Here is a 144,179-nt window from a genome sequence, read left to right as displayed (position 1 = left end):
GAAAGAATAAACAAAAGTAAAGAAGAAAGAATAAACAAAATTAAAGAAGAAAGAATAAACAAAAGTAAAGAAGAAAGAATAAACAAAATTAAAGAAGAAAGAATAAACAAAAGTAAAGAAGAAAGAATAAACAAAAGTAAAGAAGAAAGAATAAACAAAATTAAAGAAGAAAGAATAAACAAAAGTAAAGAAGAAAGAATAAACAAAATTAAAGAAGAAAGAATAAACAAAAGTAAAGAAGAAAGAATAAACAAAAGTAAAGAAGAAAGAATAAACAAAAGTAAAGAAGAAAGAATAAACAAAAGTAAAGAAGAAAGAATAAACAAAATTAAAGAAGAAAGAATAAACAAAAGTAAAGAAGAAAGAATAAACAAAATTAAAGAAGAAAGAATAAACAAAAGTAAAGAAGAAGAAAAGTTGAGAGGAAAAAATTGGTGAAATGAAAAAAAAAATTAATTTATAGAAAGAGCAATCAGGAAAAGGAAAAAAATGAAAATGCTGAAAAAAAAATAATGGTGCTGGAAAAGGAAAATAAGAGACAACGCAAAAAAAGGTGGAAGAAGAGACATGATTACTAAATGGGGAACGAAGAAAGAAGAAATTCCAAAGAAAATAGATACAAAGATTAAGAAATGAAGGAGGATATGAAGAGGATTGACTAAGATGAAGTAAAGGAAAAACGCAGTGGAGGATTAAAGAATTATGAGGGGGAAAAAAGAACATGCAAAAAAATCAATAAATAGAGATGATTCAGTAATAAAGAAACGAAGAAGATAAAATTAAAGGAATCGAAAAGAAGATTGAACAGTTAGGAAATTCAGAAGATTAAGGAATGGAAAAATATATATATAAAAAAGATATAAAATAGAGAAATAAAGAAGATTAAATTGAACATATTGAGTAGAAATAAAAATGAAAAAATTGAGAAGATTGGAGAAAAAGAAGAAATGAAAACAATAAGAAGACTAAAAAAAGGAAAAATAAGAAATCGAGGGAAATGATTGACTAATTAAAGGATTGAAAAAGATTAAAAAAGAGCAGAAATTTAAAAATTGAGATCAAGGAATGAAGAAGACAATGATGATAAAGGAATGAAGAAGACAATGATGATAAAGGAATGAAGAAGACAATGATGATAAAGGAATGAAGAACAATAAGAAATGAAAATAATATAATGATGTTGGTGTAGAAATGAAGAAGGAAAATATACAAAGAAATGAAGGAAATGAAGAACATAAGAAGAAGATTAGGAAATGAAGAATAAAAAAAATTAAATGGCAATTTTGAAATGAAGAAGATACAAAACAGAAAAAAAATAAGAAAAGAAAAAGGAGATAAAGAAATGAAGAAGATGCAAAAAATGAAAACAATAAGATGAAGAAATGAAGAAAATACAAAACTGAAAAAAAGAAAAGAAAAAGAAGATAAAGAAATGAAGAAGATAAAGAAATGAAGAAGATAAAGAAATGAAGAAGATAAAGAAATGAAGAAGATAAAGAAATGAAGAAGATAAAGAAATGAAGAAGATAAAGAAATGAAGAAGATAAAGAAATGAAGAAGATAAAGAAATGAAGGAGATACAAAACTGAAAAATAAGAAATTAAAAAGAAGATAAAGGAATCAAAGGAAGACGAAAAAGAAGATAAAAAAGAATGAAGTTGATCGAATTGAAGAGAAAAAAAAAAACGAAACAGAAAATTCTTTGAGGCATCGAATTTTTTTTCAGTCATCTTTGTCTAATCAAAACTTTTTTTGAAATAATTTGATCTATTAATCACAACATCTAATCGAAAGTGCACCCGTTTACATTTTTGTAATCGTATGCAATTGATTTCATACTCTACATAATTCATATTCCACAACAAAATTGCACCATAACACAACTGTCCGAGAAAACGAAAGTGATATTTCAAAAACAAACAGAAACACTTCGACCGAGAGAAAGTAATTGCTTCTTCAACGGTTTATAAAAACCGTTTAAAAATACCAAACAACCAACAAATAACTCATGCCAAGCTAACCAACTCGCGTGCACTCGCTGTCTCCAAAAGTTTCAACTTCGTCGGGTGAGACTTAATCCTCGAAGGCTACACAGAAATCTCAAAAGTTCCACGCTCCATCATAAATTCCTAGACAGAGATCGATTACCTTGCCTATATTTAGATTCCACGCTCCGGAAATAGCGGAGACCGATTTCGCTGAATACAAAAAGGCTATACATCCGAGTCACAAAAATAAAAGACATCAAAAATTGGAACTCTATTCACCGCATTTTTGAAATTTCATACATCGATCCCATCGCGTTGTTTGTTTGTTTGTATTTATTTTATATAAAAGGGAAACAAAACGATACGTATTTTTTCCCGTTTCCCAGCGAAAGGGATCCAAAAGGAAAAGAAAAATGTAGTAATGAATAAATCGATAAAACGGCTTCAAGGAGTTCGTTCCTACGTCATCAGTGACGTAAAAGTGCCTTTTCCTCTTTTAAAAAAAAAGGAACTGGAAAAGGAATATATATATGTATATATACAAGGATAAAGTTTCCAGTTACTACCTTTTTTCCCCTCAATTTCCGCGATTATGAACATGGAGCACGTGTTAGGGATTATGGTAATTTCATTTCGAGAGGAACTTGCTTCGTGTTGTTCAAGTTTAATTAGATTAACGCAGCGCTGGTTACAGAGTGCGAGTGACACAGAAGTTATGAAGGAATGTGTTTTTTAACCATTCTCTGAGGACGACGGCCATGAACTAAAATTAAAAATTGCGTTATGTGACAGCTCAGGCAACATCGGAGGTTAGTTTGGTGTTTCCGGAAAAAAATAATTAGCGCTTAATATAGCTAAACGTTACAGAATATACGGCAATGAGGATTGACGATTTCTTCACTTTTCCGTGCTCTTTTATTTAGCTGCCACGTTATGGAGTTGTTACGGGAAATGTGATATATGCGGTTGTTATACATAATCAAGGTCGTCTTAAGAGCATCATGGGCACCCGGGCCAATGGTTTTTCTGAGGCCCTACATGGAAAATTCTCGAAAAATTCAACTATTTCTCATTTTTCTGAGGCCTATTTTGTCTTGAAGCCCCCGGGTCGTGCCCGAGTGGGCCCATGCGTTAAGACGGCACTATACATAATGACCGGTTATTGTGCATAATCACCCAGCATTTTAGTAAATTTGATAAGTTCCTCCTAAATTAATCATTTTTACCGGGGTTTTCACTTAGTACCCAAGTGCCGTTGGTAAATTTAGTGAGTACTTAAAAAATATCACTTTTTCACATCAGTAATCACATCCCAAGCATTGCGTCGTGGTAAACATGACAAATCGTATCGTGCTATATGATATACTATACATGATAATTCATACATGTATTGTACCATTACATCGTGGTACGAACGTTTAAATTTGTCATCATTATATCGGGGTCCGACTATATTTATCACCCATAGTAGACACATTTGGATTTTTTCCAATATTTATCAAACTTACCCACTAATTTACCGCCCATCAACTCCAGTCATCAATTTCCATCAGTGGAGTTGGGTGGGAAATGAAGGCGTCATGTATCGGTGGTCACCCCAGGCTCAGTAGGTAAAGAACTTGTTTCTGATGTTCTGAAACTCACCACTAGGTTATTTGTTATGCATAATCACAGAAAAAGGCGACTAATTACAAGTATTAGTCAAATTCACCAACGACGATTGGGTATTATGATTATTCGCCGGCAAAAGTGATGAATTTATGAGACTTACCAAAACGATTGGTAAGTATGCATAATAACCGGTTATTCTGTTTAATAACTGATTTGTCATGTTTACCGTAACAGAGTAATTATAAAAATATAAATAGAATAGGAAAAATAGAAAATTCTTGAATATGTTTGTTCCTGCAACTATGGTCGGCGGTCTATGTCCGAAGAAATCTAAAAGTTGACTAAACTAAGACAATTTGGACATGAAGAATAGGAAAAAAAATGTAAGATGTGAGAATAAATGAAAGTTAGGATGAGAATAGAAAACATGAGAAAAGGAATAAATTTATTTATTAGTTTATTCATCATTCCAACAACCGAAATAATCCAGTTACAGTTGGAAAAGAAAAGAAATATATAAAATAATTCACACACACACACACATTCAAAATAAAAAGTATTAAAAATGCATAAATCAAATGAATAAAAATAGACAATACATCCGATATTATTGGAAAAATATTGAAATGAAGTTAATTGATGAGGTTAATGAAATGAAGTTTTTAAAATGAATAAATTAAAAATAAGAAATAAAGTTAAAGCGATTTAAAAAATGCATGAATGAGGATGAAGATGAATGAATAAATAAAAAAGAACGAAAAGAAAGATGGGGGAAAAAGACGAAACCAATGCAAGGATTTAAAATATGAAGAGTAACAGTGAAGAAATCAAGAACAGTTTTAAGAAAATTATGGGGAAAATATATGAAAAAAGTAAGAAGAAGAGCGAAGAAAATAAAAAAATGAATAAACGAAGAATAAAAAATGAATAAACGAAGAATAAAAAATGAATAAACGAAGAATAAAAAATGAATAAAGGAAGAATAAAAAATGAATAAACGAAGAATAAAAAATGAATAAAGGAAGAAGTTATATGAAGAAGGATACGGACGAAATGTAAAATAAGGAAAGGAAGAAAAAGAAAAATGAAGAAAAGAGGGAAAAAGGAAGAAAAAAGGGAAAAAATAAGAAAAGAGGGAAAAAGGAAGAAAAAAGGGAAAAAGTAAGAAAAGAGGGAAAAAGAGAGAAAAATGAAGAAAGGAAAAAATAAAAATGATGAAAGGAGGAAGAAAATGAAGAAAAGGAAAAAATGAAGAAAGGAAAAAAATAAAAATGATGAAAGGAGGAAGAAAATGAAGAAAGGAATGAAAAGAAAAATTGAAGGAATGAGAGGCAAAGAAAAACGAAAAAAGAAAGAGAAAATTAATACAGGAAGATAACAAAAATGAAGAATAAAATAAAATAAAAAACAAAGAAGCTTTATCAAGAAATGGAGAAGAAAAATACAGAAAGGAAGAGAAAGAAGAATGGAGAAAAGAAGAAAAAAGGAAATGAGAAAATTTTTCTGATGGAATAATAGAAGATAAAAAAAGGAGAGAAAGAAAAAGAAGATTCTCTCTTTGAGTGTAAATGAATCGGATTTCACTCATATTCAGGATCACTGTAATTTTTACCATCACCTCAAACTTCTACACAGAGATATCAATTCATTACATTTCGAAAGCAATACATCAAAGCAATATTTTAGAACCAATACCCATATTGGAACATAATACTGAACCATTTTTGATCATTATTAATCGAAAATGGTTCTATTCGCTTTAGAAAACCTTCGGCTTTGGCCCAACATCGAATGCTCAATAATTCTGTATCGAAATGTCTGTTCACTAATACTAATTTGACATTTGACATTAAACCATTCAATACGCGTTCCCCTAAAATGAATGATCAGTTTTTCGATTTCGAGTGAAAATTCTCGCTGAACATGTTTCCAGAAATACCTTTATGAAATGTTTCTAGGTAATTCCTTCTTTCGAAAATCGATGAAACAAGCTCGATTCTTCGTAAATAAATCTGTTAATTTCGTTGCATTAAGAGATTAAAATGCAATAACATGGAGTTGGTGCAGTTCTTTCGCTACCGGAGATGTTGCTTCAAAACAAAGTAAAGTCATGTTTTATTCAGAAAGTAAATAATTTTTCTTCCTGATTTACGGAGAAAATTTGTACCATTGGAATATGAATTATTTGATTTAGAGGAAAAGTTCAACTCTTGCTGAATTTCGAAGATGAGAAAAATTCAAGGCCAGTTGGGATGAGAAAATTAGTTGAATTAGAAAATACATTGCTTCCATTATCCATTATTATCAATAGAAAATTTGTACCACGTGGGATCGGAAAATTTAGGATCAGCAAATTAGTTGAGTTAGAAAGGAGATGGATAATCCGTCCTGGGGGGTGAGGGAATAAGAATATTAGAGAAATCTATAAAAATAATTTATTCCATGTCAATAAGACAGCAAGACGGTGGCAATTGATATCAGAAAAGTGGCTGAATTAGGAAGAAAATTGATTTCACGTCAAGAGATTCAGTGTCAGTTAGGATCAGACAAATCGCCGATGTAGAAAGAAAATTGGATCCCGGTCAGTGAAACGGAAATTCAGCGCCGATTGCAATTACAAAATTGGCTGCAATGAATGAAGATAAAGGTAAAGCAATGAAGAAAAATGCATAAATGAAGATAAAGGTAAAGCAATGAAGAAAAATGCATAAATGAAGATAAAGATAAAGCTATGAAAAAAAATTAATATACAGTCGACGCTCGATTTTACGAATCTCAATACTTACGAACTAATAGTAACATCCCCAAACAACATGTGTCTCTTTTCCTTTAAGTGTCTTCCCCATTTACGAACTTTCACTTTTACGAACTATTTTTCGCGTCCGTACAGGTTCGTAAAAACGAGCGTCGACTGTATCAAAATGAAGATAGAGCAACGAAGAAAAATTTACAAATCAAGATGAAGGTAAAGCAACGTAGAAAAATTCACGAATCAAGATGAAGATAAAACACTGGAGATAAATAAATAAAAAAATGTACAAAAAATAAGAAAAAATGAGAAAAAAACGAACAGAGACGAAGATGAAGATATGAAAAAGAACAGTGAAGAGAGCAGTGAACCAGATGAATTTCAAGAAACGGTGAAAAAATACACGGGAGAAAAAAGGAGAAAAATGAAGAAACAAAGAAACGTATATGTGAAATAAGAAAGTGGAAAAATGAAGAATGGATGAAAATTTTCCCTTTTTTTTAATGAGGTAAGGAAGGCGTCAAATGAAGAAGAGAAGGAACAGAAAGAAAAATAAAGAGAAGAAGGGAAAAAACGAAGAAAAGTGAAAATGAAAAAAAAAAAAGTGAAAATGAAAAAAAAAAAAAAAAGTGAAAATGAAAAAAAAAGAAAAGTGAAAATGAAAAAAAAAAAGTGAAAATGAAAAAAAAAAAAAAAAGTGAAAATGAAAAAAAAAGAAAAGTGAAAATGAAAAAAAAAAGAAAAGTGAAAATGAAAAAAAAAAGAAAAGTGAAAATGAAAAAAAATGAAAAGTGAAAATGAAAAAAAAAAAAGAAAAAAAAAAGAAAAGTCAAAATGAAAAAAAAAAGAAAAGTCAAAATGAAAAAAAAAAGAAAAGTCAAAATGAAAAAAAAAGAAAAGTTAAAATGAAGAAAGGAAGACGGAGGAAAAATGGGAGGATAAATAAAGGGAAAAGAAGAAAAACGAAGGTAAATAAAAATGAAGAAAGGAAGAAGAATGAAAAAAAAAATTATCTGCACGTTGGTGAGACGAACAAAAATCGGTAGTAAAGATAATTTGGTAAATTGAATGAAATATGTGAACATAGAGCAATAAAGACAAATGAATGAATGAAAGACAAATTAGCTTATGAAAATATAGATAAAGCGATTTAGATGATGAAAAAAACTGAGTCAGAGATGATGATATGAAGAAGAATATGTAAGAACAGTGAAGAAAAAGGAACAAGAACTAATATATATATATATATATATATATATATATACATATACAAACAAGAAACAAGAAAAGAGGAAAATGAAGAAAGGATTAAATTTTTTCCTTTTTATTAGGTGAAGAAGAGAACGAACGGAAAGAAAAATAAAGAACGGAAGGAAAAAAAACGACGAAAAGTAATAATGAAGAAAAGAAGACAAAGGAAAAAATACGGAAAAAGAAAAAAAAACAAACGAAGGACGAAGAAAGATGAAAAAAAGGTAAAAAACAAAAATAAAGAAAGAAAAAAGAATGAAGAAAGGCAGGGCCGTCATTTCAACTTTCCCAGGGGGGAAGGAAGCCAAAGTACATGCACTCAATGTATGCCCGTTCACATGTGCAAATATTGCGGTAGCAATGGGAGTTCTAGCACCCGCTTGAAAGTCGTCAAGCGGGTGCTCCGACGTAAGGAAACGACTCCTTCGTGAGAGAAGAAATGGAGAGCAGTCACTGGTGAAAATTATTATGTGTATATACATATATGTGTATGTTGTACATATATATACCCTTTCTAGTGTATTTTCTAAAGCCGGGGCCTCCCCCCCCCCCCCCCAAATGATGACGAGCTCGAAGAAAGGAAGAAGAAAGAAAAAAGAAGTAAAAATAAAACGAAGAGGAAGGAAAATGAAGTTTGGTTCCTGTTCGTTAAGACAGAAATTCGGCTCCAAGTGGAATCAGAAAATTGTCTGTGTGTTAATGGGCATCAGTTCAGGAATTTAACGCAAGAATGATCGTAGTTTTCCAACTAAAATCAATCATGTCTTAGATGAATTTTCGATGCACAAAAATTCGATACTATTCACCAATTGCGACAACAAATACAAATACAACGCCACAACAGGAAAAATGCCCAACGAGGTGGCTGAGAAAAAGATGCCCATAAAAATATGGATGCCATATATTTCAAAAATACAGCAACCCAATGAAAAATGCAATTAACAAAAAGTATAAACAATAAATACACAAGATAAAATATCATACAATGCCCATAAAGAATACTTATGGTTGTCTTATTCTAAGAATGGATAGCTTCTCGATTTACCCCAACATGTTTACCGTATTTCTTTTTAAACGTGTCAATTGTGTTACAATTTACTACCTCCGGGGGTAAGCTATTCCATTTATTGACAACCCTATTAGAGAAAAATTCCCTGCGACACCATAACCTTGCATTATCCCTCACCAATCGATACTGGTGTCCCCTAGTAAAAGCAGTCGATTGGCGGTGTACTAAATGTTCATGGTCCATCCTATCCACCCCATTGAAAATTTTGAACACCTCGATCATATCTCCTCGACACCTGCGTTCATCGAATGTAAACATATTCAAAAAATGAAGTCTCTCGTCATAACTCAAGCCCCGTGTGCCAATAAGGACACGCGTAGCTCTTCTCTGCACCCCTTCAACCAAGTCTATGTCCCTCTGTAGGTATGGTCTCCAAAACCTTACAGCATACTCTAGTCCAGGACGAACTAAGCCTCGAAAAAGCGGAAGAATGACTTTAGGAGAACGCGAAGAGACCTCTTTGAAAATGAGACCAAGCGTTCTATTCGCTTTATTGACCACCGCTGAACAATGTTCAGAAAACCTAAGCCGCTCGTCAATGAGAATTCCCAAATCGGTGACCCTAGTTGCATCCGGGATAGTGACACCATTCAACTCGTAAGAGAACCGTGGGTTGTTCGAACCAAAATGAGCGACCATGCACTTATCAACGCTAAACGTCATGCTCCATTCATTTGCCCATGCTGCAATCCTGTTTAGACTGGTCAAAACGATTTAATGGACGTGATTTCTAAATTTCACAACATTACCAAAACAAAAAAATTTGTATTGATAGAGGAAATTTTTGTCTATAAAATCTAAACTCACCATAGTTTCCAAACAAAAAAAAAACAAAACCCCGCCATTTTGAAACAAAAATATTCAGATGCGATGTTCGAATTGAAGTTTTTGTAGGATGTAGAAATGGAAGAATTCAGAATTCCAATATCTACAGAAACTCTACATATGCGTAGAGAATTGTGTGGTCGAGGAAAAGATATTGAGGATATTATCTTTGGGATATATATCCGTATTATGATACGAAAGTGGAAGAAAAAGATAAGTAAAAAGAAGTATAGAGGAAAAATGGTGCCGCTTTGGGTCGCAGAGAAGATTTAAAAAAAAAGGTAGCCCCCCTCAATTTCCTGGTTCTATTTATAACAGGCATCATTCGAATTGGTCCTATTGAAAGCGGATGATAGACATTTGCTGTCGGATAAGAGGATACGTTTCCTAGTCCAGGATTTCATATCCGCCAAAAGAAATGTCCAGAAAATTCACCGCCGCAGATAACAGTTCGCCACTGAAAGATCGAGTGATTGACTCAGTCAGTGAGCAAGTGAGAGGCCGGTGACTGAGAAACTGTATGACATCGAGCGAGTGAGAGAGAGAGAGAAAGTGATTGAGCAGGTCACTCGCTAACTCACTTATTCAATCAATTACTAACTCACTTATTCAATCAATTACTAACTCACTTATTCAATCAATTACTAACTCACTTATTCAATCAATTACTAACTCACTTATTCAATCAATTACTAACTCACTTATTCAATCAATTACTAACTCACTTATTCAATCAATTACTAACTCACTTATTCAATCAATTACTAACTCACTTATTCAATCAATTACTAACTCACTTATTCAATCAATTACTCACTTATTCAATCAATTACTCACTTATTCAATCAATTACTTACTTATTCAATCAATTACTCACTTATTCAATCAATTACTCACTTATTCAATCAATTACTAACTCACTTATTCAATCAATTACTAACTCACTTATTCAATAAATTACTAACTCACTTATTCAATCAATTACTCACTTATTCAATCAATTACTCACTTATTCAATCAATTACTAACTCACTTATTCAATCAATTACTAACTCACTTATTCAATCAATTACTAACTCACTTATTCAATCAATTACTCACTTATTCAATCAATTACTAACTCACTTATTCGATCAATTACTAACTCACTTATTCAATCAATTACTAACTCACTTGCTCACTCAATCAATAACTAATTCGCTTGTTCACTCAATCAGATAACTTACTCACTTGCTCACTCTACCATTAACTAACTCACTTGCTCACTTAATAGATAGCTCGTAGCTTAATTGCTTACCAACTTTCTCGCTTGTGTTAATCACTTATTTGCTGACTACTCACTCACTTGCTCGCTCGATTTCACACTTACTTGCCTCTCACTTCCTTGCTGACTCGGTCACAACTGCTAACTCAACTCCTCTTTCTCTCTCTCTCTCACTTATTCACTGACTCAGTCACTCACTCGATTTCTCTGTGGCGAAGTATTGTCGGTGAATTTTTCTTCCGGTGAATACTCCCGTCAATAAAATTTCTTTTCGGTGGACTTTTGTGGATGGATTTTCATTTCGCTGAATTTTTTTCGGATGAATTTTTATTTCGATGAATTTTCCGTTCGATGAAGTTTTTTGGATGAATTTTCCTTTCGATGAATTGTTGTCAGTGAATATTCCGTCTTTGATTTTTTTTTTCCTTTCAGCAAATTGTTGGTGAATTTTGCGATCCATGGATTTCCCTTTCGGCGAGTTTTCTCATCGATGAATTTTGCTGTCGATGAATATTTCTCTGTCTATGCATTATTGTCAGCGAATGAACCTTACGGTAAATTTTCCATCGATGAATTTTTTTTGACGGTGAAATGTTGTCGATGAATTTTCCTTTCGGTAAATTTTCCATATAAATGAATCTTCCGTCAAAAAAATTTTCCACCGATGAATCAACCTTTCCGTGAATTGCTGTCGGTGACTATTCCGTGAATCCCCAAAAGCAGCGCATAAAAGTCGTTGCGTTTCACCCTAAATTATATAAAAATACGACCATAAAATGCTCCGTAATTATTCTCAGGAATCAGTTTCACGCGTTATCAATGAAACATGACGCCATTCACGGACTTACAAAACATGAATGAATACGTATTTCTGTCCCGATCCAGAGGATTCCTAAAATGCTCGAGAGTCAATTCGTGTCCAGCTGGATAAGATAGTGACTCGAACAACACATATCGGATCCATGCAAACGTAGTGACGCGTGTGTTAACGCCTAGCGTAAAAGGAGAGGAGGCAGAAGAGAATCAATCAAATTAATTGCTCTCTGAATATAGAAGAAAAGCGTTGCCGCAATAGCGTCACATTCATCATTTTGGCGACCAAAGATAACACGCGCGACGCGTCGTCACAGCGGCAACTCAATCGAATGAACTTAACGGTTGACTATCTATTATTACCATCGAACACTGTTCTCGCTGTGGAACGATGATGGTGACATTGATCACAATAATAAATAGTGACACCGATAACAGCCATGCGTTATGGGGAAATGCTCGAGATAGTGAGTGACATCATCAAGTGCCTGTAGCCATTATCAGTGAAAATTTACGGAGCAAAACTGTCAGTTTATTTGGAGTAGTCAAAACCCAAAAACTGTCTTCTGTCACTTGGCCAAATCCGCTTTATTCTGGTGTGGTTGAGCCAAATAGTTTATTCTGAGGGTTAATGAGAGACTGGATTTGATGGACATAACGAGTAAAACTACTTACGAACGATCAACTTACAGCAGCGCGGGGGGGGGGGGGGTCAACGCATTTCCCGTGGGTCATATTTGGCTCTCGGAGCTTTTTGTCGTGGCTCACTGCTCATTTTCAGAAAACATTGAAAAACGATTAATGATAAAAATATTTTCGGAATCGACGAAAGTAATTTTAGAATAAATGAAAGAAATAATTCCAGAATGAATGATGAAAGAAATTATTCTGAAAGAAATGAAAGAAATAATTCTTCGATGAATAAAATAAATACTTCTCCAATAAATGAAGGAAATAATTCCTGAATAAATGAAAGACATAATTCCAGAATAAATGAAAGAAATAATCCAGAATAAATGAAAGAAATAATCCAGAATAAATGAAAGAAATTATTCTGAAAGAAATGAAAGAAATTATTCTGAAAGAAATGAAAGAAATTATTCTCGAATAAATGAAAGACATAATTCTCCGATAAATGAGAGAAATAATTCTAGAATGAATGATGAAAGAAATTATTCTGAAAGAAATGAAAGAAATTATTCTGAAAGAAATGAAAGAAATTATTCTGAAAGAAATGAAAGAAATTATTCTGAAAGAAATGAAAGAAATAATTCTAGAATAAATGAAATAAATAATTCTCGAATAAATGAAAGACATAATTCTCCGATAAATGAGATAAATAATTCTAGAATGAATGATGAAAGAAATTATTCTGAAAGAAATGAAAGAAATAATTCTAGAATTAATGAAAGAAATAATTCTAGAATTAATGAAAGAAATAATTCTAGAATAAATGAAAGAAATAATTCTAGAATAAATGAAAGAAATAATTCTTCGATAAATAAAAGAAATAATTCTTCGATAAATAAAATAAATAATTCTCCAATAAATGAAAGAAATATTCCTGAATAAATGAAAGAAATAATTCCAGAATAAATGAAAGAAATAATTCCAGAATAAATGAAAGAAATAATTCCAGAATAAATGAAAGAAATAATTCCAGAATAAATGAAAGAAATAATTCCAGAATAAATGAAAGAAATAATTCTCGAATAAATGGGAGAATAATTCTAAGTAAATGAAAAAAGTAATTTTTCATAATAAATTGATGAAAATTCAGAATTAATGAAATAAATAATTCCAGAATCGATGAAAATTTTCAGAATTACTGAAATTAATAATTTTTGAATTTTCAAAATAAATAATTTCGGAATTAGCGAAGAAAATAATTTATTGAATGGGAGAAATAATTCCGCGGTTTCTCTGGTAGAAATTATTTCAGAGATCAATAAGAAAAAAAGAATAGTCGCATGATTATTAAAAGAAATAATTTCAAGTTACGTTGAGGAGGAAAATAATTTCAGAATTACTGAAATAATTTCAGAATCATTTAAAGTAATTTCAAATTGAAATTGATCTCACAATTGATTGATTTAATCGGTAATTAACAAAAATTTTCAGAATGATTGAAAAGAATTATTTCGGAGATAATCAAAATTAATAATTAATAAAAGAAATAATTTCATAATAGAAAAGCCTTCAATTATTTTTGTCCCTGTTTTACTCGGGCCCCATCTGCCCCTTCTATTAGAATGGCGTTAAATTACATGAGCTGATGTCCCTCATGATTTGGTTGTGGGGACAATAACAATGACACGTGGTCAAAATCGGGGGCCATGGGTAAGGGCCGTCTTGGAAGAACTGTGAATCCCCAGGGCAAATTGAGGTTCTCGGGCTCTCTATCTGGCTGAAATCCATTCACATACTTGCTCTAAAAAAAATACTAGATCTCATTATCAAGAGCTTCCAGTGCATTTGAGGCTCGCTTATGGGCCGCGCCCTGGTGGGCCCATGCATTAAGACAGCTCCGCCACGGAAAAATAGTTATGTTCTGGGGCATTCTCTACCTGGCTGGAGCCAAAAAAATCACATACTTACTCTTGAAAACTATAGTACCACATCTCATTTTCACGGGCCTGCAGTGTACTTGAGGAACTTCGTGAGACCCCAGTTCATGAAAAAGTATTATCACAGAAAATTCTCACACCCCCTCCCCCCCCTGAAACCCTTAAATTTCGAAGGCTTCACGGAAGACTAAATTTGAAGATATCTGTGAAAATTCTGAAATGGGCGGATTATCGCCAAATTGGCACGATTTCAACTTACGAACATTTCTTCCCATGCTGTTTATATGTTCCATACATATATATATCAAGCATGTTGCATATCAAATGAAAGCTCTTTTTCCGGGCTTTAAAACGTGATCAAAATCGATCCCGTACCTGGAACAGGACGCGAATAACTGATATTAAAAACCCTGAATGAATTTTCTAAAAAAACATTTCTCCGGTTGAACTGCATTTGAATGCACCGCGTCTGTCTTTGAGGCATTTATTTTGCCTGACAGTAATTTATATAGAAAGAATCACAAATATTTTCTCTCTCGTACATTTAAAATCTTCAAAGTTTTGGGGCCAAAGGGAGAATCAATCATTTCCTAATTATAACAGCAGCAGATGTGCGTGGCATCACAATTTTCTTGGGAAACGTCTCTTTGTGAAAATACGTTTTTTCGCCAAAATAGTTTTTTCCCCCCGATTCTTTTCGTTTTTTTTTTCAGAAACTTTTCAGGAAATTTCCCAATTATTCTTTCCGTGGCCTGGAAATTGAATAGAAAGAATGCAGATATGAAGTAAGCTGCGTCTTCCAAAGCTGCGTGTCTGTGAATATTGTTATGATGCCATTGCGTGTGGCTTACCTGTATCGAAGTTTCGCAGAGTGGGCAATATAACCAGGGATGTAACCCGTTGGGCTTGCACAGACCTGTTGTCTCTCTGTGCACAGAATTCCGATATCTGTGCGTAATGGAGAAATAACATTTTTAACTTATGCAATATGGCGAAATTTATTTCTTTTTTTCAGCAGAAACTTCTGTGTACGTGGGAGCATTCTCAGCTCTAGAAGCTTCCTCGCCCTTCATTTAGAGGCTCCTTGCAATACTGCTCATTCACAGGCTTTTGCCCTTCTGATCATTTAGAAGCTCCTTGCAATACTGTTCATTTAGAGACTTCTTCGCTCTAGTGATTGCCATATATTTAGAAGCTATTGCTCTGTTGATCCTTTCAAGGCTTTTTCGCCCTAGTAATTTCCATATATTTAGAGGCAACTTGCAATACTGTTCATTTACCGGTTTTTTGCCCTACTGTTCATTTAGAGGCTTCCTCGCCCTACTGATTATTTAGAGGCTCCTTGCAATACTGTTCATTTACAGGCTTTTTGCCCTACTGTTCATTTAGAGGCTTCCTCGCCCTACTGATCATTTAGAGGCTCCTTGCAATACTGTTAATTTACAGGCTTTTTGCCCTACTGTTCATTTAGAGGCTTCCTCGCCCTACTGATCATTTAGAGGCTCCATGCAATACTGTTCATTTAAAGGCCCCTTGCAATACTGTTCATTTAAAGGCCCCTTGCAATACTGTTCATTTACAGGCTTTTTGCCCTACTGTTCATTTAGAGGCTTCTTCGCTCTAGTGATTGCCATACATTTAGAAGCTATTACTCTGCTGATCATTTAAAGGCTTTTTCGCCCTAGTAATTGCCATATATTTAGAGGCAACTTGCAATACTGTTCATTTAGAGGCTTCCTCGCCCTACTGAATCATTTAGAGGCTTCTCCGTTCTAGTGATTGCCGTATATTTAGAAGCTATTGCCCTGTGATCATTTAAAGGCTTCCTCGCTCTACTAATTGCCATATATTTAGAGGTTTCCTCGCCCTACTGACCATTCAGAGGCTCCTTACAATACTGCTCATTTACAGGCTTTTTGCCCTACTGTTCATTTAGAGGCTTCCTCGCCCTACTGATCATTTAGAGGCTTCCTCGCCCTACTGATCATTTAGAGGCTCCTTGCAATACTGTTCATTTACAGGCTTTTTTTCCCTACTGTTCATTTAGAGGCTTCCTCGCCCTACTGTTCATTTAGAGGCTTCCTCGCCCTACTGTTCATTTAGAGGCTTCCTCGCCCTACTGATCATTTAGAGGCTCCTCGCAATAATTAATAGGCGAGGAAGCCTGTAAATGAACAGTATTGTAAGGAGCCTCTAAATGATCAGTAGGGCAAGGGGCCTCTAAATATATGGCAATTACTAGGGCGAGGAAGCCTCTAAATGAACAGTAGGGCAAAAAGCCTGTAAATGAACAGTATTGCAAGGAGCCTCTAAATGATCAGTAGGGCGAGGAAGCCTCTAAATGAACAGTAGGGCAAAAAAGCCTGTAAATGAACAGTATTGCAAGGAGCCTCTAAATGATCAGTAGGGCGAGGAAGCCTCATTTAGAGGCTTCCATATAATGTGACATTACTAAATATTTTATAAGCAAGAATAGTTTAGTTTTATTATTAATTTTGCTTCAAAATTTCAACAGTTGCTGTTTGTGTTAAGTAAAATAACATTTATAAAACAAAGTGTAAAATATCGCAACGTGGCTTCAGTCGGAAACCTCAGGCCACTATGTCATATTCAGGATTGCGCAACATGATCACATCACTTGAAACAGACAATAGGAAACAAACCGTCTCAAAACTTGCCAATCAGCGCCCTTGTTGGTTGTCAGGCGATCATACTCAACGAATCAGAATTTACAACGAAAATCAGAGAATTTTAAATCGATATAGAGTTAGCACTGACCACGTTTTTCGGCAGAGAGTGATCAGGGTTTCATGGGGGTAAGTCGAGTGTTAAAATGTGAACATCATGACATCGGTTTAACAATAGATGCATTTAATTGTGCTTGAATCCACCGTTGGAGTAATGGTTATGGTGTACGAGTCTCACGTACCGAAGGTTGTGTGTTCGATTCGGTCTGAAACCCCTCCAATTTTTTTTCCCTCATTTTTACTGTCATTTACTGATTTACTAAAAAATGTTTCAATTTCTTTTTTTGGTTTAATCAAATGCGGTTCACGTGCATCAAGAAGATAATAATAACGTCTCGCAAAATTGGGCCCAGCTATCATTTACTGATTGAATAAAAAATGCTTTCATTCTTCGCTAATGAACTTTGAAATTCAGTTTCGCCCAAAACTCCGCCTCTCGTGACGTCTTGCTAGCGTTTTTTTGCTCGCAGTAACCAATCACCGGCATGTTAATTAATTCCTCTTGTGTTACTAAGAACGTAGGGACTATAAATACGCGACCGGGCTCTGTCCCTTCCGGGATATAACCCCTTTTCCTGCGTGGGTCGGACCATGCGGGGGAAGAGCAAATTAGGAGCTGGCATTATGACGTCATAAAACTTGCGAAATATACTCTCGTGTGACCGGGGGTAGGGGGTCACGGGAGGGTAGGGAAAGGAAATAAATTACTTTAAAATGAAGGCGTCGTCTATCGGGGGTTCGTCGAGGCTCCCTAGGTAAAGAACTGGTGCTCTTGCTCGGATTTGAACCCGTGGACCTTGACGGTAATCTTCATAGTCGAAGCTGATCATATTTCCATTGTGCCACTCGGGCCTGCCTTTGTCCGTCACAAACGTCCAAACCAACCCTCTCCCCACTGCAGTTTCTTAAACGGTCGACATCTATTGACATCCCTCTCATCACCATCACAACCCATCTGCTTCTCGGACCTTCATCGCACAATCAGTTAGAGCAGTGATTCCCAACGTGGGCGTTAACGCCCCGTGGGGGCGATGGAACATAGGATCTTATGAATTAGATTACGTTGGGGGCGATGGGAGAAAAAAATTTCTGAAGGGGGCGATATATGGGACAAAAAAGGTTGGGAAACTATGCGTTAGAGGGGAAAACGAAAGTTTGCTTTTGAGGAAAAAATAAAGCGTTTCAGTTTTTATGATGAATTTCCTTCCCCTCCCCCCCCCCCACAGAATTTCACTTTTATGTCTAGGGTGACCATACGTCCCGTATTTTATGTCTTGGGTGATCATACGTCCCGTATTTCCCGGGACAGTCCCGGCTTTCTTTCTTTTCCTGGCCGTCCCAACTTTTTTGCAAAAGTGTCTGTCCCGGTTTTTCCCGTTTTTTACATGACGCCTACTTGGATTTTTCTTCTTTATTGAAGTCGCACACAACGATTGAAATTATTGTTCATCTCAAATTATATTATGGTAATTACAACTATAAATAAGAACATTAATAACAACATTGAACGTTTATTGAACGTTTTATCTCGTGGAATTCATTTTAATACACGACAATTAGCAGTAACGCCTCGTTTCCCACCATTTCGATTTTTCTGTAATTTCAGCTATATTTGGCAACTTCGCGAACTTTTGGCGTTGTTCTTGGCGATAATCGGCGATGTCCCGAATTTTCCCGTATTTCTCTCGAGGAAATATGGTCAGCCTAGTTATGTCTCTGTAGAAGGTTCACTTTAGAAAAAAAACGTGTTTTAGGGTTGCTTTGTTAGGCGCACCCATCCGGTATAACAATAACGGCGAAGGAATGGTGTGTGTTTCTATTTCTTTCATTTAACTCACGACGTAATATTACGTCAGAAACATTGGACGGCTTAATAATTACATTCCACCACTAGTTTACTCATAGGTTTCTAGGTGACATGCATGTACTTAAATTTTTTCCATAATTTCTCTTTGGGACCCTTTCCTTGTAAGTAAAATTGTAACTTTCTTTTGTCTCTCACTGACACTATCTATAACCATAGCAACGTCCTTTTCCATGAGTTGCCATGGCAACGCAGATGCAAAAAAGTTACTACAAAAGAGAAAAGCAAGTTCTGAAAATATTGTCAATATCATTTTTGGACAATATATATATTTTTTGAGAAAAAATGGAAACAATTTCTTCATGCATTACATAAATTTTATTTATTCGACTTTATAATGAATAATATAGCATATAATAATGATTATATCATTTTTCTCTTTCGGGAAGAAAGTTTTCAAATTGCTCGACAAAAGAAATTTATAAAAATTTCAGTTTCGTTCCAATTTTTTCGTCTTGAAAAAGGAATTTTATATTGTTATTTCGCTTTTTTTGTAAGATAAATGAGTAAGATGAATAATACTATAAGGTATTTCTTTTATAAGGATTTTGTTTTATATAGTGTTCAAATTTTCAATGTGAGCGATTTCATTGAATTTGGAGTATAAATGGGTGAAAAAAAAAATTCACTTGAAATATTGTATTTATGGGTATAAGGGGCCGTTCAAGTATTACGTCAGCAGATTTTTGGACATTTTTGATCTCCGCCCCCCTGCAGCAAAATTTCGTCAGCTCTGCTTCTGCCCCCCCCCCTCTACCCCTCCTAACGCATATTGGGACCAGATTCATGCTCGGGGAGGGGTAGGCATTAGTCCCTGGGGGGGGGGGGGGAGCGATGGAATGTTCCAGGGGGCGGTAGAAGCTACGGGTACAACATAGGATCCTATGGGTTAGATTGCGTTGGGAGGCGATGGGAGAAATAAATTTCTGGAGAAGGGGGAGATGGGACAAAAAAGGTTGGGAAACTATGCTTCTAAACCAGTGATTCCCAACGTGGGCGTTAAGAGAAACGGGCTCCTCCTGGGGGGGGGGGAGGATGGAATGTCCCAGGGGGGCGGTAGAAGCTACGGGTATTACATAGGATCCTCTGGTTGAGATTGTGTTGGGGGACGATGGGAGAAAAAATTTCTGGAGAAGGGGCGAGATGGGACGAAAAAGGTTGGTTAAAACAATTCTCTAAACCAGTGATTCCCAACGTGGGCGTTAACGCCCCCTTGGAGGCGATGAAAAGTTCCAGGGGGGCGGTAGAAGCTAGGGGGTATAACATAGGATCCTATGGGTTAGATTGCGTTGGGGGGCGATGGGAGAAAAAATTTCTGGAGAAGGGGGGGGAGATGGGACAAAAAAGGTTGGCTAAAACTATGCTCTAAACCAGTGATTCACAACGGGGGCGTTAACGCCCCCTTGGAGGCGATGGAAAGTTCCGGGGGGGGGGGTGGTGGTTGAAGCTAGGGGTATAACATAGGATCCTATGGGTTAGATTGCGATGGGAGAAAAAATTTCTGAAGAAGGGGGACAAAAAAGGTTGGGAAACTATGCTCTAAATCTAAACCATATATGCTATACCCATGGCCCGCTGACCCAAATGTGGCCCACTACCTCAAACCTAATTTGTGAAAATGAACTAAGCGGCACATTTACAGGTTGCTAAAGTGATTAGCGGAGCAATTCCAGAGCATTTAAGCGGCCCGTGGCACAGTTCCAGGATATTTAAGCGGCCGTGCACAGTTCCAGGATATTACTCCAAGATAATACTCTTGAACGTCCTTTAACGGGAGCGAAAGGCATGACATGTGCGGGTTCGGGGCTATGAGTCGGGAGGGACATATGATTGTGTAGTTTCGTTGGATCGTCCCGTATTTTACGGACACAGATAGGTTATTCTCACGTTATTTAGCTCTTGGGAAAGGTAATTGACTCATGAACCCCCCCCCCCCCCCCCCCACTCTGGATTCGAGCCTCGGGTATGATCGCTGTCATGAGGAAATTGAAGTAACCATATATTCAAATAATCAGCAAGGCAATTGAGCCATTGAGTTTCGGTCGTGACCATATCGAGTAATAATAATAATGCCGGTATACAGTGTGTTGTGTTAATGGACCGACAAACTCAGAGGGTTTACGTTAATAGGCTCACACACCACGTTGAGAGGGAGAAAATCGCGAAAACACGCTCGTGCACGCTCTGAGTCCAGAGGTTGACGAAAGGTGGATGTCAGTTGATCGCCGAATGCGTTCGTTCACCATATCTGACGTAAGCAGCGTCGCGGAACGCATGCGCTGGGGGTAGGGTCACGACGAAAATTAGCGCTATTGAGGTAGTAAGCACGTGTAGTAGTTAGCAGTTTGTTTCACGAGCGGGACCCGTTGCTGGCCGGATTTCATTCCGTGTGACTTTTCCTATGGGGGTGACCTTAAATCAGTCGTTTATGTGACGCCTGTGGACACACCGGAGGATCTCATAGCGCGGATTCTCGTCGCTGTGGCAGAAATCAAAAGCATACCTGGTATCTTAGAGCTCGTCCGGGAATCGTTTATACGTCGCTGTAGACTGTGCAATGACGTCAGAGGCCACCACTTTTCCAACAACTCTTGTAATAATTAATCTAATAAATCTTTTTGTAGTTATTATTGTGCTTTTTGTCGTTTCAGCGTGACTTGGAAACCTGCTCACGTTTTTCTTTGATTTCCACCCTCTCAACGTGGTTTGCGACACCATGTTCCGTTGCAGTTTTTGTTCCTCCTGATGTCTACTAACAACTCTCTGAGTTTCTGTGTCCATTTACAGAACACCCTGTATATCTTTATTCTAGGGTCGTAACCCATAGATCAATAGCTCCATATTGTTAGAGGATTTGTACGACCCATCTCGAAATCCCCCCGCGAATCGAATTCGTCATGACCCATAGCTCAAAAATCCATGGATGTTATTGGATTTGAACGACCCATCTTGGAAACCCTGTGACCGAAGTTTGGGTGGCGACCCATAGGTTGAGACCCCCCCCCCTCCGGAGAGATTAAATGAAAGACACGGAATCTCATAATGGCGTGTAAATCAGCGTTGTCATTTATTTCGTCAATGTATATTATACGCTTTTACAATCATCACAATGTCATGACACAACATGGGAACGAAAATGGCGTGCGTAGGAGACAATTTTTGACATTCAATCACAGCTACATGGAAATAAATTAACTATAAAATCATGTAAATTCAAATAATAGATGGCGCATCATCTCATAACAGTAGCGGGTTCATTGAACATTTATTGTACGCACGTATAAAATTGGTAGCGCGTATAGTTCATATTTAACACTCATTTGTAGCATTATTTTACATTTGTGTTTATAAAAACTCATTATTTTTTTTTCATTGAAATGGATAATTTAAGTATTTTTCAAAAAATTGGTTTTACTAATTCAGAAAAAAATATGTATAATAAATAAGAAATTTGCATGTCACATGTATTTTTAATATGTTAAATTTGTGAGAAATTTCTTCATTTTTAATGATCATAGAGTAATAACAACTACCAATAACACAACAAAAATTACTATTTGTTGGTAATTAATAGGGCTAGGATTTCTATGACCTGAAAACCAATGGAATATGCTCCATAAAAAATGCATTTATGCCTAAAAAATAAAATGTGCACCATGAAAAAATGCATTTATGCCCAAATATAAAATGTGCACCATAAAAAAACGCACTTATGCTCTAAAAAACAGAATGTGCACCATAAGAAATGCAATTATGCTCTAAAAACATAATGTGCTCCATAAGAAATGCAATTATGCTCTAAAAACAGAATGTGCTCCATAGGAAATGCAATTATGCTCTAAAAACAGAATGTGCTCCATAAGAAACGCAATTATGCTCTAAAAGCAGAATGTGCTCCATAAGAAATGCAATTATGCTCTAAAAACAGAATGTGCTCCATAAGAAATGCAATTATGCTCTAAAAACAGAATGTGCTCCATAAGAAATGCAATTATGCTCTAAAAACAGAATGTGCTCCATATAAAAATGCGTTTATGTCGTAAAAAACAAAAATATGCCGCAAAAACTAAAAATATGCCTTTATAAAAAGGCTGACCATATTTCTTCCACGAAATTGCGGGAAGTTGCCAATCGGTGTCCAAGGCATACAAAATAGCTAGTTTTTTGCTAATATCACCGAAAAATCTCCAATCATTGCAAAAAAAAAACAAAACCAAAAAACCGATGACAAAAGGTACGTAAAATTGTCAATTATTGCTGATATATAATCGAAAAATTGCCAATATGGTGAATGAAACTTATGAAGAATGAAGCCCGAGTGGCGTGGTTGTGAGATTCTCGTCCACCATCGAGAAGGTTTGCCGTCTTTGACGCAGTTTCAAACCCGGGGGAGACTATGGATACGGCATTTGCCCGAACGAGCTTGATGCAACCCCCGATAGATGGCGCAATCATTTCCGACCCAACTTGTTAACGGCAGTAAATTGCAATATAGTGATGACGACTAAAGTTAGTGAAATAGAATAATGACGAGCTAACTTGGAGAAAAAAAAATGTTTATTGTTCTCCCACAATATGCAAAATAATGCTCGAAAATATGCCTTGAGTTCTGAAAATCACGCAAAACGTCTCAAAATTACTGTAAAATTATGAAAATCGATTCGAAATTTGTGTATATAATGAAAAAATGTTTTATTGCGGAAAAATACATGTAAAATCATAAAAAAAAAAAAATACGCAAAGTCATAGAAATCCGAGAGCCCTTAGTAATTAATATTCAAATTGGAATGGTCACGTGTGGAATTTATTCGAGTGAAATGGGGGGAAAAATAATAATTACAAAAACAATTTTTTTTGGAGCCAGAATCGAAATTTCTCCAAATTATTTGAATATTTCATGCTCCCAAAACCAGCTCGTTAATTTCCTATATATATATTTGGTCGTTTGTTTTTACTACACGTAACTTTTTCCTTTAGGGAAAATAAATTTATGCAACATGTTTCGGATATTAAATTTATATAAATTTCTAATATATATTCAATATGGAGAAAGAAAAACTGAAATTTTTATTGGTCCCTATCAAGAGTATTTTATGAGCAAAGACAAATGATTTATTTAAAATTTAAATTCATTGTTCGTTAGCAATTTTCAGCCCATAACAAAAGGAATTTCTCTTTGAAAATAAAATTATAATAGAAATTTTATCGGATGGTCTATTTGAAAAATTGCAACCATATTTATAGTAAATTTTTCTTCCACGTTATTAGATGTTATATTTTTCTATAGTAAATTACTATTAAATTTTTTTTCAAGAAATTTAGGATAATAACTACATGTATTTTTACAAATTTAAATTTGATGCTGGAATAAATGGGGGTCGTCCAAATATTACGTCAGCATCGGTGGGGGTGGGGGGGGGGTTCAGATTTGCTGACTTTCGATGACAAGGGGAGGGTTTGGATGCTTACGTCATCAACCACCCTTTATAGAAATAATTAGGGCCGCAACTGGGGGGGGGGGGGAAGCAAGCGGGTCTCGTGCCCCGGTCGCTGGACCAGAGGGGGGACACAAATTTTATTCTCAAACCTCTCCTCCAACATAACAAGGGGGCACCAAAATGCGCACTTACCCCGGGTGACCAAGCATCTAGTTGCGGCCCTGGAAATAATCTTAATGGCATCTTCACTCGGTGCGGCAAGAACGAGAGAAACTTTTCTTCAGTTTGCGTAGGTACCTGAACTAACATAATCCCTATTGATGTCCCCTATAGAGCCACTTCAGTGAGCTTCAAATGATCCGCGTATCCTTCATGTGATCTCGAGAAGTGTCCCGGGCCGCTTGAGTGCTTTATAATTATGTTGCAGGCCACTAAAGTGCTCTGGAACAGTGCCGCGGATCACTTAAGTAATCCGGGAATGTACCGCGGCTAACTTGAGTGATGTAGAACTGCACTGCGGGCCGCTTAAGTGCTCTAAAACTGTGCCGCATGCCACTTACTGGATCTCTAAATTTGCCACGGACCTCTTAAGTGTTCTGGAACTGTGCCACGGACCTCTTAAGTGTTCCGGAACTGTGCCACGGACCTCTTAAGTGTTCTGGAACTGTGCCACGGACCACTCAAGTGTACTGGAACTGTGCCACGGGCCACTCAAGTGATCCGTAAATGTGCCACGAGCCACTCAAGTGATCTGCGGATGTGCCAAGGGCCTACTTGAGTGATGTGAAAATGCACCACGTGCCACTCAAGTGCTATGGAATTGTGCCACGTTTCACTTAAGCAATCTGTAAATGTGCCGCTTGGTTCATTTTTTTACAAAATTTGGTTTGAGGTGGCGGGACCACATCAGATAACCCAGAGGGCCACATTTGGCCCGTGGGCCATGGGCTGAGCATATATGGCTTACAGGGTGAGTCTCAGTGAAGTTCTTAACCTTCAAATAACACTGAAAGTAACAGAAATTGCGATTATAATAACATATTAGAGGTATTTGCTTCAGATATTTTAATTTTAATTCATATATTTTTCGCATCAAAAAATCAATTTTTGATAATCTCTGGGGGCTATGGGGGGGGGGGGGTTCATACCCCTCCCCGAGTACGTCTCTGATCCCAATATGCGTTAGGGGGGGGGCAGAGCTGAGGAAATTTTGCTGAAATGGGTGGGGGGTGTTAAAAATGGCTAAAAATCTGCTAACGTAATATTTGAATGGCCCCCCCAAAATATAACTTCCGTCCAAAATTTTTTATTTTTTTTCGTAAGGCTGAAATTGTTATTTTAAAAATTCAATATTCCATCTTAAAAATATGATTTAAATCATATGAATATAATTTAAAATTTATAACCAATTTCATTGCGTTACAAAAAAGCAAAGAAATGCGATATTTATCGCAAGAGTTATCAGTTCGGTATTAATGTGCAGTTATGATTCGTGTCGTAAATTTGTAATTTATATCGTAATTTTTACCTATATCATTTTTGATCTTACGCTTCGCATTTCTATAATTTTGAGATTTAATAAATAAAATTTTATCGTGAAAAATATAATTACAATCGTAAAAGTAATGGTTTTTATCGTAAACTTATGATTGGTATTATACACTTGTGATTTTTCTTTTGTTTTACTCCATACCTTATTTTGCTTTTCATTCAGTTTTCCTGTTAAAATTTCAAAATTCGATTTTTTCCAGTTTTCATTGCAAAAATGATCTTTTTCAACATAAGATTACTGTTAATATCGTATAATAATCGATGTCGTAAATTTATGACTTTTATCGTAATTTTGGTTTATGATTTTTAATTAAAACTTCGAGATAATAAAAAATTAATATAAAAAATATAACAACCACGAAATAAACAAAAAATCGCATACATATACCGACATCAATTAACATTACAACGTACGCCGTCTGTACAAAAAATTTCCTGTCACAATTTTGTGCGGTCAGACTGTTGTGCGCCATCTATTACTCGTAAACACCGAAGACGTATCGAGAAGTCACAATATTATGTGGCAATTTTCTCGTAACACTTCTTTCTCCTCGAGACAACGCAAAAAAAAAGTTCAGAAGGATTATATGGCAATTTTTTTCCATCACATGCAAATATTGTTGTGCCTAGATACAATATCAAAGAATCTAGTATCATACGTTTGCAATAGATGGCGACACAAACGGCAGAAAAATTGGGGGTTTTTTTTCCTTGTACGGACGGTGTAGTTAACATTAAAAAGGCGTACAAGTAGTATTCTTCGTAGCGGTTTCTCATTTTGTCGCTCCTTATATCTCTGCAGTTATTCTCGATACATTCCTCAGGCATGGTTACATATATATTTCGAAATGCCACGTGTGATAGTGACCCAACACCCATAATGACGACGTCGGCCGTTATTGAAGATATTTGATGCGAATTTTCAGCCGATTATTACAGGATTTCTGGAGCACATGGATTGTCATGAGTATGGAAATTTGGATGCAAACTATAGTCACGTATAAATACACACACACACATAACGGAGTAATTTACATATGCTTATATACAAAGTTCACACACGTGATCTAAAATCCATCCCTTCAGTTACTTTATTCTGCCCCGTATCAGAAAAAAACATTGACTTCTCGTTTCGAAGAAATCCATTACGCGGCTCCTGTTTTTATTTAGTCTGAAGAAAAAAAAAGCACTACTATAAAATGGTTGCCGATCAATTGATAATTTCGTAAATCACTATTTTGCATCAAGCACGTTCCATTATGGCAGAAAACACATTCGATTGCATCCGATGTATCGAAATTTCGGAATATCGCTATCGTGACCATCGTTTGTTGAAATACCAGGCTTTGGATAGCTATTTTGAAAAAAAAAAGATAAATTTTGGGTGTCTCAAGCAACCGATGGTCTGCTAGAAAGAATAAATTGGTTGAGAAATAGCTGGTGTAGAGCCCTCCACGTACGAGAATGGACAATTCCTCTGGTAAAGTTGTCTTAAGAACCAATTTAGCGACTTCGAGTCGAATCATTCAAGTCTTCAGCGGCATTTCGGTATTGCATAAATTGATTTTTGGAGCCAACGCTGAGAAAACGATTTGGTGACAAAAAAAAAATCGATTCATGCCAAGATAGCGTATCAGCAACTCATGAAGTTTCCTCTTTCTCCTCCGTTTCTTACCCTTTAAAGTAACAAGTTTGATAACTGCGAGCCAAATCATTCTCGTTTTCAGCGTCATATTGGCATCGAAAAAATTAACTTGTAGAACCAGGGAAGAAAATGACGCTAAGGAGACGATTTGGTGAAAAAAAAAATTGATCAAGACAGCGCATCAGCAACCCTCTCGATATAAATTCTATTCCGTTTCTTTCCCTTCATCTATTCTTCACGTAACCAGTTTAACGACTGCGAATCAAATCATTCTTGTCTTCAGCGCTATTTTGGCATCGTATGAATAAGCCAAGGCAAAAACGACATTGGTGAGACGATTTGGTGACAAATTTGGTGAAACTATTCGTGCCAAGGCAGCGTATCAGCAACCCTTGGAGGATTCTCTTCCGTTTCTTCCTCTTCAACTGCTCTTCAAGTGACCAGTTTGGCGACTGCGAGTCAAATCACTCTATTCTTCAGCATCATTTTGGCATCGTATAAACTGACTACTACTACTAAACCACACATGCACCTCGTCCACATTCCTCTGCGGAACTTCTAACGAATTGGTACATGTTGGCATGTGTGTGTATGTATAGTGAACCTTTCGTGAAGTTTGTTTCTGTGTAATGTTTGTTACGTGTAGTGTTGCCATCTGCAATCAATTTTTTTAAACTATGAGTTTTTCTTAATTCATAGAGAGTGAAGTGTAATGAATGAATAATTGTAACGTTGTAGGCCTGTTGCTCTCTGCGGCGAGACTTTTTAACGGGGAGATCGGCTCACATTCGCGCCTTGAAGTTGGGAACCGCAGAAAACCAACTTCAGCCGACCACCACTGCGGCAACGGTGGGGTTTGAACGTTGTATAGCCAAAACAAAAATAGCTCTGAGAATTCGATTTCGCAGCAAATTTGCCCTTGAACTCTTTTCAGCGCTATTTTGGCCTCGAATTGGTTTGAAGAGACAATGCAAAAATGGCACTGAGGATTCGATTTGGTGGCAGAAAAAAACTGATTCCTGCCAATACAGCGTACCAGCAACCCTTGAAGGATTCTCTTCCTTTACTTTCCCTTGAACTATTCTTCAAGTGACCAGTTTGGCGACTGTGAGTCAAATCACTCTCTTCTTCAGCGTCATTTTGGCATCGTATAAACTGACTTGTAGAGCCAAGGCAAAAATGACAGTGAGGATTCTATTTGTCAACAAATTTTCCTTTCAACTACTCTTCAGGCAACCAGTTTAGCGACTGCGAGTCGAATCATTCTAGTCTTCAGTGCCATTATGGCATCGTGTAAATTGGTTTTTTGAGCCAAAGCAAGGACACCGGGGAGACGATTTGCCGACAGAAAAAAAAATCGATGCCCGCCAAAACAGCATATCAGCAACCCCTTGAAGAATTGGATTTCTTGCCCTTCGGATCCCAAGGGGTACCATTCCATAAATTCAATCTGATTGGCGGAGAGTTGTGATAATTAGTGATTGATTGATTTATGGTGTTATTAAATCAGTTATGTTCTTGGATATGGATGCTTTAAAAACGAGTAGTCTGACATCAAGAAGAAGGAAATTACGACCTGTATGGGTTGCCATGAAAAAAAAAAAAAAAACAGAACGAAAATGGTAAATAAGCCGGTCTGGATTTATGGAGGAGACGTTTACCATGATCTTCCGTCATCGAATGACACTTGTCAAGATTCTCCATTGGCTGACTTGAATCTCGTTGATGTCCAATGGAGCAAGCGCGTTTTGTTCTTTGTAGGTCCTTGAAGTTATGGTGCGGACCGCAAGTTTCAATACCCTTCAATAATTAACTGTACAAATTGTTCCTTTGTGTTAAGTCCATCGTTGGATCAAGAAGATGGCGTTTCGTCTTCTAGGAGGAATTTCGTGCGTGTCCTTTTTTTTTGATATCAGGGCTTTTTTTTTATTATTGTGCGAGGTGGGGAGCATCCAGTTGAAGAAAATTTCCCACATAGGAAAAGAGTTTCATATTTCCCCCTCCAGATACTGGAGGATTTTATAAGTCGAGAGTTTTTCTTTTTGGACCGCGGCTGCTTACGTAGTATCAAAGATCTTTCAAACCACGTGACAATCGGAAAAATAAGAGTGATCGGTGGACAAAAATCACAAAAAAAAGGATTTCATTTTTTTTTTTATATTTCAGTTATTGATCATCAACCGTGAACGCAGTGTAGCAACCACGGGACCCCGTGGGTTATCTGGACAAAGCCAGAGAGAGCTCCCTCTCTAGTTCCTGGGCACACTCGATGTGAGATGTCTGCTCGTCCCAGAACAGGGTCTGCGACTTGCTGGTCGTCGTGAAGCGGCCGTTGAGTCCCGTGATGGTCTTTCCGTGGTGGACGGTAGTCGTGGTCATGAACTTGACGTGGCTGTTGCTGCGGGACGTCCTCCGGCTCGGTGGAAGGCCCGGCATCAGGCCGCCGGGGGTCGGCGGTGGGCTGTCGGGCACGGCGTGTGACATTTCGCCCATCATACCCTTCATGCTCGGATCGGATGATGAGTCTTTAGAGTAGAATGAGGATCTCTCACGGGCGGGTATCTCCAACGTCACGGATCGACATCTGGAGGATAAAAAATAAAAGGTGAATGATGAACACATGGGTACTTGTTAAATACTCATTTTTTGAGATTAAACACATTGCTCCATAATCACTGCCATAATAAACATGCAGAGAGAGAGAGAGAGAAAAAAGAGTCTTTATTTCCCACTCCTCTCCTTCATTTCTCGCGCAACGCTGATTTTCAAAACATACAATTGTTTCTCGTTCCTCACTAGCGTCATCTGGTGTCAAAGCATACAATTGTTTCGTTTCCTACCAGGACGTTCCTACCAGCGTCATCTAGTGTCCAAACATACAATTGTTTCGTTTCCTACCAGGACGCTCGTACCAGCGCGTCATCTGGTGTCAAAACCTGCAATTGTTTCGTTTCGTACTAGCGTTATCTAGTGTCAAAACATACAATTGTTTCGTTTCTTACCAGCGTCATCTGGTGTCAAAACATACACTTGTTTCGTTTCTTACCAGCGTCATCTGGTGTCAAAACATACAATTGTTTCGTTTCTTACCAGCGTCATCTGGTGTCAAAACATCCAATTGTTATTTGTTAGTTGCCCATGCCCGGAACAAAAAGAAAAAAAAACGCTATGCTATACTACAGGAGTGGCTAACTTCTTCCTGTTCGTGGGCCAACAGCTGTAGGTCAGCTGTAGCGTCGCGGGCCGCATCAGTGGTGCAACTTCAGTGTACAATCCGCTCCATTATTGATTGAATTAATTAGTTAGTTGTTAAATTAATTTCGTCATCAGAAATAAGAAGTTCGTAAGCAGTTTGTTAATCAAGAAATCTGCTGTTGGAACCCCCGATAGTTCAAATAATGATCACAAATTCAATTTTTTCACGGTACTTTTTTTTACTTTGTCGCGGACTGCACAAAACCACTTCACGGGCCCAGCTGTTGGCCACCCCTGCTATACTATATTAATATTTACACTGTCGGTATGAAAGCCAAGTTATTTGGAATTATTTTGCTGTTGCTATTCAATAATAAGTAGGTAAATGAACTTCAAAAATAAAGGTCTCAGGTTTCAATGTACTATAATACAATGCACGAAAATAGGTCTATAAGAAGTATTAGGAAAAGATCCCGAATGAAAAAAAAAGGAGAAGCTTATTTTGAGAGAAAAATATCCTGAATTAATCGGATTAACGTACAGCTTATACAGATTGTATTCACGATAGCAGAAGCAAGAAAACGTAATCTCATTAAAACAAGAATCGCCAACGCATTTTCTGTTGCCATTCTTTTTTTTGTTCGGCAACAAGTATCAGGAATAATAGGATTAACCCATCAGAAAAACTGCGACTCTTCTAACTCAATTTCTTTATAATGCATTTCTTGGAATACAGTTTTGAGCTGTATCTACTTATAGGTGCCGCAGCCCTTTTCCCCCCGCGGTAGATCTGGAGCAGTGATGGGCAAACTACTGCTCGTGAAGGCTTTCCATCCGGTCCGCCAAAGGTGTTCAGGTAGATAACAGTGTTTCTCAACCTTTCTGAACCCAAGGACCAGTCTGAAACAATCCGACGGACCACTTGTGTCCCGTATTATGGGACATTTCTGTGGGGTTTTTTTTTTTGGGTTCTGAATTTCTTTCTATACATTTGTCCCGTTTTTTCAATTATGTTTGCTTGAATTTATAATGTTCATCACCAATAAACAGCGTTTTTATAACTTATGGTAATTTTGGTTATAAATAGAAATATTCATCTCACATTGTCAAGTTAAAACTGGTTTTCCTCAATTTTCCAGCAATCTTGACTACAACTGAGGATTTTGCTGACTAATGGCAACGTTTTTAAAGAGAATTGGCGACGTCCCGTATTTTACAGTAATCGGGGCATTTGAATGGTTTTTTTTTCCGTCAAATTTTTGTTTACTGTGATTTGTAGCAATTTTATTTCTCCCCCCCCCCTTAACACACCCCCTTTCTCGCAGTAATTAGCGAATTTCTCATAAATTGCATTTTTGGGCTGCAAATTAGTGATATCCCGGGATCGAAATTTCCCACATTTCCGTGTTGAACCTAAGTAATGAAGGTACAATTTTCATCTGAGAGTCCATATGGATCCATTACAATAATATCCATTACAACAATTGATTAATTTTCCATTAAGTTAGAATTTAATTATCAAGTCTGCCTGTGGACCACCTACACGATCGTCCACGGACCATAGGTTGAGAAATGCTGAGGTATATAGATAGATAGAACCACTCACACAACCGGACTGATGCAAAGCAACTTACCGTAAAAGAGACAGGGTTGTGTCGGAAAAAGCAAAAATTTATAGCAGTGGCCCCTCTTGTCCCGTGCCCGCAAGTATCGAATCAGTTAGAAAAGTATCAATTGCAGTAGTATGTTCGGGTAGAAAAGCACCAATACACACAACACAATAAATATCAAGGCTTATCATATTTCCTTCATAAATGTACGGGAAACAAAGAATCGAGATCCATACTGGATATCACAAATTATCGTCAAAAAAAATTTCAAAGACAAGCAAAGTTGCCAAAGGCAAGAAAAGTTGCCAACTACCGCTGAGATTGCTGAAAAATCTGCAATATAGCAGGAAGTAGGGAGCTTACACAAGACGCAATGGATGAAAATTCATAATTCACCAAAAAAACGTATATGTTTGACAAATCTGTCAGATAAATATGTTTACATGACAAAAATTAATTATGATATAAACTACCCTGTGACAATTATAACCAAGTCATGAAAAAAAAAATCTTAATTATTGAATTCAAAAGTTCAGGTAAGTGAACAAGAAATTGAAAACAAGGAATGTTTTTTTAAAAGTTGGGACGCCTAGAATTACGGAAATGCCCCGTAAAATACAGGTGATATGGTCACACTATTCTTACTGTCTTGTGCAATGAAAAGTTTGCTCATGACTGATCTAGAGCATGGGTTTCCAACTGGTGTTCCGCGACAGCTTTCTTGGGGGTTCCGCATGATCAAATCCAACTGGTGTTCCGCAACAGCTTTCTTGGGGGTTCAGCATGATCAAATCCAACTGGTGTTCCGCGACAGCCGCATGATCAAATCCAACTGGCGTTCCGCGACAGCTTTCTTGGGGGTTCCGCATGATCAAATCCAACTGGTGTTCCGCAACAGCTTTCTTGGGGGTTCAGCATGATCAAATCCAACTGGTGTTCCGCGACAGCCGCATGATCAAATCCAACTGGCGTTCCGCGACAGCTTTCTTGGGGTTCCGCATGATCAAATCCAACTGGTGTTCCGCGACAGCTTTCTTGGGGGTTCCGCATGATCAAATCCAACTGGTGTTCCGCAACAGCTTTCTTGGGGGTTCAGCATGATCAAATCCAACTGGTGTTCCGCGACAGCCGCATGATCAAATCCAACTGGCGTTCCGCGACAGCTTTCTTGGGGGTTCCGCATGATCAAATCCAACTGGTGTTCCGCAACAGCTTTCTTGGGGGTTCAGCATGATCAAATCCAACTGGTGTTCCGCGACAGCCGCATGATCAAATCCAACTGGCGTTCCGCGACAGCTTTCTTGGGAGTTCCGCATGATCAAATCCAACTGGTGTTCCGCGACAGCTTTCTTGGGGGTTCCGCATGATCAAATCCAACTGGTGTTCCGCGACAGCTTTCCTGGGGGTTCCGCATGATCAAACGCCACGGAACCCTAAAAAATATCGAAACCCGGGGAAGCTGTCAAAGAAGTAAACTTTCTTGTTACTAATACAGTACTCGCCAAGCTGTCCTTTATTTTGAATTTTAATGAGATAGTGCCGGACTTAAAACAGTCCTGACCACTCTCTTGGATCAATAAATAACTAAGAAACAGTAAAATTTCGCTTTTTCACATTGAATTTTCGAACCAGAAACTGCACAAGTTCATGAATGTTATTTTCTGTTTTAATCAGGTAATTAATTATAAGTTGTAAAAACGATGTGTTTTTTGGAAATTTTTCACCAACTAAAAAGTGAGAATTCTTGAACTGCAGAACTTAAGTGCACTTTACGGGTCACCCTGAACTTACAACCAAACAGACACGTATCCGGGGTCATTGTTTAGTTTCGTTGAATTATCCCGGATTTTTTGGTAGAGATAAATTTTTTCCTTCATTTTTTAGCTCTTGTGTTATATCGGACCACTGGAAGAATATATATGTATGCAATTATGTACGGGGTGATTATAAAAAAACTATCCCGACATATGGGCCCCTAACTATCATACCATTCACAGAAACTGAATGAAATTTTGGCATAAGGTATTTTGAGGTACGCGCTCAAGAATGATATGGGAAACAACAGTGTCACTCTGACAGTTACGGTTACAGTGAAAAAATTTCGAAAATATCAAATGGCAACACCAAGTTTTTTGTATTGGAATGCGATCTGCATACTGAAAAACACTAAATAGCGTTGGAATGGCACCTGTAGCACGAAAATCCCCGGAGCTAGGCAAGGAAAAAGGACTTTGCCGTGCACCAGAGCATTAATGTTCGTTTCATTCGTCACAGCGTTTCTTCGGCTGAGATCCCACAAGGCCTGATTAGTCCTCCACAAGGTCATGTGGAAAACACAATAAAATGCTTTATTTTATGCTGCTTCTCTGTCCTTATTGGTTGTCCTCACTTTTAGCCTATCTACCGCCGGGGATTTTCATGCTACAGTTGCCGTTCGAACGCTATTTAGGGTTTTTCACAATGGAGATCGCATTCCAATACAAAAAACTTGGTGTTGCCATTTGATATTTTCGAAATTTTCTCACTGTAACCGTAACTGTTAGAGTGACACTGTTGTTTTCCATATCATGAGCGCATACATCAAAATACCTTATGCCAAAAATTTCATTCAGTTTCTGTGAATGATATGATAGTTAGGGGCCCATATGTCGGGATAGTTTTTTTATAATCACCCTGTAGATTTAACCCAGGTTCCTAGTGGTCCAATGCACATTTAGAAAAGAAATGATGACTCACGAAAGAAAGAATCATGTTACTGTTAAATTTAAATAATATTTAATCAAACAAAAAAATCATGAAAACAGTTTCCATTTCGAACACAAATATCAAATTATTTAAATAATCATCAACGAAAAATTTAAAGTAGTATAGGAAGAAACAATATATTGTATAAGTTTAAATCTCAGGTGTAATAAATCCGAAATTTGATGTTGGAATTTAATGGCGGTAAATAGGGGAAAATCTCATTAAATGCCAATATACCTTATCACCCTAAATAATTTCCTAATTTCGTCTGTTTCCTATATATCCCAATTTTACTATTTAAAATGTGGTAAGAACTTCTTTCCTACCTTTTTCTCCATCCTCATCGCGTCGGATATCCCCTACGTCCGTTGGTAGTTACATTCGATGTCTGCAAAAACAACCGCTCCTTAACTCATTTTTTGACGTTTTTCTTAACTTGCACTAATCAATCTAGTACTTTGAATTTTTTGAAAACTTCCAAAGTAAAGTTTTGAGGGGCACCAACCCCCTTTTTTCCAATTAGTAGTCCGGTTTCAGAGAAAGATCCTTCTATTGGGTGATGAGGATTACGTGGTACAAATTAGTATTAAAATTAACATCATTGGTCAGGTTAACCCCCTACGATCTTTCGAATCTTTAACTGATAATTAAACGGAGGCAGACATCTCTTAGCCACGAATGAAGCTGAGGCAGCCTTTTTTTCAGCTTCGAATGGAGTGAAGGCAGACATCTTCATCTGCAAGTGTAGCTGAGTATGACATCTGCGGATAAAGCCAAGGCAGATATTTCCATATGTGAAGGGAGTTGAGACAGGCAGCCTCAGTTGCGAATGAAGTAAAGGCCAGACATCTCCGGTTACAAATTTAGTGGCGGCAGACACAATCAGCTGCGAATAAAGCCGAGGCAGATTTATCCAGCTTTCTAATGCAGCAGAAGCAAACGCCATCAGCCGCGAATAAAGCCGAAGCAGATATCTCCAACCGCGAATGTAGCCGAGGCAGACATATCCAACATGGAATGGACCGAGGGCTTCAGCTGCGAATAAAGCCAAGGCAAACGTGGAATCCATGGCTATGTGTTATGAGGGGTGATTTATTGTTGAGGTTCGTTGAATCGTTCCGTATTTTAAGGGTCAGATAAATTTTCCAATCCCGTTTCGGTTCTTGGGACCTGCGATCGCTCCCAACGCAGAAGGCGATAGGGCGCCATTTTAACAAACTCACCGACGGGAGAAAATAAATATTAAAAAAAAGGAAGGACAAATCCCGTCGAAATGGGATCCTCATTGACTGAGCCCATAAACTCGCACATCATTTTCGAGACAACGATTGCACTCGGGAAAACGGATCCCGATACATTATAAACTCCGGAGTTTATGTGTTTATGGAACCCTTGATGTGTTTCGAGTGTAAAGTACACCAAAGTCTTTTCCAATAAAGCGATAGTTCTTTCCAGTCTTTGTAAAAGTAGTGTGAGATAATGGAGAACGCAAAAGACTTCGATTTCCGCCCCCACCACGTATGAGGGGGGAATAAATACATAACCCCCCCCCCTCGTGTATTCCGTCAAGTTTTCCAAGTTCTCAAGAATGTTCTCAAGCATTTACGAGAAGGAGAGTAAATATATAGAGAAAGGGGGGTGGGGGGGAAAAAGGAATCGATAGGAATCCACATTGATGATGATGACGGTGCGAATCATCCGTTTTTGGAAGTGTTCCCCCCACTCTGTGTCCCCTTCAAGTACTCGACAAGGACGGAACACGCTGTCGTAAGCAATGATGGCATCGACAAAGACGAGGGGGAGAATTTAGAAGAGAGTAAGTAGCAATACCTCGAGGAAACTCTCGGATTTTTTTACTGAAGTGTCGTCGACTTGTTTGCTAATACATCAGCATCTTTAGTGCCCAGGTACGTACCGTAACCATTGTCATCAGTCAGTGACATTTCGAGTGGAAAGAGCTATTGGAGTTTGCGATTGGCTGCAAGAGAGATATCGCGAACGAAGTTGCTGAGATCAACTGAAATATGGCTCTAATTGGACTCCGATATTACTCATTGCCATCTGTGGATATGTTAGGGGGAGGGGTGGCAATTGTTCCCTGAATTTTGTGACAGTGGACATTTACCATTGTTGTTCGGATTACCAATACCCAATCCGTTTGTCGGATAGGATGTCACAAAAACCGATGGTAAGTACAGAACTAGGCTAAGATAACTGAGAAGAGAGATCTTTGTTATACTTTGTTTGAGTACAGTTCCTGATATTAAACAGTTACAGAGTGTTTCTTATATTTCAAATGTGATGTTGAAGATCATTTAGGGCTGCTCTCATTTGACACTCGCCCTGTGCGCAAATAATTTCGGGGCTACTTAGCCCCGATTTTATATATTTTGTGGAGGAAGAGAACTGGGCATTCAGAGGTTCATACATTATCATACAATATACAGTAATGATAAAAAATATCTATACATCAATAAAAATTCTGAATTAATGAGAGAAAAAAAAATCCCAGAATTAATGGGAGAAAAAATCTCAGAATTAATGAGAAAAAATCCCAGAATTAATGAGAAAAAAATGTAGAAATAATGAGAAAAAAATGTAGAAATAATGAGAAAAAAATGTAGAAATAATGAGAAAAAAATGTAGAAATAATGAGAAAAAAATGTAGAAATAATGAGAAAAAAATGTAGAAATAATGAGAGAAAAATCCCAGAATATTGACGGAAATCCAGAATTGCTGAAAAAAAAATCCCAGAATCAATGGAAATTCAGAATTACGACAAAAAAAAAAATCTCAGAATCAATGGGAACAGAATTACGAGAAAAAATCCCAGAACCAATAAATTCAGAATTACGAGAGAAAATTCCCAGAATCAATGGAAATTCAGAATTACGAGAGAAAATTCCCAGAATCAATGGAAATTCAGAATTACGAGAGAAAATTCCCAGAATCAATGGAAATTCAGAATTACGAGAGAAAATTCCCAGAATCAATGGAAATTCACAATTACGAGAGAAAATTCCCAGAATCAATGGAAATTCAGAATTACGAGAGAAAATTCCCAGAATCAATGGAAATTCACAATTACGGAAAAAAAATCCCACAATCAATGGAAATTCAGAATTATACGAGAAAAAAATCCCAGAATCAATAGAAATTCGGAATTACGGAAAAAAAATCCCACAATCAATGGAAATTCAGAATTACGAGGAAAAAATCCCAGAATTTGGGAGAGAAATCCCAATGAGAATTTCCCAATGGGAGTTCAGAATTATACGAGAAAAAAATCCCAGAATCAATAGAAATTCGGAATTACGGAAAAAAAATCCCAGAATCAATGGAGGAATCAATGTCAGAATTATACGAGGGGAAAAAATCCCAGAATCAATGGGAATTCAGAATTAGTGAGGGAAATTACCCCGAAATTGAAAATATATTTGATATATATATATATATATATTGAATATATATTTTTTCAAATATAAAATATCTCCCAAACCACAGGGCCCAGTGCGACCGCGCCTGCTGCACACCCTAAGCGCGGCGCACTGGATCAATCGAAATATTCAATACAGGGTGGCTGTGATTGAACTCTGATATCACTCAAAGCCGTCTGTAGCCATTGTGGCGAGGGGGGGGGGGCAATGGTCCCCTGAATTTTGTAGGGGGGGGGGGCTCACGTCCAATCAGTTTGTATCGTCTCGAGATGATGTCATTCATCCACTAAAAACGTGACTATATTTGAATAATTCCAATTTTAATAATTTTTTCTCTCCCCCGATATTTTTCTGCATGTTTGAAGAACTTGCAATTTTTCCGGATTTCTCCCCCCCCCCTCGCCACTCTTTTTGAATTTATTTCCCACGCAACCCCCCCCCCCCACCCCCCATTAACCTTCCTTATGAACTCTGCATCTTTACCCTATTAAGAATTTTCTGAGTATTTTTCCCTTTTTGTGAATTTGTCCCTTCTTTCCCGAATTTCCGCGCTCATTTCGCTATCGTGCATTTCTCTGTCCCTCTTTTCCGATATATATATATTCTATACACCCCCTTTTCTCCCTTTTTCGATAAGGAGATACTGTATATATCCAGCTTTTATACCTGACTCAAAAGTTATTCAACTTTTACATGGACTTGGAATTAGCTTTTTAAGGGTCTCATACCTTTTAACATGGTGAAAAACTATAATAGAAATATCATTAAAAATAATGTTTTTTAACTATTAGTTTACTTCAGACTTTTTTTTTGCACATATTTTTGATTGTATGTGATATCGTATGTCGGTATAAAAGTCTTACATATCTCTGATATTTAATTTTTTGTAAATTTTCAAATAAATTCAAAAAAAAATTTCAAAAAAACCAGGTTGCACGCGTTATATAAAATACCATTAAATCAATGTAAGTGAATAAAAATTGGTTCAGAATAAAGGAAACTGTTCAGTTAAAGAAATGAAGCGAGAAGTTAGAATTTCATTGATTCAATCTCATTTAAAATTATGTTTTAAAATTAAATTTTAAATTTGATTTCCAATGAGATTGAGAGTCAATGAAATCTCAAACTTCTGCTTCATTTCATTAACTGAACAGTTTCCTTTATTCTGAATTACTTTTTATTCAATTGCATTGATGTAATGGCATTTTATCATGCCTGTTTTTAATGCTTTTTTTAAATTTTCAAAAGAAATTGAGTATCAGAGATATATAAAATTTTATACTGACATATAGAATAGCACAGGCAATCAGAAATAAGTGCAAAAAAAAAACTGAAATAAACTAATAGTTAAGTAGTGTTTTTAATTATATTTCTATTAGGCCGGGATTACGCTACAAAAGTTTTCTAAAAGTTCTTTTATGAAATTTTGAAAATTTAACCAGTAAGATGATTATCGGTTGCATTTTAGGGAATTCCGGGGTGTGTTATCTAGTCCACAATAAAGTGTAAGTACGTTTTAGCTTTAACATGGACCTCGAATATGCTACTCAGCTTTATAAGGACCTCTGGAAATGATGTAGCTTTAACAAAATAATAAAAAAATTGATGCTTAATGAAATTTAAGATGCAGGGGACAAAAAATGACTGAAAAATGACCAATTTGGCACTTTTTGATATACAGTCAAACCTCGTTAATGAGTCCCTCTTGGGCGAGCAAAAATATGACTTGATAAGCGGAGTGACTCGTTAAACGAAATAAGCCATAGCTGTGCCAATTCCTGCGTGAGGATAATTGGGACTTCCAAAAAGTGATCCGGTAAGCGGAGTGACGTGTTAACCGGGTGACGCACTAACGAGGTTTGACTGTATATATAAGGGGCCAAAAAGCTTGTTAAAATATACCGTATATACTCGTGTATAAGCTGAGTTTTTTTGTGGAAAAATTCGTTCCTCAAGTGGGGGGGTCGGCTTATACTCGGGTCAGTTTTTGATGAGAAAATATCGACCCCACAATCAGTAGTCATTTTTGTAGCAGTGTTCGAGAAACCGGCATTATTGGTATGGGATATGTTCAAAAACCCGATAATGTCAAAGACGAGGCAAAGAAGTCGAAAACATCATTGGCTTTGATACCAGGTGGGCTAACGTCGATTGTACAGCCTTTAGATGTGAGCATCAACAAGCCTCTCAAAGACTATTTGAGGAATTTGTGGATCAAATGGATGAGTTCCGATAATAAAGAAACTACAAAAAGTGGTGCCTTGAAGAAACCTGACATTGGCCTAGTGTGCCAATGGGTACAGGAGGCGTGGAATTCTGTTTCCACCGAAATTATCCCTTCAAAAAGTGTTGCATCAGCAAGGCGATGGACGGAACTGAAGATGATATCCTCTTTGTACGTGACAATGGCGATGAGACAGCCCAGATGAAGATAAAAACAAAGATGCCGCACCCCCTCTATGATGATCTGATGGATTACGATGAGCTTGGAGACTCAGAAGAAACGGATTAAAATGTTTGAATCATTTTTTGATGTAAATTTCCGTGAGCTATTCATTTTGCATGAAAATATAAGAATTTTTTTTTCTCTGAAATGCACGGATTTTTTGGGGTCGACTTATACACGGGTTTTCAATTTATTGCGATTTTGGTGGTCCTGAAATGGGGGGGGGGGGGTCGACTTATATACGAGTCGGCTTATACACGAGTATATACGGTATATATTTTTAAACTAAGAGACCTGAAATTGTTATTACATATATATATATATATATATATATATATATATATTGATATTGAAATACCATTTAAAGAATTTTCAGCAAGAAATGTGGAGTAATAAGAAATTTCCATTTGTGAACGGTCACGTGTTCCCCTTAAGCTGGCTTTGAAATTCAACATTCGACGACCTATTTCTAAACCATGGCAAGTACAAAATAGTGCATTATTTTTCCCATCAGTCGCACGGAAACAGATAGTGAGTATCGTATAAATAAATCCATAAGTAAAAAAAAAAACCACTCCTTAAAATTAGGATTTAAAACAAAAAAAAATTTATTCAGTATATACGGGGGAAGAGGGAAACAACAAAGGAGTCACGTTCGAAATACGACAAAATTTACAGAAAAGAATGAAGTTTTAGGGAATTCCGAGAGTGTGTTGTCTAATACAACAAAGTATAAGTACGTGCTTCTTTCCAACATGCTCTCTCTCTCTCGTACGTGCCGTGATCCACTTTTTCCTTGAAAACTCCTCCGGAAAGAATTCTTTTTTTTTTTTCCAGGAAAACATGGAGGGAAAAATTGAATATGTTTAGAAACTCTATTTTTAATCCCGACTGACGAGTTACATAGAATAAATAACCATTCCCCATAATTCACAGAATCAATGGAAATTCGGAATTACGAGGAAAAATCCCAGAATCAATGGAAATTCAGAATTACGACAAAAAAATCCCAGAATCAATGGAAATTCAGAATTACGACGAAAAAAATCCCAGAATCAATGGAAATACAGAATCACGAGAAAAAATCCCAGAATCAATGGAAATTCAGAATTACGACAAAAAAATCCCAGAATCAATGGAAATACAGAATCACGAGAAAAAAATCCCAGAATCAATGGAAATTCAGAATTACGACGAAAAAAATCCCAGAATCAATGGAAATTCAGAATTACGACGAAAAAAATTCCAGAATCAATGGAAATTCAGAATTACGACGAAAAAAATTCCAGAATCAATGGAAATACAGAATTACGACGAAAAAAATCCCAGAATCAATGGAAATTCAGAATCACGAGAAAAAATCCCAGAATCAATGGAAATTCAGAATTACGACAAAAAAATCCCAGAATCAATGAAAATTCAGAATTACGACGAAAAAAATCCCAGAATCAATGGAAATACAGAATCACGAGAAAAATCCCAGAATCAATGGAAATTCAGAATTACGACGAAAAAAATCCCAGAATCAATGGAAATACAGAATCACGAGAAAAAATCCCAGAATCAATGGAAATTCAGAATTACGACGAAAAAAATCCCAGAATCAATGGAAATTCAGAATTACGACGAAAAAAATTCCAGAATCAATGGAAATACAGAATTACGACGAAAAAAATCCCAGAATCAATGGAAATTCAGAATCACGAGAAAAAATCCCAGAATCAATGGAAATTCATTGGAAATCCAGAATCAAACCATTCCAAAATTCCATAAATGCCAAGTAAAATTGGAATATTTCTATATCCATTTTGTAAAATTTCTCCTTTTAAAAGGTTTTTTATAGAATTTATTCAAATGTGTAATTCGTTTGATTTTTGTTTTAAAATTCTTCATTCTCTGAAATCTGTGGAAATTGAAATTCAATCATAATTGATTTTTACGATTGAGAAATTCAACCAAATGGATTTTTTTCCCGTATGTTTTTTGTTATTCTAATTGGTTTGTTATTTAGATGATAATGTGAATTTGTGAAAATTAAATTTTAATTTAAAATTTTTTGAAAGTAATATATTTTTTTTTTCAGTTTCTTTTTGGATTTTTTGAGTTTTTATGAAATTAAACTACTTTTTTTCCATTAAATTTTTTAAAACTTTGGGGATTTTTTTTAAATTTCACTGTTAAATTCAAACATCGTTGAGTTTTTTTCTTAATTTTTCTGATTGGAATCACTTATGAAAAAAAAATTTAAATTTATTTAAAATATTTTAATAAATATTATAATCTTAAATACTTTAATGCATAATTTTATGTGATAAACTAAATATATTTTCACTGCCAATTGTTTCGATTTTGCGGTTCAAATTAATTTTTAATTTATTTAACTGTTCAAAATAAAATTAATTTCTGTTAGAATCATAATTTTGTGCTAAGAAATCAATTATTTGGATAACTTATTTTCAACTGATTGCAAACACAGGGTGTTCCAAAAAGAATCACCCGATTTGAAATGCGTATATTACGAAAAATATTGAACACATAGACAGTTAAGATTAATTTTATATTGCATATGGCTAATCATTTTTTACAAACCAAATCAAAGGTACTCAATATGTCCACCTTGGGATGCACGGCATATGTCTATGCAGTAGTCAAATTCATTGCAAAATTTTTTTGAGCACTACGTGCAGCACTGTGGATCACGTGCGAAACTCTCTCTCTGATGCGCACCCGTGTCTCGGAATTGTTTATACCATCGCCTAATGCTCCGAGCCGTAGGAAGTTCAATACCGGGGTATTGTCGACGAAAAGCACGATGAACAGTTGTCACGGACTCGCACTTCGAAGCTTAAAACACCAAACGATTTCTGTTGTGCAGTCGCCGTCTTGATAAACACTGCAGTGGCGGCCGAAGGAAGAGCGTTAGCGCTATCTGTCGGCGACTGCGCGAAACTCGAGATTTCCCTCTTTCTACCCATACATTATTCGATCAAAACGGATTGAAAGCTGAATAGTTATGATTTTTTTTTTAAATCGGATGATTCTTTTTGAAACACCCTGTATTTCGGATAAATTAATTAATCTGTTGTTGGAAAAACTTGTATTCATCAAATTTCAAACACTACTTTGAATTTAAACTTAATAATGAATATGCAATTAATTTTAACAAGTAATTATTACAAATAAAATTATAACAAAAATATACGCAATTAATCTTTGAACATTTGATCTCTTTCATTTATAAAGAAAACTTGAATGATGAACAATCAGAGCAGATAAAAAGGAACTAATTAGTTTAATTAATTAATTCTGAATAATTCATGATACTTTTATAATCATTCGTTTAATCACTATTCTTAATACATAATCCAAATATTTGTTTTTAAGATCGAATTTTTTTCTGAGATTTCTTTGATCGAATTTTTTTCTGAGATTTCTTTGATCAAATTTATAAAAAGATTCATAATTAATAATCAAAATAATTCTTAATGAACTATTAAAACATTTTGGGGGTTTTTTTCCTCAATTTTCTCATTTGTTAAATTTCTCATTTCAACTTTTCTATATATTAGTTAGTTTTTTTAAAGATAAATTTGATTAAATTTAGAGTTAAAGTGTGTTTTTTCATCAGTTTTTTCAATAGTGAATAGTGTTACTCACCCAGATTGTATCCTGCGCAACCTGTCACGCTTCCTGAGCCTCTGCGCCCTGTAGCGCAATGCACAGATCACAGCGAAAGCCAACATCGGGAAGCATATGACGCATGATAGGATCGGTATCACTATGGGCCTTGCATCCAGAGACACTGTCAACAAAAATAATTATAATTTCGCATCATAAAAAAGAATAATTATTTTTAATAACATGAGATAATTCAGGTATTCACATAATCCCCCACGAGAACTCACTTTGGTGACGCCCATGTGATTAACTGGGGGAAAAAAGACGGGACTCTTGTTTTTCAGCCACTCCTCGACTTAGGGAACCGTCGAGTTACGATCAACAATATACAGTCAAACCTCGTTAATGAGTCACTCTTGGGAGAGCAAAAATATGACTTAGTAAGCGGAGTGACTCGTTAAACGGAGTAAGCCATAGCTGTGTCAATTCCTGCCTGAAGACAATTGGGACTTCCAAAACCTGACCCGTTAAGCGGAATGACGTGTTAACCGGGTGACGCACTAACGAGGTTTGACTGTATTTGCCGTTTTTTGGTGAATTAGTGAGTTTTCAGTTGGACCGAATTTCAAAATTAGTTTCAAGTTTTAGCAACAGATGGTATTGTAGTAATCTGGGGGAAAAACTAAAACGCGATATTTTCTAAATGGTCACCATTTGCAGCAACAATAGGCTGACCATATTTACTCGAGAAAAATACGGGGAAATTGGGCTTCGAAATATTGTAAAATACGGGAACATTGCCGATTATCGCCAAAAATGATGCCAAAAGTAATAAAAAAAATTTGCCAACTCGTTCTAAAATTACGAAAAAGTCACCAATCACGGGAAATGAAGCGTCACTTAATTGCAGTTAACTGAGAGGAAAAAAAAAACGACAAATACTACTGAGATAAACATTCGTATTTGCAGTCGTAATTATCGTAATGTAATTTAAGGTTTGGGAAGATAATTTTAATCATTGATTGTTTTTTGAAAATACGTGCAAAATCGGGAAATTTTTGGAAAAAAAGTCGGGACAACTAAAAAACAGAACAGAACAGAAAAGAGGACTGTAAAAACTCTCTTATATCCACATTATCTATTGTTGTTTTCCCTTTTTCATATTTCTTCTTTCCCTTTCCTTCCTTTTTTAACGTGCGGTCAGGTTAGGACAGAGGTCGGCAAACCGCGGCTCGCGAGCCACATGCGGCTCTTTTGCCCCTAGAGTGTGGCTCTTCCACAAAATACCACGTGCGAGCTCACAAAAACTCCAGATTTTTGAGAAAATCATGTTTAGAGAGACGCATTTTGGCCATTTTGTTCTCGCGCCTTTCCCCTTCCTAGTGAGTCATCTTTTTCGCGGGCTTTTGCCGAAAGCCTGACACTGCTGTCATGTAACACTTCCGCGACCAATCAGGTGAGTCGAAACTAGGAAGTTCGGGAAAAAGTTGTCAAAAACGAGGCTTTTTTCTTAAGGTACTGGTGGGGGGGGGGGGGCAGATAGACGCAAAAGACGAGTCTCCTCTCGGAACATGGGGGGCATGCAATGTCTTCCATACCAAAGGAATGTTATCTTCTACCCGGCCAGATCATAGAAGACGACGCTCCTGAACCACCACCTCTCATGATGACTCCCGTGGCCACCCTCTCTCCATCCGCATCCAACATCGGTCATATACAAGACGGGTATGGATGGGAGAGTCTGAAAGGGTCGACCTCAGCGAACGTATCTCAATCAGATCGAGGACGTTTTTAGCAAAGGCCAGCTTAGGAGTACCCTAATTAAGTTAATAACGATGTACCTACCTATATAGTTTACGTTTAGAAAAATTTGGCTCTCGAAAGAAATTTTTCAATCGTTGCACTGTTGATATTTGGCTCTGTTGACTAATGAGTTTGCCGACCACTGGGTTAGGACAAGGTTACCAGATTTATCACAGACTCGTTAAATACAGATAATCCAAATTTTTTGTTAGAAGCTTGTATGTGAAGTAGTTAAGCATTTTCCGGCTAGAGTAGTTTGCCCATGAAAACATAAAACAATAAACATCAATGATATGAACATGATACTCGAGATGGCACTGCGCATGGACTGGGTTCTTTCTGCAATCATTATTCAGAAGCCTTTCTTGTGAGCCTAAATTAGGCAGGTCCTAGTACACACTTACACGGACTGCAAGAAATGGTTTATTTTGCTGCCAGGGGAGAGTTGACTTCGGAAAATATCCGGGGCCCGAAATTGAACGGATCTATGACATAAACACTCCATCGCAAACACGAATCGATAAATCGATATTTTTGCCATCCCAAAAAATCAAAATCGCTGCCAGCTGTTGTAAGAGTATCTCTCTCTCTCTCTCTCCAAGGAAAAGCGATATTCGAACACCATCACCGGACCGTAATGAAACAGCTCTTCTCACGCCTGACGTGTGAAAGCTTCCCGTTCAGCCATGTTCATATTATGCACTCATTTACGCTGGAGTATTTTTGCCAAAGGGTGTTTGGTATTTGATAAATGAAAAAATATCTACCATCGAACATATGGGAACAAGATACCCCCCAAAGAAATACATTCTCAAGCTTGAAAATCACATGAAGGATATTATTAAGGAGAAGTAGCTACAGTGCTGACATTGCTTCTCTAATTCCTTTACAGAAAAAAATTGTCAGACTTATAGCACTCCCTCAAAAGAACTTTTCAGTCGCTTACAAATGCAGTCGAATCCCGTTTTAACGAATACCGTTATAGCGAAAAATCTCGTTTGGGGTTATTCAAGTATTACGTCGGCATCTAGGGGGTGGGGATGGGGTTTCGGATTTGCTGACTTTTGGTGACAAGTAATTTTTTTCTAAATAATAGATGAAAAAGATTAAATCTAGATCTCTTTATGTCATGAGTCGTTCAGAGAATCGCCATATTGGTTAACTTGGACACGGTTTGTATGTTCCTCAAAGAAAAGGAGATATATCACGTGATCCAAAAAGCCTCATTGAAGAAAACCCGGGCAGCGCCGGGTATTATAGCTAGTGGGCTTCTAAGGGCGGTATTCACCGATATGGTTTAAGCTATAGTCACAATTTTTTGATAAGAGATCGACACGGATTGGTTAAATTCAAGGTTTTAACCAATCTATGTTGATCTCTTATCCAAAAATTGTAACTACATATTTAAACCATGTCGGTGAATACGGCCCTAAAAGTGCTAAAGCTTCTATATGGAGAAGAAAAAAAAATATTGAGCTTTCACATGGGCCTCGAAGAAGTTATTCAGCTTAAAGTCTATATCTGAAGTTATTCAGCTTAAAGTCTATATCTGAAGTTATTCAGCTTAAAGTCTATATCTGAAGTTATTCAGCGTAAAGTCTATATTTATTAAATATTCAAACATTCAAACTTCATTCATATAGTCTATAAAATATTCAAACCCCACCGAACTGAGAAAACTCGCAAAAATTTACGCAGGGAAGCACAAAAATATTCCATCATTAATTTACTGATATAAACACAGTTAAAGTGAACACATACATCATCACGCAAATCGAATTAAATGATTATTTCCACTTTCCTACAGAGAATGATATTGAATCATAAATGAGACGGGAGTCACACAAGAGGAAAAAAAATAACGACATGCATTTCCATGATATAATTTCCGGGTTCATGTTACATAACATCAATTTTCGCATGCTGTCATAAGCCTTTAGGGGGGCTGGGGCGTGTGTGAACACGTACATAACAAATCGCCGAGGATGATCGCGATCAAGTATTTATGATAAAAAGGTGATAAATTAGGCAAGAGGGGCCCCTACAGGTATCTGCGATCTGCAGATGCATAGCGTCTCGTACTTCTTTCCCATCACCACCACCACCACCGCCAAGAGAAGTTCGAGTTCGAACACCCGCAAGGCGTTGCAACATCTCTCCTCGCTGCAAATTAGTTTCCCAGTGAGAAATTACCCAAGTGTTCGTTTGCGTTAGAGAGAGGTAAGAATTTTTTTTTCCCCTCGATTTTCGCTTCTAGTTTCGGTTCTGCGCGAGGAGATAAGAAATGGGAACCGAGTTTCCTCCGTTACTTGCGAATTTATTAGCTTTTTAGCGTCAGGAAATTAACCGCGCCGTCGTCTTTAGTTTCCCCCCGTCATTTTCCTTGGAATTTCTCCTCTCCTTCCACCCTCCAGGTAGTGTCATTCTGGTCATTCGGAAAGTCGGGAAATGATAGTTGAAGAGTTAATCTAATATACAAGTCGTTTCTCTCTCCGACTTACGAATAGTTCCGAGTAATCGTTGCGTGATAATGAGAGTGTGACTTGGTTAAAAAAGGGTTGGGAACCGCTGTTCTCTGAGTGAGCCCGGGGGGTGCGCAATCTCCGGCTCGTTCGAGGTTCTTATCGGGCCAGTGGAACATTTAAAAGCAAGCATCATTCAAGTTGATTTGTATGTGATTTTCCTTTTTCTTATTTGGCCCTTATAGTTTTCATACGGACCTGGAACAAGATATTCTGCTTTTATACGAACTTGATTCAGTTATTTAACTTCTATACGGACTTGATTCAATTAGTCATTTCTGATGCTCCTTGGAATTTAATTCAACTTTCACGCGGACTTCGAACTAGTTTTTAGTTTTTACACGGACCTCGAACAAATTATTCAGCTTTTACACGGACCTCGAACGAATTATTCAGCTTCTACACGGACCTCGAACAAATTATTCAACTTTTACACGGACCTCGAACAAATTATTCAGCTTTAACACTGACCTCGAACAAGTTATTCAGCTTTTACACGGACCTCGAACAAGTTATTCAGCTTTTACACGGACCTCGAACAAGTTATCTAGCTTTTCCGTGGACCTCGAAGAATTCATTCAGCTCTTAAACTGTGTGTGTGTGACCTCGCGAATAACTTAATCAGATTTTACACTAACCAAGCAGAATTTGTTCAGATTTCACATGAAACTCATAAAGAAGTTTTTCAGCTTTTATACGGACGTTGAAGAAGTTACTCATTTTTACACTGACCTCAAACGATTTATTCGTCTGTGACCTTGGTATCGGAGTATTCACTCAGCTTCCACACGGATCTCAAAGAGATTATTCATCTTTTAAATACAAATACAACGCCACAACAGGCAAATTGCCCAACGAGGTGGCTGACTTAAGAACATCATGGATCCCCGAGCCATTTTTTGGAGGCCCTACCTACTACTGCTACACATGCACCCCCCCCCCCGCGGAACCCCCCAACGAATCGGTACATGCGGGCATGTGCGTGTACGTGTAGTGAAACCTGACGTGAAGTTTTTTGTTTCTCTGTAATGCTTGTTATGTGTAGTGCTGCCATTTGCCACCAGTTTTTCTAACTATGAGTGAAGTGTTATGATTGAATGATTTATCGTTGTAGGACTGTTGCTCTCTGTGGCGAGACTTTTTAACGGAGAGATCGGCTCGCATTTGCGCCTTGAAGTTGGGAACCACAGAAAACCAACTTCAGCCGACTACCACTGTGGGGCTCGAACCCGGATGCTCGCATCGCGAGTCCGTCACTATAACCACTCGACCACCACAGCGGCTCGGACCTCGGTGAGTTCATTTAGCTTTTACACGAACCTCGAAGTTATTCAGCTCTTACACTGACCTCGGGGAAATGATCCAATATTTACACGGACCTTGAAGAATAAATTCAGCTATTATAACGATATAGCCGGAGTTAGTGAGTGATGATGAAATAGTAGCTATTATATGGACCTCAAAATGTGATTCAGCGCTACATGATTCAGCTTTCACATGGACCTCAAAAAATGATTCAGCTTTCACATGGACCTCAAAAAGTGATTCAGCTTTCACATGGACCTCAAAAAGTGATTCAGCTTTCACATGGACCTCAAAAAGTGATTCAGCTTTCACATGGACCTCAAAAAGTGATTCAGCTTTCACATGGACCTCAAAAAGTGATTCAGCTTTCACATGGACCTCAAAAAGTGATTCAGCTTTCACATGGACTTCGATGAAGCTACTCAACTGTTATACAGACCTCAAAGAAGTTGTTCAGCTTCTCTACACAGATCCTTGAAGAAATTATTCAACTGCTCTCAAAAAAGGAATTCAGATTTCACACGGACCTCGAATAAGCTATTCATCATTTACTCGGACCCAGAATAATTCATCCAGCTTTTACACAGATTTCAAAAAGAATTCATCCAGCTTTTACACAGATTTCAAAAAGAATTCATCCAGCTTTTACACAGATTTCAAAAAGAATTCATCCGGCTTTTACACGGACTTCAAAGAAGTCATTCAGTTTCTACATGGACCTCAAAGAAGTTTTTCAGCTTTCCCATTCGTATGAGAGCCATTCGATCTGGTTCAGATCAGAAATCTTGACGTTATACCACCGTGTTTTGTATGGTACGGTGCTTTCCTCCCTTGGTGAAGACAATCACAACTTCGGTAGTATTCGATTTAGTATAGGATACCCCACGTGATTGTCTGGAATATATTATCATTAGGGCTAGGATTTTTTTTTATGCCCTTAAAACTTCTGAAAAATGTCTTTATGCCCTTAAAAACTGTAAATATGCCCTATAAAACGAAAAATGTCCCCGAGGGGACTATACCTGGTGACTTGTAGACTGCCATTAATGGCTATGAAGGGGGTTATGGACAAGTTTGCGCGTGATTGTGTAGATGTGAAGTACTAGTAAGTTAATAGAAAGAAGAAGAAAACAAAAACATACGGTCCGGTAAATGCCACCATCCGATTATTAGTTCATATATTTTTGTCAGAAGCTCCATAACATCACAAGTTGTCAATTAGCCAATTAAGTCATGCAAGCAACTGCTCTTCAGGAGAAGGGCGGGAGGGGGGGGGGGCGAACAGTGCACACCATTCGTACAGGCAAAGTAAGGTGACCATACGTCCCGTATTTCCCGGGACAGTCCCGGTATTTTCTATTTTTTTGGCTGTCCCGACTTTTTGGCAAAAGTATCCCGGTTTTTCCCGTTTTTTTACGTATAACCTATTTTAATTTTTATTCTTTATTGAAGTCAGAGATTGAAATTATTTTTCAACTCATAAATTATATTATGATAATTACAACTATAAATAAGAATATTAATCTCCCACATTTATCTTGAATGTTTTTTTCTCGTGGAATTCATTTTAATCCACTGCAATATGCAGTATAATGCTTCATTTTCCGCCATATTGTTTTTCCCGTAATTTCAGCAATATCTGGCAACTTTGTTCAGTTTTGGCGATAATTGGCGATGTCCCGTATTTTCCCGTATTTGGAATCTCAATTTCCCGTATTTCTCTCGAGGAAATATGGTCAGCCTAAGACAAAGCCATCGACATCGGTTACCAACGTACACGCCTCAATGCCTTATGGCATGAACAATCATTTTTGACAGTGTGAGAGATTGGACAAATGTTGATGCAGTCTGAACTATTTTGAACCATTACTTATTGTATGAACGAAAACTCTTCGTTTTACTAACCACTATGAGTATTAGAGCAGCGTTTCCCCAACTTTTTTAAGTTCGCGGCACCTTTGGGAATGACATTAAACACATTGGGACACCCTTACTTGACTTACTTGAATATAGAATACAGTTTACTACAACAAAAACCACAGTGAAAATACATCAATAGAGTTTTGTTCGATTAATCAATAATGTGAAACTTGTGATTGATGCTTAGAGCACAGATACTTGATATCGGGCCTTACAGTTGGCAACGAAACACGTAAATTGCCCTCAAGGTCTTGCAATTTATTTCTTGCTTTGTACTTTATTGTCGCCATAGCAGAGAAGGCTTGCTCACATAGACATGATTTTGGAAAGGCCAAAAGTGCTTTAATTGCTTTCTTCATTAGATTAGGATACTCCTCTCTCAGTCCAACCCAAAAATAGCCAACGGCGCCTCACTATTGGTGAACTCACTTTTGACTGTAGAATCGGCTCAAAGATCAATGAATTTATCTCGTTCGCAAAAGCGGCGAAATCTATTTCCTCCACACAGTCTACGAAATCAAATGGCGAGACAACCCCGTCGAGATTCTCAGTGGGAAAAAGATGAAAATTCCATATCTACTGCATCTTCCAATCTTGATAAGTGTTGACAAATGAGGTCTTCCAGCTTATCCGAAGGTGATGTCACTCTTCGCTATAACTGCGAATGTTTCAACGGCTTTCCAATGCGAATATAAATCCAAGAAAGAGAATTCAGCTGGCCTTGCAGGGAATTGGAACGCCCTAGACCAGAGGTACCCAAACTTTTTCAGTCCGCGTACCCCCAGCTGACTCGGTTCCTTTCCGCGTACCCCAGATCCCGAATCCACCAGGCATCTCCCCCAATATTTCACCTATTACGGATTCCGAAAACTTCCCTAAAAAAAGGTATATTTGTGTATATATTGATTATAGTTTTTGTTAATTGCATTTTTAATTGGTTTGCTATATTTTTGAAGTATATGACATCCATCTTTTTTACATAAATATACGAGAAGAAAACGCAGGGTCAACAAGCTCCGTGCTAACAAACGGCAACAAAAACATTTTCTAGGCTTTTAAGCAAACCTATGGCTTTTGTAGAAAGTTCACTGTATTCGTCACCGTGGCGTGCCCAAAAACTGACTAGGTTAACCATTTTGCCATTAAAGAGGATCTTCAGAGTGGTATCTGATGCGAGCTATAGCAATTTCTCCTTTTCTGGAATCGACAATGAAGCCGGTTCAAAATACTCTTCTTTGAAAGAATTAGATGTCCACCGATCACCCATTTATGGCTCTGAAAAAGATTTTTCAAACGAGGATTTTAATCCTTCCAAGTGGCCGACTGTTAAATTTAGCTCGGCTTGTGACAACAATCGTCACAAACACGAAGTGTTTCGAACACTTCCTAAAAGAAAGGACTACCTCGTGCTGAAGTTCGAACGGCAACGTCAGAATTTAACCCGGAACAGCCACCTAACTTCGGTGTACGAAAGCAAAGCGTTGTGAAGGATGTCCAAATGTCTTTACACAACAATCTAAACAACCCGTAGTTGGTAGAACTCACCTTGACAAAGTTGACAACCTTGACCGCCTCATCAAGAACGTTTCGTAAATTTGGAGGCAACGGTTTCGATGCAGGGCAGGGAATATAGCAGTGAGTCCATTTCATTTTGGGAGCGACTTCTGCCACGGAAGGCCTAAGTAGCAACCTTCCGCGGATTTTGCTTCATCTGTGGTGAGCCCGACGCATTTTGACCATTGAATTCCCTTTTCAACGAAATAATGATCAGTTGCTTCAAATACGTCTTTAACCCCCTTCAATGGGTGACAAATAAAAAGATTTTCCTCGAATTCTCTTTCAAGTACTTAGCAATTACAAGTAGTACGGAATATTGCGCAAAATGTCGGTACTTTCGTCGACTTGGACAGAAAAAATATTCACAACCTTTGACATGACTGTGCTCTCTACATCGTCTGACATGTCCTGTATTCTTCGAGACACCGTATTATTTGACAGAGATATTAAACTCATTATAGGAGCACTTTCCTCTGCAAGCGCATGCATCTGACAGCATCTTTGATGGACACGTGAAATCGAATTTTCACCAATGGTGTGATTATTTTCCTCTTCTCGCAATACGATAGCTAATTTAGTAGTGGTATGTTTCGGTAGCTTTGACAGAATCACTTTGGGCAGATTCAAAATATGTTTTCACGTTTACAGGTGCACGGTACTTCATTTTGGTGTTTCAGTCAACTTCCGCTTCCGTACAGATGCAGTTTTTAGCCACTGATCCATAGCGTAAATCACGTGAGTAATATGTGCTTGGTAGAAAAAGATGGCGTAGAAAATTGTGGGAATAACACTCACACGTCTCAACACAAACACCCACAACACGAATTAATTAATCCTCCGCTTTTATGCACAGCCCGGCATGCGTCAACAATAAAATCTGAACCCCTGGGGTTACGCGTATCCCCGGTTGGGAACCGCTGCCCTAGACCACTAAACTACAGAGGCAACGAATATCTCAGTCTTTCGTCGGAGCTCGTGTGTGGGATCGCACATGGATGGTCGGACCTAACTCAGGCCAAATCTCTCAATTGCTTCCAACGCCACCAGATGACGACTTATCCGATAATTACTCTCATGAATGAGAGTAATTAATTCGACTTAATTAGTTAGTTAGTTTAAGACCTTAACAGGGCCGTAATATTTTTTTTTATTTGCGAAATCTGCAAATTGGCAAACAACTGCCAATCATTTGACACCTTTTTTGCCACCAAAAAAATTCCTACAAAACAATCATTGCGGGAAAACGTGTCTGGATGATTATCGGTGGGTAGTGGTGTATGTGGCACATCTTATTAGCAATTTTATTTCCAAGAATATCCAATATATTTACCGGATGATTATTAAACCATCATAAAAAAGACCCGTCGTCAAACGCAAAGTCACTTGATCCTTACGATCCCATCGTAAATGTAACAATAATTTTGTAAACAATTAACAGCAATTTTATTAATAACTAGCTGATACCCGGCGACGTTGCCCGCCCCGTAAAAAATTTACGGGCTGCAAGTTCTTGAACTGAGTTTATATATATAATAACTGGCAAAATCCATTTGGGAACGTTATCAGTCCAGTGCTTGGGTCTACGGGAATTCTTCCATTGCCAAGTTTGATCAACTGATGTGAAAATGATAGCAGTGCTGAGTCATTTTGCAGTTGAACTCGGATGTTGGTGGATAATGATAATTTTTTAGCTTCGTGCCAGAGTGTTGATGTCCTAACAAACTCGAGGCGACCACCGATAGACAGAATCCAACCCATCTCACTAATGGCAGTAAATTGCAATGTAGCGATATGGCCAGAGTTGGTGTTTGGTGAAGTAGAGTGCTGATGATTTGAGGCAAGCATTGAGTTCATCAGCTGGCGTAGAACATTTTTATTCCCTGTTTTATCGTCGTAGTTGTTGTTCTCTGTTGTTAGTGACGTCAGATGTCCAGCTTCTGCAGCGAATATTATTCAAACTCCTTTTAAGCACTTTTTAAATTGAAACTATACCTCAACGATGGGTGGTTGATGAGATAAAGGCCGCATTAGCACTTACAGGACACCCTGTATACATGCAAGCAAAAATATCTGGCGCTTCCAGGGTTTTCTTCAATTACTGGGAGTATTGGAAAAGAGCCAAACCATAATAAAGGAATAAACTGTAATGATGGCAGCGTTAAAGATGTGACAAACCATTGTAAAGACATATACACGTCTGAAACGCATTGTTGGGAACCACGGTAACCAAAGTAAACGTTCCGAAAGTAATTGTTGAGGCCCAAAAACCATTGTTGCCCGGCAGTTTTTCGCCCATTTCGGGCATTTGCCCAGCTCTGACGAACTTTTAAAGTAGCCTACGGTTCAATCCCGGACCTGTTTGGTATATATGCAAAATCTGGCGACGATCGGTCTAAAACTGTAGATTTGTATAAAGAGCATACATACATACTTTCACATTTATATATAAGACTAGCTGATACCCGGCGACGTTGCCCGCCCCGTAAAAAATTTATAAACGTATAGCTTATTAATTACTTCTTAATCAAAAAAATTTCTGCATCAAGTAAGAGAAAATTACTTTTATATTTAAATATTTTAATTAAAAACTTCTGGCAATCGCGTGTGGATACACAATATTTTTGTTTGTCCATCTGGTGTGTAGATGTACAAATTTTTAGGATTACCAACACGCGAACAGGTGACGAAAAGCTGTCTGTGTGAAAAACAGGGCTCATGTAGGTTGATACCTGCCACTACTAACAACTGGCCTTGCGCTTTGTTGATTGTCGTGGCAAAAGCTAAATGAATCGGGAACTGTAATCGCTTTAAAGTGAATGGAATTTCTTCAGTGATAATTGGGGTACGTGGAATGAAGACGTCTTCTCCTCCAGCACATCCAGTTAGAATCATTGCTTCAATGATGTAATTGTGCAATTTCTTCACGCAGAGTCTGTTGCCATTGCAGAGTCTCGGTGTCTCCAAATTTCTTAAAAGCATTACAGGTGCTCCGACTTTGAGGGTCAAGTTGTGTGGTGGCACACCCGGAATATCCAAAGAGTTCAGAAATTCTGCAGGATACAGAACTGTCTGCGATGTGTCTGTGACAGTGTCAACCGATTTGTAAGATGTGGAGTCTCCCGGAATAATTTTTAGGATTTTTCCGTTGATCTTGTTCACACTGTCATTTTTCGGTGCCAGAATCGCACTCTCACAAAGCCACTCATGGTTTCGGTGATTTTGTTGAATGTTTGGGAAGACGTGGTCTGCAAGTTCTTGAACTGAGTTTATATATATAATAACTGGCAAAATCCATTTGGGAACGTTATCAGTCCAGTGCTTGGGTCTACGGGAATTCTTCCATTGCCAAGTTTGATCAACTGATGTGAAAATGATAGCAGTGCTGAGTCATTTAGCAGTTGAACTCGCATGTTGGTGGATAATGATAATTTTTTAGCTTCGTGCCAGAGTGTTGATGTCCTAACAAACTCCACCGATAGACAGCACCTTCACTTCCAACCCATCTCACTAATGGCAGTAAATTGTAATGTAGCGATATGGCCAGAGTTGGTGTTTGGTGAAGTAGAGTGCTGATGATTTGAGGCAAGCATTGAGTTCATCAGCTGGCGTTGAACATTTTTATTCCCAGTTTTATCGCCGTAGTTGTTGTTCTCTGTTGTTAGTGACGCCATATGTCCAGCTTCTGCAGCGAATATTATTCAAACTCCTTTTAAGCACTTTTTAAATTGAAACTATACCTCAACGATGGGTGGTTGATTCTGGACTTAACCCTGACATTAAAAAATGTATATATATATATATATATATATATATATATATATATTGAATTAATTCTTCTCTTCTCTCTCTCTAACTCTTCTGCTGCACCCTAAAGTAATTGTTGAGGCCCCAAAACCATTGTTGCCCGACAGTTTTTTGCCCATTTCGGGCATTTGCCCAGCTCTGACGAACTTTTAAAGTAGCCTACGGCTCAATCCCGGACCTGTTTGGTATATATGCAAAATCTGGCGATGATCGGTCTAAAACTGTAGATTTGTATAAAGAGCATACATACATACATACATACATACTTTCACATTTATATATAAGATGAAATAATCAATTCGCAGCAAAATGATTAAGAAAATCATCTCAGCAGCTGGAACGCGACACTGTTAATGTATCCTTGACAGTTATTCCCGATATTGAATGGCTCGTGCAGGTACCAGTCTCGAATGATTAATAATCATCTACAGCTCGATATTGATTGGTAGCAATGAAATACATATCAGTCATTTAATGTCAATGTCAGCTCGAAAGAGGAGGACAAATACCCGTATGTGCACGATGATGAACGCACTCTCGTTCAAGGATGAACACGTGTATGTGTCAGTATCCATTGACGAGAATCAAAGATTTTGATTCCACACAGGCGCGTTATGATTCTCATCGATTCTGGACTTAACCCTGACATTAAAAAATGTATATATATATATATATATATATATATATATATATATATATATATTGAATTAATTCTTCTCTTCTCTCTCTCTAACTCTTCTGCTGCACCCTAAAGCAGGGGGTGGTGCACAAACTCCGGCCCGCGGGCCAAATGCGGCCACTCAAGAGGCTCCATCCGAACTGTGAAAGGTGTTCTGGTAGAAAAGTATCAATACATTCCGACTTATCAATTAATGCCACGATTAATGCATAGGCTTACCATATTTCCTTCATAGAAATATGGGAAATCGGGATCCATAAGAAGTACCGACAATTATCACCGAAAACATCGTCAAATTCGATTATAGCTAAAACACAATTGTCAAAGGCAGGTAAAATTTCAAATTATAGCCAAAAAAATTGTCAAAGGCAAGTAAAGTTGCCAAATTAAAGACAAAAAAAAAAAATCGTGAAAATAATCTCTCTCAATTCTTGATTTCAAATGTTCTCTCTCAAGTAAGCCTCGTTGAAAACAGATGAAAAAACGGGACATTTTATGAAAAACTTGGAGCGGCCAAAATTACGAAAATGTTTCGTAGAACGAGGATCATATGGTCACACTATGTATACAAGTTTCTGGCCCTCGAGCGGCAGAATTACCGCATATCTGGTCCGCGGACTGAAAAGATTGTGCACTCCCCTTCTCTAAAGTGACGTGACATACTGATCGGAAATCAGTCCTCGCTTAAGCATATTGTTATCCTCAAAATATCTCGCTGTAGGATATATTTTCCCATGAAAAATACGAGGAATGGCCAATTGCTACCAAAAAATTACGTCAAAGGTGAGCCAAGTTACCAATTGTTGGTAAAATTGCCAAAAAATCACCAGTGGTGGGAATTAAAGCATCGCAGTAGATCTAAATCGATTCTACTACAAAAAATGCTTTAATATATGGCAAATATGTGAGATGAGCATTGATATTTATAGGTATAATTATCATAATATAATTAATTCATAAGTTATGAAAATAATTTTAGTCCCAGATTCAGTGAAGAATAAAAATTACAGTTAACTTTGTTGAAAATATGGGAAATAACGGGACATTTTTATTTAAAAAAGGACATAAAAGTCAAAATCATGTGAAAATATTGGAATGTCCCGGGATATATGGGTCATATGGTCACCCCCTACTTCAATTTTTCAATTTCATTGGTAAATGGCAACTTTTTCTTACCTTTGGCGACTTTTTCTTGGAAATAGGTGGCCAATGTTTTTAATACTCTACAACAAATTCTTTTAAATACAGTCGAACTCTGTTATAACGACAGCTATGAGGTTCCGCGAAATTTAGTCGTTCTTACCGACGTGTCGTTACAATCGAGGATGATGGTCTCAAGACTTTTTCGACGAAAAATATCATCAGATGCAATCTAAAACTGTGCATGAAGTTGTTATTTCCTCATGATTAGTGTGATCAACTGCATTTGATCGAAAACAATCGGGAAATTGGGATCCTGAATGCAGTCACCAAAATCACCAATGTTCGCCATAAATCTTGCCAGTCGTCATCCAAATCACCAATTCTATTCAAGAACACAGCCAATTGTCGTCCCAAATTTTCACCAGAACTGTTGTGAATTGTCCTCGAAATCGCCATGGAAAAACCCTTGGCGAGAAATACAGCGCAGTAGCTTGAGTGATTCAAAATATATTTCACGGGGGGAAAATGTAACATGGCAAACAATTTGGAATGTATTTATAGTCATATTTATTATAACACAATTTATAAAATGCAAAATACCTCAACTGTAGGAAAGATTATGAATTAAAGTAAATAAAAAATAAAAACAAGCTTGGGAAGAGCAAAGTTACCAGAAAATACAGGAATGTCCCGTATACGGGTCATATAATGAGCCTTTAACCGATAAAATGAATATAATAATGTTGATATTACCATTTAATATCAGGCTAAACTACATTTTAATGGATCAGAAACTGCTATTAGAATTTGATCTTGTTTAGGGAAATATTAACTCTGACATGAATGGAAACCGGATATTAAAGTTCAGAGAATTGAAAGCTGGAAAAGTTTTTTCTTCGTAAGGGGAAATTAAAATTGAAAATTTGAAGATTTTTAGTAAACTTCAAGTTCTTTTCAAGAGCGTTAATAATGAAGGCAATGAATTCGTGAGGGAGTACTGAAAAATTTTATATTGGTAAGTTTTTAAAAGCTGTAGATGTCACAATATAGAGAAATCCAAAATAAATTTATTATATATATATATTTATTTATTATACTTATTTATTATTTATAGTGAATAAAGAATAGCACGATTTAAATTTTAAAATTTCTTTGAAATTGGATGAGGGAAAAAAAGAAGAGGGGAAAAAAAATGCCAAAATGTAAAGTAAATCCAAAAGAGATCACATCTTTGAAAGAAATGGAATGTATTAACGAAAGAAGAAAAATTAAAATTTTTTCATGTAGAAAATGAAGTAAAAATGTTAAAAAAAAAACTGGAGATAAATGTAAAAAAAAAAATGAAAAGTTGTGTGTGAAGTAAAAAAAGCAAAAGAGTTGTTGAAGCAAAAAGAAAACATGAAGTAAAACGAAATTAAAAATATGGAATGGGAAGTGAAAAAAGGGAATGATTGAGTGTGAAATGAAAAAAAAAACGAAAAATTAAGTTTGAAGTAAAAAGTGAGTGAAAAGAAACGTGAAGTAAAAAAAAAGAGAGAAAAACCGAATGTGAAATAAGTGAAAAAACGAAAAATTGAGTGTGAAATGAAAATAGAAATTGAGTGTAAAGTGAAAAAAATTGAGTGTAAAGTGAAAAAAATTGAGTGTAAAGTGAAAAAAATTGAGTGTAAAGTGAAAAAAATTGAGTGTGAAATGAAAATAAAAATTGAGTGTGAAATGAAAATAAAAATTGAGCGAGAAATGAAAATAAAACGAAAAATTCAATATGAAATTAAAAAAATGAAAATTGAGTGTGAAATAAAAAAATAATTGAGTGAGAAATGAAAAAAAAATTGAGTGTAAAAAAATGAAAAAAAAATTGTGTGTAAAAAAATGAAAAAAATGAAGTGTGAAATGAAAAAACGATAAGTTTAGTGTGAAATGAAAAACAAAATATTGAGTATGAAGTAAAAAGTGAGTGACGAGAAACGTGAAGTAAAAAAAAAAGCTAAAATCTTGAGCGTGAAGTAAAAAAAGAGAGAAAAATTGAATATGTGAAATGAAAAAAAAAAATGGAGTGAAAAATGAAAAAACGAGAAATTTAGTTTGAAATAAAAAAAAAATTGGCTAGGAAATGAAAAAAAAAACGAAAAAACGAGTATGAAGTTGAAATAGAGAGAAAAACTGATTGTGTGAAATGAAAAAAAAAAGAAGAAAACGAAACATTTAGAGTGTGGTAAAAAAAACCGGAAAACTTTAAACAGGATAAACAACAAAAAAGAGGAAAATTTAAGTGGGAAAAAACAACAAAAAACAATTTAAAAAGTTAATAGTAAAAGATTTAAAAGAGTATTCAAAACAGTAAAAGAATTTATAAAACCGTAAAAAAGTGGAAAAACCGATCAATAAAACAGAATTTAAACAAGTTAATAAAAAAACTAATAAATCGGATAAAATTACAAAATTACAAAATTAATTAAAGAAACAAAATTGAAAAAAAAGACAAAAACAAGGTAAAGGTAAAAAACGAATAATACAAAAATAATGAAACAAAATGAAAAGTAAAAAAATTTTGAATTGTTTTCAACGCAAAGAGACATTTTTCACATTTCTTTGAGAATTTCGAAAGATAACCTAAAAATAACTCGTTTTTCATTCACTAAAATCAATTTTCGCATGATATTTTCCATTCCCCGTGGAAGAAAAATATTTATTACTCAGTTAATAAAATAGTAGATAAAGTTTAAGGAAAATATCTCTCCGGTGATAAAAGAATTTGTTTATTTTTCGGAAAGACCCAAAGAAGCCGCAAAAGTCTTCAAGAAAATTTTGTGTGTTTTGATCCTGGCAACTTGCCATAAACTTTCTCTTCGGTAGTTTTTTTGTTTTCTTCTTCTTCCCCTCAATTTGTTCAGGCAAAGTAGACAATGATGTCCCCGAAAAATTGGCAACAATCCAAGAAATAATAATAATAATAATAAAGTAAATTTCCGAAAATGTCATTAATTTGAATTTGCCGAAAGCTTTCCAGCACTATTTTGAGTCCATGATAAAATTTAAATCCTAGGTAATGAAAGAAGTATCAAAGTGATTTGACAAGAAAATAAATGACGCTACATTGATCAAAATTTATTGATACAGATGGGAAATGTTGGATTTAGTTTTGTTTCGGGGAGTATGATGCGAGGCAGCCGAGCAGTGGTTCTCAAACTGTGCTCCACGTCGGAGCACCGAATGCTCCTCCAAAGATTTGTTGGTGCTCCGTGAATGTAAAACACACTTGTTAGTACTTCTCCGAAGACAGACTACTTTCAATTACTTCTTTCCTGATTTTTGTGTATGTATTCAGAAAAATTTCAAAGAAGCCATTTCACCCTATGGACATCCATGCACTTTTAAAGTTTTTCCCCAACCACAAATCCTTTAAGCATTTTGGAGCTCTTCAAATGATATATTATTCAAAATGTTATTCAGCCCATGTATGGACCACTGCTTTAGCGTCTTCAAATCCTTTTCCATGAAGGTCTCTCTCTGGATTTGGCAACAAAAAAGGTAAAAAGTCCTTAGGGACATACAGCATGATACTGCAATTGCATAACACCTTACAAAGGCTTGTTGACTCTAAATAAGTAGCAAAACACCGAGTAGTGATCACGCCTGTGACAAATATTTTCAATTACTTCATACTCATTATTCACATATAGGTGTTTTTTTTTTTTTCATTAACTGAATACCTTTCTACGACCAGGTTGTTGAAATTTTTCGTCTATCTTTCTTAGATTTCAAGATAGCGCGAAAAAGTTCCTAAATTTCCCACCAGATGGCGTTCTAACCTTTCTTATCATTTGGCGCGTACTTGTATTGCTATATCTCTACGCTATTTTCATGATTCTATCTGTCATATTTCAGGAGTTATTCAAGATTATATGAAATTTCCAATGTTCTTCATTTCTCGAATATTTATCCTTTTTGCTCCTGGGCATCCCAAAATGATCCTTAGAGATAGAAAATGATTGTAAGAGGCTGCGCGTATATCACTACGTAAGAGATCTTCAAGTGGTCATAACTTTTGAATGGGTGAAGATAGGATGATGGAAAAAGTTTCTAGGTATAACTGGATCGGACATGCGCTATATACACGATAGTAACAACCAAAATGCCACCTGGCGAGAAATTCTTGAACTTTTCTTACCTTGTCTTAACAAATGAATGTTGAACCAAGACAATTAGGATAAATTATAAATATATAGCTTAAATTTATGAAATTCTATTCAATGACACGATAATATATAAAGATTACCCAGAATGTGTACATCGACTGTCAAAATTTTTAACATTTGATACCATCTACTACTACTTTCAACCATCGATGTCTCGGAAAATCTCGCAAATTTTCACATTTCTTCGAATTATAACGTTAAGGACATATTCACAACTTACAAATTGCGTTGTTACGGCAGTTTTATAACTATAAATATAAATCATTTCTCATATTAGTTATGTGAAACGTGTTTTTTCATCTTTCATTTGCTATCATTGCCGATTTAGGTGGTAATTTGCTAATCAAATTGGCTGTTGGCTATTCAATTTAGCAACGATTAATAATTACCCATATTTTCCCGTATTTAGGATCCCTACTTCCCGTATTTGTCTCGGAAATATGATGAGTTTTATGTCATAGGAGATCGATATATAATTCATTTTAGTTCCTTAAGCCGGGATTTCCTAGGAACAGGTTTCCTCATGCCGCGCGCAACGTGATTCACCCAGCGCGACACGCCGTCCACTCACCAATAAGAAAAGCAGCATTACTGTTTTCCTACAGAGCGCAATACGCCTCACGACAGCGCTTTACGTCGGGCGTGATTGGCTGACTGCTTCTGGAGGAGTCAAATGCGTCGTGCACGGAGGTTTTGCCGATGTTCTCATCTTCACTCTTGTGTGTTTTCTTTTCCTTCCCTTCAAACCGGAGCATGCAGACGACAGAGTAGCTGATGCCAAGGTCATATACTATAATATAGCTGCCCTGATCTGATGCGCCACGCTAGGAAAACACAAACCCGTAGCGTAATTATGTAACACGTTTCTGCCGGCGCGAAATGGTCTAATTCGGTTCACGCAGCGCAAGAAACCTATTCCTAGGGAAACCCGGCTTTATGAGCAGAGCCCACAAACCGAACTTGATTCGGAATTCAGTTCTTGGGTCAGCACTTCAGGAGGAATCTAAAAAAGAGGCATTGAAGAAGCAGACGACAGGTGGAGTCCATCCATTCATTTCAGTTCCTTATAAACGGAGCTCACGAACCGAACTTGATGTGGAGTTCAGTTTTTGGGTCAGCACGTAAGGAGGCATCCAAAACAAATAGCCTCCGATGTAGCAGACGACAGGTGGACATCTATTCATTTCAGTTCCCTATGGATAGAGCTCAAAAACTGAACTTGATTTACAGTTCAGTTCTTTTGCCTGCAAAACAAGGAGGTCTCCAAAAACGAAAAAAGGTTAACAAGGAAAAAATATGCGAGTTTCAATTGCTGACCATATTTCCTCGAAAACAATTGGGGAAATTACGATCTCAAAGATGGAAAATCGGCATTTGGCGCCGAAACTGATTCCAAAAGTGAGAAAAATTGCGAATTATCTTGAAAATCTCTGAAAAAATATCGTCGATGGTGAAAAAAAAAGAAGCTTCATTGCAATCACAGTGGATTAAAATGAATTCTGCGGGAAAAAAACCAACATGACAAATACGTGAGAACATTATTCTGATATTCATGTTATTACAGTCGTAATTATCGAATAAAATAATAATAATTTATGATTTGCCGCTGTGGTGGTCGAGTGGTTATAGTGACGGACTCGCGATGCGAGGATCCGGGTTCGAACCCCACAGTGGTGGTCGGCTGAAGTTGGTTTTCTGTGGTTCCCAACTTCAAGGCGCAAATGCGAACCGATCTCCCCGTTAAAAAGTCTCGCCACAGAGAGCAACAGTCCTACAACGATAAATCATTCGATCATAACACTTCACTCATAGTTAGAAAAACTGGTGGCAGATGGCAGCACTACACATAGCAACCCTTACACAGAAACAAACTTCACGTCAGGTTTCACTACACGCACATTCCCGCATGTACCGATTCGTTAGGGGTTCCGCGGGCGAGGTGTGGGCGGGGTGCATGTGGGGTGTAGCAGTAGTAGGTAGGGCCTCCACAAAATTGCTCGGGAATCCATGATGTTCTTAAGTCAGCCACCTCGTTGGGCAATTTGCCTGTTGTGGCGTTGTATTTGTATTTGTGGGAAATCAATTTTATTCTGGATTTCAGTGAAGAATAAGAATTTGCAACTAGACTTTATTAAAATTACTGGAAAAACGGGACATTTTTATCCCGGAAATCATCTCACGACGATCGGCTTTTTTCTTCAAATCTGAGATGCTTCATCTATATGCCTCTTTTCGACGCACCCCTTTAACCTCGAAAGCCCCCTTCCCTCTAATTATTTTGTACAGTATTTTTCTTTGTAGTTTTGTAATTTTGCAAATCTTGATTTTTTGTATCATTGTATATGTGTATCTTACCTGGGTATATTTATGCTATTTGTAAATTGTGATAATGAATAAAATTTTTCGGACACTGGCCACGTCCACCGGGGCAATGTTCTTAAATTCTGCAAGTGTAAGATCCTGGCCGTGTTCGGTAAGTATATAAGTACTTAAAGTAACCCCACGACCAGGTTTTTTCGCTAAATATCCATGCATAGAAAAAAAACCAAGCCCAAAAACTTCATGGTTTCGGGCATTTTGAGTAAATTTTGTTTTTCATATACATATAATATTCAAATATTATCCCCTCCCTTTAGTCGCTGACTAAAGAATCCCTGGCTATAAAAGGGTTTGTACGACCCTTTTTGGAAGCCATTGCGAATCAAGTTTGGGCCGGTTGGTTGGTCGGTCGGTCTAACGAGTCTGGGGGTTCCTGGTCTCATTTCAGAGCATCCCATCAGAACAGAGGTAAGAATATGCAGCTGAATTGAAACTGATGGTTTTCTTCCCATAAGCAACTTACTCCAAAATGCTTCGTAAAATTGTATTACTTTTGAACACAATCTAAAGCTCTTCCCGTACGAAAGCGAGATATTTCTGCCCAGGGCAGATGGTAGAAATACATTCGAGCCTCCCTTCTCTCTTCTTTCCCTCATCGAAACGCTTTATTGGTAACAGGAACTGATTTTTTTTTCCCATTACCTCAAGGTTCTTTTCTCAACTCGCAACGTTTCACGAGTGAAAATGTACTATTACCTACACATGAGAAGGGTGGCTGAGGGGGGAGGCAATAAAAAAATCCCGCTCTTCTCATCTTCTTTTACCCTTAATTTACTGAATGTTCAATGAAGATACCAGTTTCAGAGATTTATCACAGGTACTTCAACTAAACATCATTCAAATTTGTTATAAAAAGCCTTTTGTAAAGGGGGTGAAATGTTTACAGATATAGGTGAGTAGTCCTACAAGATATGCATATTGAATGTCTATCCTTGATTGTCTCGTTTCTTATTATTTTTTTCTTATTATCTATTAACCATCAAGGATTACACGTGACGGTCTCGTATTCATCAAGGGTTCCATGAAACAGTCTCGTAACCATCAATGATTCCCTGTTTCGTATCCATCAAATGTTCAAAATTCCCATGTCTCGTAACCATCAAGACTTCAAAACGTTCATGTCTCGTAACCATCAAGGTATCAAGAAGTTAATGTTTTGTAACTATCAAGGTTTCAAGAAGTTAATGTTTTGTAACTATCAAGGTTTCAAGGATTTCGTGTCTCGTAACCATCAAGGTTTCAAGGATTTCGTGTCTCGTAACCATCAAGGTTTCAAGGATTCCGTGTCTCGTAACCATCAAGGTTTCAAGAAGTTAATGTTTTGTAACTATCAAGGTTTCAAGGATTTCGTGTCTCGTAACCATCAAGGTTTCAAGGATTTCGTGTCTCGTAACCATCAAGGTTTCAAGGATTCCGTGTCTCGTAACCATCAAGGTTTCAAGAAGTTAATGTTTTGTAACTATCAAGGTTTCAAGGATTCCGTGTCTCGTAACCATCAACGGTTCAAGGGTTTCATGTCTCGTCCATCGAAATTTCTAAGTCTGGTCCTCTACAAGGGTTGAAGAATTTTATGTCTCGTATATTCATCAAGGGTTCCATGAGAAAAGTTATGTAAGCAACCACCTTCGAGTCGAGCTCATTCTTTATGTCGCTTTGCCGTTGTGTGGGCATCGTGATGGATTTCCCAGATTCGATCCACGCAGTCGATACAGTGGCCGGCTGTGAAGTTGGTTTTCTTCTACTCGATTTCAACGAAACTTAAATTAATGCACCGTTGGGTTCCAAAACGATTAATATTACGTCAAAGCCACGGTAATAAATTGCCTCACGAGGAAAAGGTCCCAAGATGACATCTTCAAGAGTTTTGAGAAAATTACAACTTAAATATGATCAAAAATAATTTAAAAATCCGGCGGAATTATTACGGGTCACTCAAGAAAAAAATTGTAGACATCAATATTTTGAACTGAAATAAAGGCCGAGATTGAGTTTGAAAATCTCGCAACCCCAGAGTGAAGTCGTCGAAAAACACACGATCAAGTACAGCACAGACAAAGAAAGAGAAAAAACTCCAGAAATAACTAGTTTTCAAGAACAGGAAAAGTTGGAGGAAAGAAAGGAAAAAAGAAAGTGAAAAGAAGTTTTTTTCTATAGATATTCGCTAAGAAGCGCGAGAGGCGATGAGTAGCCAACTTTTACCGTCTTTAATAATTTTTTGCGGCTTTAATAATTGCTGTCAGAAGCAATTTTTTTCCTTTTTTTATGTTTCTTGTGATAATTTTGTGAGGATGACATCTAGGGGACCCTTTCCTTGTCAGTAGTGATAGAACCAGAGCTGTGTGTGTACATTTTGTGAAGTATTGCAACCATCAAAGGGTTCTACGCGAACGATAAATTTGAAACCTCCGGTCTAAGAAACTTTGTATGTGATACTTTGCATATCTGTGTTAAACATAAATAATGTTTATTATACATAAAAAGTATGCCATCAATTTTGTTTACCTGTCGGTCTCGGTGGCTGGAACTTATTCTGGCCCAAAAGTTTACTTCCTCTCTCCAAGGGAACAAACAGAGTTGTCACGGACGCCTGCGTCGTCATTTCGGTGATATTAGCATTGAAATCTGTGATGGCTGACGTCATGTTGGACCATTTACATCGCTCGTCCCCGTACGCTGTGCCATCGCGGGATTCTCAACCGCTTTGCCGTAAGCCAGCAGTGAGCCATATATCTCAATTCATCTGGTAAGTGGTCAGTCAAGAGATCGTCCGGTTTCATACGAGATATCTCTATACTACAGGTGACCCTCGTCTCACAAGATTGTCACTGTCATATCCATCGCACAGTTTAGACATTGGTCGATTGACCACTGTCCATCGATACAATATAGAGCGTCACGAATCGAATCATGAGATGATCACGAGCCGAGCCTTTTATCTGACGTTCAACGATGACGAGCTTTAGATCTGAGCGTGAGAAAGACGAGTTGAGCTTTAAATTCGAGATTCCACGATGACTAGCCGATTTTAAACCTCAAATCTGTGTTCTAACAGAGCTTCAGTCGCAAGATTAAACAATGACCAGACGAGCTCCGAATCTGAGAATAAATTATGACAAGACTTAGATATCCGAAATTCGGTGATGAAAGATCTGAGACTGAAAAATGCCGAGCTTTTGCAGATCTGAGGTTCAGCGATGATCTCAGTTGCACCGATGACTTCAACGTCAACGAGGCTAGTTTTTAGATCTGACACTCAAAAATGACAAGCTTTGCATGTGATATTCAACGATGACGAGCCAAAATTTAGATCCAAGAGTCAACGATGATGATCCTCAGATCGGAGATTCGGCGATGATGAACCTTATACCTCAGATGAACCGACGACTTTAACGTTGACGAGCAGAGCTTTAGGTCTGACACTCAAATACGACGAGCTTTAGAGCTGAGATTCAGCGGTGATCGACCTTATATCTGAGATGCACCGACGACTTTAACGTTGACGAGCAGAGCTTTAGATCTACTGACACTCAAATTTCACGAATTTTATATTCGAGATTCAACGATAACGAGCCGACGTTCAGATCAATGAGTCAACGATGATGACCTGAAATCTGAGAATTCAACAATGACAAGCTTCAAACCTGAGACTCAAGGATGACGATCGCAATTGACACAAACGAATCATCAGTCTGTGTTCCTACTTTCACGTGTCCCTTCCAGACTTTTTCCTCCCGGATAAAAAAGGACGAAAATTCACGCAATTATCTTGTCAGACGGAATGTTACTCAACCGCTAAAAAGAGAACAGATCCAACGCCATGTTAATTCCGTCGTTCCCTTTGTCGGAAAGGTTACCGCGTAACTGTCTTAATTAAAGTATCGGGACTCTCTCTCTGTGACTTTCGATCAATCGGAGCCAGGAATTCAATGTTAAGACTTTGTTGGCGGCCTGGCGGAAGGAGAGAGGACATCGGCAGTGGCGTAAAAGAGTCAAGAAAATCGGTGTCGACCTTTTCCCTCGATTCCAGGAGAAGATTGATTGTGTCACTCACACGGTCTTGTGAATCCTCCTCGTATTGATTGGTGACTTCCTCCGGAGGATTCGCCTCCAGCTCGGAAGATGGTGCCGGTGGGTGCCGGGGGGGAGGGAGGGGGAGGGCTAAAGATGAATAAACACACGAATAACACGCAGATGGTCTTGACTTTGGAATTTCTCGCCGCTTAAGTCAGTCTCTTAGCACTTTGAAGATAGTTCTTTAGTAAAACTCCCTGCTGGGATTTTGGCTGCTTTTGATGGCGGGGTTGTTATTGTCCGTGTACTTTCATCCCAGAGTGTACATTGATTGCGAACTGGTTCTTCTATCTAATGACGAGCCTGGAAAGTTAAAAGAGAAGACAATTAATGAATTAAAAATTTAATTGCAAATATCTCATTAATATAATTGAAAAAATTGTGGTGATAATGAAGGGAAGATAAATTAAGAAGGTGGCTCCAAGTTGAAAAGGAAACACTGTGACAGCCCACGGGTCAAATGCGGCCCGACGGGGAATTCCATTGGTTTTACGAAAACTTCACCGACAAAAATTTACAGCCAGGCGATAGGGAAATTCACTGACAACAGTTCGTCACCAGTGAGTGAGTGAGCGAGTGTGTGACCAAATGAATTTGTGAATGAGATAGTGAATAATCTAGTGAATGAGTGACCCAGTGAGTTGATAAGTATAAGTGACTCACTCACTCATTTGCTCAGCTTCTCACTTACTCTCTCATCCACTCACTCACTCTCTCATCCACTCACTCACTCTCTCATCCACTCACTCACTCTCTCATCCACTCACTCACTTACTCTCTCATCCACTCACTCACTTACTCTCTCATCCATTCACTCACTCGCTCATTTTCTCACCTGCTCACTAACTCATTCGCTCATTCACCTACTCGGCACTTCACTCACCGACTCCCTCACCCGCTGAGTCACCTGTTCACTTATCCGCTCATTTTCTCCCTCGCTCTCTCATTTACTCACCTGCTCACTCACTCATTCATTTGCTCACCTGCTCATTCACTTACTTGTCACCTCACCACACACAAACTCCCTCACTCGCTCGCTCACTCACTCATCCGCTAATTTACTCACTTACTCGCCCATTTAATCACGGTGTCCCTTATTCGGAGTGTTCCCTAAAACGGAAGTTTTACTGTATACCTAAGTTGACAATATTTTGTCTAGAGAAATATGAAAAATCTGGATCCCCTTCAAGAAAATACAGGTCCAATTACCACCAAAAAAGTCGCCAAAAGTAACTACTGTATTTATCACCGAATTATCGTCAATGGTGGGAAATGAAGAGCTACTGCAAATCGCATGGATGAAAATGTAATTTACGGGAAAACATTTAGTTTGTTAAGTATGTGAGTATATTATGGAAATTATATATGACTATAATTATATCAGGATATAATTGAATAAAATTATAGCTATATATGAAAATTATCTTAATTCTTGATTACAGTAGGACGCAAAAATTCAAGGAAACTTCGTTAAAAATACAAAAAGGGGGAAATTTAAAAAAAGTCGGGCAAAAACACCGTCATCCCGTGAATACGGGTCATATGGTAACCCCTATACATACCAGTTTCTGGCCTGCTGACTTACTTTCTTTTTTCAAACCAAGCACAACTCCGGTCTATCGCCATGGGCAATTTACTATCGAGTGAGTTGTGCCAGAAGTGTGAGTGCGAGTACTTATATACTGTTGTGCCTGATTTTTCAGTGCCGCCATCTATATGTCAGAAGTGAAGTGAGTGAAGTGTAATGATTGAATATTTGTACCATTGTAGGCCTGTTGCTCTCTGTGGCGAGACTTTTCAACGGCAAACTTTAGATTTGGCGCTCTAAAGCGACGAACATTAGATCTGACACTCAAAAACGACGAGCTTTATTTCTGAGACACTCAAAAACGGCAAACTTTAGATTTGGGGCTCTAAAGCGACAAACATTAGATCTGATACTCAAAAACGACGAGCTTTATTTCTGAGCCACTCAAAAACGGCAAACTTTAGATTTGGCGCTCTAAAGCGACGAACATTAGATCTGACCCTAAAAAACGACGAGATTTATTTCTGAGACACTCAAAAACGGCAAACTTTAGATTTGGGGCTCTAAAGCGACAAACATTAGATCTGATACTCAAAAACGACGAGCTTTATTTCTGAGCCACTCAAAAACGGCAAACTTTAGATTTGGCGCTCTAAAGCGACGAACATTAGATCTGACCCTAAAAAACGACGAGATTTATTTCTGAGACACTCAAAAACGGCAAACTTTAGATTTGGGGCTCTAAAGCGACAAACATTAGATCTGATACTCAAAAACGACGAGCTTTATTTCTGAGCCACTCAAAAACGGCAAACTTTAGATTTGGCGCTCTAAAGCGACGAACATTAGATCTGACCCTAAAAAACGACGAGATTTATTTCTGAGACACTCAAAAACGGCAAACTTTAGATTTGGGGCTCTAAAGCGACAAACATTAGATCTGATACTCGAAAACGGCAAACTTTAGATTTGGCGCTCTAAAGCAACAAACATTAGATCTGACCCTAAAAAACGACGAGATTTATTTCTGAGGCACTCAAAAACGGCAAACTTTGGATTTGGCGCTCTAAAGCGACGAACATTAGATCTGACCCTAAAAAATGACGAGTTTTATTTCTGAGACACTCAAAAACGGCAAACTTTAGATTTGGCGCTCTAAAGCGACGAACATTAGATCTGACACTAAAAAACGACGAGATTTATTTCTGAGACACTCAAAAACGGCAAACTTTAGATTTGGCGCTCTAAAGCGACGAACATTAGATCTGACACCCAAAAACGACGAGCTTTATTTCTGAGACACTCAAAAATGGCCAACTTTAGATTTGGCGCTCTAAAGCGACGAACATTAGATCTGACACTAAAAAACGACGAGATTTATTTCTGAGACACTCAAAAACGGCAAACTTTAGATTTGGGGCTCTAAAGCGACGAACATTAGATCTGACACTCAAAAACGACGAGCTTTAGATTTGGCGCTCTAAAGCGACGGACATTAGGTCTGACACTCAAAAACGACGAGCTTTAGCTGTGACACTCAAAAACGACGAGCTTTAGCTGTGACACTCAAAAACGACGAGCTTTAGCTGTGACACTCAAAAACGACGAGCTTTAGCTGTGACACTCAAAAACGACGAGCTTTAGCTGTGACACTCAAAAACGACGAGCTTTAGCTGTGACACTCAAAAACGACGAGCTTTAGCTGTGACACTCAAAAACGACATGGGAGCTCTGAAAATTAGGTCAGAGATTCACTGATGACAAGTCCAGCTTTAGATCAGAAATTACATGATGACGAACCAAGTTTTAGATCAGAGATTCAATGTTGAAGAACCTTCGATCCGAGATTTAATGGTGGTATTCATTGGATTCAAGATTTTGATGTAGAAACTTCTACTGGAAAGTTTTGCCAGACCCACACCGCTCAAAATATCTTCTTCAACATCATGTAATTGTATTTATCAAGAATAAAGATGGCAGCACATAATACTGAACGTGAAAATAACAACAGATTTTGTCGTTTCTTCCCCCCCCCCCACACGTCCGAGAGATAAATAGGACAAAGGAATCAATGGAAATTTATCCTGACATAACCTGGTTACGCCTATTTGCTTTATTCCGGAAAAAGATCCGAAACGACAAGCTCGACAGAGCGGAAATAGCACTGACCCGGAAGAAATTGAATATAAATGGGAAAACATTGTTTCTGCCGGAAGAGAGGAATTATTACGTCTGTGGCCATTCCCAATTCTTGTTATTTACGGGTCACCGAATAACCAATTAAGACCTTCATGACATTAGAAGCAGAAACTAATAGTAATAATGATTATATCCTTGTGTCTTGTCCTGGATCATGAATCGAAGAATCTTTGTTTTGCGAATGGGAACAACATCGACGATTCCAGAATGACAGCAGCGAAAATAATTCGTGTTCACCATCCGTATTTATGCGAATCGATGGAAATGCCGCCATTTCCTCACTCTTTGGGGGGGAGGCATTTCTGTATGGAAATGCATCGATTCTTGAAGTATCCTGGATTGAGTCTCAGTTCAGCAAAGAAGTCAGTTTACACCAGGAGTACACACCCTCCTACCCGCGAAAAGTCCCGGTAGAAATGTATCGATACATACAACACGATAGATGCCTATTCAAGTGGACATCAACCTACAGCTCGTGGCCCTCGGAGCTTGTTGTGGCCTACCAATCATTTTCAGAAAAATTTTGAAAATATTGAAAAAAGATTTATTCTAGAGCTAAGTAAGGAAATAATTCTAGAATAAAAAAGAAAAGAATAATTCTAGAATTAATTAAGAAAATAATTCTAGAATAAACGAGAGAAATAATTATAGAATTAATTAAGAAAATAATTCTAGAATAAACGAGAGAAATAATTATAGAATTAATTAAGAAAATAATTCTAGAATAAACGAGAGAAATAATTATAGAATTAATTAAGAAAATAATTCTAGAATAAACGAGAGAAATAATTATAGAATTAATTAAGAAAATAATTCTAGAATAAACGAGAGAAATAATTATAGAATTAATTAAGAAAATAATTCTAGAATTAATTAAGAAAATAATTCTAGAATTAATTAAGAAAATAATTCTAGAATAAACGAGAGAAATAATTATAGAATTAATTAAGAAAATAATTCTAGAATAAACGAGAGAAATAATTATAGAATTAATTAAGAAAATAATTCTAGAATAAACGAGAGAAATAATTATAGAATTAATTAAGAAAATAATTCTAGAATAAACGAGAGAAATAATTATAGAATTAATTAAGAAAATAATTCTAGAATAAACGAGAGAAATAATTATAGAATTAATTAAGAAAATAATTCTAGAATAAACGAGAGAAATAATTATAGAATTAATTAAGAAAATAATTCTAGAATAAACGAGAGAAATAATTATAGAATTAATTAAGAAAATAATTCTAGAATTAATTAAGAAAATAATTATAGAATTAATTAAGAAAATAATTCTAGAATAAACGAGAGAAATAATTATAGAATTAATTAAGAAAATAATTCTAGAATAAACGAGAGAAATAATTATAGAATTAATTAAGAAAATAATTCTAGAATAAACGAGAGAAATAATTATAGAATTAATTAAGAAAATAATTCTAGAATTAATTAAGAAAATAATTCTAGAATTAATTAAGAAAATAATTCTAGAATTAATTAAGAAAATAATTCTAGAATAAACGAGAGAAATAATTATAGAATTAATTAAGAAAATAATTCTAGAATAAACGAGAGAAATAATTATAGAATTAATTAAAGAATAATTATAGAATTAATTAAAGAATAATTATAGAATTAATTATAGAATTAATTAAAGAATAATTATAGAATTAATTAAAGAATAATTATAGAATTAATTAAAGAATAATTATAGAATAAATGAGAGAAATAATTCTAGAATAAATAAAGGAAATAATTCTAGAATAAATGAAAGAAAAATAATTCTAGAATAAATAAAGGAAATAATTCTAGAATAAATGAAAGAAAAATAATTTTCTGGAATAAATGGAAATTCTAGAACAAATGAAGGAAGACGAGGCGCATGTGTGGTTTAGTAATAGTCATCGTAGAGCGATGGCAGATGACTGCCACTAGTCACCGACGAGGATGACCGATAACTGCATGGCTCCCACGTGGTGTGGGGATAACAGGGCTTGGAGGGTCCGGGATGGTTTTAATTTTTTTTCCCGCACTATAAATTCACTACAGAGAGGCTCGTAAAGACACCAGCCTAGGGGCTGGTTGCTACAAGATATGGGGGGGGCGATGGATGACTGCTACTCGTCGAGTCCCTTTAATCATCGAAGATGACGACAGAAGACTACAAATCGAGTCCCTCAGTCATCGAAACAGACGATAAATGGCAGTTGCTGATCGAGTCCCGTAGTAATCAAAAAGGATGGCAGATGACCGCTACTGTTCGAGTCCTTTAATCATCGAAGAAGATGGTAAATAACTAATACTAATCGAATCTCTTATTCATCGAAGAAGATGGCAAATGACTGCTACTTTGGGTATTCTTTAGTCACCGAAGGAGGTGGCAAATGACTGCTACTGATCGAGTCCTTCAACCATCGAAGAAGATGGTAAATGACTGATACTGATCGGGTCTCTTAGTTATCGAAAAAAAATGATAGATGACTGCTACTGATCGAGTTCCATAGTCACCGAAGATAACAGGTCGAATCTGTTAGTCATCGAAGAAGATGATAAATGACTGCTACTGATCGAGTCCTTCAACCATCGGAGAAGATGGTAAATGGCTGATACTGATCAAGTTCCACAGTCACATTGAATATAACAGGTCGAATCTCTTAGTCATCGAAGAAGATGACACGCTGAAGTTTGAACTGGGCGGCCAAACCATTCTACTGTATGTATCATTCTTACTGCTTCTCATAAAAGACTCCTTTCTCTCTCTCCGACACTTTCTCTCTCTACATCATGTAGCTGTAATGAACAGGTAAAAGTCTCCGGCTGCGCTGAACAAAACATCAAACTCGGCTTCTATAAAACGTGTCTATGTAATTTTTTCCTGCAGAGCTCATCACCTTAGGGGCCATTCAAGTATTACGTAAGCAGATTTTCAGCCATTTTTGATTCCCCCCCCCCTTGTCAGCAAAAGTCAGCAAAACACCGACCCCCCCGACCCCCGTCAGCAAAATTTCGTCAGCAGCAGCTTAGAATATTTCATATCTTCAAGAAGGGGTGGTTGATGACGTGAGCATCCTTCAAACCCCCCCCCCCTTGCCATCAAAAGTCAGCAAATCCAAACCCCCCCCGATGCTGACGTAATACTTGAATGACCCCCTATCATCAACACCACGCTGTGTCGATTTTTCCTAGACATTTTTCCCCCCAGCTCCTGCATACCATTAAAAGTAAATATCTTCAGGACACACGCCCATCTCTCTTTCGATATCTCAGTTCGACTCCAAAGACAGAGAAAACTCCAGCCAACTGCATTTCCTATCATATAGTCTTTTCCCATTCCCGAAAGCGTAAGACCTCACAGAGATTCAATCCTATCCGAAGTCTTTTATTTCCTCAATGCAATGTATTACATTCCCCTAAGAAACTATTCCTCCGTCCGTCCTCCCCCCCAACACACATAAAGATGCGATCCTCGGGAACAGGAATTGATTTCGCAGACAGCAGAAGAATCCTTCCCGCAAGGGTGATTGCGACATTGACCCAAGGGGATATAAAAACCCTCTCCTGGAAACTGTCCGCGAAAGACGCGAATAGGGGCGTTAAATGTCACCGAAGCAGTGAAGTGGACAGTATATACGGAAACTTCCAGAGAGAACGCGTCTTTTTATATATTTTTTCATCTTATTTCTCTCGGTATAACGATGCTCCTTGCAGACTCTTTTAAGAAAACGTCTAAACAGAATGTTCTGGAAAAGAAAGGAGCAGGGGAAAAAGAAGCCCTATATTTGTCCTTTTATTACTTGGGGTCGTTCCAGAAAGAAGAACGACCTCCAATTTCTGTCTCTTTACCCCTTGGTTTTTTTATTTCCTTTCCTTTTTTGTCTAGTTTCAATCTGGATAGAGTGCGAAGCCATCGTCCGCAAAATTGTCAGGTCCACGTGGATCAAAGCCGGCTGTGTGAATAGAAACGAATGCTGCGGTTAATGGATTTATAAAAGAACTCGGCGGACAAAGATGCCTCTGAGACGATGTGACGGACTTGTTTGAATTTAAAAAATAATTATAATGGGTTAATATAATTAAATTTTTCATCTTCAGTTTAAACTCAAGCAACGAAGCAAACACGCCTTCCGCGCATTTCTATGGATACGTAAGCGAATGTATAGGGATACGTAAACCTCCCACTCATATCTAGGATCATGATCCGTTTCGGAGTATCTCTACGGATTCATAAAACTCCAACGCATATCTAGGATCATGATCCCTTTCCGAGTATTTCTAGGAATACGTAAACCTCCCACACATATCTAGGATCATGATCCCTTTCGGAGTATCTCTACGGATTCATAAAACTCCAACGCATATCTAGGATCATGATCCCTTTCCGAGTATTTCTAGGAATACGTAAACCTCCCACACATATCTAGGATCATGATCCCTTTCGGAGTATCTCTACGGATTCATAAAACTCCAACGCATATCTAGGATCATGATCCCTTTCCGAGTATTTCTAGGAATACGTAAACCTCCCACACATATCTAGGATCATGATCCCTTTCGGAGTATCTCTACGGATTCATAAAACTCCAACGCATATCTAGAAGCAGGCTCGTTTACCGAGTATTTCTAGGGTCCCGTATTCCTCCCACTCATCCTTTCCGAGTACTCTTGGGATACGTAAAAATACTCCAACTCATATCTAGGAGCATGCACTCCTACTAAGCATTTCCATGGAAACGCAAACACAGGTCTAGGAACATGCACGACTCTCGAGAATTTCTAGGGATACGTAAACCTCCCACTCATATCTAGGATCATGCACCCCTTCCGTGTATATCTAGGGATACGCAAACGCATATCTAGGAGCAGGCACACCTCCAAATTATTTATAGGGATACGTGATCCTTCCACACATATATAAGATTAATATTTTTTTTTCATTATGTTTCGAGTATTTCTAGGGATACATAAAACTCTAACGCATATCTAGGATCAGGGCACGTTTACCGAGTGTTTCTATAGATACGTAAACGTATGTCTATGGCAGGCACGCCTCCCAAGAATTTCTAGGGATACGTAAATCTCTCCCACACGTATCTAGGATCATGCTCCCTCTTCCGAGTATTTCTTGGGTAAAACTCCAACGCATATCTAGGAGCAGACACGCCTCCCAATTATTCCTAGGGATACGCAAAGTTCCTACCCATATCTAGGAGCAGCGGTCTCCCCAGTATGCAGGTACACTTTCAAAACATTTCTGTGGACCTGCAAATCCCCCTACGCATATCTAAAAACAGGGTACGTCTCCCGAGTATTTCAATGGATACGTAAACTTGCTGCACATATCTAGGAGCGAGAAGGCACGTCTGCCGAGCATTTCTAGGCGTGAGCACGAGTGTGCTCGAGTCAGTCGAGTATTTAAAGCAAAAAAACCTAAAGCTCTCACAAACTTTTGGAAAGTGCGGGGCACTTCATTGGTGTGTAAACGCGTCGCAGGTCATTTAAGTGATATGGAAATGCGCCGCCGCTTGTGTGAGTAATCTGGACGTATGCGATAGGTAAATGTGCCGCGGGCCGCTGAAGTGCTCTGGCACTGTGCCACAGGTCACTCAAAATATCTGTTAATATGCTTGCTGTTCACTCAAGTTAAAGAATGCGCCACAGGCGACCTAAGTGATGAGGAACTGCAACGCGGGTCATTTCAGTGATGCGGAACTGTCACGGGACGCTCAAGTGATCTGTTTGCATGCTACGGACCACATAAGTGATTTGAAACTGTGGCGCAGTACACTTGAGTGATCTGGAAATGTGCCGTGAGCCGCTGGAACGTGCCCCAGGCGACCCTAAATGATGAGGAACTGTGTCGCATGTCATTTAGGTTAGGTTGCCTGATAATACGCCGCGGGACACCTAAGTGATGTGGAACTGTGCCACGTGACGCTCAAGTCATCTGTTAATATGCTGCTGGCCACCTAAGTGATTTGAAACTGTGCCGTGCTATACTTGAGTGATCTGTAAATGTGCCATGGGGGTCACTCAAGTTATTTGAGAATATGCCGTGGGTCACTTAAGTTATTTGGGAATGTGTTGCGGGTCACATTCAAGTTGTCTGGGAAACGGCTCACTGTACCGCGGGTCACTTGAGTGACCTCGAACTGTGCCTCGAGACACTCGAATGATCTGTAAATGTGCCACGGGTCACTTGAGTGATCTGTTGGTGTTCCGCGGGCGGCTTGAGTGCTGTGGAACTGCACCCCGGATCACTTAAATGATCTGATAATACGCTAGTCTCATTCATTTTTACGAAATTATGTCTGAGGTCACGGGCCACACTAAGTGACCCTGAGGGCCACATTTATCCCGCGGGTCATGGGTTGGAAGCATGCATGTTTTGCCGTTTAGGTAGTTCATTTGGAAATTAGACGGCAGCAGTGGGCAACTCACACACACACACATCCACTTCTAAACTATCAATTTGCTATTCGCCTCCCTTTCCACGGAATAAAGCGGCCATAAATAGCCTCGCAGTGATAAACCCCGGTACGGGGGCGAGGTTTATCGTTTCCGTCGATGGGAACGAGGCATTTCATAATTTCATTACAGATTGATTTATACCGTAATAAGAACTACTAAAAACAGATATCACTTAAATTATTAGAAGCAACTAATTTGTGCATCTAAATGAAACGCAACCTAGTCAAGTCACCGCGAATATCTCGGAAGGAAATGAATGGCCGACGTGACTCTCATCACATAACTTGATTACAGCGTCTTTCAATATCACAGCCATCTAGAACCAGACCATCAAATATTTGCCGGGATTTGACGGAAACCATGCGTTATATTGCGATAAAACATATTGATCTTTTCTCTCATCCGGGGAATGTTTCCTCCTCATGGCTCGCAGACGCATAAATCTGGTGCCTTATAATTTTCCCATCAGTTGACTGACTCGGCCTACGTCTACATCCATGGATTGTGTCTCCCACCAACTGTCTAGATCAGGGGGGGGTTCTTAACCTTTTTTTTCTCAGCAGCGGCCCAAAATCAATCACAAGATCAGGTCCGCGACCCATGAAAAAAACTGTTTTTGTTTTTTTCAAATTTAGTGGAACCAGTAAAGCAATAAGTGCATTTATAACAGGACAGTAAGTGGATTTGCACGATCCATTTTGGAGGGACCCGTGAGAATCAAGCTCTATAGCTGTGCGACCCATAGCTCAAGAATCCCTTTCTGTCAGTGGATTTGTACGACCCATCTCGTAAGCGGCCGTGAATCAAATTTTGGTCATGAAATATATAGCTCGAGAATCTCTGATCTATAAGTAGATTCGTACTATCCATCTCTGAAGCCCCTGAGACCCGAAATTGGGTCGCGACCCATAATATAAGAATCCCTGCTTTGACTGATCCTTCTACAATGTTACACGGAGCGCTAAAAAAGTGCTTGCCCGGCTGATAAAGTATCTAGTTGCGGCCCTGTCCGGTCATATACTCGATTTAATAGGGAATAAATAAGAAAAATGAAACGGTGAGAGAGAGAGAGAGAGAGAATCGCCCATGGCCCAGTTTGACTTATGTCAGGGCCCGGCGGTTGAGAAACACTGCTCTAGAGTCCCTGGCCGTCAGTGAATTTGTTCGATCCATCTCGGAAGCCTCTGTGACCCATAGTTTAACTAACCCCCTAGTCTAAATCAAGAGTGTTCAACCTTTATGAAAATGCGGGCCACTTTGTTGATTTGAAAAAGAATCGCGGGCCACTTAATAAATCTAGAGCAGCACCGTAGGCAGGTTACTTAAGTGTTCTGTAAATGTGCCGCATTTAGGTACTCCATATTGACGAACATTGATGTTCATAGTGTTTTCCTCTGCCATAATTTTCACATTTTTGTAGCAAAATGTCATTGATTGTCTCTTGTTAAACAACTTGATTGTTTTTTGTTATACTTATGCTGCCATCTGTCTTCAATGTTCCGAAGTGAAAATGACAAATACCCGTATTTTTCATGTCATGTAAATTTTGTGTTCAGGGTTTTCCTGTACTCCGTGGAGAGCAGCATTGACTTCCGCGACGTAACCGTACATGTACCTCGTAAGCATTCCTCTGGGGAATTTCCTAACGAATCGGACGCCGGAATGGGGAATCGGTGCTCTGAGTGTATGCGCAGCCCTTACGTATTTATATTGCAAGAGTTATGTTTTACATGTTTTAAAGTTAAAATGGAAAGTTCTTGAATCTTTCATGTTATATAAGTATCGTTCAAAGTCTGCCTGCTCTCTGCCGAGGGACTTTCCAAATTGTTGACCGGCTAGCGTCCGCGCCCCGAAGTTAGGGAACTGCAGAAAACCAACTTCAGCTGACTACCACTGTGCCGTCGATTGGGTCGTGCCTGAAAAAAAAAGACCGGTCCATACGTAAAAAAAAAACACATGAATTTCTCGTGTTCATCTCGCGGTAATGCCATAGCTGCTGGCTTTGGTAGAATAAGAATCAGCGAGGTTTTCGCGGGGGAATCCAAATTCCGTACAAAAATAAATACAGAAGGGATTTTTGAAAAACAATGCAGGGATTTTTCATTTAAAAAAAGTTAAAATTGTAGGGATTTTTGATTAACTGCTTCGCTCACAAGCGACTGGCGGGAAATTCAGATGATCTGTGCTTGACGAATCGGCGATAAACACGATACAAGTTTTGATACCCTTGTCCTAACTTGATGGTATGTTAAAGAAAAGAAGAGGAAAAAGTAGAGAAAAGTAAGAAAAAACCAGATGAAAGGAAAACAGTATATTTTACTATACTCTCTCTCTTTCTCTTATCTGTAATACCTACAGATAAGAGATAGTAGGGGTATGAAGTATATTTCTCTTTTCACACTCATCTACCGGTTTTCTTTCCTCTCTCACGTGCATGTATATAGTAAAACCTATTTAACCTTAGAATAGAAGTTTTTTCCTCCTCATCACGGAGATGAAAAGAACTATTTTTTTTATAGGGTTGCAACAAAGTTCCGTGGTGATGAGGAGAGAGGAAGGAAAACAATATTTGAATTTATTCCCACTGGTGTTTGGACTCAATATTACGTCCTTGATCGTAAAGTGATTAATACAAGTAAATTTGTAGGGATTTTTTTCATTATTAAAAGTAAATCTGTAGAAGGATTCCCCCCCCCCCCCTGCAAAACGTGACAGCATGTTTGCCATCACCAATCGACACGAAAGGTGGTGACAATTATCGCCAACCAGCAGGTTAAATTACCCGTCATTACAATTCCCAAATGACCCCAAAGAAAAATATCGCCATTGGGTCCGAACCGGGACATACAGACTCAAAGGGACATATGGTCAAAGCAAGTATAATCACGCCAATTTCGGATGTCGACATACGGAATGAACGCAGGCTATTTGGGGAATCGTCTTTTCCCGCGAGAAGGAAATATGTTTTGTGATTTGACGAAATGATGAAAATTCACATTGCACTTGTTACGTATTTCAGGGATTGACCTCTTCGTCATCACGGACGTAATATTGCGTCCAAACTCCAGTGAAATAAATTTAATCCATTTAATCCAGCTGACCTGTTTCTTCAACTTCTTTCTTTTCCTCACGGCGAAGGTTTATTGTAACCCTATGAAACAAAGATGTGTGTGTGTTTACCCACCGCCATCGTGATATCTCAATGAAAATACGTTCAATTGATAACGATGGTTGCAGTTCTCCACGGCATCCCTCCCCACACATAATGTATGTCTCTCAGAGCACCCTTCTGTTATATACTATACATAGAAGTGAGAAAGTGAACAAGTAAAAAAAGGCTGCAAAACAAGTTTGTAGGTGGGAGCGAAAAATCAAGGCGCTGTACTCTCTTATCCAGTTATCTCTGTACTGTTCCTCCTAACCCTTATTTCTTCCTTTTTTTTAAAGTGGAACAAGGCTACCACATTTATCGCCTATAAGTCTAATACAGATCATTCAAATTTTTCGCCAGAAGCTTGTACGCGAAGTGGTTAAAACAAAAGCAACGGTCTTTTATTGTGGAAAAATTCTTTGGGAATAATTTTTTCCCCCAGAAGTGATGATTTTTTATCACATGACATATGATAATTTTTCAGTGGTCCGAAAGATGGAGTAGAAATTCGGGAGCCCCCCAAAAAACCCGGGAGACTTGGCTGCTACGTAATACGTACACGACACGTGAAGTAATTTGATCAGTTTCCATCACAAAAATAAACCAATCACCAATCCCCAAAAAAATGGTTGTCTTCTTGGCAACATTCCATCAAAGGAGCATAAAATAACTAATTAACGGCATGCTTTGAACAACACGCGCCATTAGTTACCTTATAAATACATATCTTCTAGAATTGTAAACACCCCATTTTGTTTTTTTTTAATGTTGCTATTCTTAGGCGTGTTGGCCTCCATCAGAGATTACACACATTCACAAACCTCTCTCGCTCTCTCTTACACACACACTTACTTAGAGATTATTGAATGGAGCTGAAATAATGCATCATTAGTTGCTCATTACTTAACGCAATTAATGCTCAAGACAGCAACCATTAGTTACAGGTTATGGATGGAGTCCACGGCGATCCCGTTTCGCTCGTCTCCCAGACTCGAGCGGATCATTTCTCTTCCGATGAATTCCTCTGTTTCCAAGATCTTAATATCTAATTCTCATTGATTATATTTTTTTTCACGACCCAATTCTCACTTAATTACTAATCATTGCTGCGTGTAATTAGTTCCATCAGCTGCTAATTTTATGTCCGGAGAGGGATTCGTTCTCAGTTTCGATTGAGAGAGAGAGAGAGAATAGATGAACGAGATTCGATATTTATTATGTAATCTTGATGATATTATGATCCGATATTTTTCGGCCAATGAAGAAAGACTGATATATACATACTGACTGAGCTAAAGTACAACTCCATTTTGCTTTGAGGGAGTAAAGTGATTGTCATTGATGGAGTAAAGTGAATAAAGTCTAGTGGAATTTCGAAATTCGAGACACTGGGTGGAAGATTTTCTTTCCTCTCTGGGGTAACGCATTTTATAGTTGGATGCTTCAGAAAATCACCAAAAGTGGAATATTCCGTTTACCATCTCCACATCAAGACGGCAGGTGTGCAGATCCTCTCCCCGTAGGATTGCCATAACAACGTGTTAATGTGTTAAAGTGAGCAGCTGAAATTAACTAAAAGTGGAGCACTCCGTTTATACTATCTCTACAAGGAGGCAACAGGCACGAGTCCTCTCTCGTAGGGTTGCGGTAATAGTGTGTTAATGTCGAAAATGAGCTAAAATACAACCATTTTGCTTTAATGATATACCAAATTAAAAAAAATTAAGCGCAATTTTGTGAAACTGGGTTTTCATGCATTTCAGCTTTAATCTGCAGAAAATTTAAAAAAAAACCCGGTATAATCTGTTTACTATCTGTACACTGGTATGACAGGTGTAAAATTCCTCTTCCAGTAGGGTTGCCATAATAGTGTATTAATGTTGCAAATGAGATAAAGTACAACTTTAAAATTATGCTTTGATTATATATATATATCAAAATAAATTACGTGTAATTTTGAAACTCGAGATCACATTTGAAAGACATCTTTGTTTGCGGGTGAAATGCATTTTAGCTTGATGATGATGGTGAAGAAAACCACCCAATCAGCGAAATATTTCATTTACTAGCTCCACAATGAGACAAGTGTTTAATTCCTCTCCAGGTATTGTTGCCGTAATAGTGTGTTAATGTGCAAGTGAGTTAAAATACAATTTGATAATGATATACCAAATAACAAAATTGTTAATTTATAAAGTAGAATTATTGAAATTGCGTTAATGCATTTTAGCTTGATGCTGCAGAAAATCGCAAAAAGTGGAACATTCCGTTTACTGTCCCTACAAGGAGGCAACAGTCACGAGTCCTCTGCCGTAGGGTTGCCATAATAGTGTATTAATGTCAAAATGAGCTAAAATACAATCATTTCGCTTTGAATAAAGAAATAATAACAACCAAATAACAAAATTGAGTGTAATTTTGAAACTGGGTTTCAAGCGTTTTTGCTTTAATCTGCAGAAAATTGCCAGAAATAGAATAATCTTTGTACTATCTCTACACTGGAATGACAGGTGTACAATTCCTCTTCCGATAGGGTTGCCATAATAGTGTGTAAATGATCCAAGTGAGCTAAAATAGAACTCCATTTTGCTGTGATCATATACTAAATAAGAAATTAAATGTAATTTTGAAATTTGAGATCGCAGATGGAGACATCTTTGCCAGTGGGTGGAATGCATTTCAGCTTGTGCTGCAGAAAACCGCCAAAAATATATATATGTATCATGACGATAAATGCGATTTCTCTCTCCACTCGGGTTGCCATGATAGTGTCTTAATGTTGTAAGTGAACTGAAATAAAACTTTACCATTCTGCTTTGATGAATTTTGAGATCACAGATGGGATACATCTTTGTTCGCGGATGGGAATGAATTCTAGCGTGACACTGCAGAAAATCGCCAAAAATGGAATATTCAGTTTACTCTTTCTACATTGCGACGACAAATGTGCTATTCCTTTCCCCCGTTAGGGTTGCCATAATAGTGTTATCACATTAAGAATGTTGTAAGTGGATCTAAAATACAACAAATGACTCATACGTCATAAAATTCTTAAAAAGAGAATTATTGAGAAAAATGTAGAGTAATTCTGAAATTCGGGACAAAGGAGCAGGGAGACACTTTTGTCCGTGAGCATAAGCGGATACAGATTCTTTGGACGGGGGCGGGGGTGAATCACCGAGGGTGTGTTCACTATACACACGCGTTCACTTACAGGGGAGGGGCAAATGTCCATCTCCGCCCTATTGCTTATGCTATAATAATACTCGTACAACTTTTTCACTGAAATGTCCCCCACTCCCAATCCATCTATATCCGTGGGTGGAATGCATTTTAACTTGGTGTTGGAGATAATCGGCAAAAATTGGAATATTCCGTTTACTATCTCCACAATGAGACGACAGGTGTGCAATTCCTCTTTCAGTTGGGCCGTCCTGATAGTGTGTTAAATGTTGCAAGTCAGCTAAAATACATCTCCGCCATTTTGCTTTGATGATCCACCAAATGAAAAAAAAAAAAATCTAATTCGAATTTCTAGAACTTACTTCATTCAATACCGGCATTTCACATATAATGAATTTTTCAGTTTGTAAAGTTTCTTGAAGCTGTCTTGAGACGCATTATCAGCGTATTTCGTTCCTTTAATAATTGACGACAGTTGAGAAGAACTTTTGGTGTACTTCCCTTTTTAACAAAGAATTCTCCCGAATTGTTAAGTGTGAGAGGTTCTGCTAAAGTATTATTATTACTATCGTCTGGTCGTCGCCATTTTGGTTCTCGCCAAGAAAGTTCTCTACTTTTTTTTTGTATGCGTTTCTCTCTTGGAAACTCTTTTAAACCGCGAGGAAACATTTTCCTAAAGAAAAGAGGAACAAAACGACTATCCGCGTTACGGTATTTCCGCGATACTTTTTTTTTCCAGAAAAGTAACTTTTAAAGGAAAAAACGAGATAATTCTTCTCTTCTGGGAGAATTTACAGAATTTTTTTTTTGAACGAGTATTTTCATGGAATCTTTATTTATTCAACAATATTATTCTATGTATTGTAACTATTTATTCTATTTTTATATTAATCAATTTATTTATATATTATTTTATTTTATTCCATTTTCCTCTTTTCATTTTATTCTATCGTCAATTTAATTTATTCCACTTTCATTTGTGTTTAATAAGATAATGATGTTAACGTGATCCTCGTGCATTACTAAAAGTTCCGTATGATCTGTCTAGGGGATTTGTTAGAGTTAATAGACAACCATGCCCGAATTGGGATTCGAACTCAAACCGGCTTCCTAACCACTAGACTACTAGATGGCCAATTAATTGATCCTAATTTTATTTAAATTTATTCTTTCATTTTTACATTTCATTATATTTCATTTTATTTTCGTTTTTATATTTCATTATATTTTCATTTTTTCATTATATTTTCATTTTTTCATTTTTTCATTATATTTTCATTTTTTCATTATGTTTTCATTTTTTCATTGTTTTCATTATTTTTTCATTGTTTTCATTATATTTTCATTTTTTCATTATGTTTTCATTTTAATTTTTTCATTATGTTTTCATTTTCATTTTTGCATTATGTTTTCATTTTCATTTTTGCATTATGTTTTCATTTTCATTTTTGCATTATGTTTTCATTTTCATTTTTGCATTATGTTTTCATTTTCATTTTTGCATTATGTTTTCATTTTCATTTTTGCATTATGTTTTCATTTTCATTTTTGCATTATATTTTCGTTCGTTTTGTCCATACTTTCTATTTATTTTATTCTATATCCATTATTATGTTATTCTATTTTTATTTTTTGTATATCTTTTCTATTTTATTTTACATTCATCTCTTGTATTTTATTTTACATTCATCTCTTGTATTTTATTTTACATTCATCTCTTGTATTTTATTTTACATTCATCTCTTGTATTTTATTTTACATTCATCTCTTGTATTTTATTTTACATTCATCTCTTGTATTTTATTTTACATTCATCTCTTGTATTTTATTTTACATTCATCTCTTGTATTTTATTTTACATTCATCTCTTGTATTTTATTTTACATTCATCTCTTGTATTTTATTTTACATTCATCTCTTGTATTTTATTTTATATCCATCTTTTATATTTTATTTTATCACATTTTAATTTTTTTTATCTTTTTTATCTATTTAATTTCTTTATCCTTTTTATATTTCCTTTTCATTTTATTCTATATTTTCATTTTGATTTTGTAGTTTACTTCTATATTTTTATTCTATTTCTTTCATTTACATATTAAACAGTCATGTTTTCATCATAATAACTATTTCTTTACTATAATTTTTATTAATTACTTATAATACCCACTATACAATTAAATGAACAGTTTTATAAAATACTTTTTTAAAAACTCTCACGTGCAAAGTAATCGCATTTAAAATTTTAAATCAACGAAATATATAGGGTGGTAACTATCGACCGCCCAATAATGACACACGTGATTCCTTGTGAAAAACTAATACAGAAAAGTGTTTTCCGTTTTTGGATCGGACGAATATTAAGTGAGTTATAACGCTTTGAAATTTTGTGACGTGTCATTTTTCTAACGGTCAGCTATGTGCCAAACTCCGAACGAAAGTACATTTCTCCGCCAGCAGTGGGTTGTCACTTTTTGAAAATAGACTGAAATATTCAATCGTATTAGAAGCCAAGTTCGGCCTTCTTCTTTCATCATTGGCGCTTTTTCCTCTCAATGTAGTGTGATAGTATAGCCTTGTTGTTACGAGTAATTACGTGTTAGTTCCATCCACTATATTGGCAAATTTATCACCAGATTTGTAACGTGTTAGCCAAATGAGATCTACTTGAAATTTTTTTTAACCAAATCAATACTTACGAAGGTTTCTAACAACTGGCTGTTGCGAAGATGAATTTTTGGAAGTTCACGGCCTTTCACTTTCCGGGTGAACGCACTAGATTACAAAGGCAACGAATCTCTCAATTTTTCCTTGGAACTCGTGTGCACTGAAAGGGACCGTACATGGACGGCCGGACCCGACTCAGGCCAGGCTCACAACTGCTGACGCTGCCACCAGATGGCGACGTATGAAAGGATGACGTTACTCTCCGCTACCGTCGTAACCCTTCGAGGGTTACGCTACCGTACGAAAGTTTTTTGCCAAAATGTGGCGCAATTTGTTCCCTTTCACTATCAAGTCAAATTTTTTAAGGGAAGGTGCATACAGTGCGTTGTGTTTACTACGCGATCGTTTTTATAAGCTGTTGTTTTCATCAGATTACATATTTGATCAATAAAACAGGGCAATGTTATTTTGAGTTATTTTAAACTTTCATGGAAACAATCACGTGCAAAAAACATCCATTGAGGATTGCGAAAATGGAAGATTGACGAAGATGATTCGTAAAAATAGTAAAATAATATAACAACGATTCGATCAGAAACTTTCAATCAAACTAGTCATTTTATGAATTGGCATATTCAAAACAATTAGTGGTTTCGGATATTTTCTATTGATTGTTCATCGAGTCACATTTTTATACCGATTTCTGCATGTGCTGCAATGAATATTTTTCATTTCCCTTTTGACTGCAATTGATTTTTATCACGCTGAAATATTAATAAATTTTTATCTTTACTTTTTAACAAGAAAGAGAGATTTGGACTTTCTACTTTTTTACTCCAGCCTACATGATTCGCGTAGAACTTGGTAATTTTCACAGATGAAGGTTTATTCTGGGGCATATTTATTGGATTGGATTTTGATTTTTGTGGCGCAAGGACCAATTAGGTCAAACTGTGCCAAAACAAATGACCAATTAAAAACAATTGGGTTTGTCGTGTCAGGAAAGGAGGTGCATTAATAAGGAGGGGGCAATTGCCCCGGTTCTCAATTTTCGAAATGAAAGCCATGTCTTTACTGTCTGTTGCTCCAGATATGACTTTGAGTAGGAACCGAACCTACTGTTTCACACACACATTCATAACATAAATGAGATGCCGTAAAAATGTTAAACTGTAAATGATAGTCTCTGTGATAGTGACAATTTGTAACTGTGATGATTTCATTCATTATGCTTGTTGTGTTACTCAGTTAATTGTGTTGTAGAATCACAATCAAAAGCTATGATGCAACATGTAAACCTTCCAAAACTTCTGAATCGGAACTGGAAAAAAAAAACCTCATCTCAAAATTGTTGGAGATACTTTATACATTTAAGGGGGTGTCATGACCGCTGAAATCATTGCCGCTGTGGTGGTCGAGTGGTTATAGTGACGGACTCGCGATGCGAAGATCCGGGTTCGAACCGCAGTGATGGTCGGCCGAAGTTGGTTTTCTGTGGTTCCCAACTTCAAGGCGCAAATGCGAGCCGATCTCCCCGTTAAAAAGTCTCGCCACAGAGAGCAACAGTCCTACAACGGTAAATCATTCAACCATAACACTTCACTCATAGTTAGTAAAACTGGTGGCAGATGGCAGCACTACACATAGCAAGCATTACAGAGAAACAAAAAACTTCACGTCAGGTTTCACTACACGTATACGCACATTCCGATTTGTTGGGGGTTCCGCGGGGTGCAAGTGTGGTGTAGCAGTAGTAGGTAGGGCCTCCAAAAAATGGCTCGGGGATTCATGATGTTCTTAAGTCAGCCACCTCGTTGGGCAATTTGCCTGTTGTGTCGTTGTGTTTGTATTTGTAAATCGATTTTTCAAACATGACTTTAAAAAAAATATTTCATTCAATTGTGTAGTATAAATGTGAACAAGAGAAAAAACGATTTTCACAAATTGCAGTTTTTGAGCTCATCCGTTTGAGATTTGTAAAACCCTATACACTACACCAAAAATTTTGTAGAAATATTTATACGGCATGTTTTAGTACGACGAACCTCGAACTTGGACGTCTGATCGTCCGTTAGAATTTTATGAGTTTGAAAGTCAGAAAAAATTCATAAATTTCAAAAGTTTGAGAACTCAATATTTGTTTCAAAAAATACTAGAGTTAATTTCTAAATATCATGTTCATTTTGCTAATACATGGTGAGTAACACATTTGAGCAAAATTCGGGGCGACAATAGTTTTTTTAATTTTACGGTTGAACTCAAAAATTCTGCAACACCTTAGAACAGTGGTTCTCAACCTGGGGCCATATGGCCCCCCTTGCGGTCCTGAGATGTTCTAAGGGGGCCACGGGAGAAAATCAGAAGTAAGGTGATCCACGACAGGTGGTGAAGGGAGTCATAGAGAGCTGTGAAGAGAAAAGCTTTAAAAGTGAAACATGGTTGAAAAATATTACTACTTTCAGAATTCATCAGATCCGTCCATACAACCAGGAGCATCTTAACCCTTGGGTCTACGTGGGGCATGACCCGGGTCTTCATGTCTATAATGAAGGGAGGGGGACTGCAGTATATATGGGATCTGATACTATGATTTGCATATGTAAGCTGTTACTTCCAGCTAAGTATGGAGGGCCGCCAGAGCAACGGTTGATGTGTTGAGAGGGTCGATTTATCGTGCATATTCATTGGAACGTCCCGTATTTTACACAGACCGTTTTTTGCAGTATAATTTGACTCCTGGGAGAGATGATAATCCACCATTTGAATCCGTGCCTAGCCAGGATTCCAGAGATTGATCTGATTTATTGAAATTTCATTCATAATAAAAAAATAGAAAGTATCTCACTCTTGGATGAGGGTACAGGGGGCCCTGGATAGGACAGGGGAGCCACGAGAGAAAAATGTGATCCATAGGGGCCCATGAGCTGAAAAAGGTTAGGAAACACTGCCTTAGAATATCGTAATAATTAACAATCAAAAGTGCGCGCGCACACACACACACAACAACAACAACAAAAGGGGGAAAAAACTGGTTTGCTTCCTCGATGATTTGATAGGTTTATCTCATTGTTCAATTTTAAAAAAAAACCCGCCAAGTTGTACGTTTGGTGTACGTTCGGTGAATTTGGCAGGATTTTGAAGTGACGTCATCAATTTTTAAAGCATTATAACTCATTAATTATAGGTCAAATCAAAAAACTGAAAACATTTTTCCGTATCAGTTTTTCACAAGGAATCACGTGTGTAATTTTTGGGCGGTCGATTAGTCACCACCCTGTATATAATAATTATATTTTTCTCTTTTTTTTTGTGATTTTTAAACGGCCTGAAAATGATTATACTAATATTTCGATGACCAATAAATCATTATTAACAGCATTATCATTTTGATCAGAATAATTAATAATTATTTCGGGATTTTTAATAAGTGTATGATAACGAAAAATTCGAAGATCAACTCTGAAGTCAGTATCAAAACTTCAGACCACAACATAAATTTTAATTTTTCTTATTATATATTGTATAATATTTTTTATTAAAAATAAAAATAATTTTTGTTTCATACAAGAATTTTTGGGTTTAATTTTCGAAAAATAACAACCAACAGAACTCAAATTTCCCATGAGAGAAAAAAAAAATTTACCAAAAACGACAAAAATTAATAAATAAAAAATTACAGAAAAAACCAAAATTATGCGAAAAATTTATTTTCCTTTCGAAAAGAAATTTTGTTTTTACTCATCCACCCGAAATAAAACACCGCGGATTCGAATTTTTTTTTCCCTAATTTACCTGTAATTAATGAGAAAAATTCGTCGCTACTTCATTAAACGACTACGACATGTGTTTTTATTTATTTCATTTTATTTTATCATCGATGAAGCTTCTATTTTTTGTGCAGTTACAGTTCAGGAATAAAATAATGAATGTACTCATTAGGATGAAGACGATCGTAAAATAAAAACAATCTCGATGAATAAAATAGGAACCATAATGAAAATTCCAATCGTAGTTTGTCTACTCGCATGAGTAAAAGCTTATTCGACCGAATTCTTTACCAGTTGCATCGAGTTTATTCTGTAATGAAAGTTTTAAAATGAATGAATATAATATTATTATTCTGTTGCAATAAATATTTATGTATTCAGTAAAAGGGATTTAATGTTTCCCGAGTTATTTTTCTAATTTTATATGAAGAATGTTACTGTTATTATTGGTCGCTTTGTAAATGTTTAAAAATTAATAGTAATGAGTTAAATGTACAGATAAACAGTAATAAATTTTAAATGTACAGATGAATAGTAATAAATACAAAAATACAAGGCCACAACAGGCAAAATGCCCAACGAGGAGGCTGAGAAAAAGATGCCAACAATTAGGCTGACCATATTTGCTCGAAATAAGTACGGGAAATTAGGATTCCAAATACGGGGAAATACGGGACATCGCCAATTATCGCCAAAATCAAACAAAGTTGCCAAATGTTGTCGAAATTACGGAAAAAAAATCACAATGGCGCGGGAAATGAGGCATTACTGCAAATTGCCGTGGATGAAAATGAATTCCGCAAAAATAAAAAACGTTCACCAAGACAAATGTGGGAGATCATTTATAGTTGTAATTATAATAAAATAATTTATGAGTTGCAAAATAATGTCAATCTTTGACTTCAATAAAGAGTAAAAATTCAAGTAGGCTTCGTGTAAAATACGGGAAAAACCGGGACACTATTGCCAAAAAAGTCGGGACGACCAAAAACACAGGAAATATCGGTACTGTCCCGGGAAATACGGGACGTATGGTCACCCTACCCATAACAATACCCATAGAATTTTAAATGTATAGTATAATATAACAATATTTATACAAGATATACAGAAGACTGGATGTTGTGAAGATATTTATTATTTGCGATGTTAATTTTTTAAGGAAGGAAAAAACTCATCTCTGCCTCTACCGGGAGTCGAACCCGGGTCCCTCGATTGCCGGACGAGTGCTCTGACCACTAAGCTACATATATACGCTCTAGCGAAGGAAAATCTCTATCTCCTCTGTAGCTTAGTGTTCAGAGCACTCGTCCGGCAATCGAGGGACCCGGGTTCGACTCCCGGTAGAGGCAGAGATGAGTTTTTTCCTTCCTTAAAAAATTAACATCGCAAATAATAAATATCTTCACAACATCCAGTCTTCTGTATATCTTGTATTAACAAGTGGAGAGCGACATTCATGTCATATAACAATATTTGTCTGTTAGGTTTATTTGATTGGCTTAGTTTTTCGTCTTTTTTCTCGTATTTTTCTAGGTTTTTCTTTTTTTCCCTCTCGTAATTTTCAAGCTTTTTCTGTTTTTCGTATTTTTTTCCTTCCTCATAACTTACTTGGTGAAAAAATCATGAATTCATCTTTTCATTTTTCACTCAACTTTCTAGTATTCAATTCCTTTTCGTCCCGACATTTCACGTATTTTCTCCCTTTTTTGTGTAGCGGCTTTTTATATACTATTTAAGTATTTTCCCGTACTTTTCTAGTTTTTTTTAATTTTTGGTCGTGCCTTCCAGCATTTACTTTTTTCTCATACTTTCCTAGATATTTATTTCCCCCTCGTACTATCTTCTTTATTTTTCTCGCATTTTCTTTCTTCTCCTGCTTTTCTAGCATTTTCTTTTTCGTGTTTTCCAGTATTTTCCTATTTTTCTTGTACTTTTCTTGCTCGTTTTTTTCGTGCTTAGGGGAGAAGGGTAGCAAAACCACTTGTACCAAGCGATCAAGGGTCAGTGAGCGACTAAAGAGGTGTCCTACTGAGTGCGCAACTATTTGAACGACTAAAAGTTGACAAATAGAAAAGGATCAGGTCAGTGAGCAACCAAGAGTGCAGGACTGACAATGACGAAAAAAGTTATCTATCTATACAGTGTGCAGACATGGGAATGACTAAAAGAGTGATATACGGACAGGAATCAGGTCAGTGAGCAAACCAAAAGTGTGTGCGAGTACGTGAATGATCAAAAAGGCAGTCTAGAGGGTGTGTGATTATGGCAATGACCGAAAGTGACCCAGAGAGCAAGGAATAGAACCAGTGAGTGACAAAAAATAGAGCTACCTTTGAGAGTGTGCAATATTGGGAGTGACTTGTGAAACGGGGGGAAACACGTCAGTGAGTGACAAAAAAGAGTAATCTAGAGTGTGTGCGCAAGCATGTAAACGATGAAAATATTGATATATAGAGAAGGGATCAGATCAGTGAGCAACCAAAAGAATGTTAAGCAATGGGCGTGAGTGACTTAGAAATCAAAGAACCAGGTCAATGAGGGACAAAAATAGTGGCCTAGAGAGTATGCAAGCATAGGAGTGACTTATAAAACGGGGAAACATTCAGTGAGCGACGAAAAGAGTGGTCTAGAGAGTAAACCAAGTGAGCTACCGAAACAGTGACCTCAACCTTGTGGAAAGCATGCGAACAACCAAAATACAGTAGTAACTTAGAAACAAAGGCATATTGAGAAAAAAAAGAGTGGAGGAGGGGGCTAAGGGGCCATTCAAGTATTACGTAAGCAGATTTTTAGCCATTTTTGACCCCCTCCCCCCCCCCATCAGCAAAAGTCTGCAAAACACTGACTCCCCCACCCCTCACCCCTTGTCAGCAAAATTTCGTCAGCAGCTTAGAATATTTCATATCTTCAAAAAGGGCAGTTGATGACGTAAGCAACCTCCAAACTCCCCCCCCTCCCCCCCCCGTCATCAAAAGTCAGCAAATCCGAAACCCCCTCTCCCCCCCCCCCATCCCTCGATGCTAACGTAACACTTGAATGACCCCTAAAAACAGAGTATAGCGGCAAATTTGACGAATGAGTGGTCAAGAAAATTAGACTAGAATGGAGTTTAAGTGGGCGGCAAAAAGTTCTATATCACGCAGGTGGCAAAACCGTAAAGCCGCCTCTGCCTATAACAGCAAAAACTTATTTCCTAATAGTTACAGTAAAAAAAAAACCCCTCTTAACGGACAACCCCCTCTTTTACGGCCAATTAATAATTTCCTCGTGCTTAATAAAAAGTATGCATTTCGAACCCCCGGATTAACGTAAACCCCGCCCCTCCCATTCTTGCGGACGAATTGTCTTCTTGTCCGACCGGTGTCCGCAAAAGAGAGGTTTTTCTAACGTATTCCTAAACTCTAATCGGCCTTGGACTCGGTAGCAAAGATCGGATAGGAGAAAATCATGAAAAATGATCGAACAATGTCCGTTGCTCACTAAAATTACATAATGGAGTAAATTTTTTAAAAGATTTTTCCCTCGCTCAATAGCTGATGCTAATTTGCGTCACGTGAAAATTCATTGTTACACTATCGAGCAATTTACGAGATTACGAATAATTTGAGAGCCGCCCCCCCCCCCCCAGAAGAATTTTTCTTGATGGCGGACCATCGTGTCGAACCTATCCATCACCGCTACTTAAAATTTTGCTACAAGGTTGTTGAAAATATTACAGTAGTGTGGAGAGCGCCGCACACAGTAGCGCATACACGGTGGTGTCCCTTAAGAGTTTTGGGCGGATAATTGCGTTTAAGCGGCGGCGTTTTCGGCCTCGGTTACGAGAGACTTTGGCCGCGTCACGTGCTATTTTAATGTGCATTACTCAGCATATAATGCCCTGCGCCGTGGGTAAGCACGGGAGGTAATAAAAACATTACCCGGAAATATTTTGGTGGGGAGTTTTCTCGCTATCTCTTCACTTTTCTTCCCATAAAAATTCCGTTTCCATTTCATTCTTAGTTTTTCTTCCCCCGCCCCGCCTAAGCAGACTTGTAATGGTTTGGTTTATGGCCGTCGTAGATAATATACTGTCATTCAGAACTTGCGTTTCTCTGAGAACGTTAGGAAATTTTTCGCTCGCATATAACGTTTATAACTCCGCATAGTCAGGAACGGAAGTTATAAAGATGGAGTTTTTTTTTAAAAAACAAAAAATGCATAATCATTCAATATTTAAAAGAAGGATTATGCTATAGGTAATATAACTTTGGAACGTATCGAATGTGTGTCCGTGATGTAGATAGATAGATGCTACTAGAATTGTGATTTTGAGAAGCTCTGGCACAGCTCTAACAGTTAACCGGTTCCTTAGGGGCCATTCAAGTATTACGTAAGCAGATTTTCGGCCATTTTGGATCCCTTCCCCGTCAGCAAAATTTCGTCAGCAGCTTAGAATATTTCATATCTTCAAAAAGAGCTGGTTGATGACGTAAGCAACCTTCAAACCCCCCCCCCCTCCCTCCCTGCCTTGTGATCAAAAGTCAGCAAATCCCAAACCCCCCTCGATGCTGACGTAATACTTGAACGACCCCCCCTTACGCCGCTCGTAAATATAAATCCCGCCAATTTGGCGAGAAAGATTTCACGATTTTTCTTTTTTTCACCGGTGTATCTTGGAATTCACCGTTTCCTACGAAGTCTTCGCAATCTCGTTCATTCGGGTCTTTTTTTCTTAAGGGGGGGGGGGGGGCATGAAATGACTCGGTCTCAGGACCCTCACTTCGTCCCATCCAAGTTTCACCAATGGCATGTTCAAACTCAAACGCATCGTCAGTTGACCTTGCTTAGTATGCAACGTATGGTTGGGTCGTGACTACACGTGGCTCTAGGCCAACACCACCTGTAGAACAAGCAGGGCCGCAACTGGATATTTTGTCACCCGGGGCAAACCGGCATATTGTCGCTCCTTGCCATGTAGAAGATGCAGTTGAAGGGGGAATTCGCCACCCCCTTCTGGTCCAGCGTCCGGAGCACTAGACCCACCTGCTCCCCCCCCCCTACTTCCGGCCCTGAGAACAAGGCTTCCGTACTAAGCTTGTGTCAATGAAGAAGGCCATTTCTCCTATCGCCATAGGATATACTGCAAAAAAAAGGTATCGCATGCGTCGACCTGCTATATCCAATGGCAATAGGTGAAATGTCCTGCAGTGACGTCACGAGCTTCGCGTGAAGGCCTTGTTCTACAGGTGGTGTTTTCTCTAGGCTCGGCTCTGTCCCTTTCCGAGATATTAGCCCTTTACCCGCGTGGGTTGGGCGCACAATTGGCTGGGTCGTCTTAATGCATATATCAAAGCCCGAAATTGACCAATTCTGTAAGTGATCGGCTTATTCTCCCGAATTGGCCAATTTCGCTAAATACTGACCCGGCCAATGTCCGAATTGGCCGGTAATCGTTGGCCAAAGTCCGATAACAAAAGGCGATGATTCGAGATCATCGTCAAGTTGGCAGCACTTCGGGCTTTGGCAGTAACACTTACATGCTCAATCCATGGCCCGCGGACCGAATGTGGCATTCGGAGTCATCTGATGTGGCCCGCGACCTCAAAAACGTACGTTTGTGAAAAACCAACAAACCCATATCGATTAAACTATATCAAAAACTATTTATTAAACGATTAACAATTAAACATTAGTATTCGAATCCCGTTTTAACGAATACCGTTAGGGCGAAAATCTCGTTTAAACGAACACTTTTCTAATCCCCCAGATAAGTTTACATAGAAACAATGGAAAAACCCGAAATTCCTTTATAACGAAATTTCGTTATAACGAAGTGATTTCTCCGGTCTCTTGAAGTTCGTTATAAAGGGATTTAACTGTTTTAATAAAATATATAAAATCAATGGTTAAGATCGCGGGCACTATCAGCACGACCAGTGCGGATGTGGTGACTAGAGGAAGAGATCGGCAATGCTTCCAGGTCGATTCCGGTTTATACGCAGGTGGACTGCAGCGCCAGATGTGCACATACAGCACGGTAATCTTCATGCACTCAGATCACTGGACTAATCCCCGGCGGTGTTCATCAGCCCATTTACAGATCACTCAAGTGACGTGGGACACATTTGTATATCATCTAAGTGACCTGCAGTGCACTTCAACATCATTTAAGTGATCCGCGGTAAGTGATTCCCAGATCACTTAAGTGACCCACAGCACGTTTACAGATAGACAACTTAAGTCATTCGTCATTCGTGCTCAACCCGTGGCCCGCAGACCAAATGTGGCCACCCTCGGAGTCATCTGATGTGGGCCGTGACCTCAAACCTAATTTTGTAAAAAATGAATCAAGCGGCACGTTACCAGATCATTTACGTGGCCCGCGGTGCAATTCCACGTCACTTTTGTCAACCGCGGTTCATTCCCAGGTCACTTGACTGATCCGTGGTGGTGTTCAAGATCGTTTGATTTACCCGCGGCACAGTTCCTGATCACTCAAACATCCCGCGATACATCTACGGCACATTCATAGATCACGTGAGTTACCCACGGTACGTTTACAGATAACTTGAGAGACCTATAACGCTGTTGCAGAGATCACTTAAGACGGCTACGGCACATTTGAGATCCAGTGACCGCGGCGCTGATACAGATCACTTGAGTGACCCGCAGCATAGTTTCTGTTAACTTGGGCGGCTCGTATCACGTTTCCTGATCACTTGAATGACCCCCGTGGCACATTTATAGATCACTTAAGGTATCCGCGGCTCATTTATAGATCACTTAAGGTATCCGCGGCTCATTTCCGGATCACTTAAACGGCCCTCGATGCGTTTTCAAGTCAGTGAAGTGGCCCGCACTAAGGGTTCAGCACCCTTGGTACATAAGCAAATTCCTTTACAATTCCCATACATAGTACATAAGTAATGATAATGATAACGTGATCACCACGTATTCCCAAGAGATCTTGGCGATCTGTAAAGGGAATTTGTTAGTGTGTTAGTAGACATCCACGCCCGAACCGGGATTCGAACCCAGACCTGCACAGTCAGAAGCTAGCTCCCTAATCACTGGAACTGACAGAAGGCGGCATAATTTGTCAAAAATACCCTAAAAATCGATGATTCCATACAAGAAGAGAGGCAGAAGAGTCTGGTTAAAAAGATTTCTGACATGAAAGTCGCCAATGCCGTTCTGAAATTCGCCAAATATTTCCATTCGTAACTCGAAGAGTCCGTAAGTCGTCGATCGCTCAAACAATTCTTCGAACATGTGGGGATGTGAGAACCACCCCGTCACACGAAATTACGTCCAAAAAAAATTTTTTCCGGCTCCAGTTCGAGAAAATTCCTCCAACAAATACCAGTAATGAAAAATTCCGATATCAATTACTCAACTGAACCCATTTCTAGAACATTCCTCATCAAAATCGAACAAAAAAAAAATGTATATATATACCGACTCGGCAACGGCAATGTACCGCTTAATTTGCGAATTGCCTTGCGGTAAAAGCAAACCAAAGGCGGTGGGGAGGGGGAACACGGTAGAGAATTTCGTCAGCATCCAACTATTCAGGGGATGTGGGGGGGGGGGATGGGAAGTTCTCCGCCACTGACGGACTTGATTGCTCTTGTGATATGCAAATCAGTTCATTAAATCCGTCCACTCGAATGGAAGAAGTTATTCAGTCATTCTCGTTTCACTCTCTTTTTTTTTTGGCTACGCCACTGGTTTTCTATTGATCATGACGACGAGACCTCGGTATTTATATTTACCGACGCTAAAAATACACTTCACGGATCAACTCAATGACGAAATTATAAAAGACTTCAGTGGCGTATTTCGAGTCACTTAACGGTGATTAACCCCCCTTCGCTTACGAGCGAATTGGCGAGAAATTTGGATGCTTTCTACTCGACGAATCGGCAATAAATATAGTAACCTTGTCCACGCGTTAGAAAAAGGAAAGAAGAAACAAAACGAATGAAGGCTGTAGTGGTGGGTTGGTAAGATATGGGGTTAGAGATGGGAAGATTTCAGGGTATGTGAGTTCAAACCCACCCACCTCCCGAAACTTACTGCCGCTGTGGTGGTCGAGTGGTTATAGTGCCGGACTCGTGATGCGAGAATCCGGGTTCGAACCCCACAGTGGTGGTCGGCTGAAGTTGGTTTTCTGTGGTTCCCAACTTCAAGGCGCAAATGCGAGCCGATCTCCCCGTTAAAAAGTCTCGCCACAGAGAGCAACAGTCCTACAACGGTAAATCATTCAACCATAACACTTCACTCATAGTTAGTAAAACTGGGGGCAGATGACAGCACTACACATAACAAGCATTACACAGAAACAAAATTTACGTCAGGTTGCACTACACGTACACGCACATTCCCGCATGTACCGATTCGTTGGGGGGTTCCGCGGGGGGCGGGGGGGCTCATGTGTGGTGTAGCAGTAGTAGGTAGGGGCTCGGGGATCCATGATGTTCTTAAGTCAGCCACCTCGTTGGGCAATTTGCCTGTTGTGGCGTTGTATTTGTATTTGTATTTGAAAGAGTAAGACAGTATAAAATACTAGATAAGGAGATAAGAAAGTAGGTGCAAAGTCAGGTTTCTTTTCACCCTCATCCTCACCTGTTTTCTTTCACTCTTATAAGAAAGATACGTCATTTCTGGGTGAAAAAAATGGCTATCGGGGGTTATACAAAAAATCATGAGGATTGTAAGGTTGCAACAAAAAGCTTCGGGATGATCAGAAGAGAGAGGAAAGAAAACAGGCTGAACTTTGTTTGAATTCATTCCACTGGCGTTTGGACGCAATGTTACGTCCTTTGATCTTAAAGCGGTGAATTATTATTGTCTGATCAGCTTCTTTGGCGAATGGGCCATTTTTATATTGTTATCTTGCCTTGTCTCTCATGATAGAATTTCCACCTTTACTAGGGGGGGGGGGGGGTTACCATCCGTCCTCCTTTTTTTGGTGTCATTTCAAGCGTCGTCCGAAGTTTTTGAAAATTCGTCTTTTTTGGCCACCTTTTCAGAGAGAAAAAGGGAAGGACTTCTTTCCCTCTCTCGGGTTTCCGGAATCACTTTTTTTTTTCCCCCTCCAGGGGATTTTTTTTCCACTCTGAAGCATAAATCTCTTCATTGGCATGAGTATTTGCGTCCGTGCGTGTTTGTTTGTGTGTTTTCCCAGTACCTCCTAGAGATAGAAGGCCTCTGCACTGTTTGTCATAAACGTCATTCAGACTACCTAGCAAGTTTGCCACATTTTGCAACACAGCATCCTATTTCGTTTCTTCTTATTTTGGAGTAGAATCTTCCTGATTGGCTCACAAATACCGCATGGTGATTGGATGTGGGGCATAGAAATCGCCAATTCTGAACCCGATCATTTCTTTTCCCTCGCAACGATGATACTGGCACGAGCAGGGAATTTTTTCCCCCCCCCCCTGAATATTTCTGAGGGAAAATGGACTACTGTACATACTGACGTCACAAGCAGAGTGCAGAGGGCCTTCTATCTCTAGGAGGTGCTGGTTTCTCCCCCCCCCCACCCCCCAATGCATTTTCACATGCTTTGACCAACGGCCTCGGAGAATTGCCAGACGAATCCAAGTTCCCTCCGAGCAGGGCAGATGCTATTCTAACCGTGGCCCAGTTTGCCCCAGGGTGACACGGACGAAAAAGACAGTCGGAAAAAGGCAGCTCCTTCCGCAATATTTAAAAGAAAACCACAATATTTTCATTTTGAGAATACCATTGTTTGTTCACCAACATCAGATGCCGTGTACTAACGTGAGGGGAGGGGGGGAGTTGCCAATTCCATTCGGAAATTTTAGAGGATTAGGAATTTGTGTAAGATTGATCTGCTGGGCCCCCGGGGCTACTTTAGCACACGCGAACTCTGGTCATATCGCCGTACAGCAATTTATTACCTATCGGGTTTGGATGTTGGAAACCTTTCTCTATAGGAAAAGTCATGTTATATAATTCCGTCCTCGTCAGATTTCCGGCGAGAGAACATTGATAAAGCGCCATCTATCGGTGCTCGCCTCAGGTCTGAGGAGAATTGAAATTATATACGTTATATTTTCCCCGGGACTGAACCCGCGGACGTAGGCGGTAGTTTCCATGGTAATAGGCGAGCATTTTACCGCTGCGTCACTCGCGCCCCAAGGGCTGCTAGGCTAGAATTCTGACCGCCTTCAACATTTGGGGGAGAGGGGGGGAAGAGTTGTCTTTTAACAGCAACGTGATCTCACCACGGGCGAAGAGATTTCCTGAGGCCCTCTATTGATAGAAACAATCAATATTATCTCAATTTAGAAATTTTGCATATTTTGGACGATAATTTCGGGGGTTCTGTTTGACTCGGACCCCTGGGCCCCTCCAACATCGTTAAGACGCCATTGAAGAAATTATTGAGAGGAGGAAACTCTAGGATTTTCGTAGGTAGAATAAAGGGCTGAAGAAACCTTTTGGCTTATTTAGTCAGCCCCTCAGCTAAGTAGTGGTTCTTTGGACCCTTCACGTATTACTACTACTACTACTACTACTCAACCGCACATGCACCTCTTACACATTATTCTGGGGGAATTTCCTAATGAACCGGTACATGCCGGAATGTGTGCTCTGGGCGCATGTGCGAGAATTTTTCTTTTTACCCGGCATTTCTGTTGCCAGAGTAATACTTAATCCGTGCTGTGCTATTGGTGCTCTGCCATCTGTCTTCCATATTTTGAAGTGAAGATGGCAAAGGCCTGAATTTCCATGTCATGAAATGTATCACGTTGAAGGTCTGCCTGCTCTATGCGGGGAGACTTTTTCAAACGGAAGACCGGTTCGCATTAGCACCTAGAAGTTGGGAAAACCGCAAGAACCCATCGCAGTGATAAGATGAAGTCCACGAAGTCCATGGACCCCTTGCACCAGCGAAACGAAATCCACAAATCCTTTTGAGGAAAATGATAGTGACTGATTCCTCATTCAAGCTCACGGACCTCCTGAAATCTTTCCAAGGACCCCCCCCCCCCTCCCGCCTTAGCATAATAAAATATAGCTCATCGTTAATATTCATTGATACAGATTCCTCGACCAGGGCTGCCTTAAGAGCACCGTGGGCCCCCGGGCCACGGAATTTTTCTGAGACCCTATCAGGTAAATTTATATGTATGCTTCTCGAAAATTTCAACTACAGCCGAATCCCGTTATAACGAACTCCAAGAGACCGGAGAAATCACTTCGTTATAATGAAATTTCGTTATAATGGAACTGCAAGTTTTCGCGTTGTCCCTCTGCAAACTTATCTGGGGAATTGGGAGAAGTGTTCGTTAAAAGGAGATGTTCGCTATAACGGTATTCGTTAAAACGGGATTCGACTGTATATCTCATTTTTGTGAGGGCCAGGGTGGGCCCATGCATTAAGACGTCATTTTCCTCGGCTTCTAGGCACGATTCCGGAAGACATCCTCGATGAAAAAAAAACAAAGCTCATGTGAAAAGTGTACGCCCGCCCAACATTCGAAAAATACACTCATCCTAATGTTACATTCATTAATTGCGCATCGAAAGATAGATGGCAGCAGTTACCAACATATACCTATGCTGTAATTACAGTAAATCCACGAAGTGGATGGAATCCGAAGGATATGTTCGGAGATTATCTGGGATCATGTTGTATAAACATGTTTTTTTTTTTTTAAACATTGATACACGTTAGGCAAGAGTTACAGACCTAATATCAATCCAGAGCCGTCTTAACGTGTCCAAGGCCAATGACTAACAACAAACTCATCTTCAACATTCTCAGATATCCATAGAACTACATATTGATGCGATAAGTTCGAGTTAATTCCAGGAATTTCATGGCGAAACTTCATAAAAACGGAAGCAAAATTGATAAAAAAAAAAAATGTCGTTATATCCGAGGTCGGTGCTATTTCATTGACGTTATAAGCAAGGCTCATCTAACCAGTAGTCTCTATGGTAATCATTGTGACCGGCAATTCTTGACGTTGTAGCCGAGGTATCGTTACAATCGACGTCATTATCAGAGAGTCTGACTGTATTCTACAGGCTTTTCAATTCAGAAAGGTTGAGAAACCCTTGGTCTAAAGGAATTTAGGTCCAACGGTAGTGAATACAGTGCACGGGTTCTTAACCCTTTTGTGGTCCAGGGGCCCAATAAGACGAAGATCAGGGACCCCCCCCCCCCCACGTTAATAAGAGGAAGGCAATAGATCCCTTTACAGAATAATATTTAGCACATAATAATGTAAAAAATAATATAAGTTAATTGTTGTCTCAGATAAAGAAGTCCGTCAATCCCCGGTTAAGTTTCAGTGTTGACAGAAGGCAGAACTTGCAGTCCACAGAGTAACATAACACCTCTCCACGGCCGAGAGAACCAATTTCCCAATGCGTGCTGCCATCTGTTTTTTAAACTCGAAGTTATATGTCAGGCACTGCAATGTTGCCGGGCGCGTTATCAGGGGAGAAACTCGGACCAAAATTATCATTGATAATAATTATCATTAAGAATTATCAAGATTTCATACGACCTCCTATCTCCCCCCACCCCACCCACACACACACACACGCACGCACGCACGCGAGCACTTCCATTAATAATCCCAGTAATGAACAATTTCCATATAATAACAGAAATCCCAACTAGAAATTCCAAAACTCAATATGCACCTATTTCTTCGTTTCCCAGTTGATTAACATGATTTTAACATGCGCACTTTCGCAGAAGAAAACGAAAAAACAAGCTTCATGTAAGTTTTTCGACATGCCAATGCATTTAAACTAAAAGTTCAAGCAATTATAACGCAATAATTACTTCCCAACATTCCCCAAAAACTATCTATAATCGCCACTCGCGGCAAAAAAAACAAAAAAACAATCGCATTTACAGCCGTGATAATTCCAACATGCAACATGAGAAATATAAAATCGCAACATACCTGAGCTTCGAGTCTTCGATGAATGGATGTAAGTCAGTACAGGGGCCCGGTATCTGCTAAATGTCACAGAGTTGATGCCAAAGAAAAAAAAAATCAATTTCAAGTCACACCGATTATTAAAGCTCGATATATATCTTCGTAATGATAATTATCATGATAATTATTATTCGAAAAAAAGTAATAATAATCAAAGCACCAGCGAGATCACGGGCCGGAAAGAGGAAAAACGGAAATGTTGCTCTATTGGAAGAGAGTTGCGAGTTTGGTGAACGAAGAGAGGGGGGCCCGCAGAGCCGAGCCGGGCCACACGCACTCACACACGGCTCTCAGTCTCTAAGACAAGAGTCTGATGTATCTCAGAGATCTAAAAGCAAAGCAGCAGCAGCGGCACCACCACCACCAGCATCAGCAAAGAACAAGAATGTCAGTTGGTTACGGCCTTTTTGGCGCGGCTTCAGCTTGCGAGAGGGCCGCCGCGGCTCCTACCGAGCATGCGCCACGCGGCCATATCCGAAATTTCGGGATTCTCACCGCTTCCGAGAGCCGATCGAAACACACACACACACACACCGAATGCATACATACATACATACAGTACCATCCGTGTGTGTGTTTGTGGCCCGGAAAAAAAAAAGGAGCGTGTGTGGGCAAATATAGCTTTCCCACTCTTACCTATAGGTAAGTAAGTCAGGTGGCAGTGGCCATGGGAATTTTTTTGCGGGGAAAAAAAAAGAATAAATTTGGGAAATTTATGGGTTTCTCTCGGATTTCACGGTGATGTAAGGAAACGTAAAAACGGGAGAATCGGATCCGGAATGGGACTTTATACATAATATATTAGTAAATATTTGAATTTTTTACAGGTCTGGGATTTAGGGGGAGGAAGGGGTGTGGGGAGGGAATAGTTTTTTTTGGTCAAATGGCAGTCTTGGATTCAAAATGTTGAAATTTACATGATGAATAAAAGATAATAAAATCATAGAAAATGGGGAAAAAAAAGTAAAAATAAATAAAAATGTAATAAGTGAAAAAATGATGAACTTAAGAGAAAAAATAAATGAAGAAATAAAAATGTAAAAAAATTGAAAACAAAAATTCTAAAAAAATTAAAATCTCTAAAAAATCTGAAATCACTAAAAAAATTGAAATTGAAATCAAAATTTCTAAAAAATTGAAATCTCTAAAAAAATTAAAATCAAAATTTCTAAAAAAAATTAAACAAAAAAAAAATTGAAATCAAAATTTCTAAAAAATTGAAATCTCTAAAAAAATTAAAATCAAAATTTCTAAAAAAAATTAAACAAAAAAAAAATTGAAATCAAAATTTCTAAAAAATTGAAATCTCAAAAAATTAAAATCAAAATTTCTAAAAAAATTAAACAAAAAAAAATTGAAATCAAAATTTCTAAAAAATTGAAATCTCAAAAAATTAAAATCAAAATTTCTAAAAAAATTAAACAAAAAAAAATTGAAATCAAAATTTCTAAAAAATTGAAATCTCAAAAAATTAAAATCAAAATTTCTAAAAAAATTAAACAAAAAAAAAATTGAAATCAAAATTTCTAAAAAAATTTGAAATCACTAAAAAAATTGAAATTGAAATCTCTAAAAAACTTAAAATCAAAAAGATTCATCCAGGGCCCCCAGAATGAAACCTATAAACATGGGGCCCCGACTTGGAAGCTTGTCGGTCATCCCCCGGTGCGAATGCCATGAAAAATTTTCATTTGTATTCGTTTTATCAACGAATAAAATCCAGGACCACCCACGCAACTACCCGTGACCGAATTCGCAAATTTTTTGGAGCCCCCAGACTGGATATATCTTGTGCTTCCGCTATCGCAAATTTTTCAACGTTAAAGCAGCAAGAAAACAATGAGATCCATCAAGGGCCCCTGGAAATGAAAACTTTTAACTTTCCCATGAAGGTATACGTACAATCCCCACCCCGGGTACCCCGACCCTGTGTGTTGGGAGCACTGTTGTTATATGTATATTATACATATATATATACATATACATACCTCTCGGCATGACCCCCCCCCCCCTCCTCCACAAGGGCAGGGCTGACAGGAACAGAACGATTCTTATCACTTTTTGATTCTTCACACTATAAATTAACCACAGAGGGGGCCCTGAAAAGCTGGTTTGGAGGCTCGCCATCTAAATTCCAGCCTAAGGGCCCTGCTGCAGGATATGGGAGCCTCTCGGTACATGCTCATAACATGGTCCCGATGGGTCAAATGGGTCCCAATATGTGCTAGAGTTAAATGAATACTTGACCCAAAATCGTAACCGACTTCCGTAACACAAAAACGTAACAGATTTCCGTCACTCAAAAACTTCACCCACTTCCGTCACTCGGTTGCTTAGCAACAGGCCCTTTTCGAGTTTGTGATTTATAAAAATGTAAAGTGATAAAATGGCATTTTACATAATACTGTATATTATTAAATATTCGTGTTTTTTTTTTTAACTGGTCTGTGATTTATGGGTGTGGAGAGAGGCAGGGCCGTCTTAAGAGCATCACGGGCCCCCCGGACCAAGTGCTTTTTCTGAGGCCCTACCTGGCAAATTGTCGAAAAATGCAACTACTTCTCATTTTTCTGAGGTCCCTATTCTCTTGCGGGACCCGGGGCCGTGCCCGGGTGGGCCCGTGCGTTGAGACGGCACTGGCCCTACCTGGATAATTCTCAAGAAATTCAACAACTACTTCTAGTTTTTCCGAGGCCCTGGGCCGTGCCCGTAAAGACGACACTGGGAAGAGGGCTAGATCGTAGCCCACTAAACAATTGAATGTCTAGTCGGCCGTGGCTAGATCCTGTCACATAAGAATTCATAGAAGACCGTGATTCAACATTTCGGGTAACTTGAATGATTTAGGTTTCTGAAATACTCCGTGTATTTTTTGGTGAAATAGACATTATAAAGGGAAAGGTTATGGTCGAATATTTATGTAGCGGATGAATCTATACAGAGAGGGGGGGGGGGGGCGAAAAGTCCGTAGAAACTTTGAAAATGAATAAAAACCGGAAAAATAACCGAAACAAAAAACTGTTTTCAGGGTTAGCATCGCTAGGTTACGGGGAATTTCTTTCAAGTAAGGAAAAAAAAAAGCACCTCAAGAAACAGCCGATAGGTGGCGCTGGTACGAGCGACTTAGGTGGAAATATGCAAATGAGACGGTTATAAAAACTTGCACTCCTAATACACAGCCAGTTCACCGTTGTGAACCGTATATGTGGACCTGCTGCACTCTGCCGTTGCTGGATTTGCGACTCGCCTGCAATGTGCTGCGCCCCTGTGGTAGTGGTCATGTGTAACACATACTGCGGTAACGGTTTGGAGGCATTCTGTTCGTCATTTGCGTAACTTTTCTTTGACTGGTGTGTTACGTCAGTGCCACCTATTGGCTGTTTTTTTTCTGTCGTCTTGAAAAAATACCCGTGACCTAGCGATGCTAATCCTGCAAACCGTCTTTTATTTCGGTTATTTTTCCCGGTTTTTATGAATTTTTAAAGTTTCGACGGACTTTTTGCCCACCCTGTATCTATATATATAAAATTGATTTTCTGTGTGTGGGTGTGTGTGTTCTATATTCAAATCTACAATTTTAGACCGATCATCGCCAAATTTTGCATATATACCAAATGGGACCCGACTTGAACGATAGTCTACTTTAAAAGTTTGTCAGACCTGGGCTAGTGCCCGAAATGGGCGAAAAACTGTGGGGCAACAATGGTTTCTAGGCCTCAACAATCACTTTCAGTGTGTTTATTTTGTTATCGTGGTTCTCTAGCTATGCGTGTCAGACGTGTACATGCCTTTTGCAATGGTTTGTCACTTCTTTAATGCCGCCAGTATATATGTATAATAGTTTATGCCTTTTCAAAATGGTTTGCCACATTTTCAACCCTCCCAGTAATGAGGCTTTTTGAATAGACGCCATAATCAGCATCACTTTGAGTGACAGGCAAAGGATGATCCCCCATAGAAATCGGTGTTAAAATTGCCCATTTTACTGTAAAATGCGAAAATAGAGCGGTTTTCCGCCACATCACTGATTTTAAAAATTGCATTGAATTCTCGGTTTTTGAAATATATTGAGTTCGATTTTTACGAAGCCCGAAAAATTAAATATGAAGTAATTAGCCCCGGACCTACTTTTGAGTTGGATAATATCCATGCGATAACATTGATTTCAACTTTTCATTTGTATCTTCTCAAGAACGAAAATTAATGTCTCCGTATTGTCTTTTAATATATTCAACTGCATAAATTCATATAGTTTAGGATGTTTTAAATTTATGGGCCCGTAGAGTACATCGAAGAAATTCCACAGATTTAATTAATCATTTTTTGAAGCAGAAACAGGCAGAGACTAGATTACTTGAAGTTCGGGGGAGGGGGTAAATCGAAATACCCAGCGCCCCTTGAGAAATGAAACAAAATATTCATTTCTACGTTTCCTTAAATCTACATTTCTTTATTTCATGAGTCGCGCAGGAAGTCGCCATATTGGTTAAACTGTGTCCCCGCTACTGTATGTGGGGCCCTGGATTTTATTCGTTGTAAAATTGATAAAAATGAAAAATTCTCACAGGGGGGGGGGGGTGTCCGACAAGCTTCCAGGTCAGGGCTCCATGGAAATGTTGGCAGGTTGTAATTCGGTGCCCCTGGATGTATCTCATTGATTTTTGTTCTTTAACATTGTAAAATTTGCAACACATCAGTAGCCCGAGATATATCCAGTGTGGGGCCCCACTGAAATTCAGCGAATTGAATCTGGGGACCCCCATGGGGAAGTTTTCTGGGGGTACTTGATGAATCTCATTTGTTTTTTGTTGCTTTATTATTATTTCTATTAAAATTCGCTTCTTCAGTAAGCTGGTGCTTTCACGCGTCCCTTTCCCCTTTCCATAGCACGCTGATGAAATGGGACGAAATAAACAAGATATGTTTGGAAGAGACTTAGACACGGTTTGTGTGTCCCTCAAAGAAAGAGGTAGATATCACGTGATCCAAAAAGCCTCAATGAAGAAAACCCGGGCAGCGCCGGGTATTGTAGCTAGTACAATCATAATAATGAAATTGTGGAAAAAAATAAAAATGATAGAAATGAAAAAGAGAAGAAAAATAAAATTTCACGAGGGAAAAAAAAGTAAAATTATAAAAAAATAAAAATAAAAACATAAAAAATTTGAAAAGAGAAAAATAAAAACGTAAAATTAAAAAAGTAATAAAATTACGGAAAAATGTAACAAAAAATTGTGGAAAATTAAAATAAAAGAACAATGTTTTTAGAATATTATTTACTTAAATAATCAATTTGAAGAATTTTTCTCATATTTTAATTCAACAAAAGTACAAAAATATGAAAAAACAGAAAATGTAGGAAAAATAGAATAAAAATGTGAAAAAAGACAAAAATGTGAAAAAAAGATAAAAATGTGAAAAAAGACAAAAATGTGAAAAAAAGATAAAAATGTGAAAAAAGACAAAAATGTGAAAAAAAGATAAAAATGTGAAAAAAGACAAAAATGTGAAAAAAAGATAAAAATGTGAAAAAAGACAAAAATGTGAAAAAAGACAAAAATGTGAAAAAAAGATAAAAATGTGAAAAAGAGACAAAAATGTGAAAAAAGACAAAAATGTGAAAAAAAAGATAAAAATGTGAAAAAAGACAAAAATGTGAAAAAAAGATAAAAATGTGAAAAAAGACAAAAATGTGAAAAAAAGATAAAAATGTGAAAAAAGACAAAAATGTGAAAAAAGATAAAAATGTGAAAAAAGACCAAAATGTGAAAAAAGACAAAAATGTGAAAAAGAGACAAAAATGTGAAAAAAGACAAAAATGTGAAAAGAGACAAAAATGTGAAAAAAGACAAAAATGTGAAAAAATTAAAACATTTAATTTTTTTCATTTTTACGCGAGCCATATTTTAATTTAATTTACCGTTCAGAGTCATTCGTACTTTTTTTCCGACTGAGATCTAGTTTATCCTTTCTGAGTGACAATGGTGAAATTACATTTTGTTATTACTGCGAAGAGATCTGTGCGTTTTGTAGTTCTGGACTCAATGGCAGTGTCGTACATATCCTATTTCATTGTTCCCTTTTTCATGTTTACCGTAACAGGTATATTTTGCCGCACTGTGAATTTATTAATTATAATGAAAATGGATTTCTGCCAATTATTAAATATTAACTCATCGAATAGAAATTTTATATTAGATATACACAATTTTTTTAACAATGTCTGTTTACTTCTATCTGAAGTTGATATGTAAAAATTAATTAACCCCCGCCCCTCGTTTCATTTTATTACTATTTTTCGAATTATGATGTATTTTTGTGTGTAATTATGATGTTGCCGGTCTTTGTAACGGGCCAATGGCCTATATGCAAATAAATATTATTATTAAGTCGCCATATTGGTTAACTTAGACAGGGTTCGCATGTCCTTCAAAGAAAGAGGGAGATATCACGTGATACAAAAACTGTCATTGAAGAAAACCCGGGCAGCGCCGGGTATTTAGCTAGTTGAAAAGAATAACGTGCAAGCACTAGAAAACTAAAAGAAGAAATTTGATTAAGAAAAAAAGTTTAACGTATGAAGTTTATGCAAAAAAATTTAAAAACGAAACGTTTAAAAAATGCTAATCGAAAATTTCTTAATTTAAAAGTAACGAAAAATGCAAATTATATTGATTTGAAGCAAAATTAAAATATAGTTTTTTCAGAATTTTAATTGTCTTTTAGTTTTACGATTGAAAAACTTCAATATTTATCGATAATAGCTTTAGATAAGAAATTATAATGTTAATGTTATGGAAGTGAAATATTTGCATCAATTTTAAGAATTTACATTGAAAAAACATCTCCGCTTTTATTGAAGACCGCATTAAAAGGATGAAGAAAGTTTATTCATTATTAATGTCATGAAAAATAGATCGATATTTGCGCGTAATAAACATTATTAATTACAATCACATTCTTCCAATATTATCTCATAATACCATATAACCTTTCAATAATTATTCTAATATTATATTCACAGTGTAAACACTGAATTATTTATGAATTTGAAAAAATTAGTAAATATTATTCAATATTAGTATTATATACGAGTATCGATATTGAATTATGAAAAATCATTTCGTTCCACATAAAAATTTCAGGCGTTATAATCGAATTAGTTCCGAAAGCCAACATGTGCTGTTCATATAACAAGTTATATCATTATTAATTATTTCTTGCGAATATAATTAGATAAATATTTGTTCTATTGTTCAGAACATGATTTTGAAACAGACATGTTTGATAATTTAATTCCACGAATATCGATCTCTGGATTCCTTTATAATGAATGTTTTAGAGTTGTAATTAGTTAGGGAAAACGTCAATATGTGTGTGTTACGAATGGAAATAATATTTTATTTAATTTTTGTATTAGTTTTTCGGTAGAATGCTTTCTGTTCGAAAAATATGGCTTATTAGGTATTCTAAAAAATTCCCAGGATGCCCTCTTACGTGAAGAATACTTAGGAAGCTTGCGTATTCCCAGAAATGCGTCGGGTGCTTTCCAACGCAGAAAAGTACACAGCATCCAACGAATTTCTAGGAACAAATTTTTCGTGTGAGAAAGCATCCTACGAACTTCCAGGAATAGCATTTTTCACGCGTAGGAAAGCATCCTAGGAGTTTCTAGGATTACGCAAGCTTGCTGCGCATTTTACCAGTCAATAGGCATACGAATTTCTAAAAATACGCACGGCTTTCTAAGCTTTTCTTGTAAGAAAGCATATTACGCATTCGTAGAAATACGTAAAGCCTGCTACGTATTTTCTGTGTAGGAAAGCACCCAACGAATTTCTAGAAATAGCAACCACTTAAGCATTTTTCGACCACTAAGCATTCTACGAATCTTTAGGAATACGCAAGCCTCTTACGCATTCTTCGGATTAAAAAAGCGCTTTACGAATCTCTAAGAATATACATTTTTCATGTAAGAAAGCACCTGAGAAAGCCATGCGTATTCCTAGAAATTCGTACAACACTTTCTGACCGGAAAAATCCGTAGCAATCTTGCGAAATCCTAGAGATCCGAAGGATGCTTTCTTACATGAAAAATGCGTATTCTTAGAATATTAGAAATTCGTAAGGCACTTTTTTATCCGAGGAATGCGTAAGAGGCTTGCGTATTCCTGAAAATTCATACAATACTTAATGATCGAAAAATGCTAAAGTGGTTGCTGTTCCTAGGAATTCGTTGAATGCTTTCCTATACAGAAAATGCGTAACAGGCTTGCGTATTCCTAGAAATTCGTAAGATGCTTTCTTACACGAAATGCGTAGAAAGCCATGCGTATTTCTAAAAATTTGTATGACACTTTCTCACCGGAAAAATCCGCACCAAGCTTGCGTAATCCTAGAAATGCGTAGATGCTTCCTTACACAAAAAAAATGCGTGTTACTAGAAATTTGTTACTTTCCTATCTGAAGAATACGCACGAGGCTTGGGTATTCCTAGAAATTCGTAGAACGAGAAATTGAATTTTTTTCTGGATGTTATGCCGAAACTAATATTTGGAAAGAAAAGTGATTTTTCTCCTCCGGAAATCGAACCCGGGTCACCTTGCATGCCTTGCGCTGACCAATACATTCGATTCCCGGAGGAGACAAATCACTTTTTATTTATTTATTTATTTAAATACAAACTACAGGCAAAAGCCCAGTTACAGTTTGCATTATATGAATACAAGAAAAACATATATATATATATATACAAAAATCAAAGTTTAAAAATATACATCATCAGTATTACTGCATCTCAGAAATCGGTACAATGGAGAATATTTCAAAATATCAGAACGATATGGAGGAACATAAAAAAGATTACGACATCTAAGATTGATTCGTGGGCAATAAAAAGTAATAAGGTTTAGAATATCAGGTGCATCAATATCAGTGTGAATAATTTTTACAAAAAACCTAGTAAGGGCCCTGAGACGGCGAGTTTCAAGGGAATCATAACAGAACGATGAGCGAAGTATTTCGTTTGGTAAGTAGTGATTATATGACTGATGTTTCTTAAAATATACATAGCGCAAAAACCTGTTTTGAACACGTTCAATTTTAACTATATTAAATAAGCAATGTGGATTCCAAATTATGCTACAGTATTCCAAAACAGATCGAACATAGGAATTGAAAAGTAACAAAATAGTTTCAACATTGTGAAAAAGCTTACTATTACGAATCATAAACCCAAGACTTCTGGACGCTTTAGACACTATATAATTAATATGTTGATTAAACGAAAAAGAATTGTGAAATATAACACCTAAATCCTTCACACAATCAACCCTTAGAAGTAATTGACCATCAATAGTGTAATCGTATATAAGTGGAGAATGCCTCCTACTATAGGTAATACATTTACACTTATCAATGTTTAAATACAACTTATTATTTACACATAATAAATTCAGTTTGTTAATAGATTCTTGTAATTTAGCAGCGTCATCAGCATTATTAATAACATGAAAAATTTTTACATCATCAGCAAACATTAAGCATTTAGTATCGATAAATACAAATACAAATACAACGCCACAACAGGCAAAATGCCCAACGAGGTGGCTGATAAAAAGATGCCCATAAAAATATGGTTGTCATATGTTTCAAAAATACAGCAACCCAATTAAAAATGCAATTAACACAAATTACAAACAATATATACACATGATAAAATATTATACAATGCCCATAAAGAATACTTATGGTTGTCTTATTCTAAGAATGGATAGCTTCTCGATTTACCCCAACATGTTTATCGTATTTCTTTTTAAACGTGTCAATTGTGTTACAATTTACTACCTCCGGGGGTAAGCTATTCCATTTATTAACAACCCTATTGGAGAAAAATTCCCTGCGACACCATAACCTTGCATTGTCCCTCACCAATCGATACTGGTGTCCCCTTGTAAAAGCAGTCGATTGGCGGTGTACTAAAAGTTCATGGTCCATCCTATCCATCCCATTGAAAATTTTGAACACTTCGATCATATCTCCTCGACACCTGCGTTCATCCAATGTAAACATATTCAAAAAATGAAGTCTTTCTTCATAACTCAAGCCCTGTGTGCCAATAAGGACACGCGTAGCTCTTCTCTGCACCCCTTCAACCAAGTCTATGTCCCTCTGTAGGTATGGTCTCCAAAACCTTACAGCATACTCCAGTCCAGGACGAACTAAGCCTCGAAAAAGAGGAAGAATGACTTTAGGAGAACGCGAAGAGACCTTTTTGAAAATGAGACCAAGCATTCTATTCGATTTTTTGACAACCGCTGAACAATGTTCAGAAATTACCTGATACAATCAGGTAAATCATTTATAAATAAAATAAAAAGTAAGGGACCCAAAATCGACCCCTGGGGAACACCAGAAAAACATGCATAAGAAGAGGATTTACAACCATTAAAAATTACTCTCTGAGTAGTCTTAGTTTCGGCATGACACCGGAGAAAATTCAGTTTCTCGGTATATTTCGGGCCGAAAAAATGCCATCTCTTAATTTGTAGAATGTTTTCTTACACGAAAAATTCGTATCCCTAGAAACTCGTAGTATGCTTCCTGATCCGAAACACATAAATAGGCTCGCGTATTCCTAGAATTCTTTCGTAGATTTCTTTCTTGCATGCAAAATGCATAATTGCAAGTTTCAAGGGCACTTCTTTTACCCGAAAAATGCGTCTCACGCATTCCTAAAACTTCGTAGGGCGCTTTCTCATCCAAAAAATGCGTACGAACCTCGAGTATCATTACCGTTGCTGTACACCAGTATTTCCCAAAAATAATTTTTAATCATCAAGATATTGGTAATAAGCTTTGCCTCAGTGATGAGGGAAAATATCAATTTTTTTTTTGTAGTTGAAAAGGGATCAAATCGAACCTTTTTCCCCCATTTAGAGAACGAGGGAAAAAAATCTAAGAAAATCACATTATATACTTTATCCAGGGGGAAAAAACAATATTTTTTCCTTTTTCCCACCTTTCCTTTTTTCTCCAGACAGTGATTTCGCGTGAAATACTATGTAAGAATTTTCTCAACACTGGGAATGTTCTTTATTTAATTAATTCCGAATGTGAGAGGGATTTCGTGACAGTGATTCATGGTACTCAAGTCCCTTCGCTGAGACCACTTAATCCATCCATCTCATGACCTTGTAGGAAACGGCCGTCTCTCCGCTGAAATCAGAGGAACATAAGCCCCACGTTTATGTGGGAAATGGAGAAAAAACGGCGGGTTTTTAAAGCCCGTGTCCCACGATTCTAGCGTCTTCACGCGGGGTAGGAAAAGTTAAAATACAAATTGTTTTTGACACGAGACTTTTCCTCCCACCAAGCGTGTTTGTTTGAAAATTTCCGAAGAAGTCCGGCATTTTGTTCACGCCAGCTGCGGTTTTGCGGTTTATGCCGAACAAAGACATTTTATTATCCTTTCCCTATACCCTTACGCGATGACGCTATAATCGTGGGACACGCTTCAAGGATTCTGCACCAAAACCCGTTTTTGCAGGGACCGACACTTCAACCTCACGTTTCAAATGTCGTCAGAGGTCACGTGCGTCGGCCGGTTCAATTCGCCGCGCAAAGGGTTATAGGAAAGGAGGCTACACCAGCACCTCCTAGAGATAGAAGGCCTCCGCAGTGTATGCCATAAACGCCATTCAGACTACCTAGCAAGTTTGCCACATTTTGCAACACAGCATTCTATTTCGTTTCTTCTTATTTTGGAGTAGAATCTTCCTGATTGGCTCACAAATACCGCATAGTGATTGGATATGGGGCATAGAAATCGCCAATTCTGAGCCTGATCATTTCTTTTCCTCACGACGATGATACTTGCACGAGCAGGGAATTTTTTCCCCCTGAATATTCTGAGGGAAAATGGACTACTTACTCACATCACAAGCAGATGGCGGAGACCTTCTGTCTCTAGGAGGCGCTGGCTACACTCCCCAAGTACTTATCCCCAACAAAGAAGGGGCAATTCTCTGCTCTCTATTTCTTTCCCTACGAGGGGGAAAATAAGTCGTCAAGCGGGTGCTAGAACTCCCGATGCTACCGCAATATTGCACATGTAAACGGGGCTATAGAGGGCAGCACTAGAGGACAAAATATATTAACTCCCTTAAGAGAAAAAATAAACCCATCATTTGTCACAGGAAAAAAAGTGAGAAATAAGAGCAATTTTTCTTTTTAGGGGAAAATATGCTAATATCGTAGATATTAATGAATAACTATTCTTTATTGGTGTATCGATTTTTTTCAACGTGTTTAATATAACGTGTATGACATATATGCTCGACCCATGATCTGCGGGCCGAATGTGGCCCCACGAAATCATCTGATGTGGACCATGATCACAGAAGATGGATATTTCTATCTATGGATATTTCTTGCGCATTTCTAGCAATACGCAATTTCATAATGCATTTCTTGTAGCCTACAACACACACTTGTTATACATTTCTATGGATATTCAAGCCTCTTACGCATTTCTACGACTAAGCAACATACTTTTCGCTTCTCTTCTACACTTCTAGAAATGTACGCAGGATTTTTACACATTCTTAGAGGTACGCAACAGAAACCTGCTACGCAACTCTCGAAATACGTCTCCTCTCCTACGTCTTCTATGATCATGTTGGGGTACGCGTCACCCTCTTCTTGAGAGATTCTGGGGACATGCAAGCCCGTTATGCATTTCTGGTGATATTAATGTTTTTTTTCTCGAAATTCTAGAGATATTCATGCTTCTCAAGTATTTCCTCGGGTTATTCAAGTTTCTTACATATTTTTATGGGTATGCAAATCATACCGAGTCCTCGGTACTTCTACAGATACACACGCTTTCTTCCAGAGGAACGCAACACACACACACCTGTTACGTATTTCTGGGGATATTCACAATCACTCTTCTCTCTCTCCCTCTCTCTCCCACTTCTCTCTCTCTCTCTTCTCTCTCTCTCTTCTCTCTCTCTCTTCTCTCTCTCTCTCTTCTCTCTCTCTCTCTCCCTCTTCTCTCTCTCTCTCTTCTCTTCTCTCTCTCTCTCTCCCTCTTCCCTCCCTCTCCCTCTTCTCTCTCTCTCTCTCTCTCTCTCTCTCTCTCCCTCTTCCCTCTCTCTCCCTCTTCTCTCTCTCTCCCTCTTCCCTGTCTCTCCCCCTGCCCTCTCTCCCCCTCTTCTCTCTCTCCCTCTGCCCTCTCTCCACCCTCTTTTCTCTCTCTCTTCTCTCTCTCTTCCTCTTCTCTCTCTCTCTCTTCTCTCTCTCTTCCTCTTCTCTCTCTCTCTCTTCTCTCTCTCTTCCTCTTCTCTCTCTCTCTTACCCCCCTCTTCTCTCTCTCCCCTCTTCTCTCTCTCTCTCTCTCTCCTCTTCTATCTCTCTCTTCTCTCTCTCTCTTACCCCCCTATTCTCTCTCTCTCTCCCCTCTTCTCTCTCTCTCTCCCCTCTTCTCTCTCTCTCCCCTCTTCTCTCTCTCTCCCCCTCTTCTCTCTCTCTCCCTCTTCCCTCTCTCTCGCCCTCTCTATTACGCATTTCTAAGAGGTGCATTCATATAACTCTTTTGCAGGGGTTAGTCGAAGCCAGGGCTACACAAATCTCCAAAAGTTTACTCTTGCCCGGCTTAAAGTAATACATGTTCGAATCAATATTCAACAGGCTAGCGTCGAGCATGCGGTTGCAAAAAAAAACACACACACACACACCAAAACAAAATTTTTACTTGCCCCCTGGCATGTCGGGCAATAGATTTGTCCAGCTCCGCTCAGAACATGAAAGGTTATGAATCGAGGCCCGGATTGTATGCGCTGAAAAGTGGCAAAATATGCACCAAAAGCACGGAAAGATAAATCTTACTTAAATATGCCAAAGAATCAGAAATATGTGAGGAAAATAAATCCATCTAATGATGCCAAAGCATGGCACAAAGAGTGACAAATATACGCAAAAATGAAAAAAATAAACAAATATGCATTTAAAAATGCCGAAAAAAATCCGTTTAAAGTGCTTAAAATATGCATTTAAGAGTTTCTGAAATATGCATTTAAAAGTGCTTAAAACATTAATTCAAAAGTGCTTAAATATGCTTTTAAGAAGTGCCTAAAAATATGTTTTAAAATGAACAATACCGAATGGAAAAATATTATCTAAATTATTTTTAAAAAATCATTCAAAAGTACCTAAAAATATGCCCTAAAAGGAACAATAGTGAATATGGTAAAATATTTTCTAAATTATTTTAAAAAATGCATTTAAAAGTGCCTAAAAATATGTCCTAGAAGGAACAATACTGAATATGGTAAAATATTTTCTAAATTATTTTTAAAAATGCATTTAAAAGTGCCTAAAATATGCATTTAAAAGTGCCTAAAATGTGCATTTAAAAGTGCCTAAAATATGCATTTAAAGTGCCTAAAACATGCATTTAAAAGTGCCTAAAATATGCATTTAAAAGTGCCTAAAATATGCATTTAAAAGTGCCTAAAAATATGCCCTAAAAGGAACAATACTGAATATGGTAAAACATTTTCTAAATTATTTTTAAAAATTCATTTAAAAGTGCCTAAAATATACATTTAAAAGTGCCTAAAAATATGTCCTAAAAGGAACAATACTGAATATGGTAAAACATTTTCTAAATTATTTTTAAAAATTCATTTAAAAGTGCCTAAAATATGCATTTAAAAGTGCCCAAAATATGCATTTAGAAATGCCTAAAAATATGTCCTAAAAGGAACAATACTGAATATGGTAAAACATTTTCTAAATTATTTTTAAAAATTCATTTAAAAGTGCCTAAAATATGCATTTAAAAGTGCCTAAAATGTGCATTTAAAAGTGCCTAAAATATGCATTTAAAAGTGCCTATAATATGCATTTAAAAGTGCCTAAAATATGCATTTAAAAGTGCCTAAAATATGCATTTAAAAGTGCCTAAAAATATGTCCTAAAAGGAACAATACTGAATATGGTAAAACATTTTCTAAATTATTTTTAAAAATTCATTTAAAATTGCCTAAAATACGCATCTAAAAGTGCCTAAAAATATGCATTTAAAAAGTGCCTAAAAAGGAACAACACTCAATATAAAAATATTAAAAATTTGAAAACTGCATTTAGATGTGGCTAAAAAAAATTCCAATAATGATGAATGCAATGAACAATGGTAATAAATTTTTTTTTGGCAACGGTCACTGTTGTTTACAAACACGCCCGTGTAACGCTGTTGAAAAAAAAATTTTTGTTTTCGGTTGGATTCTTCGATTTCTAAATACGGTGAGTGACGCAGAATATGTTTAACTATACCAATAATTGAAAATTAACATCGTTTATGCAATTAGCTGCGTTAATTAAGATGCAAATGAAATAAATAAAATTGGATCTAACCCTAAAGTTAAATGACAAACGATTAAGTCGCCATCTATATTTCAAAAAAATAAACACTTGAAAAAAATAAATTATTGCAAGATGAACTGCAACGTTTGCTCTGCCACGATATATGATATTAATGAGGTGCTGAAATGCAAGTGCTGTTCAAAATTATTACATCCAACCTGTATAGGGAAAACTGAAGCTGCTTTCCGCAAAATGAACAAAGAGTCGAAAAAAAATTATGTATGCAAAAATTGTGTTGAGCCCAGTGAGGGGTCTGAGGGTTCTCATCAAAATGTTAAACACGTCTTGGATCAATTCAAGCAAGAGATGAAAGCAATGATCCAAAATAACCTGGCTTCAATTCAGGATACCATGAAGGAATACAAAAAAGATATAGGCGACATTACTAAAAGCTTAGAGTTTCATATGGAATTATTAAAAGAGGTTGACAACAAGGTGCAAAATTTATCCAATGAAATAACCCATTTGCGTGATGAAAACTTGCAATTAAAGAACGAAAATATTCAACTGCATAGAGACATATTTGAACTAAAAGAATCACTTTCAGATATAGAATATAGGAGTAAAGCAAATAACATCGAAATAAATGGTATTCCTGAGGAGAAAAATGAAAACATAATTGAAATGTTGAACAACATAAAGGATGTGCTCAACATCACCCAAGATACCGAAATTGAGAAAACACATAGGGTACCATCATTCACAAAGGGGAAACCTAATCCAATTATTGTCAGATTCAAAGAGGAATCATCAAAGACGACTTGGATTGATGCTGTTAAAAAGCACCCATCCTTAGATACTGATATCATCAATAAGAATTTTACTGCTCAGAGAATTTACATCAACGAACATTTGACTCGACACATCAAGCAACTGTTTTATGCTGTAAGGAAATTCAAGTATGAACAAAACTACCAGTTTGCCTGGACTAAAAAATAGGAAGGTGTTTTTAAGACAGACGGAGACATCCACGGTATTAAGGATAAGAAACACCAAAGAATTGGAAAAAATACTTGTAAACAATGTTTGACTTGGAAACTGAAAACTATATAGAATTGAACAACGATAGAGTGCCTGTCTTGAATTCGCCTAATTCTATAAAAGAGTTTCTAAATACCGATGAAACAGCTTGTAATACGACACTGAAATATATTGTCTGTAATGTGAGGAGTATGAGGAAAAACTTTGATAATTTTATGGTATTTTTAAAATATACTAATGAAGATTTTGATGTGATATGTCTAACTGAAATCTGGATTAAGGAATGTGAAGTGAATATGTACACAATCCCAGGGTATTATAGTTTTTATAATTGTCGTGAATATAATAAATCAGGAGGGGTTTACATATACATTAGAGAAGGTATAAAAGTCAATTCAATCTCTAGTCAATTTCAGACAGCAGAAATTTTAACATTAAAAATTTGTGATTTCAATATTATATTTTCACTATTTTATAGATCTCATAATTATACCATTGAACAATTTAATAATGAACTTAGAATATATTTGAACAAATTTAAAAACTCGGATATGGTAATTATGGGTGACATGAATGTGAACCTATTCAATGATAATGACATAAATATTAATGACTATTTGAATTTATTCTGTTTAAATGGTTTTTCTTCATTTGAAAAATGTGTTACAAGAATCGGATTTACTGATTCAACTGATGTTGACCATGTTTTTTACCGTTCGCTAAAAAATAATTTTCAGTGTAAAATGGGCGTATATGATGCGGGAATCACTGATCATCATCTACTAATTGGTTACATAAGAAAATGTTCACCATATAATAGCGATAACAATTCAAATTATATAGAAAAAACTTGGATAAATTATGAATTATTTGAACGATTTATTATGGGTGTTGATTTCACGCGGGTTTTTGATGAAATCGATACAAATCAGGCTTATATACGTTTTATTGATTGAATTCCGGCTTATTTATAAAAAAAAAAATATGTTAAAGATAGAAATAGGGCAAAGCTTAATGAATGGATTACGGATGACCTAATTAAAATGACAAATATTAAGGAAAAACTATATATGAAGCATCGTAAAAATCCATTCAGACATGATTATGAAATCAAATATAAACAATATAATACTAATTTAAAGAAAGCAATCAAAAAACAGAAAGATAATTATTTTAGGGAAAAGTTTATCAATTTGGGATCAAATAAAAGAAGTCAGTGGAAATTTATAAACCATTTTGTAAACAACAAAAAAATTATGAAATTACCCAATTGTGATGATCAAAATAAACTAGCTAACGATTTTAATGATAACTCTATAAATCGAGTAAGGGACACTGAAGTAAACAATCAAACAAATGACTTTGTAAACAAAGGAAGTTCTCAACTCAATTCAATTGTTCTTCACGAAATTGACTTGCCACAAACTGAAAGCTTGGTTAACTCAATTAATATTAATAAGCCGGCAGGAAGTGATGGTCTGACACCAAGAATGATTAAAATTATCTATCGTCACCACCCATCACTAATAACCCATCTGATTAATAAATCTCTAGATACTGGAATATTTTATAATGAACTAAAAAAGTCGATTGTTACGCCTATATACAAGAAAGGTAATAAAGATGACATGAACAATTACAGACCAATTTCGATTTTACCTATTATGTCAAAATTATTAGAGAAATGGGTAAAACGACAACTTAATAGTTATTTACACGCCATTGCCTACTACTCACATCATCAATTTGGTTTCAGGCAAAAAAGGAATACTGAAATGGCTATGATTAGATTAATGGACTATATACAAAATAAAATTAATAATAACAAAAAAGTAGCAGCTGCATTTATAGATATCAGTAAAGCGTTTGATACAGTAAACTGGGATATCTTATTGGAAAAACTAAAAAATATTGGAGTAAGAGGGCTCCCGCTCGATTGGTTCAGATCTTTTATAACAAATAGGAAACAGACCGTTAAAGTAGGCAATGCGATAAGTCAGGTAAGGGCAATAGATACAGGCGTACCTCAGGGATCGGTCCTTGGCCCAACACTTTTTTCTATTTACATTAATGAAATTCATAATATCAATATTTCCGGTCAACTTGTTTCATTCGCAGATGATACAGTTCTAGTTTCCTCCGCTGAAACAACTGAAGAATTGATAAAAAATTTGGAAAAAGACATCCATGCAATAAATAAAAGAATTCGAAACCTTCGACTTAGGCTAAATACTAGCAAAACTAAATGGGTTCTTTTTAATTTAACTAACTTAAGCACACAGACAGATTTAAAGAAATTTCATGAATGTAACGACTTTCTTTCAAATACTATATGTAACTGTTCATACATTGAAAGAGTACAGCATTATAAATATCTTGGAATCATTATTTCATCTAACCTAAAATGGAAAGATCATGCTGATCAAGTTGTTAATAAATTACGAGCAATTACAGCAATGACGTATAAATTAAAGGCTATCATCTCACACCAAAGTTTGAAAGAAGTGTTTTTTGCATGGGTGTTCCCACACATTTTATATGGACTACAAGTTTGGGGGGGGGGAACATATAAAAATTCAATCCATACTATAGATAATCTTTATAACTGTTTGCGACGTGACATTATACAAACTAACAGTTCTTCACAAAATAAAGTATCATTAATCCAATTTAATATACGGCAACTTTATCTGTATAAAGTTTTAGTATTCATCTATAAGAATCCTGATTGGTATCCCAGGGTGAATATACAAAGAAGAACTATGAGATCACAATATTTATATCAAATACCATTACCTAAAAAAACAATTTTCAAAAAATCAATATGTTTTCTTGCTCCAAGAATATGTAGAGAATTTGATGATATTATTAGACAACAGCAATCATTTTATATGTTTATTAAAAAGGCTGTAAAAGATCGTATACTGGAAATAGCAGATATGGAGCGGTTCGTTTCGTTCGATAGTTAATGAAATTGTAAATGATATAAGGAGTAAAATTTGTTTATATCTTTGTTGTGTAAGAAAATATATCTGTATTTCGACATATCAGACTATAGTTTAACATTTTAAGGTTATATAGTTGGTGTGACTTGAATGCAGCAATTGTAGTAAAATATATCTATGTATGTTGCCAGAAATTCTTTATGTAATGTATCAATACGATCCATGGAAGGTTTTCTATATCCCTTTGGGTCGAAAAGTGTTTGTTTAATTTTTTTTTTTTTTTTGTCTGTTTTGTCCATTGTGCTCTTTGTTCAAAATAAAAAAAAATAATAATAATAAATAAATTTTCTTCAAAAGAATGTTGATCGAATTTGATATGAATGGAAAGGTAAAAACGATCTTGCAAACCATGATGTAGGCCACAGTGCCATCAATAGAAAAAAACAATGCAAAAAAAAAAAAAAACCACTTATTCAAAAAATGGCATCTCAATAGAAAAAAAAATGCTAAAAATACGCACTTATTCCAAAATTTCGGTAATTTTATGCATTCATAGGCACTAACTAACTACACTAACTATAAACAATGCTAAAAAACATGCGATTGAATATGCACTTAGGGGTCATTCAAGTATTACGTCAGCATCGAGGGGAAGGGGTTTTGGATTTGCTGACTTTTGATAACAAGAGGATGGGGGGGGGGGGGTTTGAAGGTTGCTTACGTCATCAACCACCCCTTTTTGAAGATGTGAAATATTCGAAATTTTGCTGACGGGGGGGGGGGGGGGGGTCAGTGCTTTGCTGACTTTTGCTGACGAGGCGGTGATGGGGTCGAAAATGGCTACTACTACTACTAAACCACACATGTACCTCGTCCATATTCCTCTGCGGAACCTCTAACGAATTGGTACATGCGGGAATGTGTGTGTACGTGTAGTGAAACCTGACGTGAAGTTTGTTTCTGTATAATGCTTGTTATGTGTAGTGCTGCCATCTGCCACCAGTTTTTCTAACTATGAGTGAAGTGTAATGATTGAATAATTAATCGTTGTAGGCCTGTTGCTCTCTGTGGTGAGACTTTTCAATGGGGAGATCAGCTCGCATTTGCGCCTCGAAGTTGGGAACCACAGGAAACCAACTTCAGCCGACCACCACTATGGCGACGGTGGGGTTCGAACCCGGATCCTCGCAATGCGAGTCCTTCATTATGACCACTCGACCACCACAGCGGCTCGAAAATGGCTGAAATCCGCTTACGTAACACTTGAATGGCCCCCCTTATGCATTTTGTCATATATTTTTGAAGTATATGACATCCATATTTATTATGGGGCATCTTTTCGTCAGCCACCTCATCGGGCATTTCGCATGTTGTGTGGCGTTGTATTTGTATTTGCATCCTTTGAACAACTACTACGCAGAGATGTCCAATTATAAGACACGAACTTGTCCAACATGATCTAGATACCCGATGGCGACCGTAACTTAATCAAATTTCTATTCTTAACGACGTTACATCGAGTCGATCAATAATAGACCCCGAAAAGCACAAAGAGGAAAAAGGAGACAGTTCCTTGGAGAACAAACAGTTCTTCGGAAAGACTAGAGAATTAGATACCATCGCCACACAAAATAACTGTCACCATTATCTTCTCATCCCGACGATGGATGAAGTTAAGGAACACGATATGCGTTCACGCTTTGGCATCCCAAGAAGTAGTAGTACTAGTAATAAGAAGATGGCGTAACGCGCGTGTGTTGAGTTTTAGGTTGACGTTTTCACCTTGGCATTAGTGGATCGGATTTCGTATAAACACTAAATATTAATGATGAAACGGCGACGACGGAGAGATCTCGGCGGGGAAACTTACTTTTTTTTCGAGGATGTCGTGTCGACTCCAGGCGTGACATTCGCGATGGCGTCATTAATAAGTTATCGTGAATAATCGTATTATATGCGGTAGCGAAATAGTCAGGAGAAACGGTTATCACACACACTGTACGATGTTTGAATAAATAATTTTTATGAATTTTTTATCATCATTTTCCATTGAAATTTTTCGAAATGGTGACGCTCAGGAAAAAAAATAACCGCTACGTATCGGTGGTTTCTGGTTTGTAACGTGGAAGACAGATGGCGTCTTGATTACTTCGCATGCCCGACGCATGCGTATAATTGTTTCACATGACACCTCGGCCTTTACACATTGGAGCTGGGTCCATAGGATGAGATCTGTGAAGAACCCCCCCCCCTCCCTCCCAGCCAAAGATTACCAGAAATCGGACTTTCCCCGTATTATTCGGCTTTTGGGAGGATCAATCGTTCTTATCTACCCCCCCCCCCTCTGGATTCGCGCCTGAGCGAAGGTCACCTTTAGCTTCGAATAGAAGCCGCTGTGGTGGCCGAGTGGTCATAGTGACGGACTCCCATCGCGAGGATCCGGGTTCGAACAGCACCTCCTAGAGATAGAAGGCCTCCGCACTCTGCCTGTGACGTCAGTAAGTAGTCCGTTTTCCCTCAGAATATTCAGGGGGGAAAAATTCCGTGCCTGTGCCAGTGTCATCGTCGTCAGGAAAAGAAATGATCGGGCTCGGAATTGGCGATTTCTATGCCCCAAATCCAATCACTATGCGGTATTTGTGAGCCAATCAGGAAGTTTCTACTCCAAAATAAGAAGAAACGAAATAAGATGCTGTGTTTCAAAATTGTGGCAAACTGACTAGGTAGTCTGAATGACGTTTATGGCAAACAGTGCAGAGGCCTTCTATCTCTAGGAGGTGTTGGTTCGAACCCCACCGGCACCACAGTGATGGTCGGCTGAAGGTGGTTTCCTGTGGTTCCCAACTTCAAGGCGCGAATGCGAGCCGATCTCCCCGTTAAAAAGTCTCGCCACAGAGAGCAACAGCCCTACAACGTTACAGATATTTAATCATTAATTACACTTCACTCATTATTTGAAGTATAGATGGCAGCACTGAAAAATATCAGACACAACACTAGCTACACACTCAGACTGTTAGGCACACTCACTTTGTTCCAGACTCTGCCACGAAGCTGGGCTGGAAGAGATCTCGGTAACGGGATAAGTCCTGTGGCAGAGCCCCTGGCGTTCATTCATTCAGCTTCGAATAGAGCAATAGCAGGCAGGCATCTTTAGCCACGAATGGAGATAAAATAGACATCTTTAGCTGCGCATGGAGCCAAAATAGATACTTCAGTTGCAAACGGAATGGAGGCATGGGCGGAGATAGACTTGGAAGTCAGGGGAGGATAGGTATCTTCATTATTGCTCGGGGGGGAGGGGGGGCACGATGATGTCAATACATATATACATTAGATCTGTCCACTCCACGTTTGACGCTGGGGGGAGACCGTATCTCAGCCCATGAGTGGAGGCAGGCATCTTCAGCTAGGAATGAAGCCTATGCAGATATCTTCAGCTTCGAATGGAGCGAAGAATTTTTGCGTTGGAAGTCAGGGCACATTAGACGAGAGACTCCGAAGGCCACATTTGCGGGCCACAGGTTGAGTGTGTATGGACACTATAGGATGTTAATATTACCTATTAACCGGAAAATTCAGAAATCGGCCGGGACTGATGCTTCAAACTGGGATCTTTCGTCATAATTATTGGGAGAGAGAGAGAGAGAGAGAGAAGTTTCATCAAAAAATACAGTATTTATTTTGAACCTCGGAATTTAATAGTGTTTGTGGATAGCGATACTGCTTTGACAGGAGCTCATTTATGCAAACTAAGCCTTTGCTCTAATGAATTAGAGCGCATTTATGTGACGTTTTGCTTGAAATGTTTGTCAGTTAATTGCTTCAGTTTCGATGACGGTCCTCTGAAAAGCTGTCATGTTCATGTTCTCAAATTCGATACCGAGCCAATTATGTTTCCGATTCAATCTAAAAACCGTCAAAATTCTCGAGACGCGTGACCTCGTTTCAAGGATCATTCAATAGATATATCCATTTGTCATATTCTGTTTTCCCAGTATCGCAATGCACAAAATTTACTCTTTGTATACGCGATCGGATTAATACTGTTCACACTGTAAATATTGGTGAATTACTGATCACAAAAAATGTCGAGTGGTTGAGATTAAATTTTGAGCAGTTAGTCGAAAAGGTTGGGGAAGGGGCAGCAGAAATTCAAAAAAAAGGGGTCAGGAAGGACAGAAATACGAAAAAGGAGTCAGGAAGGAAAGAAATACGAAAAAGGGGGCAGGAAGGACAAAAATACAAAAAAGGGAGTCAGGAAGGGCAGAAATACAAAAAAAGAGTCAGGAAGGACAGAAATACAAAAAAAGGGTCAGGAAGGACAGAAATACAAAAAAGGGGTCAGGAAGGACAGAAATGCAAAAAAGGGAGTCAGGAAGGGCAGAAATACAAAAAAAGGGTCAGGAAGGACAGAAATACAAAAAAGGGGGTCAGGAAGAACAGAAATACAAAAAAGGGAGTCAGGAAGGGCAGAAATACAAAAAAAGGGTCAGGAAGGACAGAAATACAAAAAAGGGAGTCAGGAAGGACAGAAATACAAAAAAAGGGTCAGGAAGGACAGAAATGCAAAAAAGGGGGTCAGGAAGGACAGAAATGCAAAAAAGGGAGTCAGGAAGGACAGAAATACAAAAAAGGGGTCAGGAAGGACAGAAATACAAAAAAGGGGGTCAGGAAGAACAGAAATACAAAAAAGGGAGTCAGGAAGGGCAGAAATACAAAAAAAGGGTCAGGAAGGACAGAAATACAAAAAAGGGAGTCAGGAAGAACAGAAATACAAAAAAAGGGTCAGGAAGGACAGAAATGCAAAAAAGGGGGTCAGGAAGGACAGAAATGCAAAAAAGGGAGTCAGGAAGGACAGAAATACAAAAAAGGGGTCAGGAAGGACCGAAATGCAAAAAAGGGAGTCAGGAAGGACAGAAATACAAAAAAGGGGGTCAGGAAGGACAGAAATGGAAAAAAGGGAGTCAGGAAGGACAGAAATACAAAAAAAGGGTCAGGAAGGACAGAAATACAAAAAAGGGAGTCAGGAAGAACAGAAATACAAAAAAAGGGTCAGGAAGGACAGAAATACAAAAAAGGGGGTCAGGAAGGACAGAAATGCAAAAAAGGGAGTCAGGAAGGACAGAAATACAAAAAAGGGGTCAGGAAGGACAGAAATGCAAAAAAGGGAGTCAGGAAGAACAGAAATACAAAAAAGGGTCAGGAAGGACAGAAATGCAAAAAAGGGAGTCAGGAAGGGCAGAAATACTAAAAAAAAGGGTCAGGAAGGACAGAAATACAAAAAAGGGGTCAGGAAGGACAGAAATGCAAAAAAGGGAGTCAGGAAGGGCAGAAATACAAAAAAAGGGTCAGGAAGGACAGAAATACAAAAAAGGGGGTCAGGAAGGACAGAAATGGAAAAAAGGGAGTCAGGAAGGACCGAAATACAAAAAAAGGGTCAGGAAGGACAGAAATACAAAAAAGGGGGTCAGGAAGAACAGGAATACAAAAAAGGGAGTCAGGAAGGGCAGAAATACAAAAAAAGGGTCAGGAAGGACAGAAATACAAAAAAGGGAGTCAGGAAGAACAGAAATACAAAAAAAGGGTCAGGAAGGACAGAAATGCAAAAAAGGGGGTCAGGAAGGACAGAAATGCAAAAAAGGGAGTCAGGAAGGACAGAAATACAAAAAAGGGGTCAGGAAGGACCGAAATGCAAAAAAGGGAGTCAGGAAGGACAGAAATACAAAAAAGGGGGTCAGGAAGGACAGAAATGGAAAAAAGGGAGTCAGGAAGGACAGAAATACAAAAAAAGGGTCAGGAAGGACAGAAATACAAAAAAGGGGTCAGGAAGGACAGAAATACAAAAAAGGGGGTCAGGAAGGACAGAAATGCAAAAAAGGGAGTCAGGAAGGACAGAAATACAAAAAAGGGGTCAGGAAGGACAGAAATGCAAAAAAGGGAGTCAGGAAGAACAGAAATACAAAAAAAGGGTCAGGAAGGACAGAAATGCAAAAAAGGGAGTCAGGAAGGGCAGAAATACTAAAAAAAAGGGTCAGGAAGGACAGAAATACAAAAAAGGGGTCAGGAAGGACAGAAATGCAAAAAAGGGAGTCAGGAAGGGCAGAAATACAAAAAAAGGGTCAGGAAGGACAGAAATACAAAAAAGGGGGTCAGGAAGGACAGAAATGGAAAAAAGGGAGTCAGGAAGGACAGAAATACAAAAAAAGGGTCAGGAAGGACAGAAATACAAAAAAGGGGTCAGGAAGGACCGAAATACAAAAAAAGGGTCAGGAAGGACAGAAATACAAAAAAGGGGGTCAGGAAGGACAGAAATGGAAAAAAGGGAGTCAGGAAGGACAGAAATACAAAAAAAGGGTCAGGAAGGACAGAAATACAAAAAAGGGAGTCAGGAAGAACAGAAATACAAAAAAAGGGTCAGGAAGGACAGAAATGCAAAAAAGGGGGTCAGGAAGGACAGAAATACAAAAAAGGGGTCAGGAAGGACAGAAATACAAAAAAGGGGTCAGGAAGGACAGAAATGCAAAAAAGGGAGTCAGGAAGGACAGAAATACAAAAAAGGGGGTCAGGAAGGACAGAAATGCAAAAAAGGGAGTCAGGAAGGACAGAAATACAAAAAAAGGGTCAGGAAGGACAGAAATACAAAAAAGGGGTCAGGAAGGACAGAAATGCAAAAAAGGGAGTCAGGAAGAACAGAAATACAAAAAAAGGGTCAGGAAGGACAGAAATGCAAAAAAGGGAGTCAGGAAGGGCAGAAATACTAAAAAAAAAGGGTCAGGAAGGACAGAAATACAAAAAAGGGGTCAGGAAGGACAGAAATGCAAAAAAGGGAGTCAGGAAGGGCAGAAATACAAAAAAAGGGTCAGGAAGGACAGAAATACAAAAAAGGGGCCAGGAAAAGGACAGAAATACAAAAGAGTCAGGAATTGGAAAAAACTGAATTTTTCCGCCAAATAAATCTCTGGGCGTTTTTCAGTTGATGCTACAGTGAAGTGTTGTTCTCTTCCACGTTCTTATTCACAAAAGATGACAACTCCATCGAAAAAATTAATTTGGCCCTTAAAACAAGCTTCACATTAATAAAATAAATGAAATTTGAAACTAGAATTAAAAGATTATAAAAAAAAAAAAAAAAAAAAAAACACCTGCAACCACGTGACAAAATAAAACGCCACTCTTCTTCGCCAAATGTAAATTTCGCCAAGCGACGTAAATTTCCCTATTGGTGACGTAACGGTTCATCACTCATTGCGGCCAATCACGATGCGCTAAATTCCTTATAATGTATCTGGGAATGTAAGGTTTTACTTTTACGCTCTTCCACGTCGCCGTTTTCCCTAGCCACGGTCACATCGATGTGGCTCAACTGTGTCTACTTTCACTACGGATTTCCAATATATATCTTCTAAAAAGATTTTTTCCAAACAATAGACAGGAAGGAAAAGACATGGCATACGGGTGTCAGTAAACAAAGAGACTTTGAACAACGGACGGGAAGTTAAACAACCGTTAAATCAACCTTTTTTCACCTTATTTCTTATCAACTGACCGGGTTCCAAATTCAATTTTCTTCTCCCTCGAAATAAAATAAAAGGAAATTTCTCTCCTTTCTTTTTTTTACTGGAATTTCTTTTCTGGAAAATAACAAAGATAAATGCGACAGAAATCGGGGAAAAATTCTTATGACACGTGGACTGCGAAGAAACTTCAGACGCAGAAGTACTCCTGGGTATGATGATATACTGTGAAGGGAAAAGATTTTTGAGGTGCAAGAGATTCTTCTATTTATAGACAAATTTCTACGAAAGAGGCTTACACGAGAATGTCCGGATTTATGCTTGGTCTATTCGGAAATATTTGGATGTGGTTTTTCGTTTCTCCCTTCGCGAATGTCAGAAAATTTCCGATGGGGAAGAAATCTTTATCCATGATGGACTCTGTGGATCGATTTATGGGCCGATTGTGTCGAATATTTTCGTTTGAATTCTCCCCGTACTGAAATTATTTTAGGAATTGAATTTATTTTTCCGGATTATTTCAATTTCTGGAGGCACCGAGGAGAGTTTTCAACTAGTTCGCCTGCCAAAAGGAAACAAAAATTTATTTCGGGAGCTTTGAGCCTCGATTTTCACAGACGATGTTAGAAAAGACAGACGTTACTAATTACAAAATGCACAGGGATGCTTAAAGACAAATGCGGAAAGACATTTGTGCGCTGATTTAAATTTAATGGAAATTCAGAATTGATTTAAAAAAATAATTTGGAATTGATGATAGAGAAATGATATCAGAATAAATGAAAATTCACAATTCGATAGCAATACAGTAATTTCAGAGTTGGTGATAATTCAGAATTTATTATAGAAATGATTTCAGAATTGTTAAGAGTTTATGATGGAAATGGTTTCAGAATGATTCAAAATTTCTGTTAATAATTTTACAATAAAAGTAATTTCAGAATTTATAATAAAAGTAATTTCAGAATTTATAATAAAAGTAATTTCAGAATTTATAATAAAAGTAATTTCAGAATTTATAATAAAAGTAATTTCAGAATTTACAATAAAAGTAATTTCAGAATTTACAATAAAAGTAATTAGAAATAGTTTCAGAATGAATGAAAATTTATAATTTATGATAGAAACAATTTCATAATGAATAAAAATTCAGAATTTATAATAAAAGTAATTTCAAAATTTATAATAAAAGTAATTTCAGAATTTATAATAAAAGTAATTTCAGAATTTACAATAAAAGTAATTTCAGAATTTACAATAAAAGTAATTTCAGAATTTACAATAAAAGTAATTAGAAATAGTTTCAGAATGAATGAAAATTTATAATTTATGATAGAAACAATTTCATAATGAATAAAAATTCAGAATTTATAATAAAAGTAATTTCAAAATTTATAATAAAAGTGATTTCAAAGTTTATAATACAAGTAATTAGAAATTGGAAATAATTCCAGAATGAATGAAAATTCAGAATTTGTGATAAGAATAATTCAGAATTTGTGATAAGAATAATTCAGAATTCGTGATAAGAATAATTCAGAATTCGTGATAAGAATAATTCAGAATTTGTGATAAGAATAAATCAGAATTTGTGATAAGAATAATTCAGAATTTGTGATAAGAATAATTCAGAATTTGTGATAAGAATAATTCAGAATTTGTGATAAGAATAATTCAGAATTTGTGATAAGAATAATTCAGAATGTGTGTGTGTGAATGAAAATTCTCAGCATTTATTATAGAATTAATTTTAGATTTCTGGTGAAAATTCAAAATTTATGATAGAAATAATTTCATAATGAATGAACTTAATGAACATAATGAGCAAAAATTTACATTGGAACAAAATTGAAATTGAAATTGAAATTGAAATTTATTACACACACACATATTACAACATATAATACAGACGCAATATACAAAAAAAAAAAAAAAAAAAAAAAACCATATATATTACCATTTATATATTAGCCCAAGGGATTACATAATCCGTCCAGGGCATATTGATAGTGTAGTATATATTGGGGTTGACAACAGACCAATGGTGTATATAATTAAAATATAATATTGTCTTCACATTACATTCGTAAAGAGAGAAAAAAAGATGCATGTATATGGGATTAATATTCAATTGTGTTGATTTTGTTTATGAGTAGTTTTCTGAATTTGTGCAGTGATTTTTCCGTCTTTATTTCGTTATTCAATCTATTATATTCTTTAGGTGCTATGTATATGAATTGTTTTTGTATTATGGTTTTGTTTGGTTTAATTATGGCGTATTGAATTCCGTGTTGTCTTGTTTGTCTCTGCTGGTGTTTAATTCTGAACCAATCGGGATTTTTCTGAATAAAGAATAATATTTTGTAAAGATAGAGTTTATTGATGTTAAATCTATAATCATTGTGACAGTCTTGGATTATATTTATTTTTTCAGATACATTATTCACAACTTTTCTCAGAGTGTTTCTTATTATATTTATATTTGAGTCATAATCACCGCCCCATACCGATATACCATATTGTATGACTGGTAAAATCCATGCGAAGTAAATAGTACGAAGAAATTTAGGGGATATAATATTTTTCAAGCAGTAAATCCTGGTATTGATGTATTTTAGTTTATTGCTTACTGTCACCGCTTGAGTTTTCCATTTAAGGTTTTTATTAAAAACGATTCCAAGATAGTTTATTTCATCGGACTCCTTAATTTCAGTACAGCGACACTCATTGCGTGAGCAATGACCTACATGATATTGTATTGTTATTGGTTCTATATTTCTGTTATTATATAATTGAAAATGCATAAATTTAGTTTTATTTAAATTAAGGGTCAATTTATTATATTTTAGCCATTGTGAAATTATTGTCATATCATTTTCCGCTTTATATTTAAGGTTTAGGTTATCATTATCGGAAATGAAGAGCACTGTGTCATCTGCATAACTAATAATATTTCCATTCATTTGTAGGTGTTTTATATCATTTACATAAATCAAAAAGAGTATCGCTCCGAGTACCGATCCTTGTGGGACACCGCTTACTATTTGCTTAAAAGATCCTATTTCATTTTTAATTTTAATTGCCTGTTTTCTGTTCGTTAAGTAGCTTTTAAACCAGTCGTGTATTTTTCCTCTTATACCAGCCTTATTAATTTTGTCCAGAAGTATTTTATGGTCAACGCTGTCAAATGCTTTACGTAAATCCAAAAAAACAGCAAGGGTTTTTTTATTGTTATTGACATTCTTGTAAATGTATTCAGTGAGTTTTAGAACTGCCATTTCTGTATTTTTATTTTCAAGAAATCCAAATTGGTTTTTTGCAAAGTAAGAGTTAGAGTTGAGGAAATCCATAATTTTCATTTTCATAACCCGTTCTATGACTTTAGACATAATTGGAAGTATCGATATTGGGCGATAATTATTATAATTATTAATATTTCCAGTTTTGTGAATTGGTCTAACAATGGCATATTTAAGTTTTTCAATAAAAGTACCTTCAGTAATTGAAGTATTGATTATATATGTTATGAACCGCAGATGATGTTTACAGACTATTTTTAGCATTCTAGCATTAATGCCATCATATCCAATTGCTTTGTTATTATTTGATTTCATAACTATGTATTTAACATATTTTTCTTCCACTGGAGTAAAAACCATAGAATTAATTTGGTTATAAGACATTTGAATTGGACAATGATCGTTATCAGTATCTGTCTCATTTGATTCATTGCTGACTACATTAATAAAATAGTCATTCATTTTTTCTACCACAATACCGAGATCTTCATCAGTGGGTATCTTTATTATTTTCTCATTTTTATTTATTAGGTTGTTAATGATTTTCCATTGCTTTTTTGTATCGTTTCCACAAGCATTAAATTTATTGTAAAAATATTCCTCTTTGGTATATCTAATCTTTTTTTTCAGCATTTTTTCATAATTTTTGTATTCTAACCTGGCTTCTTGATTATGTGCGTTTCGCTTGAATTTTTTATATAATTTCTCTTTAATATCAATCATTTTTTTTAGTTCAACCGTTATCCATTCATTTTTCTTTCCATTTTTATTATTTTTAATACTTTTCATCCAGAAACAACGGTGTTTGTAGATGATATCAATAAATATTTCGTATAATATATTCACATTTTTCTCCGAGAAAACATTTTCATTCACTTTATAATTTTTTATGCAGGTCTCAAAGCTTACATAATCAACCCTATCAATGTTGTTCTGCTCATGATTTTCAGATTTTGTAATTTTTGTTTTTTCAGCATTATAACCATTTAAAAGTAATGGCCAGTGATCAGTTATATGAATTTTGGCTATTGCAGTTTCATACTGCCAGTTTAATTTTGCATTTCTTATATATATATGATCGATGCACGATGTTGATCGGGTAGGCGTATTAGTATAAGACAAAAATCCATTTTTCGCCATCATGCCTGTTAATTCCTCCGATTCATAGTTTATTTTTAAGATATCAATATTGAAATCTCCCATACAAATTACATTTTGATATTTTATATTGCTAATAATGGATTCAAATTCGATTACGAATTGCATTGGTTGGAAATCATGTGCTCTATAAATCAGTATTATACACAACTCGAGATTAGAATCATATGAACAAGTTATTTCTGCTGTAGTCATATGCAAATCGATTTTTTGTGCAGCATGAACATTTTTTATGTATGCTATTACTCCTCCGGATTTATTCCTAGTTCTTGTCTCACAAATAATATAATACCCGGGTATTTGATATAAATCTATTTCATCATTTTTTATCCAAATTTCACTTAATAAGATATAGTCGAATGAGTAATTTATTTTTTTTAAATATATCATCAATTGATTGAAATTTTCACGCATACTTCTGACATTTACATGTATAATATTAATTTTACTTTCATTTGAAAATTCATTTATAATATCAATTGAGTCAAGATAAGGTGACGTCGGACCTACCTCGTATTCATTCACTTGATGATTCACTGCTTTTAATGTTTATTTTGTCCAGATCTTTGATATTTCTAATGTGATGTACTCTATCACCGTCACCTTTTCGCAATAGTATTTTCCCATTCCTAATCCAAGCGTAGTTGTATGAATTGGCTTTTTTAAATTGTCTCACTTCATAAAACAGATTCTTTAAGTTTTTTGTAAGATGTTCGTTCACAAACAGCGTAGTCGAAGGGTACTTATCGTCTAGTTCACTAGCCAACAAACCCTTACGAATTTTCGCGGCTTGAATCCATTTATCTCTGATCGAAGAGTCACGAAATTTCACAATGACAGGACGAGCTTTATTCTTGTTGACCGAATTTACACGATGCATCTTAACGATTTCTTCACAGTGATATACCTCTAGTAGGGACCCGATTTTAGTAACTAAATTTTGGAGGTTCTCCCCCTTGTCTTCTGGCATTCCCTGTATTTCGATGTTCGATGACTTCGATCGTAATTCCATGTCATCCAGCATTGTGTAAGCATTCTCAACTTTTTGTGTCAACGATTGATTTTCCTTTTGCAGTCTGTAGTTGACATTTTTTATTTCCTTCAGCTCATCTTTCATCTCCTCCAATTCGGTTTTCAAATCCCTTATTGCATTGTCGTTAAATTCCAATGATTTTTTTAGCTCGGAAATCTCAGCTTTAAGTTCTTTACATTCGGATGTTAGTTTCTTTGTGATCTCGGATGTCATTTTTTTCATCTCGGATCTGATCATCTCCAGAATTTTTGTTCTTGATTTCCCAATGACTCTTTGCATGATTCACAATTCCAGTTTTGTTTGTCCTTCCTTTTTCTGAAGTTCGCTTCAGAGACGCCAACACACATCGGGTGGTATAGATTTTCACACTCACAGCACCTGAAAACTTCCACGAGGTCGAAAATTTGTCCCTTACAAATCTTGCAGTATATATCCATATCGTCGTCAAATCAATGCAGTTTCGTCGATTTCAATAGCTGTACATCACCATACACAAATTCAAAAAAAAAAAAAAATAAATAAATATTGCTTATAATTTAACTCTCCTTGTTTCTCATAATTACATTTACCCTTTTTGTAGTTTAATAAATTATTTATGAATTTTTGAAAATTCATATTTAACGAGAACAAAAACTTTAAGAATTGTTAAAATGACAGATTCAGTGGAAGAAATTGTTCCAGAGCCAGTGAAAATTAAAAACTAATGAAAGAAAAAATTTTAAAACTGATGAAAATTAGGTATGAATGAAAGAAAAATAATTACCAGGAGAGTATTGGTGTAAATTCTGGAGAATTGATGGAAGAAACAGTTTCAGGAATCGATTCAAATCCATATTATTATAGATACAAATACAACGCCACAACAGGCAAATTGCCCAACGAGGTGGCTGACTTAAGAACATCATGGATCCCCGAGCCATTTTTTGGAGGCCCTACCTATGTACTACTGCTACACCACACATGCACCCCGCCCCGCGGAACCCCCAACGAATCGGTACATGCGGGAATGTAGGTGTAGTGAAACCTGACGTGAAGTTTTTTTGTTTCTCTTTAATGCTTGTTATGTGTAAGTGCTGCCATCTGCCACCAGTTTTTCTAACTATGAGTGAAGTGTTATGATTGAATGATTTATCGTTGTAGGACTGTTGCTCTCCGTGGCGAGACATTTTAACGGGGAGATCGGCTCGCATTTGCGCCTTGAAGTTGGGAACCACAGAAAACCAACTTCGGCCGACCACCACTGTGGGGTTCGAACTCGGATCCTCGCATCGCGAGTCCGTCACTATAACCACTCGACCACCACAGCGGCTATCATCACAACTATCAGAGACTAGATCACAACCACAGTTGTTTGCTCGGATTTCTCATCTTCGTCTAAACGTGCCGTCTTAACGAATGAGCCCACCAGGGCACGGCACGATGGCCTCAAGACAAAAGAAGAGGGGCCTCGGACAAATGAGAAGTGGTTGAATTTTTTGAGAATTTTCCAGGTAGGGCCTCTAAAAAAATCCCTTGGCCCGGGTCTCATGATGCTCTTAAGACAGCCCTGGTCTAAATCCGTAACTAAGTCTGCAGAACTGGTCTGAGAAAAGGAAAACGTTTCACTTCTTTGTGACGCTGCTTTTTTTAAGGGACGATTCCACTCTACCTTGGCTAAATAAGTTTCACTTTAAAAAATTGAATTCAAGAGAATGGAGGAATCAGGTGGAAAATAAAACTGACACTTGACCAAACACGTTGTTCGAAATTTCGTTGCTGTCCCTCAGGGATCGGTTATTGGGCCGGTTTTAGTCCAATTTCGGTATCGATCCTTGAAACGGTTGAAACAATGCAACTAACTCGGTCTTAATAACTGTGTAGAGATTTCCCCCCGTCATTTATTCAAGTGGTTATAGGATCTCGATGGAGCATTTGATGTATCTCTTATTGCCGCAAATATCCTATTTCTCTCGCTAAATGTCTGTGAATGATACTACTGTCCGTAATTTTACCGTATCATCATTACATCCAGACCGCCATCAGCATAAGGGGATAATAATTTAACATGCCAGACTCCAAATTACGTGATCAGAGACTCTCGGAGCAAATGAGTATAGTATTGAATACGAAATATTTGTTTGGCCAACACGCGGACCGATTGGTCGTGATTATGGAGGAATTTCAAGTCCAATCGCAATCCTGAGGATCAGCTATCTTTTCACAATTATAATTCAAAATATATGTTATGCTTAGGCCTTCCCACGAAGACTGCAGGCCACCAACTCGTGCTATTCAGTGCATAGGCGGATATAGACTTTGAAGTTTGGGGGGGGGGAGTCATTATTACTGGAGGGGGGGCACGATGATGATGATGTCAATTCATGTACATACACATGCATTAGATCTGCCCACTCCACTTTTGATGCTGGGCCCCCCCCCCCCGTATCTCCGCCCCACATCCAATCACTATGCGGTATTTGTGAGCCAATCAGGGAAATCCTACGCCAAAATAAGAAGAAACGAAATAGGACGCTATGTTTCAAAATGTGGCAAACTTACTAGGTAGTGTGAATGAGGTTTATGGCAAACAGGGCAGAGGCCTTCTGCACTGCACTGTTTGCCTTCTGCACCCCCTAGGAGGTGCTGGATGATCGACTTATCCGCACTGTCATTAGTAGCCTGAAATTGGGTTTTCCATGGTTTCCAACTTAAAGAGGTACAAATGCGAGCGGATCTCCCGGAGAGAGCAGCTAACAGCACAATAGCCTGAAGTTGGGATCCCACAATGACTGACTGGGTCCAGGCATCGTCCTCGGGCCACCAATAATAATATATTGCTTTCAATACAAGGGCCATAGAATAATGACGGAACGGGAGGTTTCTTCCACACCTCCCCTCCCCCACCAAGCGCCCTCCTTTGAAATTTTCGGAAAAGTGTGAAAGCGCGGCTTTTCTTGACGCCGGCTGCGGTTGCTGATAGCATTTTGCGGTTTGCGATTTATGGTCCGACAAAGACTTTTTATTACCTTTTACCTTAATTATTACCTTAACCCACGCCAGGACCCAGTCATTGTGGGATCCCAGCGTTATGATACGAACATATTCAATAAGGATAAGCTCGTCATAATACTATGTGACTCGACAGAGGCGTACGCAGGAACCCCGTTCCCCAGGTCGACCAAAAATTAGAAAGAAAATCATATTTCGGTTAGAAAAAATTAATATACAGGGTGTCCTGATAGTGCTAACGCGACCTTTATCTCATCAACCGTCCGTCGTACAGGTGTAGTTTCCATTTAAAAGTTGCTCAAAATACGTTTAAAAACTACCCTGTGCGTTTTAAGAGTGAAAATACAGTGTGTACCAAAATAAAAAATATATAAATTTTTACACTGTGTCCCTGCCCTCTTACTTCCAGTTGGAAAGTTGTTTTCCTGTATCTCCTGAGGTCAACGGAAAAAATTCCATGTTTCTAAGCGCAATGTTCGCTGACATATTCGAATTCAAAAATCGAAGAGAAGTCGGGAAAGGACGGTATTAATGAGGGAAAGGAGCGTTGTCCGTTAATTTTTGCTGTTCTTTCATAACTTTCCTTCGACTTTTCAATTCAAAAATATGTCAGTGAATATTTCACTTAGAAACATGGAATTTTTTTCTGTTGGCCTCAGGAGATACAGGGCAACAATTCTAATTAAAAGTTTAGAGGGCAAGGAGACGGCATAAAAATTTAAATTTTTTTTATTTTGTCACACACTGTATTTTCACTCTCAAAACTGGCACAGGGTAATTTTCGAACGCATCTTTTGAGCTTTTTTTAAACTAAAACTTTATCTCTGCGACGAGCGGTTGATGAGATAAAGGCTGAATTAGCACTTACAGAAAATACCTTTTAAACGTGTTTTAAACCAATTTCTGTTAATTTAAATATTTTTAGCCCCCCACCCCCCGAAGCCTTTTGTGCACCCTCCAAAGATCTACTTCGCCCCCCCCCCCCGTGACTCGACTACGTATAACTTTGGTTTGTGTTACTATCAATGCACTTTCTTTTCAGTGCATTGATAGGTCTTAGGAAAAACTTTCCGCAATATTTGGAATTGCCAACGGCGCTTTTTATGGCATTTTTATTTTATTATAAGCCACAAACCTTATTTTGAAGCTTATAAAAACGAGAATCTCGCAGATAAAGTCACGAAATTTAAGGAATTCTCGTAATTTTTTTCGGGAAGAATCCGAATGATTTTGGAAATAATGAAAATAAATACCGCCCCGTACTTATCCTCAAAGATGAGAGAATTTCGTTGTGAGTAAAATTTCCTATATCGGAATTTCCCTTAAATCGGAAAATATGAATAAAATAAAGCAGGTTACATTAAAAGCAAGTATTTACTTAAAAAATTTATATTCTGCTTACGCACACATATTTTCTTTAAAAAGAAATTTAGGTTTAACTAAATGCGTATTGCTTGATACGTGGCAAAATAAAGCAATATTTTGCCATTCGTGTGTCATACAGAATTCGGCAATCGGTGGTAGGATTCATGATTTATTTCGTAAGATGATTTATATGATGTAAAATCCTTTATGACTCTTGTGCAATTTTAGCTTCGGATAATTTTCCGAAATTTCACAATACGTTGTTGTCTCTTGGGATCTTTTACGTAAGATTCGGTAAATCTCAACGCACCGTCTCTTGCTAAACACATTCTCTACATGTGTCTGACTGTTTTAAAAAATTTCAGTTCTTAAAACAAAATTCCTGATTTGCAATATTTGTTACAGTGAATAAATGGTCTATGAATTTTTATAATATTCCACTACCATTGCGAAATAAAAAATTTATTTTAAATTTCTGACGTCCGCTTGGAGCTCTTGACGGTCGTGTTTGCGACACACGGACCCAAAGGAATATGAATGTGTTTCCTCAAGTAAAGATATTTCTATCGCAACACTGATGAAAATTTTTAAAGTTTTTAATACCGTGAACTCCGAAAGAAAGCTGTTATGCAAAACGGGTTCTTCCGAGAGATTCAGTTAGAAATAAGTTATCTATATCAACGTTTCCCTGAAACCAAGAATGCAATAATTGAAGATACAATAATTGTTTTTTTAATAAGTACGTATTAAATTTTCAAGTTCGTCAGCGGACCACATCTTCGGGAATCGCTTCTTGTTTCGCAGAATATGAATTGAGAAATGCTGATCTGGTGAGAGAGCATCGAAAATTTCGTTTCTGTTATCATGATATTTTATTTTGAGAATTTAGTCTTGCTACTAAGCAAAGTTCGTTGTCTTGTTACAAATTAGTGGGAAGTTCGTAGTCTTGTTACCAATTGTTGGAAAATTCGTAGTCTTGTTACTAATTGTTTGAAAATTCTTAGCCTTGTTACCAATTGTTTGAAAATTCATAGTCTTGCTACCAATTACTAAAAAGTTCGTAGTCTCGCAACCAATTACTGGAAAGTTCATAGTATCGTAACCAATTAGTAGAAAGTTCCTAGTCTTGTTACCAATTACTGGTACGTTCGTAGTCTTTTCGTGGTCTTGTAACCAATTACTGGTAAGTTCGTAGTCTTTTCGTGGTCTTGTAACCAATTGTTGGAAAGGTCAAAGTCTTGCTACCAATTAGTAGAAAGTTCCTAAACTTGTTACCAATTACTGGGAAGTTCGTAGTCTTATCATGGTCTTTTTACCAATCGTTGAAAACTTCGTAGTCGTGTTACCGATTGTTGGAAAGTTCATAGTCTTGTTACCAATAATTCACGCTCTTGTTACCAAAAAAATTGAGAATCTGCAGTCATCACCAAGACAATGCATCTTTCTAATATATGCATGTAAGAGAGAAAATGAACATTCGTAGGGTGAGGGTGAAAATAGACTCTAAAAAACAAAACTGTTATATACCTTCCTGTATTAGACTTTTTTGTTTTATATATTTTTTCCTTTTTTGCTCTTCATGTTTATAACGTGCGGTTAGATCAGGACAAGGTTACCAGATTTATCGCCGACATGGAAAATAGAGTTCATCCAAATTTGTTGCCAAAAGCCTGTACTTGAAAGGAGTAAAAATTCTGAT

At 37.3% G+C, this 144,179-nt stretch overlaps 1 protein-coding gene across 1 annotated transcript; it reads right to left on the bottom strand.

Annotated features, from left to right (window-relative positions):
• Positions 1 to 25,327: 25,327 nt before the first annotated feature.
• Positions 25,328 to 106,117, bottom strand: LOC149083668 (uncharacterized). Its single transcript, XM_089234158.1, has 4 exons — positions 105,730 to 106,117; positions 68,248 to 70,119; positions 44,474 to 44,618; positions 25,328 to 29,966 (listed from the first exon to the last, which is right to left on the bottom strand). Exons 2-4 carry the CDS (start codon positions 68,384 to 68,386, stop codon positions 29,600 to 29,602), a joined length of 651 nt encoding a protein of 216 aa, XP_089090284.1. The 5' UTR covers positions 68,387 to 70,119; positions 105,730 to 106,117; the 3' UTR covers positions 25,328 to 29,599.
• Positions 106,118 to 144,179: the final 38,062 nt, after the last annotated feature.

This window comes from Pholcus phalangioides, unplaced genomic scaffold, assembly GCF_987345545.1.
Source record: "Pholcus phalangioides strain wild (caught in Gottingen) unplaced genomic scaffold, Ppha-v1.0 ptg000008l_1, whole genome shotgun sequence".
Taxonomy (NCBI): Eukaryota; Metazoa; Arthropoda; class Arachnida; order Araneae; family Pholcidae; genus Pholcus; species Pholcus phalangioides.
This window is presented reverse-complemented; position numbering and strand designations above follow the sequence as displayed.

Excerpts from the sequence above, each read along its gene's own strand:
- LOC149083668 (XM_089234158.1), bottom strand. The coding sequence starts at position 68,386 with ATGACGTCAGCCATCACAGATTTCAATGCTAATATCACCGAAATGACG. Across the intron at positions 44,619-68,247 it reads CCAGCCACCGAGACCGACAG|TGTCTCTGGATGCAAGGCCC; the intron begins GTAAACAAAATT and ends TTTTGTTGACAG. Across the intron at positions 29,967-44,473 it reads TTGCGCAGGATACAATCTGG|ATGTCGATCCGTGACGTTGG; the intron begins GTGAGTAACACT and ends TTTATCCTCCAG.